This window comes from Hypanus sabinus, chromosome 18 (assembly GCF_030144855.1).
Source record: "Hypanus sabinus isolate sHypSab1 chromosome 18, sHypSab1.hap1, whole genome shotgun sequence".
Lineage (NCBI taxonomy): Eukaryota > Metazoa > Chordata > Chondrichthyes > Myliobatiformes > Dasyatidae > Hypanus > Hypanus sabinus.
The window spans coordinates 62,478,458-62,622,636 of NC_082723.1; the positions used below are offsets into that span (position 1 = coordinate 62,478,458).

Genomic DNA, 144,179 nt, shown 5'->3' on the forward strand with positions numbered 1-144,179 from the left:
ATCTTTTCTGTTTCACAGAGCTAGACGGCGACAGAGAATTGATTGCCTTGGCCTTCCTCTGCTAAGTTCCACCAACAATATCAGAAGCAATATACTTGTTATTGAGGAGAAGTCACAGGGTACTCTGCACTGGCTGTTTATCCCCTTTCTCTCTCTCCTGATGGTCATCCTGTTGCCTGGATCCTGAACTTTAGGTGTATTCCCTAACATGGCCTGTAAGCTGAAGCTGGATGCACTTTGTGCAAGTGTAGCCATCAGGGATACTGGAGATTGCTGTCTTCCCACATCCCACAAGAGGAGCATTCCACTGCCCTTCCTGGCTTTCCCTTTGCTCTAGTTGTGCAATAAGATAGATACCAGAAACTTATCTTAGCCTCTGCCTCTTGAACCAAAAGCTCAAGATCCCCCCACTCTAACTCTGGCTCACCTGCACTTCAAGCATTGCGTTCTGGTTGCCTCATTATAGGAAGAATGTGCAAGCTTCAGAAAAGATGGAGAGAATTATTAGGATGGAATAAATAACATGTCCTATGATGAAAGGGTAGGGGAAAGTGACTTGATAGAGGAGCATAATATTATAAAAGGCATTGATTGAGTGGACGACCAGCATCTTTTACCCCAGGTCAGCTGGGAATATAACTAATGTAAGATGACATCCTTTTAAAATGAGCAGAAGGCAATTTAGGGGAGATAATAGAGGTACCGTTTTTAAAAATAGAGTATGGTAACTGGAATGTACGGGTAGAAGCTGGTACATTAAAGGCATGCAGTGGGTGGGAACTAGAGTGCTAGAACAGTTAGTGGAGAGGCAGATGTTGGTAAGACCTCAGAGTTAGGAATCAAAAGGTTGAGCATGGTGCAATTATGTTCTCCACTACGTACATCTTAATGTAAGAAGTATCATAGGAAAGGCAGATAATAGTGCTGAAGGTGAGGTAGTTGCTTTACAAATAGAGGCAATGTGTAGTGAGGAAATGTTCTTGATAGAGCAATACTGCAGTGTGTGCCACATGGCCAAGGCGTCGGTCTAGTGATCTGAAGGTCACTGGTTCGAGCCTCAGTTAAGGCAGCATGTTGTGTCCTTGAGCAAGGCACTTAACCACACATTGCTCTGTGATGGCACCGGTGCCAAGCTGTACGAATCCTAATGCCCTTCCCTTGGACAACATCGGTGGCGTGGAGAGGGGAGACTTGCAGCACGGGCCACTGCCGGTCTTCCATACAACCTTGCCCAGGCCTCAGTCATCATTGAAAATCAATGGACAGCCGAAGAAAGATTACAGTCAACAGGATGAGTTGCAATGTGAAAGGAGAACAAATTTTGAAAAAGGTGAATACAGAACTGAAGGTACTGTATCTGAATACATGTACACAATCAGGTACATGAATTTGTAGCACAGTTGTAGATCAGCAGGCATGATGTTGTAGGCATCACAGAATCATGGCTGAAAGATTATATCTGGGAGCTTAATGTCCAAGGATACACATTGTATCGAAAGGACAGGCAGGAAGGCAGACGGGCAGTGTTGCTCTGCTGGTAAAAAAATTAAATTTTATTATTAGAAAGATGTGACATAAGGTCAGAAGATGTTGAATCATTGTGGATAGAGCTAAGAAACTGCAAGGGTAAGAAAGGCCCTGACAGGAGTTGCATACAGACCCCCAAACAGTAGTAGGGATGTGGCTTACAAATGACAATGCATGCCAAAAGGGCAATGTTACAATAGTCATGGGGCTTTCAATGTGCAGGTAGATTGGAAAAATCAGGTTGGTGCTGGATTACAGGGTGGGGGGAGGAGGAGATAGCTTCTAAAGGGCATACAAGATGGCTTTTTAGAGCCGCTCATGGGTATGCCCAGCAGGGGATCAACGATTCTGAACTGGGTGTTGCGCAATAAACTGGAATTGATTAGAGAGCTTAAGGAAAAAGAGGAAGAAGTATTCTGAAGGAAAGATTACTCATCTGTGGCTAACAAGAGAAGTCAAAGCCAACATAAAAGCCAAAGAGAGCATATAATAGAGCAAAAATTAGTGGAAAGAGGATTGGAAAGCTTTTAAAAACCAACAGAAGGCAAGGTTATGAAGCAGGGTTAGCAGAGCTGGGACTTTTCTCTTTGGGGTGTAGAAGAATGAGAGGGGACTTGATAGAGGTCTACAAGATTATGTGAGGCATGGATAGGGTGGATAGTCAGTACCTGTTTCCCAGGGCACCAATAGCAAACACCAGAGGGCATATGTACAAAATTAAGGGAGGGAAGTTTAGGGGAGACATCAGGGGTAAGTTTTTTATTACACAGAGGGTTGTGAGTACCTGGAATGACTTGCCAGGGATGGCGGTGGAGGCTAAAACATTAGGGGTATTTAAGAGCCTCTTGGACAGGCACATGGATGAAAGAAAAATGGAGGGTTATGGGGTAGTGTAGGTTTAGTACTTTTTTTTAAAGGATTTTATGGGTCAGCAAAACATGGAGAGCTGAAAGGCCTGTATTGTGCTGTGGTGTTCTATGGTTCTATGGTAAGGCAACTAAAAAGTCATTAAGGTAAAGATGGAATACAAAAGTAAGCTAGCTAATAATATTAAAGAGGACACCTCTTTATATACAGTATAAAAAGAGAAGTGAGAGTGGATATTGGACTGCTGGAAAACAATGCTGGAGAGCTAGTAATGGGGGACAAGGAAATGGTGGATGAACTGATTAAGTATTTTGCATCAAACTTCACTGTGGAAGACACTGACAGTATGGTGGAACTTCCAGGTGTCAGGGGGCATAAACTGCATGAAGTTACCATTACTAGAGAGAAGGTTCTTGGAAAACTGAAAGGTCTGAAAGGAGATAAGTCACTTGGACCAGATGGTGTACACCCCAGTTCTGAAAGAGGTGGTTGAAGAGGTTATGGAGGCATTAGGAATGATCTTTCAAGAATTACTAGATTTTGGACTGGTTCCAGAAGTCTGGAAAATTACAGAAGTCACTCCACTCTTCAAGAAGGAAGAGAGGCAGAAGAAACTATTGGCCAGTTAGTCTGACCTCTGTGGACTGGAAGATGCTGGTGTCAATTATTAAGGATGAGGTCTCAGGGTACTTGGAGGCCCATGATAAAATAGGCCACAGTCAGCATGGTTTCAAGGGAAGATCTCACCTGACAAATCTGTTGGAATTCTTTGAAGTAACAAGCAAGACAGACAAAGGACAATTGATTAATGTTGTGTACTTGGATTTTCAGAAGGCCTTTGACAAAGTGCCACTTATGAGGCCGCTTAACAAGCTATGAGCCCATGGGTATTACAGGAAAGATTCTAGCATGAGTAAAGCAGTGGCTGATTAACAGGAGACAAAGAGTGGGGAAAAAAGGGAGCCTTTTCTAACTGGCTGCCGGTGACTTGTGGTGTTACACAGGAGTCTGTGTTGGGACCAATTATATTATGTTATATGTCAATGATTTGGATGATGGAATTGATGGCTTTGCTGCAAAGTTTGCAGACAATATGAAGATAACTGGAGGGTCAGGTAGTTTTGAGGAAAAGGATACAGAAAGACTTAGATTAGGAGAATGGCCAAAGAAATTACAGATGGAATACAGTACTGTCGAGAAGTGTATGATCATGCACTTTGGTAGAAGAATTGAAAGGCTTAAATATTTTCTAAATGGAGAGAAAATACAAAAAAACTGTTGCATAAAAGGGACTTGGGAGTCCTCATGCTGGATTTCCTAAAAGTTAATTTGCAGGCTGATCTCATTGAAACCAATCGAATGGTGAAAGGCCTTGATAGAGTGGATATGGAGAAGATGTTTCATATGGTGAAAGAATCTAAGACCAGAGGACACTGGATTGATAGATTATTAATCAAAAAGGAAATTACAGTGTCACAGTAGCAGTACAAGTGCAGATGTACAAATACTGTATTAGAAGCAAGAAAGAATAAAAAAAAGTTACCTCAAACAGTCTAACAGGAGGGGGTCATCACTACCCCAGCCATAGGTTGACTCATTATAGAGTCTAATGGCTGAGGGTAAGAATAACCTCATATAGCACTCTTTGGAGCAGTGCAGTTGTCTAAGTGTATTACTAAAAGTGCTCCTCTGTTCAGCCAAGGTGTCATGCAGAGGGTGAGAAACATTGTCCAGAATTGCCAGGACTTTCCACGGGGTCCTTTGTTCTACCACAGCCTCCAGCGTGTCCAGTTTGATTCCTATAACAGAGCCAGCCTTCTTAGTTGGTTTATTGAGCCTGTTGGCATCACTCATGTTGATGCCATTGCCCCAGCACAGCACCACGTAGAAAATTCCACTGACGATGACAGACAGGCAGAACATGTGAGGGAGAGGCCTGCATACTCCAAAGGACCTCAGTCTCTTTAGGAAGTAGAGGCAACTTGGCCCTTCTTGTACACAGCCTGTGTTGGTGCTCCACTCAAGTCCGTCATCCAGATGCACCCCTAGGTGTCTGTAGGCTGTCACCACATCCACATCCTGAACATCAATAGTAACAGGGAGCAGTGCAGGCTCAGTCTTCTTAAATACTATCACCATCTCCTTTCTCATACTGACCTTGAGCTGCAGCTCCCATCCTTCCTTTATACACCCAACTACTGCTGTCATCAGAGAATTTCTGCAGATGACATGACTCAGTGTTGTATCTGAAGTCCGAGGTATGCAGGGTAAACAAAAAGGGAGCCAATACAGTCCCCCGTGGGTGTTCTTTTAGAACGGAGATGAGCAGGAATTTCTTTAGCCTGAGTGGTGTATCTGTGTAAAACCTTTCCACCGTCAGCTGTGAAATTGAATTGAATTGAATTGACTTTATTACTTACATCCTTCATACACGAGTAAAAATCTTTGTCTAAATGTGCAATCTGCAATTTCTAATAGATAGTATGTGTAGACCTCTGTTAGTATCGATAGACCATGGATTTGCACCTTGGAAAGTTTCCAGGGGATAGTATGTACAACAGGACAGTCAATATAACAGAAATACAGTTTTATCAGCGTGACTTAATCAGTCTGATGGCCTGGTGGAAGAAGCTGTCCAGGAGTCTGCTGGTCCTGGCTTTTATGCTGGGGTACTGTTTCCCAGATGGTAGCATTGCAGTTGGGATGACTCGGGTCCCCAGTGATCCTTCGGGCCCATTTTACACACTTGCCTTTGTAAATATCCTTAAGTTCATATCTATAGATGTTCTGGGCTGTCTGCACCACTCTCTGTAGAGACCTGTGATTGAGGGAGGTACAGTTCCCATACCAGGCAGTGATGCAGCCAGTCAGGATGCTCTCGATTGTGCCCCTATAGGAAGTTCTTAGGATTTGGGGGCCCAGACCAAACTTCTTCAACCATGAGGTGAAAGAGGCGCTGTTGTGCTTTTTTCACCACGCAGCCAGTATGTACAGACCACGTGAGGTCCTCGGTGATATGTATGCTGAGGAACTTAAAGCTGTTCACCCTCTCAACCTAAGATCCATTGATGTCAACAGGGGTTATCTTATTTCCATTCCTCCTGTAGTCCACAACCAGCTCCTTTGTTTTGGCGACATTGAGGGAGAGATTGTTTTCTTGACACCACTGCGTCAGGATGATGACTTCTTCTCTGTAGACTGCCTTGTTATTATTTGAGATTAGGCCAAATCTTTATGTATTTAAGGTAGAAGTAGACTCCTGATTGGCCAGGACATGAAGGGATATGGGAAGAAGGCAGGAGACTGGTGCTGAGAGGTAAATTGGATCAGCCATGATGAAATGGTGGAGACTCGATGGGCCACATGGCCTAATTCTGCTCCTGTATTTTATGGTCTATGGACATTTAAGGAACTCTTGGATAGATACATGGATATAAGAAAAGAGAGAGTTATGGGCTATGCAGGAGGAAGGGGTTATGGGACCCTTTCCTCCTAAGGAGAATGTTAAAATTACCCCTTCCTCCTAAGAGGCATGTTAAAATTTCAGCATAATACTGTGGCTGAAGAGCCTGTACTGACCTGTATTGTTCTACAGTATGCTCTACTTTGAAACTTACCAGGTTATGGTTACTATTGTACAGTGCTCACCCATTGACTCTTCTTGAATTCGCCCAGCTTCACTCCCTAGGATTAGGCTTAGCACTGCCTCTTCCCTAGTTCGACTACTTACAGGTGCAGAAGTTCTCTGAGGCGGTTTAAAAATTCCATCCTGACTAATCCTTTCACATTAAGGTGATCTCAGGTAATATCCGATAAGTTGAACTACCTTATTACTACAATTTGCCAACATAATTGCTCTCAATCACCATTGGAGGCCTGTACTATATCTCCAGCAAAGTTATCCTCTCTTTTTTTTTACTCTTAAGCTCTATCCGCATGGTCTCACTTGAAGAGCTTCCTCCCTCATACTGCAGTGATGAACTCATAATGCATTGCCCATGCCTCACCAGCCAGGTTCCTTGTAGTAAACTAAATGTACTTTAGACTTCCATGTGTCTTACCACATCCATGTACACTCAGCCTAAGGGTCTGACCCAGTTTTTTATTGTCTATATTTGATGGAGACTCCCCTTCAGCTGTAATCTGATCCAGCCCTCTGTCAAAACATCCTAAAATCATCCCAACTACAGAGGCCAACCTCCCAACAAGGCTATTGGAGACAGTCCGGTTCAGGTACAACCCAACCTACTAGCCCAGGACCCATCTAGCCAAAAGATGGTCCCAGTGATCCAAAAACTGGAAGCACCTCCCCTGAACAACATCCACATACCCCACCACACCATCCCTTTAGCCACACATTCATCTGGCCTTTCTTCCAGCTCCTACACTCAGGTGTATGAAACTGGAAGTAATCTGGGGGTTTCAAGCTTAAAACAGCCACCAAACTCCACAAATTTGCATTGTAGTACCTTGGTCCTTTGCCTACCTGGGGCTGCTGCTAGCAAAATGTTTCTTCAGAGCAGCACTTTAGGACTTTCTCCAGTGGATTCTCCTATTTTATTTTCTGTTTGCATGCAGGATGTAAGAGAGAGAGAGTGAGTGTGCATGAGAGTGTGTGTGAGGACTGCCTCAGTTGGTATCCCTGATGGTTGGGTAACAATGGTTGAGGGTGTTTGGGCTCCCACTGGGACAGGGGATGCGTTGGTCATATTTTACTAACTCACTCTTATATAGTTACCAGCAATGATGAAGAGGGCTTCAGGATTCAAAGATTCAAAGTAAATTTACTATCAAAGTACATATGCAGTATACAACCTGAGATTCGTCTTCCCCACAGACAGCCATGAAACAAAGAAAACCATGGAACCTGTTCAAAGAAAATCAAACTCCCCCAACACACAAGAAAAAAAATCATGCAAATGGCACCAAAAATACAAGCAAAAATCACAGCATATAAAACACAAAAGTGAAAGCATCGAGGCATATTCAATTCAGCTCAGTGTTCGTTATCTGCTGACTGCCCAATTCAAAATCACCCAAAAAAATTAGAGACACAACATAATGTGAACTAGTCTAATTTACAAACTGCGTCTATTAAACCTTGCATAAAACTCAGAACTTCTGCACCATCTTCCAACAGCATTGAAAGATATCCCGTTTCATGGCTACTGACCAGAGTATTGCTTATTGACTGATTGGCTTCATGTGCCTTTGAGGTGAAATGTAGTCTGCCATTGAGACAGCTGAAGTGACATTTTAACTTAAGGTATTCCATACTGGGCAAGCATGAGCTTGCCAGAACTATCACATCCAAGCACCACAAGTAGTTGATTAGGAAGTAGACCCCTCTACCTCTTGCTTTGCCCAAGGATGCTGTACAGTGTATCTGGTGGTGAGAAACCATCTGGTTTAATGGTATAGGCAGGTGAAGCAGGTGTTAGTCATGCTTCAGTGAGACAGAGAACACACAGCAATCCCTCAGTTCTCCATGGTACATCAACCTCACTCATAGTTCATCAGCATTGTTCTCAATGGCCTGGAGGTTAGGAAGTAGTATGCTAGGGAGGGAGGATCATCTGCAGATATTGGGCTGGCTGTTCAGTAGTTCCCAGGTTTTTTCTTTGCTGTCCTTCTTAAATAAGGGCACAACATTACTCATCCTTCAGTCATCTCGCCCATGATTAATGATGATGCATATACAGTATCTCAGCCAGGACTCCCAGTTTCTTCGCACGCCTTCCACAGAGTCCTTGATTACACTAGAGGCCCCAAAGATTTGTCTACCTTCATTCATCTGAAGGTGTATTGAAAAGATTCTCTATTGAAAAGAGTACTATTCCAAAGATATCCCCATTAACTTTGGTTCCAAAGTCATCATGTCTTTCTCGATAGTAAAACAAGAGAAATATTCATTGAAGACCTTGCCCAACACCTGCAGTTCCACACAAAGGTTTTCACTTGTCTTCATGAGCCCTATTCTTTTCCTTGATACTCTTCAATATTCTTACATCCCTTTTTATACTCATCAATCTTCTCTACCATGGATATCTCATGCTCCCTTTTTGCCCTCCTGAATGAAGGGGGGGGGGGGCGGGGAATCTCAATGAAACCTATTAAATATTGAATGGACTAGATGGAATCGATATGGAGATGAGGTTTCCTATATTGGGTCCAGAGGACACAGTCACAGAATAGGAGGACATCCCTTTAAAACAGATGAGGAGGAATTTCTTTAGCCATGATGAATCAGAGGAACTCATTGCCACAGATGGTTGTGGGGGCCAAGATATTGGGTATATTTAAAGTAGAGGTTGACAGGTTCTTGATTGTAAGGGCGTCAAAGGTAACGGAGAGAAGGTGGGAGAATGAGGTTGAAAGGGATATCAGCCATGATGGAATGGAAGAGACTCAATGGGCTGAATAACCTGTGTCTGCTTCTCAGTCTTATGGTTTCCCTGCTCTGAAGTCCTGTCAGCCTTGCCCTTCAGCAGGCATATGTGGCCCCTGAACTCCTCCTACATCACCTTTAATAGCCTCTCAGCTGTCTGTAGTCTCTTTGCCCATAAGTAACCTCCCCAATCAAATTTCGCACAATCTTGTCTCACACTTTTAAAATTCACCTTGTCCCTATTTAGAATTTGAACCACTGCACCAGCTCTGTCTCTTTCCACAATTGCTTTATAACTAATAGAACGATGGTCCCTGCTTGCATATTACTCCCCCACTGACACTCCAGAAACCTGCTCACCCTATTAACCAAGAATAAGCCAAACTTTGCCTACTATTTAATAGTAGGGCCCTCTATATATTGCATGAGGAAACCTTCCTGAAAACACAAAAATTCCATCCCATGTAAGCCCTAAATGAAAACTCTGATGATCTCCCTGTTGCTCCGGCTCCCACTAATGACCAGGGGACCTTTAATAGAATCCCCTTTTTACTGCTCTGTTCCACACATAGCCTCACACAACAATTCATCCAATTTCTTCTCAAGACTGCTGTTGCATTGCCCTTACTCAGAAATACAATTCTCCCTCCTCCTTTTCCTTCTGCTCTTTCTAGTCTTTAGTACCTGTACGGTGGAACATTTGGCTGTCAGTCTCGGGGTGTTGGCCTGGGAAAGAGCATTAATGTTGCTTTGCTGTTTTCCAGTCAATTTTGAGTATTCTGATACTTTTCAGTACTTTGAGATGCCTGCAGGAGGTAGCTCAGGTCGTAGAAGCATACAGGAAAGCAGGGATCATTGCCATCTGTAAGATGATGAATTTTATTCTATGTCTGAGGCCTTGGTCTTTAGATTCACTCTTCTTCCACCAACCAGGGCATTGAGGAAGATAAGAATCACTGTCTGCCTTTACTGACAGGTGGATCCTGAGATATGGGAGGGTTTGTTTATGAGAAAACAATGAAAACAAGTTGTGTGGCACCTGCAAATGTGCCATCTGCATGTGAGCATTAATCACCAGGGAGCAGATCCTGGGCCTCCACTCACCTTGGTTTCCCCAGCACTAGATCAAGTTCTCACTTGGTGAAGCCATTTGGTAGATGGTGTGCAAATATGTTGACAGGGACTGTGCCTGAGCAACTTCCACTCTTAGCGTGAAGATCAAGATTTGCAAGGTCAGAGCTCCAATTGACAATGACAGATCTGAACACCACTCACCAGTTATCACTCAGGACTGACATCACCTCCAGCAGCAAAAACTACAGGGGCACTGTTTTCATGAAGTGAACCTAGCATTACAGAATGAGTTCATCTCAGTAAGATCAGAGCACAGAGAAACCTGGTGTAAGCCACAGGAGACTGCCAACTTGCAAGCTACCAGATGCTTGCCTCAGCAGAAGGGACCCATATTAACTACTTGGAACCTATCCTCGATCCTGCGGCACTGTTTTTGTTTGAGATGGTGTTAAAAAACAGGTAACCTTCAACAAGTTGACTTATTCACCCCTAAACATCATTCTCCAAAAGGGCATTTTCAGGATTAGATCACTTTCTACATTCAGCCACATTTCATCAAAGAGACACAGCATAATTACTTTGAAAAATTTATTAGTATGGTGTTGAATTACTCAATTTACATTTTCAAACAATTACATGAAATTCTAAAACACTAAAGTGCATCAATATATCAGTTTATTACAAAATCATTGCAGAGGAAAAAATATGACATCAATGCATTCTACGAAGAGTTCAAACTGAGAATAATTAACACAGGAAAGGAAGAAAGGCAAGTTCATAAAGCTACAAGCCCAAAGTGTGCTTCAGCACTGTTTAAAGCCATTTCCCTTCTCGACATCATATAAAAACTCTGGTACTGGAACTGGTACCTATTCAAATTCAGACCAGTTTCCAAGAAAAATAATATAAATGAGCTGGGCTTTGTGGGAGACGTGGTTATTGAATACATTTAAACTTCACAGTTTTGAAACCTTATGCTACCCAAATTGACATCGCCAAGCACTGGACATCCTGGACTCTGTAGGGTGGGAAAGAAGATAAGAAAAAGTCCAGAGAGTTCATTGGGACAAACAGATGTACAGCAGCTTATGCTGTTATCAATTAGAAGAAATAGTTCTATTATTGGGAAACAACAAACCATGAGAAAATGGCTTGCGCCTTGGAAAATACAAATTAAAACCAGTTTTTTAAAAAATTATAAATTTTGATTCTGAAAACATAAAAAAATGCTGAGTTTAAAAAATATCGTAGTTACTGACAAAAAATTAATAACAGAAATAGTTTTAACATAAATAATCCTTGAGGATTTGTACCTGTTAGTAATTTTACAGTTGAGGAATTAGTCTGAACAATTTTTTGCTTTATATTTACCTCGTTCTATTTCCAACACAACCCAGAGTTCTGCAAATTGCATCCGAGTTAAAAATGTGGTTGGCTTGCTTCAGAATCATATCTACTTTAAGTGAAACAAAATTTTAAAAAACTTTCATGTGCTTATTAATTAATCGCCTGGATGGATCAAATTACAATATGTTGCTAAGGCAATAATTCACTCCAGTGCACAAGACAAAATTGATAAAGCATGATTAAGATTCAATAAAGTTAATATTATAGGAATGAAGATAGCAGGGAGAGAGTATCTTTCCCAAGCCGTAACAATGAAAAAAGTACTGTACTTAGATAAAATATACATTTCTAGAATTTTCACTGGATCCTAATGAGGCTATATAAACACAAGAGAAATGCTCCAATGCCATTCTAAATAGTACAAAAGGCACACAACACTGAAAAACATTTTAAACTATAATCCCTTTGATAGATGCTGGAGTGCAGTACACAGCTTGGGGGTTGAATTTCTCCTTTAAATGACGAGTGTACAGTAATTTTCAATCATATTTTACCAACCCAAGCTTTCTGACTGTGGAAAACATTGACTTAAATGTTAATTCATCTCCTTCTTCTGCCATCTAAATGCTTTAATTTTCAGACATGAATGTAAGGTTAAAGAGGCGCAACCTCAAGTTATACTGCTCATGGGCTTCACCCCAAGGGGAAAACATTTTCGGAGAGATTTTCCCCTGGTACAGCACACTATCTTGACAAGGTGAAACACAAATTATGCACACAGTTTCCTTGTTTTTAACATAATGACTGCATTTGAAGTAAGTAGCTATTAATCGTTTGGTGAACAGGATTCTGCTTGGATTAGAGAACATGCTTTATGAGAAAAGGCTGAGCGAGCTAGGACTTTTCTCTTTGGAGTGACTGAGAATAAGAGATGACTTGATAGAGCCATAAGATTATAAGAAAATACAGAGTGGACAGACAGCACCCTTGACCCAGGGCAGCAACGGCCAATGCCAGAAGACATGTGTTTAAGTTGAGTGGCGGAAGGTCTAGGAGAGATGTTAGAGGTAGTTTTTTTTAAAAAACACAGTTGTAGGTGCTTGGAATGCACTGCAGGGGGTGGTGGCACAGGCTGACATGATAGGGACATTTAAGTGCACGGATGCAGGAAAAGTAGAGGATAAAAGGCTCTGTTGGAGGGAAGGGTTAGATTGACTGTGGAGAGGGTTTAAACTGGCTGGCACAGCTTCACAAGCTGAAGAACCAGACTGTGCTGAACTGCTCTGAGCTCTATGTCTCTACCTTGCCAAGTTCTCCCATCTGGCACTGGATGAGGAAAATCTAAAAGTTGCTTCTATGCCTTGCTAAGTTAACCAAGTATTGAGTTACGCTTTAAACTGCAGCTAGACATTACTCTCTTAGATTGGAGATTTTTCAGAAAATGTTCTTTTCTATTCTGCACAGTGGATCCCAGAGTGGCACAGTCTCAGTGCGGGCTAAGGTGAGTGAGGAGGTTTCAGTGAGCTGAGCAATTCTACTTTTAACTATTTCATTCATTGAAGTAAAAGTGAAGATACTTGAGGCAGCTGATTAATGTTATTCCCCCCCCCCCCCGTAGGGATTTTCAATTGCAATAGCTCCCACTTCATGTGGCCCACTAGCAAAAATGACGACAGTAACTTGAAAGGACCCTGTACCAACACCTGCTGTTTGTTATACACACCAATTTATGTGAATGTAGGAGGCATAATTAGTAAGTTTGCAGATGACACAAACACTGGTGCTGCTGATTATGAGTGTAGTATTCGAGCACAGCAGAACATTGATAAACTGGGCACAGAGGTGATACAATTCTGGGGGGAGGGGGAGTCTGATAAGGGCAAGGCATATAACCAGGACTGTTAGGGCCCCAGACAGAATTGAGAAATAGACCAACCTTAGTGTGCAAGTTCAAGGCCCTCTGAAGCTCTAGGTACAATGTTATAAAAGATAGGTTAAGCCACAGCTGGAGTACTGTGCATGTTCTGCTCGCCACACCATAGGAAGGATGTGGTTGCTCTGGAGAGAATGAAGAGGGGATTCACTTGGATGCCGCCTGAGATGAGATTTTACAGCTATGGAGGGGTTGGGTTTGTTTTCCCTGGAGCACAGGATGAGGCCAGGGGGAGGAATCATCTCGGTATGTTTCCTATAATGTGGCAAGCAGAATCATGCACAGTACTCCAGCTATGGCTTAATCAATCTTTTATAACATTGTACCTAGACCTTCAAAGAACCTTGGTCCTGCACAGCAAGGTTTCTTAACTCTCTCCAGGGCCCTAACAGAGCTGGTATAAGCTTCATCCTTATCGTAATTATGTGGGGCACAGATAAGGTAGATGGTAAGAAATTTTTCCTAAAGGAAGTGGTCTCTAAGATAGGAGGGCACTTGAATTATCAAGTCCTGACACAGACATGATGGGCTGAAGAGGAGTTGTTTGAAATGACCTTATGACTAGAGTGTTGGGCGCATTACAGGATGCGTTTGCATCAGAATAAGTGTAGAGGAGATTCATCGGGATGTTGCCGGGACTGCAGGACTTTAGTGATGGGAAAAGATTGGATAGGCTAGGCCTACTTTCCCCACAAGAAAAGGAGGCTGAAGGGTGACTTGATCAAGGAATATAAAAATAAGACAGACATCAATAAGGTAGCTGGTTATTCTTTTCCCATGTTGAGGGTAATAAAAAACACAAGGGGCAGAGGTTGGGAGGAAGCAGTTTTAAAGATCTGACAGGAAAGTCTTTTTTTAAAAAAAGGTGTGGTTGATACCTGATACCTGAAATGGTTTTGTTGGACACAATCACTACATTTAAGAGACATTCAGACAGGCACTTTAATCGGCAAGGTATTGACAGAGACAGTACTAATGGGAATAGAGTAGATGCACTAAAGTGTGGGGTGGACAACTCAATGATGCAATGACTGCAGCTATAGATCAGTTCACATCTTCCTCTCACTCATTCCTGAAGGCTAGAAACCGTGAGAGACTTCAGTGGTTGACTGTTATAAGCACTTTGGACACCTTTGGTCTTCTTTAAGAAATGCATTGTTACAATTTAAAGTAAGAGAGTCTTCCCCAAAGTCAGTTACATTTACCATCTGTGACCCTTCCTGTCAACCCTCCAAGTCAAGTATTCAAGTCAGGAAAAGTTTACACACGGTTCACAGCAAGCACATGACAGGTGGACGAGCAAGGGCAAGCCACTGGAATTATCCAGTGTTTTATTTTCTACAGTTTATGACGAGATCTGGATGTCCTGAGTTGTTCCTAATATAATCAGCTTCAAAATGTAAACAGTTTCCAGTAATCCTGTATCAGATGAGCTAGAAGCAACTACCAAATGACTTTCAGTTTTGCAAAGCGGATTTAACAAAGCTGTCTGACAACTTGCTGCTGGAGAGAGTACAGCTTGCTGCACACTCACTCATTACTGCAGCCCTTTCCGTCAATCTGCTTTCCTTCCTCGCCGACTACACACCAGTGACTTGGTGCCACTTAACAACCTGTGCATCCAGTTACTCCATGGTACACTGCACAGGAATACCCTTCCCTTCTTCCCAAATTACATTTGTTAATCAGGCTGTAGTGCCCACATTAGTGCAATCTGCAAGATAAAAGGGTTAACTTAGCAGTAAATTGGATTTGTGAGCGTCCCTTTTCCACAACCTGGACAAATTCCTAAGATATTGCATAAATATGAAAGCTTTGTTTATTATTATTCTAATTAGATATGGTGCTTGTGATTCATTGTGGGACAGGAAAAAAATCAGAAGAAATGAGTTTCACTGGCTTCTACTGTCATCCTTGGAACTGAGCAATATACTTCACAAATTCCCAGATGATGCACGTACTGAAATGACTGCAAAGTTAGCTAAAATATTTATAATTTGTGCCTATAGATAGGAGAAGACTTGTATACAGAAGAAACAAGGTGATGACAGTTGGAAATTCCAGGCCAACGGTAACAAATAGTTGATAAAAAGTTATTGTTCCCTTCAATTTTTTTCTTACAAAGCGTAAGGTAAGTTAAAAACCCTTAATTATAATGGTGAGATTATAATTAGCTCCAGCCTCATTTTTCAGTCTTGCAAAGGAAAATACTCTTTAGTGAACAAAATTGAGTAAAATAAATTCAGATCCTATCTGTTACACATGGGTAGCAGCAAAATGAGAGTGACCTTGACCACTAGTACCACCAGTTTCAAGACAAAATACTTTACTTCACTCTATAAATCTAGCAATGAATGTATCTTGAATTATATTCAGTAACAGGACACTGTGGTACTAGCAAATGAAAGTAATTACTTTCAGATTCACCAATGATCCTACACTGCTCATTGTATACTCTTCAAGAGTGATTCCTCTTAATTTCTGCCCGTCAAGCTTCCTCCCAATCCATCCTTTTCATAAATCTACATCTTTCTGTAGATGTTCCCCAAAGAACTGATGGAAGCTCCACCCTACAGGAAAAGCTGGCAGCCAGTACTCCTGGTGGTATTGCACCAAACAGCTAATTGAGAGCTTGCATAGGGATTTATTCAAAACAGCAATGTTACGTTAATTCAAACTCTAAGCATCAAAGTGAAAAATTAAATCAACATGCTTCTAGGTTCCTTGCATCTAAATGCACACTCTCAATTTTTTTAAGCCATTAATAAAATGGGAACTCCAGATAATCCACTTATCTACAAATTACCTGCAACAGACTGCTGATTCCTTGGTTCGACCACTAAAATATATTTCAGTACTGTGCTTAAGAACTTAAATGTCATATAGCACTTCAAACTGTGCACGTAAAATTCCAAAAGGTTACAAATACAGCAGTTAAAAAGATGCACTAAGTAAACATTCCAGTAAGTGGTTTGGCTTTCAACTGACTTCAGTAAGGCTTAAGTTATAATAATGTGCCGAATTTTGAACTTGCCTTTTTTATGTGCTAGTTTAAAGATGACAATATGACTCAGCAAACATACACTTTATAAATACAGTATATATGGATCTCTCTTTCGGAAAATATTCTATCAAAAAGTGCAAAATAACACTTCAAGGTGAAAGGATTGTTAATGCATTTTGGCTGGTATTGGTCCTTTCAAAAGGCCAGTATAACATTAGCTCAGTTGTTATAGCACATGGTGTAAATAACCCACTACAGTGATAAGTAAAAAAGAAGGCTCAAACTTGATCAGAATTGGAAATTAATTCCTATTGCATACAGTCCACCTATAATCACAGATATTCCTTTGTCCAAACAAGCAAATACAAGGAGCAAGCATCATCACTTATTTATGGTTCTTAAGGCTCAGAGTTGTCTATAATTTTCAGCTTCCTCGACAGAACTAGACTGATTAGATAAACAGCCTATTTATTATAAGGTGGAGCTATTCAGCAAGAGTAAAATTATATTTATTTATATACATGAAATGAAAGGCTTTAAATATTTATATTATAACCTTTCAGTGCTTTGCATTCCAAAAATACTCATAAGGAAAGAACTCAGATTAATATACCAAAATAGTTTATGCTTCCAGCAGGGAAGCAGAAGGCAGACATTCCACAAAGCTGGAGAAAATACCTGTGAGTGTTGATAATGCATCTTGAGAATAAAATATCAACTTCTTCAAACTCAGAATGCATTTGCAGTGGTGAATCATAAAGTCAGGCTGTGCTTTTCAGTAAAATGTCACTAAGAGGCATTTCTGTACACAATCTGCAGTACACCTTTTGAAGTCTATTGTAGGTTAGTTTCCCGCACTCATGCTTGAATTAGCACTGCTGCAACTCTCTTCGTATGTTGGAGGAGGATCTGTTGAAAAACAACAATCAAATTATACATCCTTCAAACCTGCAAGCAGCTTCCCTAACTGATGTTTCTAAATATTCAAAGACTTTTAAAACACAAGAATAATCATATCTGAAGCAGGAAATCCATAACTTGGCCTGTATTTATTAAGGCACTATTTATTTAGCAAAATTACATAAAAATAGATAACTATTGATAGTTTATGCATTTCAGGTTTGTTGTAAGAGGGAGACAACTTACCAAATGGCTGGGCCCATGTACTATATTCAGGAGGTAAGATCAGGGGATTTTCTGTGAAATCTGCGACAACAGGTCCGTCTGCATAGTATGGGACTGTAGCACCCGTCGAAATACAAAGTCTAGGAACAGGAATCTGCGTGCCAGCATCACTTTCAAAGCCAGGTGTGTAGCTGAAAGCTTGAGGTGAAGTCTGCTGCTGAGAATGGCTTTTGGTTGGAAGAACGACACTATCCATGGGCTGGTAACCTATTGCCCCAACCTCCTCAGCTGGAGGAGCAGTAGGTATCACTGCCTCTGGAAGCTGGGACTGCCTAGAAGGTGTCAATGGTGGACTGTTGATTGCAATATTTCCAATATAAATTGGCAAGCTGACTAAAACCTCTGGTGATCGGACAGAAACCTGGAAAACACAATATCAGTCCCATTTTATTCCAGTTTTCCCCATAGTTCTTTAAGCAATAATCAATAGAAATCTACAGTAGTAATGATAAGAAATACTACCTTTATTGCTAGGTTAGTGGTGAACAGATCCTTTTAGCTCACACATCAGATGAGGCTCAGAGGTACAGGGGAAACATGATGACATAAAGGTCAGCCATTTCACTTTTGGTCATCAACTACAGTAAGAGGTCAATAATCTGTTTAGAAGTCAGGATGTCTCAATCATCTGGCTCTGTCTCTTTTACTTCCTTTAAACTCAATGGAAAATTTAACGTATGGCACTATTCTAAAAAGTGAATGAGAAGGGTATTTGGGGTCTGGAAAATTTGTGATTGGCAAAGTTCTGAGTGTGCTGCCATTCTTGGAGCTTTACTGGAGTGACTTGTGCCAGAAAGTCAAAGTTGAGTTTACTGTCATAGACACAAGAACACGTGCAATGAAAAACTTACTTGCAGCATCACACATGTGCATAGCATTAGAGATGCAAGTTTCACATGGAAAACAAATTATTCGGAGTTATGCCAGAACAATTAGAAAGGAAAAAAAAGTGTCAATTGTAGTGCTAAGAGGTCATAGTGTTGCTACACTGACTAGTGATCAGGGTTGTGTAGGTTCAAGAACTGAAACATTGAAAGGAAGTAGCTTTCCTTTTCTTTTAAATTAGTTTTTTTAATACATTTTCTACATAACTACAGATAAAAAAAAACCCAGATCAAAATGAAGAACATTGATACAGTGCAAAAATAAGCATACAATAACAATCTGATACAGAGAAAGATAATTGAAAAAGCACCCACATTGAAGACAGGTAAAATTAGTGTCCTCCCCAAGCCCCACAACACAAAACAAAAAAAGGAAACTCCAGACCACCTACAACACAATATAGAGAATATAAATCAGGACAATCAAACCCCCAAACTGTGAATACACATAGAACAGAAGACATCAATGCCTACTACCAAAAGAAAAAGGAGCTGAAAGCAAGGGACCGAAAAAATAACCTTAGTTAGGAGGAAGGTTATGAAAGTACTCAATAAAAGGTCCCCAGAGCTTATGGAACTTTAAGTCCGAATTAAGAATTGAATAATGAATTTTTTCAAGGTCCAAACAGGCTATAATATCATTAAGCCATTGAGCATGCGGAAAGTAGCTTTTCTTATAACTAGCCATGTGGGACACCGCCATATCAGGCAGCGCATTCCAGGCATTCACAACTCTCTGACTAAAAAAACATACCCCTCACATTACCTTTGAACTCACCTCTTTTACCTTCAATGCATGCCCTCTGGTATTAGACATTTCAACCCTGGGGAAACAGATACTTTCTGTCCACTCTATCTTACGCCTCTCAATCTTGTAAACCTCTATCAGATCTCCCCAGTGCTCAAGAATAACCCAAGTTTATCCAGCCTCTCTTGATAGCACATGCCCTCTAAACCAGGCAGCACCCTGGTAAACCTCCTCTGCACTCATTCCAAAACCTCACCATCCTTCCGATAGTGGGGCGACCAGATGTGGCCTAACCAGAGTTTTATAAAATTGCAATATCTCCTCCTGTCATTTGCCTGCACCTACAGCTTATAAAAGGCACATAAATAGCTAGTGTGCCTGAGACTTTTGCATAGCACTGTAGTAGTTTTATGTATTGCACTGTACTGCTGCAGTAAAAAGAAATCAAATTTCACGACATGTGAGGATGATACACCTGATTCCAATATGGGTCTCTATTGTGGACTGAGAGTGGGAAGGGGGAAGGGAGAGGGGAATCATGGTTGGGAAAGGGGGAAGGGAGTGGGAAGCACCAGAGTGATATTCTGTAATGATCAATAAACCAATTACTTGGAATCAAAAGTCCTTGCCTGGTGTGCCAGGGCTGGGTGTGTGCCTGCACCCACCCACCAGCACTCCTTTCTCTGCCACCTGTCCCATGTCCCTCCAGCAGCACTCCACCCTTGCCACTCCTAGTATCCTTTGCTCCCATCAGATCAATATCCACTCCACATTAACAAATACAGCATTGTGCAAGTCTTAGGCACCTTGGGGGGTGGTGGGGGTGTGAGTGTGGGTACATATTCATACATACACGTGTAACACATATGTTCAAGCATTTTGCGCAGCACTGTACATTTTTCAGTGCTTTGTTTCTGTGATCCAGCTCAGTGGAAAGCCCTCAACTGGTTCTTACCTATCTCATCATTACCAGAGCATTTCAAGCAACAATTCATCTAATTCTTAAAAAAACCCTGCGATACCTTGCAAAACCATGTCAGATTCCATATTTATGTTAATAGTACCCATCTTATCATCTCTCTCAACCGCTTCACTAACTGCATGCTTTAACACCACCTGGTGTACAACCTTGAATAAGATGACATTTCTTCTAGTTTAGCACCAAGAACAGCAAAACCACTACCTCACCTCCCCCTGCAAACTCGTTCCTTGCCAACCAACCACATACCCTTCCCAAGTTTGAATGACAGTTTACAACAATGACTTCCTCTCTAATCCAGAGTTGCACTGCTGGCACTATCCGTTCAATAATTGCCTGTAACTTGGCAAACGAGGTTGATTGAGTCAAGAGTCCATTTTATCGTACCACTCAATAGTCTTATAATAGTGAGGTAGAAGCTATCTTTGAGCCTGTGGTACATGCTTTCAAGATTTTGTATCTTCTGTCCAAAGGAAGAGGGAAGATGAGAGAATATCTGGGGTAGGTGGGCTCTTTGACTATTGCTGGCTGCTTTACTGAGGAAGCTAAAAGGATAGACGGAGTCCATGGACTCTGGTTTCTGTGATGTGCTGAGGTGCATCCGTAACTCTGCACAATTTCTTGTGGTCAATGCCAAGTCATGAAGCATCCAGTAGCTGCTATACCACACCACGATGCATTCAGATAGGATGCTTCCTATCATGCATCAAAAAACTGGTAAGGATTGATGGGAAAATGCCAAATTTCTTTAGCCTCATGAGGAAGCAATATAGCTGCCTGTGGCATCAATATAGTTGGGCCAGGAAAAACTATTGGTGGTGTTCACTCCCAGGAACTTGAAGCTCTCAACCACAGCATTGTTGCACCACTCCCCTTCCTGAGGTCAATGACCAGCTCTTTTGTTTTGCAGACACTGAGAGATCTCTTGGATTATGTTATTAAACTATCATCTGTTTCCTTCCTACTACAAATCATCATTATTTGAGACATGGCCCACTATGGTGGCATCATCAGCAAACTCATACAAGATTAACATTCACTTAACCCAATTTACTACAAAGCCACAATGTTAAGATCCCATCACCGTGTTCAGAGCCTGGCGTACTCATCCATTTTGGTCACTCCCTCCTGACACTCTATACTCTACCAAAACTTCATTTCGGATCTCCCCCTCCCCCTTTCAAATCTCTTACTATCACTTCTTTCAATTAGTCCTGACGAAGGGTCTCGGCCCGAAACGTCGACTGTACTTCTTCCTATAGATGCTGCCTGGCCTGCTGCGTTCCACCAGCATTTTGTGTGTGTTGCTTGAATTTTCAGCATCTGCAGATTTCCTCGTGTTTACATCTCTCCAACACATCTTCAGCCATTGAAGCCTTGAACATTGGAATTCCGTTCAGAGACCATTTGAGTTCACTGCCTTTGTACTTCTCCTTGGCACTTGAAAAGCTCACCTCTTTAATCAAGCACTTATCCTAATATCTTCTATCTGGCTCCTATTTACTGCTTTACTGACTTAAGTGTATTCAGTAACTCCCAATCACTCTTGCAAAATGCTAAATCATTGACTATGCTACAATGTTTTGTATTTGCATAAGGTCAGCAAATGTTTAATAATTAGTTTTAGCTTCAGTGATGAGGGCCAGAGGTAAAGTGGTTCCTATATGGATTAGGTTGTAAGCAATAACATTGTCCTCACCTGAATGAAATAATCCACTTGTATTAAGTTACAACCATGCAGAGATGACTGAGGTAATGGTGGCACAATGATTTGCTCCTTCCATTCTGCTTGCTTCCAAGACTTTACTCCAGACCCTTCAACCTCTGCAATCGTCCGCAGGTCATAGATTATTCGCTTTGATTTATAGGTAACTTTCTGAAATAAAATGATAAGATGTTTAATGAGGAAAGCTTCATTAAAATTAAACAGTATAATGCAATGCACTCATCAAAAACTGGTGTGCCATGAAAGAGTCCAATTTAAGCAAAACATTGGTTTTAATCATGTTCTGCAGTAAAGCTGCCTTAGGCAAAAAACATTTAGCAACTCTGAACTAAATGAAAAGTGATAACGGCTGGAGTGTTAAAATAGTCTACTTCTGATTACATGTCAAAATTCTGAGATTTCTATCTCTGAGGATACAGAAATCCAAGGAGGCAAAAACAAACCTTTCATATGAAGATTTACAGGGAAATAAGAGGCTGTGAGAGAGGAAGTAGCAAATATTAGAAATGCTTGGTCATATGGAAGAACTTCTAAATAAAATCATTCAATTGATTAATTGGTCACTAATTGTATAAAGTTTAAATGATAAAAAGCTTTCAGTTATTTATACACAGAACAGTATCAGAAAGGCCGTTTGGTCCTCGATGTCCTTTTCAAAATGATGCTGCATTAAACTAATCCCTCCATTCCCTGCATAGTCAGGTGCCTGTCTAAAAGTCTCTTCAATGCCATAATCGTATCTGCTTCCACAACTCCCCTAGCAGTATATTCTAGTTCCAACTTCTGTTTTCAAAAAAAGCCCTTTACATCTTTAGAATTTCTCCTTTTCACCCTAAATCTATGTCTTAAGGGTATTTGACATCTATACCCTGAGAAACAGATTCTGTCTAACCTATTCATGCCTCTCACGATTTTATAAACTTCTATCAAGTCACCCCTGTGTTATTATATATGTACATTATAAGAAACTTCAGTTCCCAGTGGGCAATGTTGGCTGTTTACCCCAGAAATGGAAGTCACATTAGTGAGCTGGTTGCACACACTCGTGTTAGGCTGAAGCCATTTACTGTAAATAAATACGTACTAGCATTTTTACCCTTGCTGTTTGCCTTTATTAAGAACATCTATGTTCAACTATTACATTTCTGAATTTAAAAAATAAGTTTAAACTCTAAGCATTAAGGCCAAGTCTGAGGTTACAGCCCCTCAGCCTGTTTCTGATTTTGTGGATAGATCTTGACCCAACTGCTCCATATTACAATACTTACAACAAACATATGCAAAGTTTACAGAAAGATCTGCCTGCATTTTGCCCCCAAGTTAACACTGGACAACAGTGAAGACATGTCCACACTTCTTAACTGAAAAAGCACATGTTGATGGCTCACCACTAATCACAAAAAGCCAGTAGATCAAAGATAAAAACTAAAAAAAAATTTAATCAAATATTAAATAATTACATTTAAACTTGGCAACTTCATTCATCACACATGGTTCATCAGAAGTATTGCAGTTTCATGGATTTAATGTAATTAAATAAAATTTACTTTTCAAAGTTCAAGGCTCAAAGCAAGTTTATCAAAGTACATATATGTCACCATTTACAACCCTGAAAATTCATTTTCTTGTAGGCATATTTAGTAAATCCAAGAAACATAATGAAAGACTGCATCCAATAGGATGGACAAACAACTAACGTGCAAAAAACAAATTGTGAAAATACAAAAAGAAAAAAATACATAAATAAATAACTGATAAATATTGAGAACATGTGAAAAGTTCTTTGAAAGTCCATAGGTTATGGGAACAGTTCAGCAATGGGCAACTGAAGTTAAACCCACTGATTCAAGAGTTTGATGGCTGTGGTGTAATAACTGCTCCTGAACCTTGTGGTGTGGGTCCTAAGGCTCCTGTACCTCCTTCCTGATGGCAAAAGTGAGAAGAAAGTATGGCCTGGGATGTGGGGGGTCCTTGATGATGGATGCAGCTTTCCTGCAAGAGCACTCCTTGAATATGTGTTCAATCATGAGAGGGGCTTTACCCATGATGGACTGGCCATCTCCACTACTTTTTGTAGATTTTCCATTCAAGGACATTAGAGTTTCTACACCAGGCAGTGATGCATCCAATCAATATACTCTCTACTACACACTTATAGAAGTTGACAGTTTTTATGTCATACTGAATCTTTGCAAACTTCTAAGGCAGGTGCTGCCGTGTATTCTTTGTAATTGCATTTACATGCTGGGCCTAGGACAGATCCTCTGAAATGATAACACTGAGGAACTTGAACTTGTTGACTCTCTCCACCTCTGATCATCCAATGAGGACTGGCTCATGTACCACTAGTTTTCTCCTCCTGAATTCAATAATCAGCTCCTTGGTCTTGCTGACATTGAGTTTGATGTGGTACCACTCGGCTAGATTTTCAACCTCCCTCCTACATGCTGATTTGTCACCGCCTTTGATTTGGCCAACAACAGTGGTGCTGTCAGCAAACTTAAATATGCCATTGGTGCTGTGCCTAGCCTCACATTCATAAGTGTAAAGCGAGTAGAGCAGTGGGCTAAGCACATAGCCTTGTGGTGCACCTGCGCTGACAGAAATTGTGGAGGAGATGTTTTCAACAGAACTCATGCTGCATATCTGAAAACTCTCTTCAAATTGCCTACTCACTCGCTAGACAGAACTCTTTTCATGAATTAGCACCAAGAGCTAAATTTGCATGTGTGTTTGCTGGATGATTTATTTCCATTGCTGACAGCTTTGTCATTTTTCAGTTAGCTCCTGCCACTACATATTTATACCTCAGAGGAAAAGCATTGTTCCTGTACAAAATAAAATGATCAGTCTAAAATTTAACATTGAAATGTAGGTCTCATTTCTACTCTACATTCAAGCTTCTTAGCAATATCTAAAAAACATAGCAACGTTGATTATGCCCATATTCCACCTCACAGTACACCTCAACCCACCTCTTTTTTTAATATTGTGAGACTGTTTGGCTGAAACTCAACATAAATGAATGGAAATTTTCCCCCGGTAAATATCGTGAAAAATGAGATAATTACTGTCAGTATCCACTACAAACTCCATTCTGTTTATAACTCCAATCCTGCTCCAGTTAATGAATGAAAGTCACCCAATCCTTTCAACATTTTAGCATCAATATGATTCCTACTTCTTTGCTGCTCACACTGTGCTAGTTTCAAAGACACCACTATAAGCAGCAGCAGACTCTGGCTCTGTCTCACTCATCTGCTGCTGGCAGACACATTATCTCCGGACTTGACTATTCCCTGCTGGCCTAACACATTCTATTCCTTGTAAACATAAGTTCATCCGAAGCTCTGCTGAAAGAGTTGTTCACCTTTGCACCACAGGTGTTTGGCCAGCACTTCCTCCATACAATTCTCATCCCTGCATGGTTCTGCCTTCTCTGCGGTGTATTTTAACTTTGCTTAGCAACTACCAAAGGTTCTGGTTGAGCTGTGCAGTTGGGAAGGACTAAAAGCTATATATTGGCCAAAAGCAGAGAATCAAAGTGATCGGGTTTTCATCATAAATGAAGTACAAAGTTATCATGAAAGTATGGTAAGTAACTGGGGCAGAACATCATCTGATGGCCTCATTCCATGGGAGGGGGGGTGAAAATTGGATAGACTTTGCTATAACTGTGCTGGTATGAAAGTCACAGAACAGAAACAGGCTCTTTGGCCCATCTAGTCTGCACCAGCCTTAGTGGAGTTCTGCTTCCAGCTTTGGTCCACTTATGTATTACACTTGCCATGGGTGCTGTTTAGAGAAGACTCTTTCAGTTGATTCCTAGGATAAAGGTGCTGTCTCACACAGTTGAGCAAGCTGGGACTTTACTCATTGATGCTTAAGAATAAGAGGTGATCTTAAGTCGGCTGAACCTCCCTATGGATGCACTTGCAAAGCTCACTGGTCACACTGCCATGGGGAGTCGGCAGTTTCCTCCAGAGTGCTGCTGACTGCAACCTCACAACAGCAGGAAGCAGCCCCTTCCATGATGCACAAGGCCCTTTGCTGGATTGATCTCTACAACTACAAATAGCTGAATCAACTAGTTAGTGACTTTCAATAGCCCACGCCCACAATAGCTACTGATCCTGTCCCATCAGAAAGTCAACAGCATAATTTTATACTGCAAATGTGCTTTAATGTGCAAATGTGCTCTGTCAATTTTACTGTCAACATTTCAGATTAAGTTCTTAGACAGGGTAGATACTCGTGGGGAAGTTTGAGCTGTGAGCTACAGTTTTAGAATAAATGGTAATCTATTTCAGAAGAAAGAGGTTTATTTGTGTCATGATTTAGGTGGAGCTCAAGGCAAGGTCATTTCATGATTCCATTGAATGAAGAAAAAGCACAAAGGGCTGTATGGTCCACACACTTGTACAGTGGGACTGTACGGTATACACATGTTCCTGGCAGACTATAGTTTGTGCAGCTTCAGATCTGTGCATCAGACATGGCTACAAGTAGCACTGGGGTCCCAGAAGGCACTGTACTGGCTCTCTTCTTGTTTACCCTGTATACCTTGGACTTTAGATACAACACTGAGTCATGGTATCTGCAGAAATTCCCTGATGACCCAGGAGGATGAATATAGGTCCCTGGTGGAAGACTTTGTCAAGCTCAATCACCTGCAGCTCAACATCAGTAAGACAAAGGAGATGGTGATGGACTAGAGGAAGACTAAGCCTGCACTGCTCCTTGTTACTATTGATGGTGAGGATGTGGATGTTGTGATGACCTAGAAGTACCTGGGGGTGGACCTGGATGACAGGATCAAAAGAGAGGCTACGTATAAGAAGGGCCAGATTCACCTCTACTTCCCAAGGAGACTGAGATCCTTTGGACTATGCAGGCCTCTCCTTCCACATGTTCTACCAGTCTGTTATCACCAGTACAATCTTCTACGTGGTGCTGTGCTGGGGCAATGGCATCAACATGAGTGATGCCAACAGGCTCAATGAACCAACTAAGAAGGCTGGCTCTGTTATAGGAATCAAACTGGACACGCTGGAGACTGTGGTAGAACAAAGGACCCTGTGGAAAGTCCTGGCAATTCTGGACAATGTTTCTCACTCTCTGCATGCCACCTTGGCTGAACTGAGGAGCACTTTTAGTAATAGACTAAGACAACTGAGCTGCTCCATATGAGGTCATTCTCATACTCAGCCATAAGGCTCTATAATGAGTAAACTAACAGCCGGGGAAGTGAAGACCTCCTATTGACTGTTTGGAGATAACTTACTTTTTCTTTCTTACTTCTCTTCTAATATTTGTATACCTCTGTACTTGTAATGTTACTGTACCACTGTAATTTTCTGTGGGATCAATAAGCTATCTATCTTTCGATGTTATTCCAATACTTTCTCTTTGGAGGTCCTTTATCCTGAGCCAGCATTCCCATCTCACTGATTATTCACTTTATTTCCTTATACTCTGTTCTTTCTCACAGATCCATCAATGACCCTCTGATGTGCAAAAGGACCTTGGTCTGTAGCAGGCAGGCCTCAGCTTCAAAGGCCTAAAGCTTGAATCCTCTCCTAAAATTTCTCCATCTGACGAAGTATCTCCTGAGACAGCTAAACATTCTTTTGTCTGAAAATACTCCTGTAAATGGAAGTTGCTTTAGTTAACATTTTTTAGTAATTATGGAGGCACAGCAATCATGTCAGTAAAGATCGACTTAAAATTCAAGAGTGTTAAAGGTTAGAATTCAATGCAGATTACCTGGATGAGACCAGCGACAATATTACCTATATCCTTCCCAGATTTGTTTTGGATGTCCATTGTAAGATGAATGATTTGACCTGAAGTGTATCCTTTAAGATCAGTGCTCACTGTTAAAGTGATAATTCCACTTTTCACGATCAGGTAGCTAAACTTCTTGGTTACAGTTGCAATATTTGGTTGCTGTGAAGAAATAAATGCTTCAAAAGTTAATTTCAAAATTTGACAATGTAATGACAAATTATTCCATAGCAAAGGGTCTCTTGATTTCCTTTAATGACATAGCATCTGTTCATATACAAATATTTGATTAAGTCCTTTAGGTCCCTTGGAAAGAGAACTACCTGCTACACTGGGCCATTTCACAACCCCAAATGAGGTGAAAACTAAACCTTCCCACCTAAAAGCTTCCAGTTTCAAGGATTTTAAGTGAAGTTTCTGCAGTTAGCTTCCAGCTCAAACCAGCTTTCCCACTCCATTGCAGGCAGTAGAGTTAACACATGATTAATTCTTAACATGGCATGGAGAGAAATGAGTTGAAGGTTGGAGGAATAATTGAAGGGAGGATAAAGAACAAAGATATTTGAAATGTATCAGATGGTGAAAGATCCTGATAGAGTGGATGTGGAGAGGATGTTTCCTATGGTGGGGGGAGTCTAAGACCAGTGGACACAGCCTCAGAATGGAGAAGCTTCCTTTTAGAATGGAGATGAGGATCTCTTCAACCAGAGAGTGGTGAATCTGGGGAATTCATTGCCACAGGCAGCAGTGGATATCAAGTCTTTACGAATATTTAAGGCAGAGATTGATAGATTCTGGATTGGTCAAGGCATGGAGGGTTACGGGGAGAAGGCAGGAGATAGAGGCTGTAAGGAATAATGGATCAGCCATGATGAAATAGCAGAACAGACTCGATGGGCCAAATGGCTTAATTCTGCTCCTATATCTTATGGTCTTATCCCTTCTCAGAAATAGAGGTATCAAGAAGGCCCCATTGAACATCCCCAACATATAGATCATAAATAAGCAGTATGACAGAATTTCAGTTTATGGGGGGATTCATTACTCGGCCATGTTTATCAAATTGCAATGATCTAATGGTGTTACCATTTAATGAATCACAACAGGCTGCACTTGTGGATTACTACGTGCATTTCAGTTGTCACTTTATGAGGTTGCACTGAAGAGGAGAGTGCAGAGAAGGAGGTTGTCTGATTAGAAGGCCTTGGTTATGGGGAGTGCGAGTTACAGATGAGCAACTGCTTGTTTTGGCAGAGTTGATTAATAAGAGGGAAGCACGTTCATTTGGAGTGATTATTTCAGAGCAGCATTTTGAGAAGCGCTAGTTTGAGGTTGAAACGTGGGCTTTGCTGAGGAAGGCAAATAAGGGAAGGCATGATAGTTTTATTTCCCTTCTCTGTAGTTCACTGTTTATTAAAGGGGCAGTAACAACAGTAAGTAGTGTGCCCCTGTGAGATTTATTTGTTCATTGACATAGTGCAGAATAGGCCCTTCTGACCCCTCAAACTGCGCAGCCCAGCAACCTGAAAATTAACCCTAGCCTAATCAGAGAACAATTTACAATAACCAATTAACCTACTGACCAGTACATCCTTGGATTGTGGGAGGAAACCAGAAAACCAAGGGGAAACACACGTGGTCACGGGGAGAATGTACAAACTCCTCACAGACAGCGGCAGGAAATGAAGCTGGATCACCAGTACGGTAAAGCGCTGTGCTGCCCGAGAGAGATCAGGGAGAAGCCAAGTGCCCCTGATGACTATATCTGCAGAAAGTGTGTCTGGCTACAGCTCTTTTCAGATCTCGTGGATTGGTTGGTGCACTTACTGAGCTGCATAAATGATGCAGCGTATTAGAGATGGGAATTCAGAGAGGTGGCCATAGCACAGGTTCAGCTAAACAGATGCGTAACCACCAGGAAGGGCAGGTAGATAGAGCAGGAGTATCCTGTGGCTGCCCTTTCTAAAACACTTTGGACAGGCAAACTAAAATGAGTGGGGTCTCTTTAGTCAAGGCACTGGACCCAGAAGAGCTGGCCAGTACAAGGGCTGAGTTTCCCAACATGGGAGTGCTTGGCACTGTATGTAGGTCGAATAGCCCTTGGGCTTCAGCTCTCTAGACTGTCCTTCAGACCGATGGTGGTTGCTGTCCATCTGATGATTACCACCGCCCGATCACGACCCGGTCCCTTATTTTCAAGACTTTCCAGCATGTTTACTCAGAAAGAATTTTTTTCTTAAGTGTACTTAGTCAGAGGCTACCATCAGGTGCTTGTGTGCACTGAGGACGTTCCCAAAGCAGCTGTTATAACTTCATTTGGCCTATTTGAGTTCCTGTGCACACTGCTTGGGCTGAAAATGCTGCAGACTTTCTAGTGACTAATAAGACTCTGTGATAAAAGAGTTAGATTTTTCTTGTTTATCTGGATGACATACTTGTTGCCAGCATAACTAAAGCTGAAAACGCCACATCTCTGCACACTTTTCAAGTGCTTAAGCCAACCTGGGCTGTTTATTAACCCCGCTGAATGCCAGTTCAGGTTTGATGCACTATCAATAACTTCAAAAGACTGGAAGTAGAGTAAATACTGAAAGGCTTTTATTAGCAGTAAAATGGACCACGTCCAATGCTGGATGTCTGCCCTTGACTGTGGGATGAGCAGTGACACAATCGCCTTTATCCAGGGGTCTATGGGAGGAGCCACAGGAGCAGTCAGCAGAGGGGTGTGTCCAGACCGGTATACATGGTTTACCACAAGGTTGTCTACTATTGACTTTCTGCTGACCTGCACTACCTAAGCCCTTGAAAAATTTCAAGGTCTGGTGAATTTTTATCACTGTTTCATTCCACTAGCTGCTAATTGTATGCTCCCCTTGTATAGTACCTTCAAAGGCAGTGCCCCTAACCGCATGCTTGAGTGGTCAGCAGACATGACTAGAGCATCTGAATGTCCTACTGGCATACCCATTTCCCAATGCACCTATGGTCATCACTAATGACGTCTCAGACTATCCTGTGGGTGCTGTGCATGAACAGTTGGTTGGAGGCATGTGGCAACTGCCTGCCTTCTTCAGCCGGCAGCTCTGTCACAACCCCTCCCCCTCACCAAAAAAAGGAAGTATGGCACGTTTGACTGCAGTCTTCTTGGTCTTGGTCTACCTGGCCGTCTGCCATTTCCATTTTCCACAGGAGGGTTGGTATTTCACAGCATTTGTTGAACCACAAAATTCTCACGAACGCGATAGCAAAAGGGTCAGACCTCTCGTCTGCATGGCAATAATACCACCTGGTCTGCATTTCGGAAGTCATGATGATATACAGCACATTGAAAGGAAAAATAACGCTATGGCTGATTGCCTCTCACAGCCCACGTTGATGCATACACAGGGACACAGGAGCTTCTCTCCTGTGTGATGTCACAACCGGATGCCCTCACCCCATAGTGCCTGTGAACTGGAGGTGTACTGTTTTTAACTCCATTCATGGCCCCTCCCATCGGAGTATGAAGGCTTCAAAGAACCTAGTTGCAAGCCTGGAGTGCAGCTTGTGTTGTGTGTGTCAGCAGGTGAGAATTAACTGTCCCGTTCAGGCCCCATCAGCATCTTTCAAGTTCCCCGAGTGACAGTTTGACCATGTCAATGTGGACCTGGTTGATCTTCTCCCCCACCCCACAGTTTCACACTCCTCCTTACCATTGTGAACCGTACCACCAGGTGGCCAGAGTTTGTCCCTCCAGCACTGACGACAGCTGCAGACATGGCTTGGGTGTTCATCAACACCTGGGTTGCTCACTTCGGTACCCCATCTGATATTTCTTCCAGCCGTAGTCCCCAATTCACGTCAGACTTCTGGGTCGCAATGGCTTCAAAGCCTCAATGTTAAATCGTATCACACCACTGAGTATAACCCGTAGTCCAATGGCCTGTACGAACAGTTTCACCGTTCCTTAAAGGCTGCTCTGAGAGCTTCCCTAGCAGGCGAGTGCTGGTACGATTGTCTCCCGTGGGTCCTGCTGGGGCTCAGAACGGCTTGAGACCTGCAGTCCTCTGCAGCTGAGTTTGTGATTGTGAAGCTGCTACTGGTGCCAGGCAATTTTATTTCTGACGTGACAACCACATGGTCAACATGTTAGCAGCGTTCTGCTCTCCTCAGTAAACTCAACTCTTTCACACATATTCCTATACATCATGGCGTATAGCACTCGCATTCTGGTTGACCCATGTTTTACCTTGTCCATTTTTTGTCATCCATGATGCACGTCAACGCCCTGCTCAAGCCCCTTTATGATGACTCATTTCACGTTTTGGAACAGGGTGATAAGATTTTTATTGTAGATAGGAAGGATAAACCTGAATGTATTTCTGTAGATCACCTTAAATCGGCCTACAAAGATCTGGATTGTTCCACTACCATATCCATGAGTGTGACAGCACACCCCTGGTCGAGCCAAAAGAGCCTGCTGTTACTCCAAACAAGCACATAGGACCCAAGCCAGATGGCTCGATCAAGTTCCAGACAGACCCTCAGTGCCAGTTTTGGTGAACTCTGGGGGGGGGGGGGCGCAGCACTGTGTAGGACAATATAACAGATGACACTAAGAGTGTTCATAATAGAAATTGTTCCATATAATTTATGAAAACTGTCATTGAGTTGTTGTGTTCATTTTAAGAGATGGTGTCTGACATAATAATCTCAGCATAAGGTGATTCCTTTGAACTTGTTCGTAATGGAAGTAAAGGCCTGTGTTTTTGTTAAGCACATAAAACAACTCTAACATGTTTTATTCACAAAATCCAGTAGGATACTGACTAGTGATGAGGGTTATGCAAGCTGGTTCAAGATCCAAATAGTTGAAGCAGCTACTCTTGAAACTGATGGTTTAGGACCTCACCCTTCTGCACTTCCTGCTGTGATAGATGGCACGGCCTGTACGGTGGAGATGTTTGATGAAGGTGCCTTCTTGATACCTCCATTTCTGGGCAGGGATATGCCCATGACAAGACCATAAGATATAGGAGCAGAATTAAGCCATTTGGCCCATCGAGTTTGTTCTGCCATTTCATCATGGCTGATTCATTATTCCTCTCAGCCTCTATCTCCTGCCTTTTCCCCGTAACCCTTCACGCCCTGACCAATCAAGAATCTATCAATCTCTGCCTTAAATATTCATAAAGACTTGGCCTCCACAGCTCCACAGATTCACCACTCCCTGGTTGAACAGATCCTCATCTCCATTCTAAAAGGAAGACTCTCTATTCTGAGGCTGTGTCCACTGGTCTTAGACTCCCCCACCATAGGAAACATCCTCTCCACATCCACCCTTATCACGATTTTTCACCATCTGATATAATTCAATTAGGTCACCCCGTCCCCACCCATTCTTCTGAACTCCAGTGATTACAGGCCCAGAGCCATCAAATGTTCTTCATATGACATGGTTTTCAATCTGGAATCATTTTTTGTGACCAGCTTTTGATGTATTGCACCAAGTCCTCCACACTCTGAAGCTCCTTATGTTCTCATGCATTTGAAGAGCCATACCAGACCATTATACAACCAGTCAGAATAGTTTCAAAGTATATTTGTGGAGGTTTGAGCATTCAGTAACATGCCAATCCTCCTAGCTTAGAAAAGACACTAGTGCACCTTCAACGCGACTGTATCTATGAGCTCAGCCAGGAATTTAATATTGCTAATTCCACCGCTGAGCCACCAATATAGACTGGAAGATATTCACTCCCCTTGCCCTCCCTGAAGTCAGTGATCAGCTCTTTAGCTTTTCTGATATGGAACGTTGTGCTGCCAATGCAGCACCACTCACCAGGTGACCTCTCTCACTCTAGTTACCTGACACATCACCTTCTGTAATTCCGCCAACAACAGTGCCATTGTCAGCAAGCTTGTAGATGGCATTGGAGCTGGACTTAGCCATACAGTCATGCGTGTATAGAATGGAGAGCAGGGGATTAAGCATGCAGCTGTACTGATGCTCTGAGATGTTATCATTCATCCATTCTGATTGAGATCTGCCAATGAGGAAGTTGAGGATCCAGTTACAGAGTGAGGTACAGAGGCCTAGATATTGAAGCATGATCAGTTTGGATGGGATGGCTATATTGAATACTCAGCTGCAATCGACGAGTTGTTGTTGCCCTGATGGTCCAGAGCAAAGTGAAGAGCCAGAGAAATTATAACTGCTGTTAACCCGTTGTGGCAGGAGGCAAATTGGAACAGATCCAGGTAATCTGAGGCAGGAACTGACTCACACCACAACCAACCTCTTGAAGCACTTGATTATTGTTGACGTGATAGTTGCCGGATGGTAGTCGACATTTGCCATGTTCTTCTTGGGCACTGGTACAAGATACCTTTTTGAAGCAGATGAGAACCTTAGACCGTAGAAGCTAGATGTCAACTTTATGTATAAATACAGCAGCCAGCTGGTCTGCACAGATCTTTAACTAGTCAGCCAGGTAAACCATCTTGTCCAGACACCTTTCGTGGATTCCCCTTCCTGAAGGATGCTACACATCAACCTCAAATACTGAGATATAGGGGTATCTGGAGACAGGGGGACTCACATATGGGTGTGTCACAGCTCTTAGCAAAGGAGGCACTGAGCTCATCTGGGAGAGATGAGTTATCTCTACTTATACTAACCAATAAGTAATCGGCAGTAATGTTGGACAAGCCCAATCAGAGCCATTGAATGCCCATCTGAGATTCCAACTTTGTTCGAAATTGCCTCTTTGCACTTGCAATGACCATCCAGAGGTGGTACCTGGAGTTCTTATATGACCAGCCCTAAATGCCACATATCTAGCCCTCAGCTAATTATGAATCTCCTCATTCATCCAGAGCTTTTGTTTCATGGACTCCAGCAAGGGTGTACCAACACAAGCATTTAATGCGTCACCTTATGAAGTCGATGACAAATAGGGATAGTTCATTTAGGTCAGGTGTCAAATCCTTCCTTGAACATGGTCCAGTCCACTGGTTTGAAGTCCCAAGTTCACTCTTCCACCTCTGTATCCAATCTCTGCAGTCCTCCTCATCGGCACTGTGCTCTTCGATCTCTGTGGGTAGGCAGGAGGGGCATAGCAAGGTGGTCAGATTTACAAAAATGTGGGCAAGATAGGCACCCTTGATGCAGCAGTCAAGTGTGTTGGATACTTCCAATGTTGCAGATGTTGTATTGATAACAACTAGGCAGAAGCTTCAAGCTAGCCTGATTAAAGTCTCCCACAACAATATGATAAGCATCAGGGTATGCAGTTTGTTCTTGTTGATAACAGCACTCCATTTTTCATGTGCTGGCTTGAGGTGAGCTGTAGACTGCAGTCAGGATGACGGTGGGGAATTCTTGCAGTAGGTAGAATGGACAGCATTTCACTAGTTTGGGATGAGCAAAATGAGACAGGACCACCATGTCCATTCACCATGATGAGTTTATTATAAAGCAGAAGCTGTAGGTTTATCCCTTACATTATGTCACCATCATGTGAAGGTTTTCTAATGACTACACATTAGTCAGGAGGATGCTGGGGGGGAAGAGGGTCAGAAGACCCTGGGCTTCAGTCTGACCTGAAGCTCTACCTTGCAACCACATTTTCTGGCACAGTGGAGGTCTTCCCAAATGTTTCCAACTTCTGTGCTCACCTTCCAAATGTCTGTTCTGCTCAGTCTGCTGGCTCTGTCCAAAGGTTCACACAATTGCTGAAAAATGCATTATTTACTGAAAGTTTTCACAGCAGTTTTCAGGTTTAAAAGGTCAGATCTCAATTATTCAATTACATTGTTGTCAGCTGCCAGCAAAATGCTTCCTCTCTCCTGCCACACCTTGTAATGTTAAGGACAAAGGAGGGGAGATACGCCTGCAGTCAGAGGAAATGCTTGAGCATGTACTTCACAACAATATTTACCAAAGAGAAGGACATGGAAAATAGTAAGGTAGTACACGGTACACTAGTATCAAGGAGAGAATTGTAATTTAGTGATACAGCATGTTAACAGGCCCTTTCGGCCCAACAAGTCCACGCCACCCAACTGCACCCACGTGACCAACTAACCTATACATCTTTGGAATGTTGGGGGAAACCTAAGCACCAGGTGCAAACTCAAGTGGTCACGGGCAGAACATACAGACAGCAACAGGTACAGAACGTAGGTCGCAGGCACTGTAATACATTATGCTACTGTTTATTTGGTCTCTAGGAACATTAAGGTGGTCAAGTTCTCAGAGCCTGATGGCATCCATCCCAGGTTCAGGCAGGCTCCCTGGGGCTTTCTAGCCACAGACAAGGTCCCAGAGAGTTGAAGAGAATAACCAACAACACTGCTTCATCTAACAAAGGTTACAGGGACAACACAGGAAATTAGAGATACAAGAGATTCTGCAGGTGCAGGAATTAGTGAGCAACACAAAGTGCTTGGAGGAACTTAGCAGGTTAGGTAACATCTATGAAGAGGAATAAACAGTTAACTGTTCCTCTCCATATTTCGCTTGACCTGCTGAGTTCCTCCAGCACTTTGTGCATTGCCCAGGTTATTTATAGGCCAGGATATCTTACATCAGCAGTAGGGAAATTATTGAAGAGTTTTAGGGATTGGATTGACAAACTTGTTAGGGTTTGTCATCATGCCTTTATGTAGGGTAAGTCATGTCTCAAAAAGATGACTGAGCCTTTTTTTGACTTGATAGATTGGATTCAAAATTGTCTTGCCATTGTAGAGCAGGTAGTGGTGGGGAGGTGCTATTCTGACTGGAAGTCTGTGACCAGTGGTGCTCTGCAAGGTTCAGTGCTGGGATCTCTGTTGAAATACAGGTAGGCTAATTAGTAAGTAAGCAGATGAAAAATTGGCAGTGCTGTGGAAAGATAGAACAGGATATTGATCAGATGGAGTTAAGTGTACAGAAGTGGCAGATGGAGTTTAATCCAGACTAGTTTGAGGAGTATTTGGTTAGAATGTAACAATCTTCTTACATTTGACTTAGGGAAGCAAAGTATACAGTAAATGGAAAGTCCCTGAAGAGCACTGATATAAGCAGCAGGATCTTGGTGAGTAACTCCCTGAAAGTGTCAACATAAATGGATTGGGTGGAAAAGAACGCATTTGTATACTTGCCTTCATTGGTCCAAACATTTAATCTAAAGGTTGGCAAGTTTTGTTGTAGCTCTATAAACCTGGTGAGGGCACATATGGAGCATTGTGTACAGTTCTGGTCATCGCATTATACAAAAGAAACGTGAAGGCTTTGTAGAGGATACAGAGGTTCATCAAGATGTTGCCTGGATTGGACAGGATTAGATATGAGGAGAGGATGAAGACAATTGGCTTATTTTCTTCAGAGTGTCAGAGGCTAAGGGGTGACCTGATAGTTTATTAAATTATGAAAGGCATCAATAGAGTAGATAGACTTTTTCCAAGGGTGGAAACGCAAAATAGTACAGAGCAAGGCTTTAAAGAAAATATCTGAGGCAAGTATTTTTCATACACACACACAAAATGCTAAGTGTCTGAAACATGCTGCCAGGAAAAGTGGGGATACAAGAGTAATATTTAAAAGGCTGAACAGACAGGGATAAAGGTATATAGACAATATGAGGGCAAATGGAAAATTTATCATTGGCATCTTGGTCGCTCAGACGTTGTGGGCTGAAAGCCCTGTTCTATACTGTACTTGAATGTTGTGTGAGAGATTAGTTCGGCTGCATTTCTTTGTTTTGGAACAGCAGTGGCTGAGGGGTTACCTGACAGGAATACATAAGATTATAAGAGGCATCAATAGGGTAGATAGTTAGTCTTTTTTCAATGGTATCAAGAACAAAAGCGTGTAAGTTTAAAGAGAGAGGAAGGAGTTTTAAAATAAATTTGGAGGCAAAACTTCCCACACATGGTGTGGTTGCTATCTGGAACTGGCTGGCAGAGTTGGTACAGCAGTACAATTCAATCACTTCATAGAATTATAGAAACATACAGTGCAGAAATAAGTCCTTATAGCCCCTCCTACAGTGACCTTGTCCACATCAACATATGCCTAGATATGCTAATCCAATTTGCTTAATTATGCCTGTATCCCCGTACAGCTTTCCAATTCAAGTACCCTTTAAATATTTTTATAGCATTTGCCTCTGCTACCTCTTCAATCCTTTGGCCCAGATAACCATCACCCTCTGTGATGAAGAACTTTTCCCTCAGATCTCATTTAAAAATTTTCCTCTCTTAAACTTGTGCCTTGTATTTCTATCCTCTATTCAATCTCACCTTGTAACCACAGACCTCCATTCTAGGGAGACCCTGGTTAACCTCAAATGCCACCACCTCCTGTCACGTGTGACTGGAACCGCTACTACTCCAAGTTCAGTGCAACCAGAATTTTGTACAACTGCAACATGACATCTCAACTCTTACACTCAATGTCTTAGCCTATAGAGGCACATATATAAAAGGTCTTTTACGCCACTCTAATATCCCCACAATTTACCCTATGTGTCTGACCAGAAGTTGACCATCCAAAATGCATTAACCTTACATTCAACCGAATTGAATTGTCACTATTCCATCCAGTTTTCCAGCAGATCTATGTACATCTCACTATATCCTTAGAAAACCCCATTATTTATGACTCCACCAATTATTATTGCATTTGCATACTTACTAACCATACCCCAGACATTCTCAATTAAGTCCATTGTACGTATTATGAGCAGCAACCACTGTAGTAAATATCACTTGCTATCGATTACAGTGCAGAACAGCACTCATCCACCAGTTCTCTCTATAACCTATCATTTAGACAGGCACAGTACTGGATAGGCAAGGGATAGAAGGATATAGATGTACTCCAGGCAAATGGAATTACTCTAGATGAGCAAAGAAGGTTAACATGGACGTAATGGGTCGGAGGATTGTACAAGTCGCACGTCTGCTATCCGTGAAGCTCTACTACTCTATGGCTCTCCAACTCTAATAACTGGAGCAATGATTAGCACTTCAAACAGCAATTCTCAGAAGACTACACCAAAAGCTTTACTTGATTTTATGAAACACAATTCCCCAGGCCAAATTGAAAAAGCCAGTGTTTATAGCTTTCAAAGTTTCTAGAGAGACTAAAGCCAAACCCTTTAGCTTTAAATCAGGTTGCTACTCACAGTTAACCTGCTCTAGATTCCTTCTTTTACAGTAGGAATATTATCTTGCATAATGAAAAACTGGAATCAAATTAACTCCTTACAGGTACATTATAATTGTCATAACACTAAGGTTAAAAAAACAGGCTGGTATTCCATGAGATGTTAAGATACACACTGGGCCCGACCCTTACACATTCCAATAACTGCCTGGTATAATCTTCACCTTCCAGTCACAAAATGATATGGTCAATAGGATCTAGATGATGCTGCTGTGATATGTGGCCCAATCAGCTCCATCAAAACATGCAAAAGTTCCAGGGGTGGGGCAAAAAGTAGAAAATCATAGGTGACATTGGGAAAACTTTAAATATGTAATTTTGATCTAACACCTGCTAAGTCTTAAGGACATGGTGCAGAATCAATGTCTTTTGTAACTAGAACAATTCTTTCTTATAGTTAGAATGGTTATCAAAGACTTTGTTTCACTTTAGTTTACATTAAGAAATTATCATGCCTTGCCCAGATCTGTATGGTTTATAGACCTTTGACACAGAAAACTTGCACTCCATGGAACAATAATGATTGCAGGAATACATTTTCACTTAGCAGTATATAAATTAAATGCAATATACGCAATCACGTGCATATCATCAATTTACCTCAATATCATTGATCTCATTCAGATTGAGCAGATTAAGAATGTAAAACACCTTCTCAGTTTTATAATCTTTAGAGAATCGTGCAGTTTCTATTGTAGCCCTGATACGATAGCTTATCTTCCCAAAGGGACCTTCAAACGAAGTTGGTATCGTAGCTTTGGAAGAAAACATACACAAATTAAGTGGCTGTAATTCAGTCTTTAAACGACCATAGTTACTACATTCCTTTTCAAATGTACTTTAAGATCATTTAAAAAAAATAGATAATGTTATTAGCGTTGCTGTACAAACTGCCATGGAAATGCAGTATAGCAAGAACTTGTATCATCTGTTGGAATCCTCCACTGGATTACTTTCTACCCAGTTGGGTATTTCTGAAAATATGCTTCAACTAAATTAGAGAAGAGCTTACTTCATCCCGTAAAGATGTGCCTGAAGCTGTATAACATTTGGGTCTTGGTCATCAAGTCTATACCAGCTCTTGGGAGTAATAAATCCAATTCCAGTCCACACTTATACAGTAGTAACCTGCTCCCCTTCAAATGCCCATTAAGTCCACACCACACCTGCAATGGAGGTAACTTTCAGTAGTCGATTCACCATCCAATCATCCTGTCTTCAGGATGTGGGAGCCGGGGGGGGGGGGAGAACCAGGAAAAACCCACGTAACCACAGGGAAAATCACAAATTCCACCCAATAGTTCCAGATATCCAGACTGCAGGTGAAGCAGTTGGAGATTTGAGGGAGCAGCATTCTCTGCTGTCTAACTTCATTATCCATCCTGGGGTGCAGGATTCACACAGGTCAAAAGGAGGCAATTTTTGCCTTTTCTTTCTCTATTCTATGGAACATCAATTACAAACCCAGTTTCATCCTTGGTGCAACCACACACACAAAATGCTGGTAGAACACAGCAGGCTAGGCAGCATCTATAAGGAGAAGCACTGTCAACGTTTCGGGCTGAGACCCTTCATCAGGACTAACTGAAAGGAAAGATAGTAAGAGATTTGAAATCACTTTGAAATCTCTTATTATCTTTCCTTTCGGTTAGTCCTGACAAAGGGTCTCGGCCCGAAACGTCGACAGTGCTTCTCCCTATAGATGCTGCCTAGCCTGCTGTATTCTACCAGCATTTTGTGTGTGTTGTTGTTTGAATTTCCAGCATCTGCAGATGTCCTCGTGTTTGTTCATTCTTGGTGCACTGCTTTTGAAGAGATTGGGTTTTTAACTGTGGTGTCAGACTTTCATAGAGGGTAGGGTGGCTCACTGTTTGGGAATGCCAGTCACATTTACAAAAACCCTAATATATCCTCTGTGCACCATGTGATTGTAGACTATTAGACTGCTTGGATACTTTTACATGACTGCTCAAAATCATTAGGTTGATGATTAGATTTTCATTCTGGGTAATAATTACACACTTTCCTCCAAAATGCTGCAGTGTTGCACCCTGCAATGCCCAGAATGAATTCTCATGTCAAGTTGCTTTTATTGTCATTTCGACCATAAACTGCTGGTACAGTACACAGTAAAAACGAAACAACGTTCCTCCAGGACCATGAAACAACACAAAACGACACTAGACTATGAGAGACAACTGAAGGTTACACTAGACTACGTAAAATAACACAAAGACGACACTAGAGTACAGACCTACACAGGACTACATAAAGTGCACAAAACAGTGCAGGGCAGTAAAATAATTAATTCTGGGAGAACAAGGCTGGGAGATTCAGAACATCTCTGTGGATAATGAGTGCTGAGTGACTACATACATGGACAGCCTCTATGTAGTTCAGTCACATCTGGAACATTAATTGGCCAGAATTTTCAGAACACTTATCTTTGGTAGTAAGGAAAAAAAAATCACACGATCCAATCCCAACCTAACTTGGTCTAACTGTCAATCATTCCTTGACATTTTGTGATCATCTTCAAAAACAGACAAAATCATAATACAAAAAATGCACAATTAGACTGCTCTGCTAACACAATTTCCAAAGCATGGATTTTGAACAACACTTCCCAAAGCGTGCTGTCATTAGAACCCTAAATTTTATAATTTAATATAATAACCCGAGATCTTACATGATCTCTGCTTTAATTCTATCTGCCCAATTTGTCCTGTAAACAACGCTGATGTACCTGGACACTTGGATAACTCTGCACTTTATCTTAGCAGTCTTTCAGAATCACCAAGGTTACCACACAGGAGACCATTCAGTGAACTGAATCTATGCTGGCTCTCTGCAAGAATTATTTTTGGTTCATTTTCCAATCACCTACGTTCTAGGATGTCTAGTTTTTGGCTCTTCTATCAATGGGGAAAAATATTTCTTTATCTACTGTCTAGACATTCTATCACTTCAAATACACTTAATCAGATGTCTTTTCATTTGTTCTGAAGAGGATATCAAAACTTATTGGGTTTATTCAACATAACTTAAACCTTTATCACTGGAATCATTCTCTTTGTTCATAACCTTGCAAATATTGTTGAGCTTTCAGGCAAATGTTGGATATTGTAACTTAAATACTAAAGTTTCAACAGTGTACAATAATATTCGTTAAATGTTCAAACAGTGAATACCCAAATCAACATTTTCAAGGAGGTACCACATACTTAAAAATGTGATAACTATTGTTCTAGATTAGTAATTATCTGCAGAACGTAACACTAGATTGAAAAGGTGAAGGAACAAAAAAAGGAATGAAATAAATTCCCTATTTTTAAACATTTGTAGAGGTCAGAAAACAGCTTTGGTTAATTCACATTTTGTTAATTGACTAAACGTGGAAGAGCAATGATGGGGTGCTTCTATTAGTATTATCAAAACGTTGTACGCATCAACTACCCATAAATGGTGAAACAGCTGATACCAACCTTTCCCAAAATCAGCTGGGAAGAAAATAAATGAATTTGCATGCAACTTCAAAATTCGTAAATAGCTAAGAGTTGATCATTCTTAACAACTATTTACAAACTTCATTGCCATTGTCTATTTGCCTTGGTATGAATTATTGGATAATACAAACTATTGTACTACAACAACATTGTCAACTTAAAATTGTTTCATCAGATTAGTAAGTTTTGCCTGGCTAACAAGTTTGCAAGTTGATGGATTTGTAGAATAGTAACCACGAAAGATGGTTATCAAAAGATACACAGTGAGGTAAAGTCCAGTTGGAAATCTGGGTGGAGAAATGGCAGATGAAGTATAATCTGGATACTAAATGTAGCAAAGGTGCTACATTTGGAGAGATAAATTGTAAGAGGAGAGTATACAGTAAATGACAAGATCCTTAAAAGCACTGATGTACAGAAGGATTTTGGAGTGCAATTCCACAACTCCCTAAAAGTGGCAACAGAAGTAGGTAGAATGATAAAGGAGGAACACAGCATGCTTGCCTTCATCAGTTGTGGTATTGAGTACAAAAGTACTGCATGAAACTTTTGTCAGGGTACATTTGTCGTATTATGCACAATTCTAGTCATCACAATACAGGGAGGATGCACAGGCTTTGGAGAGTCTCCAAGACAGGATCACCAGGATAGTGCCAAGATTGGACAGTAACTAGCTACATGGAGAAGTTCAGCAAGCCTGGATAGTCAGAGGCAGTCTGACAGATATATATAAAATTATAACAAGCATGGATGGGGTAGATGGTCAATCTTTTTCCCCAGGGTAGAAAAGTCAAATACAAGGAAGCATAGATAAAGATGAGAGGCGCAAGTTTTAAGGAGATATATGAGGTAAGCTTTGCTTTAAATATGTGCTTATTTGAGTGCATGGAACACACTGCTAGGGGAGGAACAGACATTTAGACAGACGCGTGAACAGGCAGGGAATAGAGAGGAAAATGGGATCACGTGCAGGAAAATGACATTGGTTAGACTGGCATCATGGTTGGTGCATGTTCCAGTTCTACATTGTCCTGTTCTATGCAGCTCTCTTTTCAATCCTTGAATTCATCTTGAAAGGCATTATAAAATAAATAAAGTCTGAATTGCCATGTCTTGTTCATAAATGGGATGAGTGCTGATTGAGGTAATCAAGATAGCTGTGTGAAGTTAAGACAATCAGCTTTATTTAAGTCCCAAGCTATTTTAGAATAAGTTCCCACAAGCAATATCCAAAAGTGGATTCCCAATATATGAAGTGCATACATAGAAAGACATAGAAAGAATAAATCCAGAGAAAATGCAACCAGGGTTTCATACAATCAAAACAGTAACTCCCTGCATCAAACACAAGACAAACTATAGAAGCAACAGGGTTATGAACAAATGCTTATCCCAGGAATGGGACAATAAGATTTAAGCAGTCTCCTCCGAAAACAAATTATGATGATAAAAGACAAAGGCTCTGACACTGGCATATTCTATGACAAAAATATCACTCCAATCAATAATGTTAGACAGTGCAATTTTAACACCTCTTAGAATACAAAAATATACGCTTACCTGATAGAAGAAATTGGAATGGGTAAGTATATTCTCCAGCTGACAGAGATCCTGTAGAGATAGGAATTTTATTAATTGTCTTCCTCACTGAGAAACCGCAGTCTGTGCAGATCAGAAATAACATCTCCTCGCTGACAATCAACACTGATGCACCCCAAGGATGCCTGCTTGGCCCAATGCTCTACTCTCTCTACACCATCAATTGTGTGGCTAGGCACAGCTCAAACGCCATCTATAAATTTGCTGACAACACAACTTTTGTTGGCAGAGTTTCAGATGGTGATGAGGTGATGGACAGGAGCAAGATAGATCAGCTGGTTGAGTGGTGTTACAGCAAAAACCTTGCACTCAACGTTTGTAAGACCAAATAATTGATTGTGGACTTTATGAGTGGAAGTCAATAGAACCCATACCAGTCCACATTGAGAGATCAGAAGTAGAAAGGGTGAGCATTTTCAGGATCCTGGATGTCAACATTTCTGAGGATCTATCCTGGGCCTAATATACTGATGCAATTACAAGTAAGGCACAAAATCAGCTATATTTGATTAGGAGTTTGAGAAGAACTGGTATGTCACCAAAAACACTTGCAAAATTCTACAGATGTACCATGGAGAGCATTCTAAATTGTGGCTCACTGTCTGGTATGGAGGGGCCACTACATAGGATTGGAAAGAGCTGAAGAAAATTGCAAACTCAGCAAGGTCCTTTGTGGGCACTAGCCTCCACAGCATTCAGAACACTTTCAAAAGGCAGTACCTCAAAAAGGCAGTATCCATCATTAACAACCCCCATCACCCAGGACATGCCTTCTTCTCATTGCTACCATCAAGGTGGTGGTAGCGGAGCCTGAAGACATTTGTTCAATATTTCAGGACGACGACTTCTCCTTCACCATCAGATGTCTGAATGGACAACAAACCCATGAACACTACCTCAGTATTTCCCCCTCTTTTTGCAGTACTTATTTTTCTTTATTATATATACTTACAGTTTATAGTTTTCATTATGTATTACAATGTACTGCTGCTGCAAAACAACAACTTTTCACAGCATATGCAAGTGATATTAAACCTGATTCTGATTCTTTTTTCAAGATAGTTTTTTGTATGTTAAAAACATTTGTTTTGTAGTCCACAGTCAAATTTTGTGTGTTATGCTACAAATCATCTTGGGGCATTTTGTCATGTTAAAGACATAAATGCAGGGTTCTGTTGTAATATCTACCCCATCCAGCCTACCTTTACACTGAAACCTCACTCATGTTCTTTTTAGCTAGAGTCTCCACTATTCTAATAGTACTCCTTGGCAACTTTTCTTGAGATCCCACATACCAAACGGTATCAATCAAATCTCAGATATGATCCTATCTGGGTGACCAACACCAACATCTGGCTTAACAGCTCCACATCTGAAATTCATTCCTACTTGTAAATTGCCCCTTATAAGATCTCAACTCTCTCACTGGTGTAACTGCTTCCTGTACTAAGATGATGCTTTCCCATAACATTTTGCAGCCATGTACAGTTAATAAAAAAGTTTTAGTAACATTTTCTATAAAATTTAACCATAGAAGTACAGAAACTTGGAAACACAAGTATACCTGGATACGGAGTATTAATCATGTTTCTACCACTAGAACTTTAAAAAGGCAGTGTGAGATATAACCTTGCACCTAACTCTTCCAAGATTTAAGTAACTGAAAATGAATCTAAAAACTTTAACACATTGTTAATGAGCAATCAGTTCTTCAAATATACACAGTTGCAATTTTACAGGCAAATACAAGTAGAGCCAATGAAATCAACCTTTGAGTAAAACCAACTCTACAGCTTAGGCTTTCCGCAGACTCCAAGCTTGCAGAGCACACATCAGAATTTATCTCAGTGATTTTCTTTAAACAATTCCGTTATGACAAAGTGCCAAAATTGACAGAGCTAAATGCATTGACTTGCCATACTTGATAGAGGGAAATTTGTGCCCTTTGGATTGTGTGCGTATTTGTCAAACTCACATCCTTCAGATAGGAAGCTCATTCTACCATTGGGAGATAGTGCACAATTTCAGTATGCAACGGGCTCCTTCTGTAACCTAGACAGAATCAATTTCCTGAAATGCATCACTAGTTCAGATTATGCAATCAAGACCTGTCGCTGTTTGTCAGATCTTGCTGACCACAAATTAGTAGGTTTTTTTTCCAAGTTTGTCAGCTAATTTCAACCAGGTTGTGAACAGCATTTTAAAAAATGCAAATTCTTCTAATCTCATGTTGCATCAGTTTGTAATACTTGGTTGGCGTTGACTTAACTTTAAAACAATATTTTAAACGAAAGAAAAAGATGGAATAATCAGCACCATAATATCAGAACACATTGCAGGAGAACAATGCTGGCCTTCTGCTAGGAAGTTGCAATGAACTTGTTTCAGATGTATAAGGCAATAGTGAAAATATTTCTTGGCTATTGTGTAGTTTCAGTCTTGTGTTAGAAGGATATACTTGTATCAGTAAGAGGTTGGGGAAGGGTCATGGATTAATTCCTTGCATGAGATGGTTGGGCTGTGCATATAGTGGAGTTTAGAAGGAGGAGGGGATTTTATTGAAAAAAATAACCAAGTACAGGTGACAATGTCAGAATGGTGCTATGAATTTTTGGAATTATCTCTTTTGCAGAGAGCTATGGTGACTGGACAGGTGAATTTATTCAAGGCATTATCATTTTGACTTTAGGAGAGTCATGGATTATAGGAAACAAACTAGATGTGGCCAAGATCAGACATGCCATGATATTACAGAACAGCAAAACATGCTGAGGGTCCATGTAGCTCACTCCTACTCCAATACTCTGACCAAGCTTACACATAGATTAGCTTACACATTTACATAAGCTCCAATATTGCTTGATTAATGAGAATCCTTGCACTGGATAGCATTTTCTTTGTGATACCATCAAGAATTAATCCAGTGTAGTCCAATATCATTTTCATTTTCAAAACACATTAATATTGAAATGAGGTGTTTCAGTCTTTCTGATTCTTTGTGTAGTGAGGAGAGTAGTGACAGCACGTACTTCCTACATCAATAATACTTTGGTGGGGATGGCTCTTCTCCTACTGGAGAGGGAGGGAGTCTCTCAATTATTGTAGTCACTAGTACACTAACCCAGAATGCCACAAGTAGCCCCAGTGTTATTAATGTGTAGTAGAACAGTATCAAAAACCTTGGCCATGTAGGTAAAAATTTCCCTCTACAGATGCTACCTGACCCACTGAGTTCCTCTACCAATTTGTTTTAGTTCCAACAACTGCTTTCTCTTATGTCTCCAGAATATTTACCCTGACAATCTGTGAAAGTTCCTTGAACTCAGGGAAGTTGAATCAGAACCAGTACACAGTTTAATCTATACACACTGAAGAAGTCTTGAAACTTATCAGTTCAGTGCCTTCAATAAGGTCTTGTGCCCTTCTCCAGATTTATGCTTCCCTATTATCATTTTCCTGACTTGTATTGATTGCTCTTTTGTCTAAATTTTAGTTTTGTCTTTTGAAAATCTACCACACTATTGGACCTTATAGAGAGCAGTGGTATTTATTATTCTGAATTAATTGAGACCAGAGGATGCTCCAATTTTCTACATCAACAAATTGGGTGAGTTGGTAAGGTTATGCTGTTTATTGCACCTGAGGAAAGTTAGTGTAGTTGATTACAAAAGTGAAGACTTTTTCAGCCTCAATTTTGTTTCTTAATTTTTAGTAATTTGTTGACAGGTTTTGAAATTTTTCTTTTGATTTGGCATAATGCATAATGTTTTATAGATCAGCTTCAAAATATCCCACTTCAATACAATTTAAAATTAGAAAATGAGATAGCTAAATGTGAAAATAGTTATTGCAGCTGAATACTCTTTCAACCACTGTAAATAAACTACATTTGCTCAACAGCCTCAGTTGTAATGACAAATTGCTAAGACTAAAGCAAATGAACAGCACTAAGACAACACTCAGCATCTTACAGGACTCTGAACCTGAATACCCCAATAAAGCAATTTTAGCAAAAACTGCTCATTAAAGTTTTCATGGAAACCCAAGAAGAAAAATATGTATTGCTTATTCCACTTTAAACATATGCCAAAAATATCACATATTAAAAGATTCAAGACTGCACAATGTCATTTCCAGTACACAAGTGTAAAGGAGAACAAAATAATTTTTACTCTGGATCCAATTCACCACAATTTGGGTATAATTTAGAACAAGTTCTCCAAACCTCAGATCAATGACTTCAAGGCTATTGCACTTTAACTTTAAAGTGTTTGAGGGGGCTTAAGAGGCTTACAGACTGACAACTTTCTGGCTGAATGCAAGGCACTGACAGCAGACTCAATATGCAGTGACACTCCAATAATCTACTTAGTCTTCATAAGTCTCATTAGTTCAGTATCTGACTCACACGTAATATTTCCTGCATTCCCTGGAAGCCCGGTTCCCTTACATTCTTTAAACTTCCTGGTTCACTGGAAAAAATAGTTACAATGCTGAGTTATATCCAAAAAATAGTGAACTTAAAGCACATTAGGGTTTTAATAATATCCAATATATGGAAAATATGCAAGTCTGTAAGACCATAAGACATAGGAGCAGAAGTAGGCCACTTGACCCATCGAGTGTGACCTCCAATTCTTCATGGCTGATTATCCATCTCAACCCCATTCTCCTGTCTTCTCATAACCTCTGACGCCCTGACTAACCAAGAACCTATCAACCTCTGCTTTAAATCTACTCAATGACTTGGCCTCCACACCTGTCCATGGCAATGAATTCCACAGATTCACCACCCTTTGGCTAAAGAAATTCCTTCTCATCTGTTCTAAGTGGACTTCCCTCTTTTCAGAGGCTGTCTCCTCTGGTCCTAGATTCTTCCACTATAGAAAACATCCTCTCCACACCCACTCTGCCTAAGCCTTTCAATATTCAATAGGTTTCAATGAGAATAAGTCTAGCTCCAAAGTACTCTGTATGCAAGATTATTGGAGTTTTATTTGTGGCTGTTCCAGATACAAATGGAAAATACAATTGTATAGACAGTGGCAATTTACATAGGTGAGCTATAAACTAAGCATTTACTGACAGGTATTTAACTTGAGCAAAACTATCAGAATTAAGTTTATTATCACCAGCATGTGTTGTGAAATTTATTAACTAAGCAGCAGCTAAGACTTCAAAATAGAATTAATTGCTTCAAAAGTCTCGAGGGCTATTTTGATGAACTCCCTCAGCAAGGGTTATCAGAACCTTTTAGAAGTGTTGTTGAACACAGCTGGTCATTCTATAAAAATGCAATATGTTTAACAAATAATTTACAAACCTATTTCTGTGGATCATAGTCACCGAACAATAGAGCACAAGTCCATAAACCCACTACCTGCATGCAGAACACTGTGCTCACCTATATCAACTCCATTGTTGGCCTGTAGCCAACTGAGCCTCCGTGATCAGAACATGAGAAGTAGGAGAAGGCAGCCATTTGACCCATCAAGCCTGCTTCACATTTACCAACATTGCACTCTGTCTGCTGGACTCTTCTTGCCCATTCACATAACCTATCTGTATCTCTACAGACTCTCTGCACCAATTGCTTTCCCATTCAACTTACTGTGATCAGCAAACTTAGATATGCTACACTCAGTTTCTTCCCCCAAATCAAGTAAATCATGTATGCAGACACAGCACCAACCCTTATGGGCATTCCGCTCTCCACTGATAGACACCCACAGAAATATCCATTGATCCCAATTTGCTGTCTTCTATTAATTAACCAATCCTTTCCCCTTGCTAATACATTTTCACCAACTCCATGCATCCTTATCTTATGGATGCCTTTTATGTGGCATCTTATTGAATGCCTTCCAGAAATGTAAGTATACAATATGCTCTATCCACCCTCTGTTCACTGCACTCTCATCTTCAAACAGGACCTACCCTTCCTGAATCTATGTTTTGTATGCCTGATTGGAACCATTTTTACCCAGATGTCTTGCAATTTCTTCCTTAGTGATAGCTTCTGACTATAGATCTAGTCATGTGCCTTTTGTCTACCTCCTTTTTTAAAGAGTGGAGTGGCATGACATTTGCTATCTTCAAATCTACAGAAGCCAGAGAATTTTGGTAAATTATCACTAATTGCCTCTACTATAACCTCTGCCATTTTTTTTTTTAGCTTCCTGGCCTCAAGACCAGGGGACTTAATCACTTTTAGGCACAGGGGTTTGCTCAGCAATACCACTAGTTATAACTATTGCCAAGGCCGATCATCTCCCATCACATCCATAAGATCTCCTTTTGGAATATTAGACATATCCTTCACTCCAACGCAAAGACTGACACAAAATAGCCGTTCAAAGCTTTGACTATTTCTACATTACCCAACATGAATTCTCTCTTATCTTCCAAAGGATCTATGTTCACTTTAGCCACTTTTTTCCCTATTATATAATTATAAAAACTTTGACCATGCTTTTATATTTTGTGCCAGCGTATTTTCATAATCTATCTTTTCTTATAGTTTGCCTAGTGTTTATTTTGCTTTTTAAAGTTTTCCCAATCTTCCAGTTTCCCACTGATTAAATTGCTCATCACTATGCTTAAGTACTGCTGAGTACGTGCAAGCAACACTTCCTCTGACAGCACACTATAGATTCCTGTGGGAAAATAATCCCCTCAGATCTGCTCTAAACCAGCCACCTTTCAGTCCCTCAGGTATCCCTTAGCTGCCTCGATTCCAAGGAAACAAACACACCCTGTTAAATCTCTCATGACTGAAGTACTCCAATTCAGGCAACATCCTGGTGAAATTTGTCTACATCCCTTCTGGCGCACTCACTTCCTTCCTATAGTGTGGTGACCAGGAATGTTTACAAGATAAGGCCTAATCAATGCCTTATTAAACTGTAATATGATTCCCCTGCTTTCACATTGTAGGCCATGGCTGACAAAGGCAAGCATCACCACGTGCTGCCACTTTCAGAGATCTATGGATGTACCTGGGCTTCCTCTGTTCATCATCCCATGACAAAGCTCTTCACTCCTACCCCCACTCAACATTTCAAAATATATTACTTCACAATTGTCAGGATTAAATTCAATCTGCTACTGTGCTGCGCAAGTTTTGACCTGAATCCACGACGAATGCCTGCACTGTGGCCATTCCCTTTTCTCTATTCAATTTTCCGGAAAATATAACAGGACGTGAAAGATTGTCTATCCATATTTAAGAACAGCTTCTTCCCCAGTTATCAGACTTCTAATCAAACACCTCTTTCTGGTGGTGCTACCACATTCTTACACTTGTAATTCTAACTCATTTATTCCATTACTGTCACCCTAGCATTTCTTTTCTCAATACTTCAGATTGTACTATATTTCTGGTACTCAGTGTATTCACTGTTGTACTTGTTATTACCATGCATACCCTGAGCTTCATGTGAGCAAGAAGTTTTACTGCACACTGATATATGTGGCAATAATCTCATTTAAATCTGAATCTGACAACCTTGTCACGATCTTCTATGCCATAATTTTCACATCATCTACGAACCTACTAATCATATCTCCTACATTCAAATCCAAGTCATCAACACATATCACAGAACTCAATGGTCTTGGCATCAAACCTGGCTATGGACTTACAATCAGAAACAAACATATTACTCAGCCGAATTTGAACCCAATTTGTCAGTTTGCCTCATATCCCATGAGCTCTAACCTTTCAGACCAGCCTACCACACAGAACCTCAAAGGCTTTACAAAGGTCCAAGAAGAGAATACTGAATGCATTGCTTTCTTCAAAAATTCAATCAGAGCAATGAGATGGGATTTCTCATTTGAAGCCATGCTGACCATCCTTAATTCCTGCTTTCCAAGTATAAATAAATCTTGCCTCTTAAAATGTTTTCCAATAACTTTCCTGCCACTGCTGTAATACTCACTGGTTTTGCCAGCTACCCTTCTTGAATAAAGGAACCACATTTGCTACCCTCCAGTCATCTAGCATGTTACAAAGATTTAAAAGTTCTCCATCAAGGCCCGAGCAATCTCTTCCTCACATACTTCCATGGCAGCTTGGGACACCTTGCGTCAAGCCTTGAAAATTCATCTTCCTTTATTTAGATAAAGGCAGGTAGAACACAAGAACAGGCCCCTCGACCCTTCAAGCCCACACTGAACACTACTGAAGTAAACTAAATCTTTTTGTTCCAAGACATCAAACATATTGTGAATTCCAACATGCTCTAGATTGACACCATTTATCTTCCTGAACACTGTCTATTACATCTTCCTGTTTAATGAATATAGATTTAATTAAGACTACTTAAATCAGGGATTCCCAACTTTTTTTATGCCATAGATCATTACCCAGGTTGGGAACCCCAGACTTAAAGACCACTCCCCACCCAGTTCCAAGCATATTTTAGCCCTTTTGCCACCAGGGGACTTCCCCATTCCTTAGTTACAGTCTTACTCAGAATGGACCTATATAAATCTAATTCATCACATTTGACAGTGATATTTTGGGGTCCAGCTTTACCCTCCTAATTATCTTACTTCTCTTTAAAAAGTATTTTCTATAATCAAGGGTGTTTCTTGTTTTTATTCACCTATACCTGTCACTTTCCTTTTCTTCTAAAGGACCTTTCACCAAACCCAACCCTCAATAACTTTGGCCAGGCAGAGTTTCCTACATTTTTTCCATTTTGCCTTTCACCCTAATGGGCATGTCAGCTCTGAATTCTAAATGGTTGGATGTTTTTCTTACTGTAAGCTGTTACTCTCAATCTACTTTTGCTAGGTCAGGTTGTCACATTATCGGAATCAGCTTTCATCCAGTTTAGGATCTTAACTCGAGGACCCTCCTTACTTTGACTTCTGCTTACTGATGGAAACTATTTTCAGGAATCTCTGGGTCAACCAATCGAGACTCTTTCACCAGACTCCCTCAGGTATGGTAAAAGCATCAAACAGAATGAAAAGAACAAAGTAGATAATTTTCACAACTCATGCTGATAAAGTGAGTAAGCAGTGTAACAAAGTAGATGATTTTCACAACTCACGCTGATAAAGTGAGTAGGCAGTGGAACAAAGTAGATGATTTTCACAACTCACGCTGATAAAGTGACCTAATACAGACAGATGTGCCAGTGTGGGCTGTCATGCCCATTAACATCTCATAGTGACTGTGTTGCTCTATACATAGTTTTTTTCCTTTTGCTTGTTTTTCCTTTCCGCTCTTTTCTGTAAGTGTATACCTCAGATAAATACTTTGTGGAGATTTGTGATATAAATGATTATACGATATATGAGTACAATGTCTGAAATACATCTTATGGAAATGTTTGTTTGATGATGAATTTCAATAAAAAATAAAAGACAAAAAAAAAACTCCAAGGTTATTGGTTTCCATAATGTAAATTTGGGGAATTAAAAGGGAAACAGTAATTCAAGATTAATTTGCAAAATACATAAGGAACTGATTATTTTCAAATACAAACTATATTACAATTTTTAAAATATCCAACACACTGAAGGTGAATCAGTTCTCACTGGAGGATCAGACTGTACAGACCGTACAGATTTCAAAAACATCACACAGAAAGTTCACCGGAAAAAAAAATCTGGATAAATTCCAATTTCAGGATAAAGATTAATTAGCTTCCTCATTAAAACATTTATTTACAAAACATAAGAGATAATTATCCCCTTGAGATCTGATACTGAAGGTAAACAATTACAATTAAAACAGATTTGCAGACAAGAGCCCCAGTACTTTCAAATTTGTTTGTCAATCCTAATTGCAGAACATGACACATGCTTGTTATTGTGCTTCAGTACTTTACAATTAAAATCAGATATTACAGATGCTAAGTTTGATATAGTTTCATTCTCCTGCATTCTAAACAGAGTCAGAGTTATACAGTACAGAAACTTGTCAACCAAGGTGCCGAGTTGGTCCCTTTCCCCTGCAGTTGACCCCGCTCTCATACACCTATCCAAACGCTTGTTTCACATTTTAATTGTATCTGCCGCTACCACTTCATTCCATTAACCACTATCTCAATGTGGAAAAACTTACCCCTCAGATCCTATTTGGAGCTTTCCCCTCTCACAAACTCCCCTAACCTGGGAAAAATATGTGCAACACACACAAAATGCTGGTGGAACGCAGCAGGCCAGGCAGCATCTATAGGAAGTACAGTCGATGCTTCGGGCTGAGACCCTTCATCAGGTCTTGGCCTGAAACGTCGACTGTACTTCTTCCTATAGATGCTACCTGGCCTGCTGCATTCCCCCAGCATTTTGTATGTGTTGCTTGAATTTCCAGCATCTGCAGATTTCCTCATGTTTGGGAAAAATGTAACCATTTTCCTTCTCTATGATTTCATAAACCTCCATCCCTCAGCTTCCTTCATTCCAGCAAAATAGTCCCAGCCTTTATTGTCTCTCATGTGAAACCTTCCAATCCTAGAAACTTCTCTGTGAGTCTTCTTTGCAGCCGTTCTAACTTAATTAATTCCTAAAGCATCGCAACCAGAACTGCACACAATATTCCAAGTGAGATCTCACCAATACCCTGTACAACTGTAACACAACGTCTTAACCCTTGTACTCAATATCCCAATGGCTAGTCAAAACTGCCCAACACATCACTGGCACCAGTCTATCCACCATCAAGGACATATATACAGAATGTGTCAGTAACATCATGTAAGATCCACCCACATACCTTGCTCATGGACTGCTTGTCTCACTTCCATTAGGGAGGAGGCTTTATACTATTCACACCGAGACTACCAGACTCAAAAATACTTACTTTCCCCAAGCAGTAAGATTGATCAACATCTCCATCCATTAACTCCACTGCTACTTTTTTATTTCACATCAGTGACTTTATATACAGCCCAGCATCACTTTATGGACATACAATAAAAGTATAAAAGCTATCTCGAGGAAATCTGCAGATGCTGGAAATTCAAACAACATGCACAAAATGCTGGTAGAACACAGCAGGCTAGGCAGCATCTATAGGGAGAAGCAATGTCGACATTTCGAGCCGAGACCTGATGAAGAAACCAAGAAGGTAATGGATTGGAGCTACAGGGAGGTGGTCACTTCTAAGTTGCAGGAGGCAGGTACCAGTTGACTGTCAGGAGAGGGAAAGGAAACAGGCAGATAGTTCAGAGTATCTCTGTGGATGTTCCCCTCAATAACTTTGGATACTGTTAGAAGTGGGGTGGGGGGAACAACCTACAGGGGGAAGCCACAGTGTCTTGGTCACTGGCACCAGCTTGGCACTGTAGCTCAAAAGGGGAGGGGGAGAAGAAAACTGCAGCAGAGATAAGGATGAGACAAGGGAATCCATAGCTAGAGGAATAGATACGAAATTCTGTTGACAGTATAGAGACATGGCATGTTGCCTTCCAGGTGCCAGGATCATGGATCTCAGATTGATTCCACTGCATTCTGAAGTGGGAAGGTGAACAGCCAGGAGTCTTGGTACATATTGGCATCAATGACATACGCAGAAAAAAAGGAGGTCCTGAAAAAAGAATTTGGGGAGTATAAAGCTGAAAAGCAGAATCTCCAGTGTAGTAATCTCTGGAATGCTGCCTGTGCCACTGAGGGCAAGAATAGGATGATTTGGCAGATGAATGCATGGTGAGGAACTGGTTCAGGGGAGAGAGCTTTAGATATATGGATCACTGGGATCTCTTCTGCCAAAGGTAGGACCTGTACAAAAGAGACTGGTTACACCTGAAACTGAGGGGGACCAATATCCTTGTAGACATGTTTGCTGAGAATTGTTAGGAAGAGTTTAAACTAATTTGGCAGCGGGATGGAAACCAGAGCGATAGGGCTGAGTATGGGGCAGTTGGTATACAAAGAGGCACTGTGCAATAAGACTATCAGGAAGGACTGGCAGATGTTAGGGCAAAACTGCAGTCAGTGGAATGAGTTGCAGGAAAACGGGGACAACATTGAAAAGGATGACGAATACAGGACCAAAGGTATTATATTTGAATGCATGCAATGTACTGAATAAGGTAGATGAACTTGTAGTGCAGTTAGAGATTGGCAGGTATGACATTGTGAGCATCACTGAGTCACGGCTGAAATACAATTATAGTTGGGAGCTTAACATCCAAGGATACACATCGTATCAAAAGTACAGACAGATAGGCAGAGGGAGTGGTGTGGCTCTGTTAGTTAAAAAATGAAATCAAATCCATAGAAAGAGGTGACATAAGATTGTTACAGGATTGGATAGTTACAGAACTGCAAGAGTAAAAAGACCCTACTGGGAGCTTTTTACAGGACTCTGATCAGTATCCAGGATGTGGGCTACAAATTACAAAGAAAGAGAATGTCAAAATGGCAATGTTTCAATAGTCATGTGGGGGGGGGGGGGTGATCCAATATGCAAACAGATTAGGAATATCAGGTTGGTTCTGATTTTGGATCCCAAGAGAGATGGTTTTATGGACAAATCCTTCAAATCTGTTGGAATTCTTTGAGGAAATAAGAACCAGGATAGACAAAGGAGAACTGGTGCATGGTGTATACTTGCACTTTCAGAAGGCCTTTGACTAGGTGCCACACGGGGTTACTTAGCAAGGCAAGAGCCCATGGTATTACAGGACAGATAGTAGTATGAAAAGATCATTGGCTGATTGGCAGGACACAAAGAGTGAGAATGAAAGGGGCTTTTTTCTAGTTGGCTGCCAGTGACTGCTGATGCTCTGCAAGGGTCTGTGTTGGGACCACTTCTTTTTAGATTATATGTCAATGATTTGGTTGATGGAATTGATGGCTTTGTGGCCAAGTTTGCAGACAATATGAAATAGGTGGAGGGGCAGGTAGTGTTGCGAAAGCAGAAAGACTTAGATTAGGAGATTGGACAAAGTAGTGGTAGATGGAATATAGTGCTGGGATTGGTTAGAAACAACCTATCATGTAGAAGGTCATACTAACTATTCCTAATCAGTCCAGGTCTATCCAAATACTCATAGAATAGCTTCCAATAGCTCCCCACTGACCAATAGTTTCCTTGTTTATTCATAGAGCCTTTCTTAAACAGAGAAACAACATTAGCTATCCTCCAACTAGTGGCATTATGATCACTTGAAGCAAAGTGCTCCCTTACACTAACTTCTGTCATCTGCCTTGTCTCATTCCCAAGTAGGAGGTCAAGTATCGCACATTCTCTTGTTGGGACTTCCATGTACTGATTAAGGAAACTTTCATGAACACTTTTGACAAACTCTATTCCATCTACTCCTTTTACAGTGTGGAAGCCCTAGTAAATATATGGAAAGTTAAAATCACCTACTATAACAATCCTGTTTCTTGCAACAGCCTGCGATCTCTCTACTGATTTGTCCATCTAGATCGAGTGGACCATTGGGTGGCCTATAATATAGCCCTGTACTGTGGTCATGCCTTTCTTGTTCTTCAGTTCCACCCATAATGCCTCAGTAGACAAAATCTCCAGTCTGTCCTTACTGAACACTGCTGTGCCACTTTGTCTGACCAGTAATTACATCCCTTCCAGCCTGTTGCATCTAAAAGAGTGGAACCCCAGAATACTGAGCTGCCAGACCTGACCCTCCTGCAACCAAATCTCACCAATGGCTACACTATCATAATTCCATGTTAATCCATACCCTCTCATCTGTCTTACTTACGATGCTCAGGACATTAGTCGCACAATGTTCAACCATTTGATTCCTGACTCTATCAGCTGTCTCCAAACTCAGGTTCACATCCCCTGGAACACTAGTTTAACCCCGCCTCCCCCCACCCAATACAGCACTATCAAAACTTTCTGCTGGGATATCAGTCCCCTTCCAGTTCAGGTTCAAACTGTCTCTTCTGTACAGGTCCCACCTTCGCTGTAAGAGCGCAATGATCCAAATATCCAATACTCTCCCTCTTATACCAACTCCTTAGTCATGTGTTAAACTGTATAATCTTCTTATTTCTAGCCTCACTAGCACGGGTAGCAATCTTGACATCACAACCCTGGAGATCCTGTCCTTTAACTTAGCACCTAACTCCATGAACTCACTTTGCAGAACCTCGTCACACTTCCCACCCATGTCATTGGTACCTACTTGGACCATGGCCTCTGGCTGTTCACCCTCCTACTTAAGAATGCTGCAGACTCAATCTGAGATGTCCCGGACCCTGGCACCCAGGAGGCCACAGACCATCTAGGAATCTGGATCGTGCCCACAGAACCGCCTGTCCGCTCTCCTAACTAACAAATCCCCATCACACATTTCACCTCTTCTCCTCCCACCTTCCCTTCTGAGTCAGAGCCAGACTCAGATGCCCAGCATCTCTACTGTTCTAACTGAGCAAATAAAGGAGGACGAACAATGAATTGCGGGGAAGAAAAAATAACTACTTACAGTTTTTATTCCTTTTCCCACTCAAGCCTCCCCACACTGAAGCCTTGAAGAGCTAAAGCCTCCAAAACCCCTCTAACTCTCTCCACTCCAAGAATGGCCACCTTGCTTGCACCCGCCTTACTTTAATTTGTTCTTGCCAATCAATCCCAAGTTGCTGCCTTTTCTACTCAATCCATGAACCATGAACCATGAATCCATGTCCCATCTCCAATTTGCCATTACTCGTTGTGTTTATTTTTGCCATGTTTACTGCATGAGCTCCACGACAAAAAGGAATTTAATTCCACCCTGGTGTAAGTGACAAACAACTCATTTAATCTGAAAGGGAAGCTCCAATCCCATTGCTGCTTGTAAGGAGTCTGTATGTTCTCCCCATGATTTTGTGTGTTGCTTCCGAGTGCTCTGGTTTCCTCCCACATTCCAAAGACATTCCGATTTGTAGGTCACACAGGTGCAATTGGGCACCATCCAGTACCTTAATTCGCTTTCAGTTGACTCTATTGCAGGGGATACGGCATGCAAATAGTGGATGGATCTACAATCAAGTTGTAGTTGTCTCAGCCAATCATGCCCCACAATGTTGGCTCTCCTGATTTTATCACAGACAAGCCCAATATGGCTTAAAGGTTGTTGTATTTTTCACTGTTATGAATGTTATTCCCATGGGGTTATCTTTTTCTGCAGGCTTCAGTTCAGTATCTTTGAAATGCTGTTTCATGGAATGACTGAAACAGATGAAATTTAATTGATTTGCAATTCACTTCTGGTGTAAGCACAGTCCTTGTCTATTGAGCAATTGAACACATCTATCTTTCCAACGTAGCCAGCCATTACTGCTATTTTTTTAATGTTTACTATCACTTGGTATTCACTGTTTATAAAGCTGCAAATTCTTCTTTTTTTCTACCTTTTTAAAAAAACTTGAATGTCTTCTCCCCTTCCAAAGAACACATGAGATATTTTTTTTCAACTTAAGTGTAGCCACCTTGGGCACATCTTAAAAACAGCTCATCACCATTGTTAAGGTTTGTAACTCAAAGGTATTGAACCAATTCAAAGGAAAACAAAGCCAAAAAGGCTAGTCTAACTTGTTTTTTTTACTTCAAGCGAGGCATGCACATATCACATGGTAGCATCATGATGTATGCAATGAAAACATATAACCATAATGAATTACATAGATAATGCTCAATCAATATATTTACAATCTTACTCAAATGCGGCTTAAATATTAAATACACAACATCCTTCAGAGGTGGAAGAGTACCATCCTTATGGTCTTGCTTATGTGACTCCAGTCCTTCTAATATGGTTCGTTCTTCAATACCTGAGTTGTTGAGTTCCCCTCCTCACCTTGTGGTGCATCAGTGGCAACCTTGCCACTTCTTTAACATTTGTCTGTTTTTTTTACAAGGCCAAGTTGCTAGCTCGACGCTCAACCCGGCACGGATGGAAAGCGTGCAAGATCTGGCTGGATTTGAACCTGTGACAACTCACCTCAAAGTCTGCTGTGAATGCCACTATACCATCCTTATCAGTAACCTTGAAGTGGCCCAGTAATTGGCATTTCAAGAATAAATGCTGGTCTTGCCAGCAAAGCCCAGATGAAAAAAATGTGAACAAATTAAAAAAAATACAAAATCCATTTTCATACTCTATTTTTGCAAAAACACCAATTCTAAAACTCAATCCTGAGCAGACATGAGATATGAAAGCAAAAGAATGACATCAATTCAAACATTCCTGTATTGAAAATAAATCCAACACGAGGAATTTCTAGATTTGGAAGAGATTATAGTTAATTATTAATAGCTAGCATTCATTGTTTATTCTAGTTAAATAATCATTATTCACAGAAATGGGGGAAATAACCTTATTCACATTTCCTTCATATATTTAAAAATAATCTGCTCAAAGTCCAAAATTCCCATGGAAACGGTATTTTAATTGTAGACATTTAATTCAACTTGATTAAACTTTGAAAAGGCTATCAACCTCAACCTATACAAAACACTGTCCATTTGAAAACAAATCAAAATTAAATTCATGATTTATTCCTTATTCTTTCACCTTTAACAAGTTTTAACAAAAGTTTGCTTTTAATTTTTACTTCTGCTTTCAAAGATACTGCCTGACCTAGAGTTTTCCAATACCTGCAACTTTAAAAAAATTCATTTATTTGTAATTGCTCAGGGACAGTATATCTGCTTGGGAATAGTTCACCCAAAGAGTGACCCATCTTCACAACACAATATTCTGAATACCTTGGTAATTGGTTAGAAATTAATGTAGTCTGAAGAAAAGCAACTGTAAACATACTTTAATGAGAGATGTTTCCTGTTAAGCTAAATTAATCATACCTGTTACTGTCAATTAATTCTACAACTTATGTGGGGTACCTCATTATCAGAGTGCTAACATTTTAAGCAATATTCACGATAAAAATTATTTAAGGAATTCAACCCAAACCTAGGATTATGGATCTAAATTGCACAGTACCTGAAATGCTAGATCTCAATTATATCTAACTAAAAAAAATAAACCTGCATACATTCTTTCATTTACATTAATATTGCTATTCTTAAACTACCTAATGATATTTACAAGTTCCTAGATTCTCATTTCAAACATTGTGTCCTTTACATAATCCTCATTTGAAGGTCGGGACTCTGTTTACCCCCCTCCCCATAAAGCATTATTCACTGGAATGCTGTTGAAAACACTGCAAAAATATGGTCTAGGAGGTTATAAGTAATAGTAGGCTACTAAATCCTTGCTTTATTATAACTAGCTACAATAGTGTCTTCAAATACTATTCATATATACAATTCCAAACAACCTCAGTAATCATAATGGAAAACAAGTTTCTCAGTTAAAAAATTGGGATCTTGTTTGGGTATTCCAATCACAGATTAAAAAGTGTACCAGAGAGTTCATTGTTTTTATGCTTCAATATTATTTGAGCTCGCACTTGCTCGCTAAACCATGTGATCAAATGGTATTACTAATATGCAAAACAAAAAAATAGTTACTACTATAAGGTTTCTAGAAAAAACAAGTTTTCAAGGTGTATGCAATTTTGTCATTCGGTTTTGTAATCTTATCATTTCAGAATGTACAACTTACAGTAACTAACTGTGGAAAAAAGTTTAACAGCATTTCCTGGATTCCAGTAAAAGGCAGCATATTTTCACAACCCAATTATACACCAAGAGCTGATGAATCACTGTTGCATCCTCTCAAAGGCAGGGAGTTCACCAGAAGCTAGCAACTATCATTAATGCCATGGACTGGTTAAGCACCAATAATGGTGCTCAGTACATCCTGGAAATTTAAACTGAAATAATCACAGTCAAGCAGGACAACAGAAAATGCCAGAACTATTCAAGTCAAGCAAATTGTTAATGTTTCAGGCTGACAACCATGTGACAAGTTATTGTAGATCTGAAATTTTAACTCCACAGTAACTTTAGTGTACATTACTTATGCATAAATGGGAGAAATGCTTCCTTCCTCCAAAGCACATATGGTATTGCATCAGAATATGACTGCTTACTTTCAGAACAAATGACAATAGCCATCAAGGTTCAGCTCACATTTTTCAAATGATCTTGCCTTCATTTTCAAGCATTATTATTCGGTTTTGCATCCAATCAGATTGTTTATCTCTTTAAGACAGACGTTAAATTACTTGTCTAAGAAAAATGTGGCACTCAGAATTGAAAAGTATTTTAATTTTCCTGTTCTGTTTTAGTTATCTTGTTTAAAGTGATATCAAAATACATCTGAAAAATACTAAGAATCTATGAATAGATGGCCCTGGTGAATCTCAGCAACTTCTGGCTGGTGGCTAATGAAACAAACAATAAATACTTTGTGAATCACTCTTTTTCTGGTAAACGATCATTGCAAGCAAGTCCCCTTTTTGATGAACTTGATGAAGCGAGGCAGCAGGTCAGTCACCAAGAGCGAGGAAGGCCCAAGGTTCGATCAATTTAAGTGCCGAGTGAATTGAAAAGGTCGGGTACAGTCTGAATCGAGGCAGTGGGGTCTGGCGCCCAGAGTGTATTGAAGCAACAGAACTCGATGTTTGAATGATGATTTAAGTGCCAGGCCAGATTGAAGGGTGCTGGGTACCAAAGTGAGGGACGGGCCAATTCAGCTTGCTGCTCCACATTATTTACTCAGCTCTGTGCTGAACTATGGGTCTCAAACTCTTTGTGGAGTTCAGCTCAGAACACCATTTGCTTGCATTTATTATTTGCATGATTTGTTTCTCTTCCTCTCTGCACGCTGGGTGTTCGATGGTGTCTCTTTTAAAATGGGTTCCTTTGATGTCTTCATGTTGTGGCTGTCTTTTAGGAGATGAATCTCAAGGTTGCATAACATAGATATACTTTGATAATAATTGTACTTTGAAGCTCTGAAACAAAACCACTCACGGGCAACATCACGACTGTAAAGTACCAAAGTCAAATAAGCTACTGACTCAAGCATTTCAAATCAACTCACCTTTTTCTGCAACACTGAGTGTGCTGCTGAAGTACTGCTCCTCTACCAGCCATGCCGTATCATTTGCCTTGTTGGCAACCCCACATGATCCAATGCAGTTTACTTTCAGAGCTACCAGAAAGGAAAAAGGAAACAAGAAAAGAAAAAGTTAGAAGCTTAGTTTATTATTAAATCTAGGAATTAGCATGAGCAGAGATCAAATATTTCAAATAAACATTGTGCACAAAATGAAATCATTGGTTAAGCTTAGTTTTCTGTAAAGATTGCAAGACCGGGCCAAAAACACAAGTATATTTACACTGTATAGCAGCTGGCAAAGTAGGATTTAATAAATACCAGAAAACTGCAGTGGCTCCCTCCACTTTGTGTTACACCTGTGCCAAATGTTCTTCGACATTTGATACAATTTTCTCACAGTTCCTTCACTTCTTTATTTTAAATTGAACTCAAACATGGGCATTAGCAAAGAAATGAAGCTCATGCTTTAAGTTGCATAATTACATTGGCATTAAAAGAATAGCTCCCACTTGTCTTAAGTAATCGGAGTAAAAACATATCAGCAACGGAGATTGTGCTTTATTTCTAGCTTTCAACGATATTTTGCAATATAAAACAAACTAGTGAGCACTGGAAGAACTTAGCGAGCTGAACAGCATCCATGGTGGCAAAAAAAGTGCAAGTCAACATTGAGTTGAGACCCTACATTAAGTCTGAGAGGGAAGAGGAAAGACTACAGGTGTACAGCGATAGAGTAGATCCAAAACATATATCAAGCACGAACAAGAGAAAATCTGCAGCTGCTGGAAATCCGAGTGACACACTCAAAATGCTGGGGGATCTCAGCAGACCAGGCAGCATCTATGGAAAAAAGTACAGTCGATGTTTCGGGCTGAAAATTTGACTGTACTTCTTTCCCCCACAGATGCTGTCTGGCCTGCTGAGTTCCTCCAGCATTTTGTGTGTGTTGCACATATATCAAGCAACTCAGTAAGACAAGTTTCTGAAATAAGCTCTTAATTTACCATTTTACATACTGTATATTCTTCCCTCGTACCCATACCACTATTCAGTGGTGCACTTGAACAGTTAGCCAACATTTAAGGGATTGCTCAGTTTTTCTTAAGCTACAGGTGCACTGTCAATAGTACATTGGTACAATCCTCATTAATAAAGAACCATTCTCATTAATGAAGAACCAACATGCACACAGCATTAAATTTCTACAGTAACACACGACATTTTGGTAAAATCTTTGAATAAATTATATTGGCTTATAATTAAAGCTGCTAAGGAAGGTAGTGGGTCAAGTCAGAGAAGTGTGTTCCTTGTAATGTTGGCAAGCTGCCTCCACATACAATTAGCATTACAATAACTTATCAGCTTCTCTGAAACAATATCTCCATTTTACTTCCTCAAGCAGTCTTAAAAGATAGGACTGTACGTGCACATTCATAGGTATTACTCATGGAATATGTCATTATTGCGAAGTTTTGTCATGAACTCCCTTGTTTTCAAATTGCTATTGTTATTTTTTACAAGGTACACAAGATCTGAATCAAAATTCCAGTTTCTAATCCAGCCCCAAATTGAACAGCTATGGCATTGTGCAACTATTTTAGCTGTCAAGGCCATAAACCCTTCACCCAACACAGAGCGCGCAGCTACGCAGCCGTATTATCAATTTTCACCACTATTACAAGACAATAGGAGAGAAACACAAACAAAATCCCAGGCCATCACTCCACAGTTTGTAACAATACTGTAGAAGTCTGGAACAAGTTACTTATCTGAAACCAAGGTATACACAGCTTAGGAAGAAAAATAGAAACTAAATTTAACATTTCAGATCTTATCAAGTTACACACCCTAAGAAGATATTTGTCTGCACAGGGTTTTTAAATATTAAGTGCATGCAACCAAATATTTTGGAATGTCACCATGTTTTCAAATAAAATTTGCAGATAGTTGCTCAAAAGTTATTTAAAAGATATCACAGAGACATGATGTTATAAAACACCTTACAAACAACTTAAGTACTTCACGAAGAATAGTGTTGCAATGCATGATGTAATATAGTCATAAAACCAGCAATATTACAATGTACATTATTCATCATTTACTGTCTCCAGCACATATTTCCTCACAATATTTAACTTGCAGCACCATTCCATCAATAAGTTTTGTTTTACACAAAGCCTAGCCCCTCAGTGTCCTTTGATGAAAGTCATGGCCTTTCCCTATACAGCTTTTGCATCATTTAAACCAAGTTTCAGTGCAACTCTCAACGCTGCAAGTCTGTGCCTTGGAAAATCTCAGTCTACAATATTTTGATAAGGAAATCTCCTTGTAATGCAAGAAGCTGTTTCAGGGAGGCCAAACTGTCTTTCATAACTCTCCTGCCAGTCAGGTGTTCACCTCAGTACTCTCCATGTGATCAGCTTTCTCGTTCAAAGTCTACAGATGGCAATTACAATGGGATGAACCTCAGTGAAGACCACTGCACCCTTTTCCAGGCCTTCTTGCAAACAAACACTCCACAAGCAAGCCTGGAGGGATTTCTAAAAGACAGGGTCTACTAGCACTTGAAAGGCAGAGTCTGATTAGAAAACAGTGTGGTTTTGTGTGCAGGAAGTCATACTTTCAAAACTGTTTTGAAGAGGCAACCAAAAAGTAGATGGGGTAGGAAGGGTGTTGTTTACTTGGACTTTGACAGGGTCCCACATGACAGGCTAGTGTGGAAGGATTGGTCCCATGAATGGTAGACTCCTATGGAGTGTGTGAGCTCCTAATTTGTTTAAAGTGGCATCACAGGTACACGGGGGGGTCATTTGCAGACCCCCAGTCAGTTCGTATTGGCAACATCTCTTCTATGATCTTTATCAACACAGGTGCACCACAAAATTACAGGGAAGTAGAGGCACTGCAGTGTTATCCTCATAACTGCATTTACATGCTGGGCTCAGGACAGGTTCTCCGAAATGATACCACCAAAGAATCTACTTGCTTTACACTTATGACTGTGTCGCTAAACACAACTCCAACACCATATTTAAGTTTGCTGTCGACACCATTGTTGTAGGCCAAATGTAAGGTGATGAATCTGCATGTAGAAGGGAGATTGAAAACCTCATCATAACCACCTCTTACTCAATGTCAGCAAGACCAAGGAGCTGATTATCGACTACAAGAGAAGGAAATCAGACATGCATCAGCCAGTCTTCATCAGAGGATAAGAGGTGGAGAATGTCAGCAATTTTAAATTCCTCGGTGGTATCATTTTGGAGGACCTGTCCTGCGCCCAGCATTTAAGTGCAATTACGAGAAAAAGCACGGCAGCACCTCTACTTCCCTGTAATTTTGCAAAGATTTGGCATGACACCTCAAACTTTGACAAACTTCTATAGATGTGTAGTGGAGAGTATATTGTCTGGCTGCATCACAGCCTGGTATTGAAACACCAAAGCCCTTCAACAAAAATCTTTAAAAACTTAGTGGATACAGCCCAGTCAATCACTGGTAAAGCGCTCCTCACCACTGAGCACATCTACAGAAGATGCTGCTGCAGGAAAGCATCATAAAATCTTCAGAGACCCAACACCCAGGACATGCTCTCTTCCCACTGTTGCCATCAGTAAGGTGGTAGAGGAGCCTCAGGACCCACACCACCGGGTTCAGGAACAGTTATTACCCCTCAACCATCAGGCTCTTGAACCAAAGGAGATAACTTCATTCACCCCATCTTTGAAATATTCCTACAACTTATGGATTCACTTTAAAGAGCTCTTCATCTCACGTTCTAGGTATTTGTTGCTTATTTATTTTTTACTATTATTTCTTTCACTTTGTATTTGTATAGTTTGCCATCTTTTGCACATTGGTTGAATGTCCAAGTTAGTGCAGTCTTTCATTGATCTGTTATAGTTATTGTTCTGTGGATTTATTCAGTATGCCTGCGAGAAAATTAATTGCAGGGTTGTATATGGGTGACATATGTACTTACATTTACTTTGAACTTTGGTGAAAAAGGCACTTAGCATGTCATGACGGTGAGTATAGGAGTTGGAAATTATGGTGCAATGAGATGTCATTGGTAAGGCCTTACATGGAGTTCTGTGTACAGCCTTGGTCAGCCTCTTATAGGAAAGATGTGACTAAAACAGTAAGAGTGCAGAAAAGATTTTGAGAATGTTGTCAGGACTAAAAGCTCTGAGCTATAGGGAGAGGTTGGTCATACTAGATTTTTTCCCTTGGAACATAAGAAAATGAGAGGTGATTTATTAGAGGCATCAAAAGGATAGATAGTAAGAAACTTTATCCTATGGCAGGTGATACCTGTTAATAGTTAATCGAATTACCTCAGATCTGTACTCAAGTCCACACGGACTAAAAGGCATGTCTTGAGTCTAAAACAGCACAAACACAACAGAAGGGAGGCGGCAGGCGCCTGACACAAATCCAAAGTTGTTCAGGGAACTGGAATATAGAACAGGACAGGACTTTCAGCCCACTATGTCTACATTGAACACTACACCAAATTAAACAAAATTTCTTCTGCCTGTTCCTCCATTCCCTGCATACTGGTGTATCTATTAAATGGCCTCTTAAACACCACTATCATATTTGCTTACATCACTAGCTCTGACAGCTTGTTCCGACTATCTATCAATTTCTAGGTAAAACAAAACTCAGCCCCCATATCTCCTTTAAATTTTCTCCATCACTTTAAATGCAGATCCTCTTGTATTTGACATTTGCATGATGGGAAACAGATTCTGACTATATATCCTATCTATGCAGAGGGTTACAGGCACAGCTCAGCACATCACAGCAATCTCCATGGATTCAATGTCTATACTTCTTGATGTGATGAATTGAGGATATAAAAAAAATCATTTTTAACCTATGTAACCTCTGGCTAAAAGAATACCTGGGACTGAATAGGAATTTTTGAACTCTGTCTTCAGCAGTTAGCTAAAATAAACCGGTTTATACTAGTTCTCCATTGGTATGCAGAGAGAGACATTGAGAGTTGATAACATTATACCCTCGTTTGTGTAAGGAGAGCAGGACTCACCGATAAGGACAGGAATGAACATCCGTCTGTAATTAAGTCAGGGGCTTGTAAAGGGAATAACTGTTAAGGACTGGACAATACACCCATCTGTAATTAAAACCTTGATTTCATGAACTCTCTTATCTGTAACCAAGTTTTGCACCAACAGACTTGGTGGGAGTACCAGTTCTAATAACATCTGCAACAGTGATGTATGGGACTTACTATACATATAAATATACGGCTGTAACCTGACTAAGGGGTCCACTTGTTGGATGGTGGCAGTACTTACGTGCCTTCCCTTTGACAATTGGGCCTCAAACTCCTGCAGGAGGGTGTGCAATAAACTGTTGTAACTATAAGAAGCTGGTCTCCCGAGTTTTATTCCGATTCGACTTTAACAGATGCCTCAGAAAAGCAGCCAGCACAATCATATATCCCAGCCACCCCAGACATTCTCTCTTCTGCCCTCTCCCCATTGGGTAGAAGATACAAAAGACTAAAAGCATGTACCACCAGGCTCAAAGACAACTTCTATCATACTGTTATCAAACTCAAGCTTTTAAAAACCAACAGAAGACAACTAAAAACCCACAAGGAGAGAAAAGATGAAATAAGAAGGGTAAGCTAGCCAATAATATAAAAGGGGATACTTAAAGTTCTTTATCCCCCCCCCCTCCCCAGATATAAAGAAAGTAAATGAACTGAGAGTGCACATCAGACTACTGGAAGATGACCCTGGAGAGATAATAATAGGGGACAAACTCAATAAGTATTTTGCATCAGTCGTCACTGTGGAAGACACCAACAATAAGCCAGAAACCAGAGTGTCAGAGGGCAGAGGAGACTGGAGCTGGTATTACTAAAGGAGAAGATGTTTAGGAAGCTGAAAGGTGTGAAAGAAGATAAGTCACTGGACCAGATGCACCATTCCCCAGGGCTCTAAAAGAGGTAGCTGAAGAAGTTGTGGAGGTATTCAAAATGATATTTCATGAAATAACTAGATACTGCATGGGTTCTGGAAGAGTAGAAAATTGCAAATGTCACTCAAAACATTAAGAAAAGATGGAAGCAAGGACAGTAGATTTCAGGCCAGTCAGCATGACTCCAGTGGTTGGGAAGATGTTGAAGTCCATATTAAGGATGAGGCTTTGGGGTACTTGGGGCACACAATAAAATAGGCCTAACTCAGCATAGTTTCCTCAAGGGGACATCCTGCCTGACAAATCTGTTGGAATTCTTTGAGAAAGTTACAGGCAGGATAGGCAAAGGAGAATCAGTGGATATTGTTTACTTTTAATTTTCAAATGACAAAGGGTCTCAGACCGAAACGCCGACAGTGCTTCTCCTTATAGATGCTGCCTGGCCTTCTGTGTTCCACCAGCATTTTGAGTGTGTTGACTGACAAGTGTCACATGTGAAGCTCCTAAACATGCTATGATTCCATGGAAAGATTACAGGAAAGATGGACAGAAGATTGGCTAACTTGCAGAGAAAAAAAAGTATGAATAAAGGGACCTTTTCAGGTTGACTGCTGGTGACTAGTAATGCTTTGTAAGGGCCAGTATTCTGACCACGTCTTTTCACATTACATGTCAATGATTTCAATGACAGAATCAATGGCTTTGTGATCAAGTTTGTGGACAACACAGACAAGTGGAGGAGCAGGTAGCATTGAGAAAGCAGGAAGTCTGCAGAAGTACTTAGATTAGGAGAATGGGCAAAGTGACAGATGGAATACAATGTAGGGAAGTAACTGCACGGTCATGCACTTTGCTTGAAGGAAATAAGGCATAAACTATTTTTCTAAACAGGGAACAAATTCAGAAATCTGAGGTATAAAAGGGGAGTCCGTGTGCACAATTCTCTGCAATGAAGATTTCAAGCTTGCAGGTGGAGTCAGTGGCAAGGAAGGCAAATAAAATATTAGCATTCATTTTGAGAGGACTACAATATAAAAGCAAGGATGTAATGCTGAGGCTTTATAAGGCATTTGGTCAGACCACACATGGAGTATTGAGTAGTTTTGGGCCCCATATCCAAAAGATGTGCCAGCATTGGAGAGGATCCAGAGGAGGTTTGTGAAAATGGTCCTGAGAATGAAAGGGTTAATGTACGATGAGCATATGATAGCTCTGGGTCTGTACTCCCTGGAGTTTAGAAGAATGAGGGAGAATCACATTGAAATTTATTGACTATTGAAAGACCTAGATAGTGGATGTGGAAAGGTTGTTTCCTATAGAGGAGTCTAGGATCAGAATAGAAAGATGCCCATTTAGAACAGAGATGAGAGAAATTTCTTTAGCCAGAGTGTGGCAAATCTGTGGAATTCAGTGCCACAGATGGTTGCAGAGACCAAGACAATGGGTATATTAAAAGAGGAAGTTGATAGGTTCTTGATTAGTAAGGGCATCAGGGGTTACAAGAAGGCAGGAGAATAGGGCTAAGAGAGATAATAAATCAGCCATGATCAAATGGCAGAGTAGACTCGATGGGACGAATAGCCTAATTCTCCTTCTATGTCTTACGGTCTTATACCCATAATAATTTTGTCTACCTCTATCAAAATGCCCCTTATTCTCCAATGCTCCAGGATATCAGGTCCTAACTTATTCAACCTTTGCTTCTAATTCAGGTCTTCAAGTCCCAGCAACAGCCTTGTAAATTTTCTCTGTACTCTTTCAATCTTCTTGATTGATATTTTTCCTGTAGATGGATGAACTGAATTGCATACAATACTCCAAATTTGGCATTACAAACATTGTATACAACTTCAATATCTCAACTCTTATACTCAATACTTTGATCTATGAAGGCCAATGTGCCAACAGATCTCTGTATGACTCTGTTTACCTGTGAAGCCAGTTTCAAATTATGGATCTGTATATCCAAATCCCTCTGTTCTACCACACTCCTCAGTGCCCTACCAGTTGTTGTGTAAATCCTACCTTTGTTTGTTTTCCTAAAGTACAACACTTGTCTGCTTAAATTCCATCTGCCATTTTGCAGCCCATTTTTCCAACCTGTCCAAATTCCACTGCAAGATCGAATAGCCTTTCTCACTGTCAATTATGATTCCCCAATCTTGGCATCTCTAGCAAATTTGCTTATCCAGTTTACCACATTATCATCCAGAATGTTGATATACATTAGATGCCAAACAACAACTTTCCCAACATGGACCCCTGTGGCACACTACTACTCAAAGGCCTCTAGTCAGAGAGGCACCCTTTACTACCACTCTCAGGCTTCTCACAAGACCAACGTTGTATGAAATTTACTACCTTATCCTGAATGCCAAGCAATTGAATCATTCTGAGCAACCTCACACGCAGGACCTGATCAAAAGCCTTACTAAAGTCCATGTACACATCAACTGCCTTTCCTTCATTAATTTTCCAGGCAATCTCTTTGAAAAACTCTATAAGGGTAGACATTACTTACCACACAGTCATGTTGACTATCGTTAATCATTCCTGCTTATCCAAACACATATAATACACACAACTATGTGTATTTAGATAGACAGGGATGATTAGGGATAGCTAACATGGCTTTGAACATGATAAGTCATTGCTAACCAAAGTTAAGAGTATATATGTTTTGTCTTTTTTGAAAGATATAGTTTATGATCACAAGATCCTGCTGGACGTTAAGAATTCAACGCACTAGAAATCTACCCCAACAGTGAGTCACTCTGGTGCTCCTCCCCCTTTTCTTTCTGCCACGGCTTTCTGTTCTCTCCCATCAGATTCCCCCTTCCCCAGCCCTGTGTCTCTTTCAGCAATTAACTTTCCAGCTCTTTACTTCACCCCCCTCCCGGTTCTTCTATCATCTTGTATTTCTTCCTCCCGTCTGCCCACTTTCTAACTCTGACTCATCTTTTTTTCCTCCAGTCCTGATGAAGGGTCTTGGCCTGAAATGTCAGCAATAGTCTTTTCCACAGATGCTGCCTGGTCTGCTGAGTTCCTCCAGCTTTTTGTGTGTTGCTTGAATTTCCAGCATCTGCAGCTTTTCTCTTGTTTGTAAATATACAAGATATGGAAAGTTTGCTGATAAAGCAAGATAAGTGGTGTTACTGACGTATCTCCACAGAAATTAGTCATAGATTGCTCCTCTTCCTGGAAGACTTGCAATAGCTTGAAACATGCTGCAACACTTTCAAAGAGCACATCAAAATACACATGCCCTTCAAAGTTGTGCTGGTAGTAGATGTAACACAGAAACTATTCCATTTCTACATGAAACATTCCCAAAGGGAAAATATTGTTCTAAATTAACAGGACAGCATTTTAAAGTCAAAGCAACGCACACAGTCAGCATGGTCACCATTCAAATCTTACACATTTTACAGAAGTGCCATACATTTTCCTATCACTCCTGAAAGCAGGTTCAGATCACTTATAGAATGATGAAGCATTTTTCTTTCTTCTCTCACTGATTTGAATGAGTTTAGACAAAATGGTCCAAAAGTTAGGTTAAATGCTTAATGAGTAAACTGCCAGCAATATTCAAGGTGAATTCGTTAATTGATATAGAAAATACAACATCACAAACACAACTGAGCTCTCTATTAAGAATTTTAAAAAATTTCAAATGTGTTTATGAAGTCAACTCTCTCCGGGTGCTCCTGGGCAGCATAGTAAGAGTGGTTAGAACAAAGTTGTACAACACACCAGTGATCTCTGATGAGAATTCAATTCCTGCCAATGTCTGTAAGGAGTTTGTATGTTATCCCATTGACCACGTGGGTTTCCTCTGGGTGCTCTGGTTTCCTCCCAGATTCCAAAGTGATATGGTTAGGGTTGGAGTGATGGGCATGTTATATTATGTTATGTATGGTGACACTTGTGGGCAGCCTACAGCATAATCCTTGGACTGTGTTGGTCATTTGACATAAAACAATGCACTCGCTATATGTTTTGATGTATGTGGCAAAACCATTCTTTAGATCTTTCACTTTTAAAATTTACTAAAATAATTTTGCAAAAGTACAGTACAACTAATTTTTGAACATTCCTCAGGACAGTAACATTAGACATTACACCAAAATGTCTACGCCACTGATAAATTCTGCAAGCATCTGCATTTGAATTTTTCTATCAAAATTTTGGCCCAATTTAGAAGCCTTAACAATGCAGTTTTGTGGATCCAAAACAAAGGATTTCTAGGGATCTACAGAGAGGAAAGTGAGCATCATGGGCAGCAGGAGAATCAGTTTAAACCTGGGAAAGTCTACAGATATAAGTAAATGTAGCACCAATCCTGAAATACCAGAAAATTTCTAGAGGAAGAAATAAATTGAGTCATAAACCAGGAATCAGGAGAAAATTTCACTGTAGAGCTACAAGTGACAGAAGTTGTTAATTGTACCCACCAGTCAGAAAGAACATCACACAATGATTTGAGATGTATGAAAAATCAATTTTCTTAACTGCTTGCATTTTTAATGCAAACACTAGCTCCCAATGCCCACAGTGACAGATATCTTCCTGTTAAAAGATAGTTCAGGTAATGATTAGATCACACTGATCCAAAACTTCAAAGCAAAAACAAGTTAGCAGCTCATGGGCGACACAATGACATAATTACTGGGCATGTTCTCAGTGGAGAAAAGGTTGCAACGTGCTAAATTATGTATAGTATTTTGAAAGAAATAGTATAATATAGACCAACCATCACAGGAAGCATAGGATACAACTGTCCCTACAGTGACAGCAATTCAAAACTAATCTGCAGTAACATAGGTGATGTACTATCTCAGCTAAATGAAGTGTTGCCTCATAGAGGCAAAGATCCAGGTTCAATCCTGCTGGTAGCACGAGACTTTCAGATTCTCCTGTGACTGTGCAGGTTTCCCTTGGCCGCTCCAGTTTTCCCACAGACGTGTTGTTAGGTTAGCTAGTCACTATCGATACTCTCTAGCCTTGAAGAATCTGTAGAGAGTTGATGAGAATATAGGGAGAATAAAAAATAGGATTAAAATCAGAAATGGGAGGGGTGGAGTTTCAAGATGGCGACGTAGACATCTGCCTTTTAGGCGCTCTTCATTTTTTAAGCTATAATCACCCTTTAATCAAATCTTTTCATACTTAATTACATGGGTTGATATTTACGATTTATTTCTTTTTTAAAATAATACTTGATTTAATTTTTTCAAACTTAAAATGTCTGTACCTAAGAAATCGTCTAAAGACCCTATATCTCTCAATGCAATCTCCAGTCTTCTGGATACTGAACTGGATACTAAACTTGCAAGTCTGGAAAATAAACTTACTGCGAAAATGTCTGAGCTTGAAGAAGTCGTTAGATCATTTGATACCAAGCTTCAATCGCTGGCAGCAGATATTGAACGGCATGAAGAAAAGTTTGCGGCTCTTGACAAGATAATTTGTGAAAAAATACGTACAATCGAAACTTTGGAGGAGAAGGTACGGTCGACCGCTAAAATAGTGGAGCAGAATAAGTTTAAAATCACCGATCTTGAAAACCGATCTCGCAGACAGAACTTGCATATTATTGGATTTCCCGCAAATGTTGAGTCTGGTGACTTAACTGAATACTTCTCTAACTTATTGTGGGAAATTTTTGGCGAGGACGCTTTGCGGGCTAAACCTACTATTGATCGTGCCCACAGAGTTTCGAGATTTTCGGCTGCGAGAGACAAGCCACGAGCTGTGATTGTCCGTCTCCATTATCCTCGGGAGAAAGAGCTTTTAATTCGATTAGCTCGTCAGAAAGGTATGATTTCTCACAGAAACAACAAGTTTCGTATTGTTGAGGATTATTCATTCGAGGTGATGAGGGCGAGAATCGCTTTTAAACCGGTGATGGCAGAGATTCATTCGATTGGACTTAAACAAGCTTTAAGATACCCAGCGAATCTCAGAATTACGTTGAGTGATGACAGTCAGCGCTTCTTTAATACTCCGGAAGAAGCGAAGAAATTCGTTGAAGAATATCGGTCTTCTAGTACAATTTGAACTATGTGTTATGTTGAAGAATTTTTGGAGAGAAGACGCCATTCCGTTTTTAGGCTTTAACTTATGAAGCTGCGGTATAGCTTTTTACTTTGGTCTGTAGACCTGTTTTTTTTTATTATCATGATTTACAGATGCTCTTTTAATTTAACTATAATGTCTTTTTTCTTAATTAAGTTTTTTTTCCTCTGGATTAGATATACATGTTAAGACTGTAATAATGATTTATTTTTTAAGATGCCGTTTCTTTTTCCCATAAGACTTTGCTTTCCGTAAGCGTTTATTTGCCTGTATTTGAGAATGGGACGAATGTTTTGAATTTTTGGACTTTTTTTTAAATATATTGTAGTGGTTATTGAATCCTTTTTTAATCTTAGTTTGATGACCTTTTTTTTAAAAAAAAGATTGGCGAATTTACATTTATATTCTGCAATATGGTCCTTTCAAAATGTCGCTTCTTCTTCCCATAAGTCTCTGTTTTTGAAACATCATTTTCTTATATTTGAATATGGAATCTTTTTTTTAAAGGCATATTACACTATTTTAAACTTCAATGGTTATCCTTTTTTTATTAATGATTTTTTGCTTTTTTATATTATTTTTTCATTTTGATTGATATATATTCTTTCTTTTTATAACCCTTTATTTATATCTGGGTGTTATATAGTTTCTCTTTTCTTTCTTTTCATGAAGTTGCCATCTTGAAAATGGGGGTAATATTAGTATTAGTTTGTGCGCCTGCCGCTTGGCTTTTTTTTGAGGGGTTGGGGGAGGGGGTAGGGATCTTTTTTCACGCTTTTGCTTTTTATTTTTTTGCTTTTAGTTTATGGGCCGACTTTAAATTATTAATATTGTTGAGGTGTCATGTTCTCCGGTTGCTCCTGAATCATTTTTCCTTCTTCCTGAATTATGGGTTATGTGTCTTTTTAACCTTTTATGATATATACAACTAATATTGGCATGATGGATAAGTCTATTAACTTTATTTCTTGGAATACTAATGGTTTAAATCATCCAATTAAACGTAAAAAAATATTTAAAGTATTCCATAGACTAAATGCTAATATTATTTTTGCACAGGAGACCCATATCAGGAGGGAGGATAATCAATGTTTTTTTAGGTTCTGGAAGGGTCAACAATTTCACTCGAATTGTACCGCCAAAATTAGGGGTGTGTCTATTTTTATAGACCCCTCAATTTCGTTTACACATCATGAAATTATTTCTGATCCACAGGGCAGACTTTTGTTGATAACTGGTTCACTTTTTAATCGAAAAGTGGTTCTAGTTAATATTTATGCTCCAAACTTTGACTGCCCTGAATTTTTTAAACGTTTATTTACTTCCCTTCCTAATCTAAATGAATATATGTTGATAATGGGTGGAGATTTCAATTGTTGTCTGAATCCTTTGATGGATAGATCTAAACCTATCTGAATTCTTCCGAATAGATCAGCCTTACTTATTAATTCTTTTATGGTTGATTCGGGAATTACTGAAATATGGTGGTTTTTGAACCCTAAAGATAAAGAATTTTCGTTTTGTTCACATGTATATCACAGTTATTCTAGAATTGATTATTTCCTTATTGATCATCATTTATTAACGGATGTTACTGATTGTAAATATGATTCTATTACTATTTCGGATCATGCACCTTTGAAGTTATCTATCAAGATTTCGGACTTTTCCAATAATACTAGATCTTGGAGACTTAACGCTACTTTGCTTCAAGATCCAGAATTTATCACCTACATAAAACAGCAAATTGACTTGTTTTTCTCAACAAACTATACTGAAGAGATTGACAGAGGAATACTTTGGGACTCTTTTAAGGCTTTTATCTGTGGACAAATTATCTCATATTCCGTTGGTAAAAGAAAACAAAGATATTTAGATATTGCTTTATTAGTGGATAAAATTAAAGAAATTGATAAGATTTATTCCGTGACTCCTACCAAAGAACTTTATAAGAAGAGAGTTGAGCTTCAAATGGAGCATAGCTTATTATTATCTTCTTCAATTGAGAATCAATTAATTAGGACCAGAGCTCAATTTTATATCCATAGTGATCGAATTGGTAAATTGTTAACTAACCAATTAAAAGTTATTTCAACTAAGCGACAAATTATTAAAATTCATAAACAAGACGGTAATCTAACTACTGATCATAAAGAAATCAATAACACTTTTCAAGATTTTTATAAATCTTTATATCAATCAGAATTTGATGGCGATCTGTCCATGATGGATAATTTTTTTTAACAATTTGAATATTCCCAAACTGACAGATGAAGATTGTAGCTTGTTCGATGCTCCTATCTCTATGGCCGAAATAGGAGAGGCTATCTCATCAATGAATTCAGGGAAAGCTCCTGGTCCTGATGGTTATATCATAGAATTTTTTAAAACTTTTTCTTCTTTGCTTTCCCTTTGGTTATGTGAAATCTTTAATGATGCATTTGCTAAGAAGAGACTACCTCAATCTTTTTATGAAGCTACTATCTCTCTAATTCTTAAAAAAGATAAGGATCCTACTTTATGTGCATCTTATCGCCCTATATCACTATTAAATGTAGACTCTAAGATTCTTACAAAAATTTTAGCTGTTAGGTTAGAAAAGGTACTATCACAGATTATTTCAGAAGATCAAACTGGTTTTATTAGGAATCGGTATTCCTTTTTTAATGTTAGAAAATTGATTAATATAATTTATACTTCATCACCCACAATCCCAGAATGTGTTATTTCATTAGATGCTGATAGAGTTGAATGGACATACTTATTTAATGCTTTGAGATATTTTAATTTTAGTCCTAATTTTATATCATGGATCAAACTAATATATTATAAACCTGTTGCTTCTGTTCTTACAAATAATTACAGATCCTCTTTTTTTCAATTATCTCGTGGTACGAGACAAGGTTGTCCCTTAAGTCCTTTATTATTTAATATCGCATTAGAACCTTTAGCCATTGCTATTCGTGAATCTCCTAATATTTTTGGTATTACCCGTAATGAGAAGTTATACAAGTTATCACTTTATGCTGATGACTTGTTGTTATATATTTCTGATTCTGACAGGTCTATTCCCGCTATTTTATCCTTGTTGGCTCAATTTGGTAGTTTTTCTGGTTATAAACTAAACTTGGATAAGAGTGATTTATTCCCTTTAAATGCGCAAACTTTATTGAATGACAGGATACCATTTAAAGTTGTTACTGATAACTTTATCTATTTAGGTATAAAAATTACCAAAAAATATAAAGATTTATTTAGACTGAGTTTTTTACCTATGCTCCATCAAATTCAACAACTTACTACAAGATGGTCTCCCTTATCCTTATCATTAGTTGGTCGGATTAATGCTATTAAAATGATGATTTTACCGAAATTTTTATATTTATTTCAAGCTTTACCAATTTTTATTCCTAAATCTTTTTTTGATAACATTGATTCAAAAATTTCCTCATTTGTGTGGCAAAATAAAAACCCCAGGTTAAGTAAAAGGCAATTACAAAAATCTAAAAAAGATGGTGGTTTAGCTCTACCTAACTTTAGATTTTACTATTGGGCGAATAATATTCGTAACTTAATATACTGGAAATTAGATTTGGATTCACCATCGTGCCCACAGTGGGTAAATTTAGAATGCAATGAGGCACAGGGATATTCTCTATTCTCCGTTCTTGGTTCTTCTCTTCCTGCTGATTTAGTTAAATTCAATAAACAGATATCCAACCCTGTTGTCAAACATACATTACGAATTTGGTTTCAATTTCGTAAGTTTTTTACTCTGAAAAACTTTGCTCTTGATAGCCCTATTTTACTTAATTTTTTTTCAAACCTTCTTTGACAGATCAAGCTTTTAGCATATGGAAAAGGAAAGGTATAAAATGTTTTCGTGATCTTTTTTTTGAAGGTAGTTTGATGTCTTTCGACCAACTTTCCAACAAATTTAAGTTACCTAAATCTAATTTTTTTTAGATATTTACAAATCAGAAATTTTTTACATAAAGTTCTACCATCCTTCCCCAATTCAACTTCAATGGATTTTTCAGATTTGATTTTTACCTTAAATCCTTGTCAGAAGGGATTAGTGGCTTTTATTTATAATATGATTATGAAGATACAACCAGAAATATCAGGTAGAATTAAACAAGAATGGGAAAAGAACTTCAATATAATATATCAACAGAAAAATGGGAAAAAATTTTACAAATGGTTAATTCTTCTTCTATATGTGCTAAACATGCTTTAATGCAATTTAAAATTGTACATAGAGCTCATATGTCTAAAGATAAGCTTGCTCGATTCTATTCTCATATTAACCCTCAATGTGACAGATGTCATTCAGATGTGGCTTCATTGACCCACATGTTTTGGTCATGTCCCACTTTATATAACTATTGGAAGAACATATTTGCTACCATTTCCTCAATTTGGAATATCGATTTACAACCTCATTTTATTACTGCAATTTTTGGTATACTAAATGAGGATGGTAATCAGTTTTCCCCTTCAATTAGACGAATGATTGCTTTTGTAACATTAATGGCCAGAAGGTCTATATTACAAAATTGGAAAGAAGTAAATCCTCCTACCACGTTTCAGTGGTTCTCTCAAACTATTTCTTATCTGAGCTTGGAAAAAATTAGAAGCACTATTTTTGACTTATCAATTAAATTTGAAGAAACTTGGGGACCGTTCATTCGACACTTTCATATGAATTAATTTGGCCTCTTCCAGACCTTCTGTTTATTCCTATTCTGGTATGGAGTTCTGGAGTTTTTGACACTATCATATACATATAAACTGTTATTATTGCCCATGTTAGTTTAGTTTAGTGTTTTTTTTCTCAATATATATTTTTTCTTGTATTTTTTAATTTTTTTTTCTTTTGATGATTATTCTTATTTTTTTCATATATAATTATTATAGGCTTGATTGATTAATGTACTATTTTTTTCTGTTGATAATTCAATAGGATATTGTTATCTTATTATTAATTTAATTTCAAGTCTATTGCACTTTTAACCTATTCATTATTATGTTATTTTTTTTTATATATGAAACTCAATAAAAAGATTGAAAAAGAAAAGAAAATCAGAAATGGTGGTGATGATTCAGCATATGGGAGGCAGACTGAAATGATGCAACAACAGCCCCTCACCTGACATCAACAGAACTAAATTGCTGATTTTGACTAAAGGAGTTAAAAGCCAGAGGTTCAAAAGCCAATTTTCAATCGAGGATTGGAGATGGAGAGGGTCAGTAACTTTAAATTCTTTGGTGATATCATATCAGAGGCTCTGTGCTAGGACTAGCACACAAGTGCCACCGCAAAGGCAGCATGACAGCACCTCCAATTTCTTATAAATTTGACCATAAGAGATAGCAGAATTGGGCCACTCAGCCCACCGAGTCTCCACCACCAAGGCCGATTTGTTTTCCCTCTCAACCCCAGATTGGGTATATTGGACATTCAACTACTAAGGAGGCACAGTGCAGAGTATCCTAACTGGTTGCATCACAGCCTGGTACGGTAACACCAATGCCCAGGAATGGAAAAATCTAAAGGAAGTGACAGATACTTCCTAGTCCATCACAGGCAAAGCCCTCTCCACCATTGAGCACATTTACAAGATATGCTGCCATGAGAAAGCAGCACCCATCATCAAGGAACCACATCATCCAAGGCCATGCTCTCTTCTTGTTAACATTACTGGGAAGGAGGTACAGGAGATATAGGTCCCACCCCACCAGGTTCAGGAACAGTTATTACCCCACGACCATCGGGTCATGAACCAGTGAGAATAACTTCACTCTTATCTCAACTTCAACCTGATTCCACAACTTACAGATTCACTTGCAAGGATTCTAACTCATGTCCACAATATTTTCTTAATTGCACAATGTCTTATTTTGCACATTTGGTCATTTGTCAGTCTTTGCTTGTATATAGTTTTTCACAAATTCTATTTCCTGTATATGCCTACAAAAATACAGCATATGGAAGTATTTAGTAACATATACTATATTTGATAATAAATTTACTTTGACTAATGTAGGATTATTGTAGCTGACGGTTGGCATGGACTCAGAGGACAGATTCTGTGCTGTCCCTCTATGATACTTCTACAGAATAGGTTTTGTGGGAGACAATGAAATCCGTGTTAATGCATTTAAATGTGAATTAAATACAGTTCCTCAAAAAAGTGTTTTGCAGTTCAACACAGTAGAACTCCAATAAGTTGCTATCTAACTACTGGGAATTGTTCTTTGTTGTAGAGTCCACAAATTGGACAGCAAACGAACTGGAAGATAACCTTGAGCAACACACAACCTTTGTGCCCATCTGCACTCATCCCATTTGCCCACATTAGGTGTGCATCCTTCTGTGACTTGCCTTTTTGTGTCTTTCTGAATTGCTCTTAAAGTTAATTGTATCTGACTCCACCAACTTTTCTGCTAGCACATTTCAGATAACATTGCTTAAATCCTTTTTTAAAAAAATTCTTGCCCTCACCTTTAACCTTCACCATGGGAAGAGTTTTAATTCTCCATCTATGACTCTCACAATCTTGCATCAAGATCAATTCCCTCTCCTTTACTTCAGGGACAACAATCTTTGCCTCACCTGTTAAGTCGTCCAATTCAGGCAACATCCTGGTGAATCTCTGTGTACATCCTCTAGCACACAAGGTGCAGTATACCATATCCTCATTTCCCAACCTCCCTTTAAACATTCTGGGTTCACTTTAAGGTATCACATTATGAATATTTTTTTAAGTGAACCAATAATGCTAATGCTGTGGCATTAATAAATCAAGAAAAAATGCTGGCCTGGGAAGTCTGAGTATGCCAAATAGAAACTTACAGTATGAGTAATGTAAGGTGTGTTAATTTCAGCAAATCTGCGATGAAAAGGTGACTCAAACCCAAGCTTCTAATAGGTTCTCCTGTCTAACTAAATGAGATTTTGACTGTGTTTAATCAATATTTTCACTAGCATCCAACTAGCAGACAGGCACAGCAAATATAATGAATCTGGATCTTTATCATCACCAAGAAATCCTTCTGAAGTACCTCATCAGCAATTCTATTCCCATGCATTTGTTGGTCTTGATTAAGTTTAAACACAAGTTAAGACTTGTGATTGCAGTCTTAACTCCTGGATATCTTTCAATTTAACTTCTGCTGATTCTTTAGGCCACTGGGGCCAATCACTGAGTGTAAGGCATTTTCATTCTGTTCCATTGTGACCATGCCAAGGAAGACAATAAATTGAACTATAAAAGGCCCTTATTGAAAACTTCATGCTGAGTTCAAGGAAGACATTAAATAAGTCGCTATCTTCTATACCAACAAATAACCCTGTCACTTAAAATGGTTCAGGACATGTCCTTTCTACCATTTAATATTTTGATGCATACTCAGGGAGCCAAATCTCAAAACTTTAACAGGTATATTTAGGATCAAAGGTTCTGCAGATGTTGGAAATCTGGAGCAACACACTCAAAATACTGGAGCAACTCAGCAGGTCTAAGAAGGTATCTATGGAGTGAAATAAACAGTTGATGTTTCAGGCTGACACTTCATCAGGACTGAAAAGGAGGGGGAACGAAAATTGAATAAGTAGATGGGAGAGAGTAAGGAGTACAAGCTAGCAAGTGAGACCAGGTGAGGGGAAAGGTGGGTGGGGTGGATTTCAGTCTGTTTATTGAACCTTGTTTGCTGGCCATGTAGAGAGCAAAGGATGGACAAATAGTTGAAATCCATTCCCTGTTAACGTTATAAATTCTGCACCTTATCGTCAAGACTGGACCTTCCAGCCTGGTTCCTTGAGCACCCAGTCACCAAAGAAACAGATTGAAATTAACCTTTTCATGTTTATTCAAGAGTCAGGTAAGGGTTTAGAAAAAGAGTGGAAAATAACAAAGGTAAAGACAACAATCCATACTAACAAAATCTGTAATTTCCTCTTAACAAAAATGTATCTCACAAATTATACAGTATGACACATAAGTGTTACATTCTTAGAAAACCCTCTGCATTGCAATTTTCTGTAATGGGAACCTTTGATTAAGCAAAATTGGATACATCTTCACATTGAGTTTATTTAGCTTTTTTTTTCTTTAAATTATCCAGGAAATGAGAGAATTGCTAAAAAGTGCCACAGATATTATAATCCTATAGAGTGGTATATGCAAAAACCTGCTTTCATGTCCCATCAGCTATGAAATTTGTACAATCACAAACAAGACTCAATCTGCAGATGCTGAAAATCCAAGCAACACACAAAATGCCTGAGGAACTCAGCAGGCCAGGCAGCATCTATGGAAAAGGGTACAGTTGATACTTAGGGCCGAAACTTCGACTGCACTCTTTTCCATAGATGCTGCCTGGCCTGCTGATTTCCTCTGGCATTTTGTGTGTTATTCAATTTGTACTGCAGGTTCAATACTGATTACATATTCAGTTTCTGGGCACAGCTTTCTGACTCATTAAGTAAAACTACTGTCATGCAAGTCAGGCTATTGGAATAAATAGTGCAAAGGGAAACTTTCCGAGCACCCCCCCCCCACCCCCCGCGGATACCAAAAAACGCAGATGCTCAAGTCCCTTATTTAACCTGGCTCAATGATGGTGGTCTTTGGGACCCAGCGGAACCCTGTACTTTATTTAACATGCTCAGTGCGGTGGACATTAGGACCTGGCGGTGCATTTCTGAATCCGCAGTGTTTCTGTTCACGAAAATAATCATGATGACGATTGAAAATAAGGTGAAAGTAATAAAGCAATCGGAAAGAGGTGAAACGCCATCAGTCACTGGAAAAGCGTTAGGCTACAGTCGGTCAACTGTAATAGAGCTACAGTTAGGCTACAGTCAACTTTAATACAGCCTGTGAAAGGCCCTGCCCCGATGAAAGCTCCAATTATTACTAAACAACGCAGAGGTTTAATTATTGAAATATGTATGTTTCTTAAGTGTTTTATATGCATAGAAAGGTAAAATATGTACTATATACAAAGAAAAACGTTTGACTAACTGACGCTAAATAATACCGGATGTACCTGTTCCGACTTAAATGGGGACTTAGGAATGGAACTCATTCATAACCCGGGGACTGACTGTACTTTTAAGTCATTTCTAGATTACTTATAATACCTAATACAATGTAAACACTATGTAAATAGTTGTTATACTGTATTGTTTAGGGAATAATGACAAGAAAAAATAGTCTGTACATGCTCAAACAACAAGTGCTGGAGAGAGAACTGGGTTTTCCCAATCCGCGGTTTGTTGAATCCACGCATGCAGAATCCGTGTGGATAAGGATAAGGATAAGGAGGGCTGACTGTACTGAGATAGTGTTCATTGAATACTGGACTGTACTGAAATCTGAGGAGCAGAGGGCATGTAGCTGTTCCGAAAATGTTCTTTGTGGGTCTTTGGGCTCTTCTACCTCCTCCCTGACAATAGTAAAAAGAAGAGGTCACGCCCTCTTCTTGATCCTGTGAACTGGTCCTCTATACAAGCCTGTAATGTAATCAGTCAGAATGCTCTCTACTATACATCTACAGAAATTTATGTCTTTGCTGACATGCCCAACCTCCTCAAACTCTTAAGTATAACAAAGTAAGGTAAACCTAACAAAGGCTTACCTTCATGACAATATGTTGGACTCAGGATAGATGTTGACACCCTGAAGCATAAACCTGTTCACCACTTCCACTGCTAACCCCTCAAAGGCTGCTGATGTTTCCAACTTCCCCTTAAATCAACAATCATTTCCTTGGGCTTGTGAATTTGTTGTTGTGGCACCATTTAACCAGCTGAACTCAGTCCTGTACACCTCCTTGACTACATGAGATTTTGTCAACAATAGTGGTGTCATCTTGTTATTTTAAGACAGCATCAGTCATGAATGTAGAGTAGAGCAGACCAGTGGGCTAAGCATGCATCTTACAGATGCGCCTATGTTGATTGTCAACAAGGAGGTGATATCACTTATGCATACTAACTGTGGTCTCCTGGTTAAGATGATGAGAAAAGGGCATTCTCCCACATTCCCATCAACTCTCTCTAAGATTCATCCACACAATCACAAGGAGAATGTGTAAACTCCATAAAGACAGCAATGGAAGGGAACGTCACTGGAATTGGTAAGCAGCACCCTGTGCTGCCACAGTAAATTCACTTCCCCTAAACACCAGCAAGTACTTGTTACCCTACTCAAAACTTAAGTGATTTAATGGTAACTAATTAAGGTTGGGAGAGGAAATAGCTTGGAACTCTGCTAACAGCAGAACAAGCCTCCTTAAGAACATTCAAAATAGGAATAAGTGGCCACTTTATTGCTTTTGAACCTTCATGCCCAGTGATCAGATTAGAGTTGAACTTTTATCTTAATACTATTTTCCAAAAGACCATAAGTCATAAGAGCAGAATTAGGCCATCTGACCCATTAAGTCTCCTCTGCTATTCCATCATGGCTGATTTATCCCTCTCAACCACAATTTTCCTATTTTGTGTCCATATCCTGTGACTCCTATAATACCCAGAAATCTCTGATTACTGCACAGAATGAATATCAGTCCAATTCCCACACCCCACCAGGAGAGAGAAATGGAAACCTTTGCCACCCTCTGGTGAGTGAAGGGATTTTGCTTCACCTCAGCTCTAAGTCACAAGAGACTACAGTTGCTGATATCGAGAGCAAAACCAAACTCCAGGAGGAACTGTGTGAGAGACAACATCTGTAGAGGGAAATGGACAGTTGCATTCGGGTCGAGACCCTGTGACAACTGTTCTAGAAACATCCTTCCTGCATCCAACTAGCCAAACTCTAAGAATTTCCAAGAGGAAATCAAAATTGCACACAGTACTCCAGTTACAGCCCAAAGGCCCTTTTTAGTCCACATTTTCATTAAGCATGTCAAGAGTCCCTTTCAAGAGCACTCCTAAATAAATAAATAATAAAAATTGTTCATTTCCATTCCTTGCTTTCTGTCCACGTCACTATACTAACTCCCAATTCCATGTGATCTAACAGTGGGTGCACATTTTGGAGTGACCACAACTCCCTCGCCTTTACCATAGCCTTGGAGACAGGTAGAGGACAGTATGAGAAAGTACTTAATTGGTAGAGGAGGAATTATGTCATTCTGAGGCAGATATTTGGAAGCATAAAACTGAGAACAGATATACTTGGAAATGTACGACAGTAACGGGGAGGGTGTTTAGGGAGAACTTGCATGGGGTTTTGGATAAGTTTGTTCCATTGAGGTAGGAAAAGGATAACAGGATGAAGGAACCACAGTTGATAAGTGATATGGAACATCTTGTCAAGAGGAAGAAAGAAGCATACTTAGTTTAGAAAGCAAAAATCAAACACGGCTCTAGAAAGTTACAAGATTGCCAGGAAGGAATTAAAGAATTTCTTAGCAAGTAGGATTAAGGAAAACCCCAGGATGGTCCAGTGCAATACTACACCTTCTCTAAGGGAATGAGACACAGCTGGTGACAGAAGGCTATGGAGGAACAATATTGTTACATACCCCATGGGTATCTTGTGACAGTCTTATCACCATGATGTAATTGAGTATCTGGTAAGTATGATGTAATGGTCTTGTGATGTAATTTTCCTGCCAGTGTGAGGTCACGCGATAACATGTTCCAACAGGTATAAAACAGGAAAGCCTGCTGTTATGCAGGAGTTTTTGTGTTGAATTGTCATTTAATTCGTCAGTTACTCCGTTATGCTGCGTATTTGTCTCATGACGTAGTTTCGTTTTAAAGTGGTGTTTTTCTTTCTACTGTAAGGTACAGAATCATTGTGCCAGCAGTTTCGCCAATCGCTGCTAGTTTTGTTTGATGTATCTTTGATTTAATTTTAAAGTCTAAGTATTAGAGGGTGAAGTCTTTACCAAAGTACGGGAACCCAAAGGATCGAGTAAAGTTGGTGTCGTTCGGCGATTTAATACAGGATCGACCTTATTGAATCTTGGTTCAGGAAATAGTGACTTGCATCTGAGATAACCCCTGCTTGTAAGAGTAGAAAGGGTTGTGCAGTGTTCATTCACCAAGGAAAAGGTCAGTTCCTTTAAGCCGTTTTTATTTCCTTTGTCGTGAATCCTTCGGACAAGGCATATTTCAGCTGGGATCAGCAGTAATGTCACGTCATCGAGGAATTCGTTGCTTCAGGAAAGTCTCTCCTAATTGACTGTATAAATCACTTGGACTCTTGTATTTACCACTTAAAGACTGTGTTCAAATTTACCAGTTTAAGAACTGTTCCAGAGTTGCCATATAGCAGTTAACTTCCGATTAGTTAGTAAGTTTACTTTTCATTTTTGTTGAGCGGAGTTTAATAAATGCTTATGTTTGTTTACAAAACTTGACTCAATTCTATATTCATTGTTGCTGGACACATGACAATATTCCATTAGTTTCAAAATAATTATGGAGAAGGATAGGTCTGGTCCTCGGGTTGAGATTCTGAATTGGTGAAAAGCCAATTTTGATTTATCAGAAAGGATCTGGCAAGTGTGGAGAGGGACAGGCTAGTCAATAAGTTTCAGTCATTTGGCACTGAGGATGCTGTAGTAAAATGAACTAGACATCAGCTTCATGGGAGAAGCCAGAGAGTGATAGTAGACGGTTGCCTGCGACTGATGATGTGCCGCAGAAACAGGTGCAGGGTCCGTCAGTTTGTCATCTGTATCAAAAATCTGAATGATAATGCAGTAAGCCAGAAAAGCAAATTTGCACATGACACCAGAATTGGGGATGTAATGGATAGGGAAGAAAGCTATCAAAACTTGCAATAGAATTTGGACCAGCTAAAAAAATGGGCTGATAAATGACATAAGGTGTGATAAGGTTCCCAATGGTGGACTCATTCAGAAAGTCAGTAGGCATGGGGTTCAGGGAAACTTGGCTGCGTTCAGAATTGGCTTGCCCAGAGAAGGCAAAGGCTGATTATAGATGGCACATTTTCTGCACAGAATTCGGTGACTAATGGTTTCTCCAAAGTATTTTCAGAATAGATTCTAGAGCCCCTGCTCTTTGTGATTTTTATAAATAACTTGGATGAAGAAATGGTAGGGTAGGTTAGTAAGTTTGCAGATGACGCAGAAGTTGGTGGAGTCGTAGACAATATAGAACATTGTCACAGGTTATAAAAAGATGCAAAGCTGGGTAGAGAAGTGGCAGATGGACTTCTCTGTCTCTTTTAGACTTCTGGAATGTAGATCAACAGGTCTTCGGGATTTACCAGCATTTAGTCATTAACCTCATACTTTTTTTGTCACCAATACTTAGTACTTTCAGTTCTTCATTTCTGCTAGAACTTTAGTTCTCTGGTTATTTAATTCCTCTGCCGTTTCCTCATTCTCCTATATGGATTCCCTTATCTGGAGCACTGGTCTTATTGAAAAGGGGCTGGGGTTTAAGAATAGGGAGATTTTGTTACTATGTGCAGTTTTGGCCCCCTTAAAAAATGCCATACTTTAGCATTGGAGATGGTGCTTGGCTAAGGGTGCTGCCCCATCAGGAGAGGCCAGACAGCTTATGATGGTATTCCTTTAGTTAACAGAAATGAGGGGTGACTTTAGCTGATCAAACATACAAGATACTATGGAACTTGACAGGGAAGCAGATGTTTATACTGGTGAGAAAGTCACAAACAAGGTAATTGAGCTACAAAATAAGGAGCCAATCCTCTAAAACTAAGGTACATAGAACTCTCCTCTCTCACAGGGTACTAAGTCACGGGAATTTCCTGCCCAAGAGGACAGAGGTAAAATCACCTTGCCACACCTTGCCTGCAGGCCAGTGGAGGGAAGGAGTGCTTTACTCCTCCTTTGGTAGAGATTTATCTCAACCCCACCCAACCACTATAATCAATAATTCTCTGATTTTTGATGTGTCTATTACAAACTTGTAAACTACTATCTGGTGACCTACAAATAACTCATGTTTTCTTTGCTGTTTCTGTAGCTCAATCATGACTGATTCTAAATCAAAACAAGTACTATGGCTCACATCTACTATAACCACATTTACCAGCGATATATTACACACTAGTGATTTAAGTGATCATCCAGATTATTTTAAATGTTTTGAGTGTGCCTGGATCCACCAGCACCTCAAAGATAAATTCCAGATTACACTCTGGAATTCCTCAGATCTCGTCTAAACTGCTTACTCCTCACCAAAAATAAAAATTACTCAGCATGGGTCCTTTAAGACTCATGAATTTGAGTACCTGTACATTTGAGTGTGTCCCGGGAAACCGGAGGGATAGTTTTGCCACTTGCTTTGGGCTGCAGGCATCTTCTTGTTAAAGTCGAATATGAATAAAACTCTGGAGACCGGCTTCTTATAGTTACAACGGTTTGTTGCACACCCTCCTGCAAGAGTTTGAGACCCAGTTGCCAAAGGGAAGGCAAGTAAGTACTGCCACCATCCAACAAGTGGACCCCTTAGTCAGGTTACAGCCGTATATTTATACATAGTAAGTCCCATACATCACTGTTGCAGATGTTATTAGAATTAGTACTCCCACCAAGTCTGTTGGTGCAAAACTTAGTTACAGGTAAGAGAGTTCGTTAAATCAAGGTTTTAATTACATTTGCATGTACTGTCCAGTCCTCATCGGTTATTCCCTTTACAAGGCCCTGACTTATTTACAGACAGAGGTTCATTCCTGTCCTTATCAGTGAGTCCTCCTCCCCTTACTCAAACGAGGATACAATGTATAATGTTATCAGCTCTCGATGTTTATCTCTGCACACCAAGGGAAAACCAGTATAAGCTGGGTTTTTTTTTAGCTAACTGCTGAAGACAGAGTTTACTTCAGTTCAAGAATTCCTATTCAGTCCCAATTATTCTTTTAACCAGAGGTTACCTAGGTTCAAAATGATTTTTTTTATATCCTCAATTCTTCATTCTGCCAAGTGGGAACTGCTTTGCAGTGACGTAACCGAGTTGCAAACTGTTCTTGTGCCTGTCTAAATGTCTCTTAAATATCACCTTCTGTACCCACCCTTCCAAATTGTATCTCACAAAACAATGCAGCCAAGCTGTTCTTTCTTCATTACTGAAACACTCCAACCAGGCAACATCCTGTGAACTTCCCATATAACCCTCTCTAGAACAATGAAGTCCTTACAGTTTTGCAACCAGAAATACACATAATATTCCCAGCTGTGTCCGAACCAACATTATACCAAACTCCATTTAACTTTGTTCTATGCCCCATGTGGTTAAAGCAAGTATCCCGTGTACCTTCTTAATCAGCCCCTTTTCCTCGGTTCTTCCTGGCTTGCCTTCATTGCCATCAAAATGCATCACACTTAGAGAGATTAAATTCTATCTGCCCAATTGATCATTACCACTCTATAGTCTAAAACCACCACTAATTTACTAACCACACATTGTCATCTAAATTGTTAATGTAGATAACTAACAGCAGTGGTCCTAGCACTTACTTCCATTATAGAATACTGGTGGTAGGTTACCAATCATTTAAAACAACCCACTACCACCACTGTCACATATTAACAAGCCAGTGTTAGATCCAAAGGCTTTAAACTTTAGACCAATTCTAATTCTACATCATATGCCTAGCTAAGATTTTTCTCACACACACGGCAATTTCATCCATTATTAATATCTTTATGCAACCTCCTTTTCATTCTCCGCCTATGCTTTCTGACTGAATATCTTTATTCAGTTCCATGCAGTCATGTTTCCATAATGTAATCAGATCTCCCTGTTTAATTCTATTCATGTCATTAATTCATTTAAATTGTTGTAAATGCTGCAAGCATTTAGACAAAGCGCTTTAAATTTTATAATGTTCCTGCACAGTGACAGCATTTACTGTTGGTTTTTATTTCTATTTTTTTTTACTCTTTCTAACTTCCACTTCCTGTTTTCTGAAATAAAAACAAAAATGCTATGAACAATTAAAAGATCATCTGACATCGCCCGTGAAAAGAGTGACAGAATGTCTCAGATTTGGAAGCCTTCATTATAATTGAGAGAAAGAAATAAGTTAACTTTAAGTTGGAGAGAGGATGGGTGTTCAAAAAGATTCATGAGGCAATTTCTAGTACATTAAGCTTCTTTGACATTGCAGTGCACTGTAAATGGCAAGAGTATTGTAAAGGGCAGAACACATGATGATTAAAAAAAACTAAACCAAAATAATAACCATTTTGTTTCTCTCCTTCCCAAATTCCCCATTTGATCTCCCTGCCTAACAAGGCTGTCAGGTTATCTACTATTGTTGATTGATTACTGCTCTGCATTCATAGCATTCCCTCAGAACCAGTAATCAAGGTTTACAACTTAGTCCTCCCTCTGAATTGGATACTGAACTTCCTTATTGGAAGACCACAGTCATGGCAGATTGGTAATAACATCTGCTCCTTGCTCAGGCACACTACAAAAGATGTGTCTTAGCCTACTACTCTACTCACTTTACACTCATGGTTGTGAGGCTAAACACTGCGTAAAAAGACATTCATAAATTGGCCGATTACAATTGTTGGTAGAATCACTGATATGATGGAAGATGATTACAGGAATGTTTGATTGAGTGATGTCACAACAAATCCTTGCACTCAACATCAAGGAAACTAGGTAATGCCCTCTGGTATTTTACATTTATATCCTAGGAGAGAAAATTCTTTCTGTCTATGCTTCTCACAATTCAAGAAACCTCCATCAAATCTCAAAGTTCAAAGTAAAATTATTATCAAAGTACATATGTTTCCTTATACAGCTCTGGGATTAATTTTCTTGCAGGCATACTCAATAAATCCATAATAGAATATTAACCCTTGCTTAAAGGTACTGGCCCATGGCATAAAACAGATTGGGAACTCCTACTCAACGGTGAATGAATCAAGTTTGGCCAACCTTTTCTTATAATTCATACTATCCAATCCAGGCAGCATCCTGGTAAACCTCTTCTGCACCCCTCCCACATTCTCCATATACTTCCTAAAATGGGGTGACCAGTCCTACAGACAATACTCTGAGAGAAATCTGACTGAAATGTTATATAGCTACAGCCCGATTCCCTTACTCTTCCACTCAACACCAAACTTTTGAAGGCCTTCTTAACCACCTTATCCACTTTAAGGAAACAATGGACGTGGCCCCCAAAATTTTGCTGTATATCAATGCTATTATAGACAATAGGCGCAGGAGTAGGCCATTCTGCCCTTTGAGCCAGCACCGCCATTCACTGTGATCATGGCTGATCATCCACAATCAGTACCCCATTCCTGCCTTCACCCCATATCCCTTGACTCCACTATCTTTAAGAGCTCTATCTAACTCTTTCTTGAAAGCATCCAGAGAATTGGCCTCCACTGCCTTCTAAGGCAGAGCATTCCATAGATCCACAATTAACTCAACTCTGTTCTAAATGACCTACCCCTTATTCTTAAATTGTGGCCTACTGTTAAATATATGGAAGTAGGTACAGAGGAGATGTCAGGGATAAGATTTTTTTTGCAGAGTGGTGAGTATGTGGAATGAGCTGCTCGCAATGGTGGTGGAGGCGGATATGATAAGGTCTTTTAAGAGTCTCCTGGATAGGTACATGGAGCTTAGAAAAATAGAGGGCTATGGGTAACCCTAGGTAATTTCTAAAGTACGTAGATACTCAGCACAGCATTGTAGGCCAAAGGGCCTGTATTGTGCTGTATGTTTTCTATGTTTCTATATACTTTCACTTCTCATTTGACTCCCAAAGTGCAACATCTCACTCTTGCCAGGATTAAATCCATTTACCACTTTTCTCACATACTTACAGCTGATCAATATCATGCTGTATTATTTGATAGTCCTTTATACTGTCCACAGCTCCATCAGTATTGTTACATTCAGACTTGCTAATCCACCATCTACATTGCCATCCACATCATTAATATACATCACATATGAGAGGTCCCAGCACTAATTCTTGCCATGGACGTCCAGCCAGGATAACAGCTTTCCACTCTTGTCTTTTGGGCAGACCAGTTCCAAATCCAAATTTACCCTGGATCCAAGCATCTTCATCTTCTGAATCATCCTGCCATGAAGAGACCTTATCAAATGCCTTACTAAAGTCTGTGAAGATAATGACCTTACCAAGCACCTTTGTAACCTCAAAAAACATATTCAAGTTTGTATGGCATGACCTGTTTATACAAGCCTTGATGACTTTCCCCAAGCAGGCCGCACCTTTCTAATGCACATAAATTCTATCCAGTATCCTCTCCAATAGATTGCTACCACTGATGTACGGCTCACTGGCCTACAACTGATTACTTTGAACAAAAGCAGAATATTTTCTATTCTCCAGTTCTCCAGGACCTCACCTGTTGCTAGTGAAGACAAAGATCTTTGGCAACATCCAAATAATTCCATCACTTATCTCAATATTCTAGAATATAAACCATCAGACCCTGGGGACCTATCCAGCTTAATGCTCTTCAGAAGACCCAAAACCACCTCCTCCTTAATCTCAACATGTCTAAGCAAATTAGCATGCCCCACTCTTTCACTGTCCTCCAAATCATGATACTAAAAACCACTTGCTCTGACTCCAAACACAAATGTACTCCTCTGTACACATACTCTCTCCATGGTTATCTTTCTTAGTGGAAGTATGAAATGCTCTGGTATTCTCCTTGCCAAGGATATTTCAAGGCTTGTTTTGGCCTCCTAACATGCTTGCGCATTTTCCTATAATCTTATATTCCACAAGGGCCCAGTCTGACTTTAGTTTCATAAACCTTACAATTTCTTCCTTTTCCTTCCAAACTATATTTAGGACCTCACAGATCATCCAAGGCTCCCTTAACATTCTTGTCCTTATCGGAACATGACAATCCTGAACTCTAATCAGCTGGTTTTTAAACAACTCCCACACACATTACAGTTAGGGTTTAGGATCAGACATGGGCATGCCCAACACGCTGCTCCTAATCAATGCCTTTATACATAAGATAACATAGACTGCATAGCCGTAAAGTGATGCTCGGTAAGGTGGTTGACAGGAAATGATAAGCAGTGGTTGTTGGGTGTATGGAAGGGTGGGTTAGTGGGTGGAGCTGTTGATCAGCCTTACAGCTTGGGGGAAGTAATTTTGTCAAGCTGGTAGTCCTGGCACGGATGCTATGTAACCTCCTCCTTGACGAGCGTGGGACAAACAATCCATGAGCAGAGTGGGGGGCTCCTTTATGATGTTACTGGGCTTTTTCTGGCACCTTTCGGTTTCTATGTCCTTGGCAGTGGGTAGGCGGACACCTATGATGTATTCATCTTCCTTTCCCACAATACTCCTAGCATTGAAATAACATGCTTCAGCCCTTCAGTCCACCATGTTCTTTAGCCTGAACTGGTTGTCAGATCATTTTTCTTGCTCTCAACCCCACCACCTGTTGCTCAGCTGCTGTGCTTCCCATTCCCAACCATTCCAGTTTTCCAAGTAGGAAAACCTTCCATTTTCTACCATATAGAAGTTTAAATTATCATTTAGAAAAATCTGTATTACTGTGTGTTGATTCAATAAGACCTGTCATTATGACAATGAAGAAACCTAATGATAACTTTTATTCTCATGTCAGGTACTTAAGTTTTCCCTAATACATTTCTCTCCTTCTAAAGTCTTTTGCTTTATGAGTCAGAATATGGTTATCCTTTATTCTTAAATATTCTCAGACATCAGTCAATGAAAATTTCACTGAATGAGTTGAGTTATAGGTAAAGGACAGAAGGTTCTTCAGGTAAGATGCCCATTTGCTGGATACAGTTCACAGTTTAGAAAATATTGATTACTCAAATACCCATTTATGAATACTGGTTCAGTACTGTATGTAAAAAGCAACAATAATTTAAGTATCAGTTAATGAAAATTAATGTCAGTTTTCCAACTACCTGTTTCTTCAGCTCTAACTCCACACATTAATGTTTGATTCCATTTCTCGCCAGTTTCCCTAAATAGCGTGATACTTAGTAAAATTTGTGATTATCCTTCCCAAACCATAAACCACAGCTTTGTTCACTCAAGGCATGTTATCTCAGATCATTTAGTGGCTGAAAGTCAATATTCTGACTCGCCCTACACGAGCTTCTCACTGCGGCGTCTGTGCAGCAGCCCCTTCTCTCGGTTCACCCAGAAACGGCCTCGGTTACGTTCTCCCTAACAATCAGCGCCCCACCAACACCCCCAAAACACCGCCCCGGACCCCAGGTTCATTACTGACACTGATACCACACAACGGTCCCTACCTTCGGGTTCCATCAGCACCCCTCCCAGCCCCACCCCCGACCCAGGCAGCTTCACCAAACAACGGTCCCCGACCCAGACACTCTCACCGAACCACGACCCCGCTCCACCCTCGCCCGCCAACTCCCCGGACCCCGTCCGCTTCCACAACCCCCGCCACCGCCCGAACTTGCGGCTGGAGCCGAGAGTGGCAAAGGGAGAAGGGAATGGGCCGCGCACTGACCTTTGAAGTTGAAGTGCGCGGACACTCGGAGCCTCACTTCCCCCGCCACCAGCTCCCCGGGGCCATACACCACTTTGTTGTTCCTCAGCGCCACGGACAACTCCTGAACTTTCCCCATGGCCGCGGCCCCGCTCCCCGCAAAGCAGCGCGCAGGCGCACCGGTGGCCGCCCGGGCCGACGTCAGAGCCGCTCCGCCCCTCCCGCTGGCGCATGCGCCGAGGCGGGTCGAGTGGGGTTGCGGGGATTTGAAGGGGTACTGGGGCAGAGATTGCGGGTGGGGGAGTGAGGGACGGAGTCTTTCAGTGTGCCCGCTGGAGATGCGGCTCTGCTTTTTTTTCTCGATGTAGATGCTGCCTTGCCCACTGAATATTTCTGGCACTTTTATGTTTAATTTCAGATTTCCAACATCTTCAAAGTTCAAAATATATAAAAGGCCATATACAACCCTGACATTCATTTTCTTGTAGGCATATCATTAAATACATAATAAAATCGATGAAAGACTGTGCCAATTTGGGTGTTCAACCAGTGTGCAAAAGACAACAAACTGGGCAAGTACAAAAATAAAGAATAACAATAAATAAATTAGCAATAAATATCATGAACATGAGGTGAGTCCTTGAATGAGTCCATTGGTGGTGAGAACATGTTGGGGTGTGAACTTGAGTGAAGTTAACCCCTTCGGTTCAAAGAGCCTGTTGGTTGAGGGGTGGTAACTATTCCTGAATCTGGAGGTGTGAGTCTTCTGTTCAATAATTATCCCTCAACCAATGTTACCGAAACAGATAACATTGTGTGGCATTGCCAATTATCAATTAGTTGTTGGCTTTCTGATTTAATAACAGCTGGTAATTCTGAAGTACCTCATCTGGGACATCCTGAAAGAGAAATGAAAGTAGAAGATTCAAGCCTTTATTTTTTCTCCTCTTTGCAAAATGTTGTGTTGTTTCCCTGATCAAATCCAGCCCGGACTGCAATTGATTTGCAGCTGTGGTCAAATGTAATTGTGTTTCAGGACTTTTTTTGCACACAATACTACCATTCTCTGTCACCACTTTTCTTTCTCCCACTTTGCATCTGGCTGTCCATCAAATTCAAGGAAATGATGTGTCATTGTAATTTGGCTCGTCATCAAATACTTTTGAGTGTGTGCAATGTTTGATTAAGTGTCAATTGTAAAACATTCATACAGTGAATGAATAAGATATTGACCTTGAGCAACTAAGCAATCTGAAAGAATCCTAAGTGTAAAAAAGATGTGATTTATAATTTTGGAAGTGTAATTACAAATTCTTCTTTATACCATACCATATAGGGAAAAGATTAATGAAAATCAGATACTTTTACGACAGACTTGTTCACAAATAGCATCTAATTTATCAGCGTCAGATGTAGCTCGAAGAACATTGGTGGTTTGACATGATGACAGGAAATCTGTGCAGGAGAGTTTTTAAAGTGTTGCATTGGGATAGCTCCACTCTCTCAACCTCAAAAGTCCGGATCCATTGGTATGAACAAGTGTCGTCACAGCTGGGGTTCTCCCTGGTTACAGTGGATGACCATGATGCCTTCTGTACCTTGTCATGCCTTTTGCTCTCCACAGAGCATTGCAGTATCGTCTTCTCACTGTAGATCTCATCCGCCAGAGCTGACTTCACATGTTCCTATCTCACTGGCATGAGGTTACCCTCACCTGCTGAGACGGTGTACTGTCGAATGTAAACAGCTACTTGGAGCCACAGGTGAGAGCTGAATCTCCAGTGGGAACAAAAGATGAGTGACCCGCTGTGAATAAGAATGACAAGCCCCTTCACCAGAGGTGCTATCCCTCCCTGGACATCCCGTACACCCCACAAAGAACAATACATAAATGGTTAAGCAGCCAAAACTAATTGGTTGAGTCCTTTTGAGTATCCTTGCTGAAGTTTCAGTAATATCACTTCTGGATGTCAAAACAATAATCTGCATCCTTCCTGGTTCATGTTAACAAACTATCCACAAACCCATGTCATCAGCCATTGTGGAATAACACACAAAATGATGGAGGAAATCCGCAGGTCGGGTAACATCAATGGAGAGAAATGAGCAGGCAACATTTCAGGCCAAGAATCCTCAACAGAAGTTGATAAACAGGTTTAACATTTCAGAAATATTGATGTTATTTAGAATCGTTTAGTTGATGGTAGAACTTAAGCTTAAGGGTTTAGAGCTAAAGGTATAACAAGTGTAGGCAGGATGGTTGTTAAAGCAGTGGACTGCTCCTCCAGTCAGATGTGGGATTTCAGGGATAACAATCTCCCTGACGACTACTTCTGCAGGAAATGCACCCGACTTCAGCTCCCGGCTGACGCGGTCAGGAACTGTTGGACCTGAATGTACTGAGCACCATTCAGGAGGCTGAAAAACCTCACAGGTGAGATCTTTACTGGGGTGCTCACACCCAGCGTGCAGGACTCAGAAAGTAGTGAGGGACTGCCAGGAGGACTAAGCAGTTAGTGCAGGGTTCGCCTGTGGCCATTCCCCTCAGCAACAAGTACAACGCTTTGGATACTGTGGCGGGGGGGAGGGGTTGGTGGTGGATCTATCAGGGCACAGCAGCAGCAGCCAGGCCAGTGTCACTGTGGCTGGCTCTGAGACTCAGCAGAGAAGGTAAAACCAGACGATAAGATACTCGATGGATGGGATGGACTGGCAATTCTGCAGCCACGAAAGAGAATCCAGTTCTCGCCTCTCAGGGACTAGGGTTAAAAATGTGCGCAGCAGCTGCAGAATAGTCCTAAGAGGGAGGTTAAGCAGCCAAATGTTGTGGTGCACGTTAGCACAATTGACATTGTGTATATGGAGTTAAGGAAGAGGCTGAAGAGAAGGACCTCCAAGGTAGTAATCTCTAGTTTATCCCAGTGCCACATTCTAAGCAGGGCAGGAATAGGATAGTATCGAGGGGGCAGTGTTACAAGTTCTTGGATAATTAGAACCTTTCTGGGACAGGCGTGACTTGTACAAGGGGGACGGGTTGCACCCAAACTAGAAGGGGACCAATGTCCAGGCTAGTACGTTCGTTAGTGCTACTGAGGAGGATTTAAACTAGTATGGCGGGGAAGGGAACCAGAGCACCAGGTCAGAAAGATGAAGGATGGAAGAAAGGGTACATGTCAGGGCCACTAAAAACAGACAGGAGCAAAGGAGGCGATGGGATGGAGAGTTCGAAGTGTGTGTATTTTAATGCTAGAAAGTATTATGGGTAAAGGTGATAAATTTAGAGCATGGATCAGTGCCTGGAACTATGATGTTGTGGCCATTACAGAGACTTTGTTGAGACAAGGACGGGAATGGGTGCTTAATGTCCCAGGGTTTTGCTGTTTTAAAAAAGGTGGAGAGGGAGGTAGAAGATGTGGGGAGTTGCTCTACTAATCAGAGACAATATCACAGCTGCACTCGGGACATAATGGAGGGCTCATCCACTGAGTCTCTATGGGTAGAACTCAAAAATAGGAAAGGTGCAATCACTCTGATGGGATTGTACTACTGACCTCCCAAAGGCCACCGGGACATTGAGGAACAGATATACAGCCAGGTTAAGAAAAGGTGAAAAAACAATAGGGCTGTTGTCATGGGGGAACTTCAACTTCCCTAATATAAACTGGAACCTTCTTGGTGCAAGTGGTTTAGTTGCAGCAGATTGGTGCTTCCAGGAAGGTTTCTTAAATTAATATGTAGATGGTCCAAGAAGAAGAGGGGCAATACTGGACCTGATGTTGGGTAATGAGCCTGGCCAGGTACCCGATATTTCAGTGGGCGACTGGACAGGGAACAATGACCTCAACTCCTTAAGCTTTAAGATAGCTATAGATATGGAGCTTGCAGAAGAGTATTAAACTGGATTGGGCCAAATTATGAGAGCATTAGAAACCAGAGAGAGTTAATTGGGAATGGCTGTTTTTAGGCAAGTCCACATCTAACATGTGGAGGGTGTTTAAAGATCAATTGCAAGGAGTACAGGATGGGTGTGTTCCAGTCAGAAGGAAGAACAAGGATGGCAAGGTAAGAGAGCCTTGGATGTCAAGGGAGGTGATGATTTCAGTCAAGAAGGAAAAGAAAAAGTCTGTAAAGCTTAGGAAGCTAGAATCACGCAGAGCCCTTGAGGATTATAAAGAAGCCAGAAAAGAACTCAGGGAGGGAATTAGGAAAGCCAGGAGGGTCATTAAAAGCCCTGGCAAGTAGGATTGAAGAGAATCCCAAAGCAGTCTATACGTACATCAAGAGCAAGAGGATAACTAGGGAGAGGGTAGGACCACTCAAGGATAAATGAGAAACATTTCATTAGATGCAGAGGATATGGGTGAAGTCCTTAATGAGTAACTTACATCAGTATTTACCAAGGAAAAGGATATGGAGGACTGTATGTGGGACTCCATTAGTCTCGATAGATTTGGATTTGCACCTTGGAAAGTTTCCAGGGTGCAAGCCTGGGCAAGGTTTTTTTTTAATGGAAGACTGGCAGTTGCCCAAGCTGCAAGTCTCCCCTCTCCACACCACCAATGTTGTCCAAGGGAAGGGCATTAGGACCCAAGCAGCTTGGCACCGGTGTCGTCGCAGAGCAATGTGTGATTAAGTGCCTTGCTCAAGGACACACATGCAAGCCTCAGCCAAGGCTTGAACTAGCGACCTTCAAATCTCTAGACGAATGCCTGAAGTGCTTGGCCATGCGCCAACACATGGAGGACTAGGAGATCGGTGTGAGTGTATAAATACTGTTAGAGGTCAAGGAAGAGGAAGTGTTGGGTCTCCTAATGAATATTAAGGTGGGTAAGTCCCCAGGGCCTAATGGAATTTCTCCAGGTTATTGAAGGAGGCAAGAGATGGAATTGCTGGGGCCTTGACCAATATCCTTCTATTCTCTGTAACCCCACGAGAGATCCTGGAGGAATGGCGAGTAGCTATTGTTCTTCAATTATTTGAGAAGGGAACAGGAGATATTCCTGAACACTAGACCGGTGAGTCTCCTGTAAGTGGTAGGGAATTTACTGGAGAAGATTCTTAGGGATATGATTTATGAGCATTTGGAAAACCATGCACTAATTAGGGAAAGCCAGCATGGCTTTGTGTGTGAAAGGTTGTGCCTTACCAACATGATTGAGATTTTTGATGACGTGACGAGAGAGATTGATGAGGGTTGGGCAATAGATGCTGGATTTTAGTAAGGCATTTTAATTAAGGATTTTTAATCTATTCAATATACATATACTGAAATCTATTTATTTATTTATTCTTCTATGTTATGTATTGCATTGAACTGCTGCTGCCAGATTAACAAACTGCATGACACATGATGGTGATAATAAACTTAATTCTGATTCTGATTTTACAAGGTCCATCACAGAAGCTAATCCAGAAGATTAAAATGCATGGGCATTGTGGCGAATTGGCTGTTTGTATTCAGAAATAGCTTGCACATAGAAGACAGAGGGTAGTAGTTAAAGGGACTTATTCAAGCTGTAGGTCTGTCATAAGTGGAAATCCATAGGGATCTAAGCTGGGACCTCTACTATTCGTGATGTATATAAATGTCCTTTATGAAAATGTAGATGGGTGTGTTAGTAAGTTTGCAGATAATATCAAGATTGGTGGAGTTGTGAATGGTGTAGAAGTTGACAAAAGATACAGCGCTATATAGATCAGTTGCAAGTATGGGCTGAGAAATGGCAGATGGAGTTTAATGCAGATAAATGTGAGATGTTGCACCTCGGTAGGGCAAATGCAAGGAGACAATAAACTATTAAGGGTAAATTCTTAATAGTGTTGCTGAGCAGAGAGATCTTGGGACCCAATTTCATAGCTCCTTGAAACTGGCTACACAGGTCAATAAAGTGGTTAAGAAGGCTTATAGAATGATTGCTTTTATTAATTGAGGCACTATGTTCAAAAGTCAAGAGGTTATGTTGCAACTTTATGTTGCAACTCTGGTTAGGCCACATCTGGAATATGGTGTACAGTTCTGGTTGCCCCACCCTAGGAAGGATGTTGAGGCTTTTGAGAGATTGCAGACGAGGTTCACCAGGACGCTGCCTGGTTTAGAATGCGTGTGTTATCATGACAGGCTGGATAAACTTGGGTTGTTTTCTCTGAAGCACTGGAGGCTGAGGGGACATCTGATAGAGGTTTACAAGATTGAGAGGCATAGATAGTGTGGACAGACAGTGTCTATTTCCCAGGGTTGAAATGTCCAATACCAAGGGCATGCATTGAATGTGAAAAGGGGGTAGGTCCAATGGGAATGTAAGGGACAAGTTTTGTACTCAGTGGATAGCTGTAATGCGCTGCCTGGTATTGTGCCTGCCTACCTGGCCAATTCATCAGAGGCTTTTAAGAAATGTTTGGATAGACCCATGGATGTAAGGAAAATAGAGAGATATGGACATGGTGTGGGTGGGAGGGATTAGTGTCTGGGTGTTTTTGATTTGTGTTTTAGCTGGTTCGGTACAACGTTGTGGGCCGAATGGCCTGTTCTGCGCCGTACTCTTCTGTGTTCTATGATACAAAGATTGGTGATGTTGTGGACAGCATAGGTGGCAAAAAAACAATGGGAGATAGACCAGTTGCAGATTGGGGCAGAGAAATAGCAGATGGAGTTTAACCCGGCCAAATGTGAAGTGTTACACCTTGGTCGGCCAAATGCAAAGAGACGGTACACTGTTCAGGGTTAATAAGGGCAGAGGGATCTTGGGGTCCAAGTTCAAAGCTCCTTGAAAGTAGCTACACAGGTGGATATATGGGAGTATGCAGAATAAGGGAAGATATTGCTTTGCAGTTAGATATTGGCAGGTATGACATTGTGGGCCTCTCTTGAGTCAGGAAGATCACAGTTGAAAGCTGAACATCCAAGGGTACACCTTTATTTTGAAAGGACAGGCAGGTAGACAAAGGGGTGGGGTGGCTCTGTTAGTATAAAATGAAATCAAATCTTTTGAAAGAGATGACGTAAAATTGGAAGATATAGAATTCTTGTGTGTCTAACATAAGAAACTGCAAGGATAAAAATACCCTGATGGGAGTTATATACAGGCCCCTGAACAGTAGCCAGAATGTGGGATATAAATTTCAATGGGAAGTAGAAAAGGCATGTAATAAGGGCTGTGTTACGATAGTCATAAGGGGTTTCAGGATGCTGGTAGTTCGGGAAAATCAGATTGAGTGCTGGATCCCAAGAGTGGAAATTTGTAGAATGCCAAGGAGATGGCTTTTTAGAGCAGCTTGTGGTTGAGCCCACTAGGGAAAATGCAATTCTGGATTGCTTGTTGTGTAATGAGCCAGATTTGATTTGGGAGAGGTAGTAATGGTGGGCAAACTTAACAAGGATTTTGCGTCAATCTTCACTGTAGAAGATACTAGTAGTACATCAGAAGTCTAAGTGTCAGGGGTTGGAAATGAGTGTTGTTGCTCTAACTAAGGAGAAGGTGCTTGGGAAGTTGAAAGGTCTGAAGGTAGATAAGTTATTTGGACTAGAATTGCCCCCGAATGCTCATATCTAAATAAAGTTGCCCAAATTTCTAACCCATCAACTCAAATTTCACATGGCCAGTATGAAATCAGTCATCCTTAAAACCAATTGCATGGGGAAACAAGTAACAAAGCAACTGACTAAACCAACTCAAAATGCTGGAGGAATTGAGCAGGCTAGGCACCACCTATGGAAAAGAGTAAACAGTCAACGTTTTAGGCTGAGACCCTTCATCAAGACTGGAGAAAAAAAGATGAGAAGTTAGAATAAGAAGCTACGGGGAGGGGCGGAAGAAATACAATGTAGTAGGTGATAGGTGAAGTAACACACATAAAATGCTGGAGGAACACGAAAGGCTAGTTAGCATCTATAGAAAAGAGTATGGTCGATGTTTCGGGCCGAGACCCTTCATCAGAACCGGAGAATAAAAGATGAGGAGTTAGAGTTAGAAGATGGGGGGGGGGGGGGAGAACAGGAAGAAACACAAGGTGGTAAGTGAAACTAAGGGGGTGGGAGGGGTGAAATAAAGAGTGGGAAGTTGATTGGTGACGAGTAATGAGATAAGGTGAGAGAGGGCAATGGGAATGAGGAATGGTGGAGAGAAGCATTTCCTGAAGTTCGAGTAGTCAATGTTCATGCTACCAGACTGAAGGCTACCCAGATGGGGGGGGGAGGAAGGGAGGGAGGGGGGGGGAAGAGAGAGAGAGAGAGAGAGAGAGAGAGAGAGAGAGAGAGAGAGAGAGAGAGAGAGAGAGAGAGAGAGAGAGAGAGGTGAGTAGTTTCAGCAGGCAAACCTTCCATTGTCTTCTTGTCCTGTTGTGGTCGCTGACTATGATCCCTCCAACTCAGGCCAGACCATTCTTCAGTGGTGAGCCTGTCACCCAGGCGAGGGTGGACACACACACAAGCCCCCACCGGTCTGCCTTCACACACCGTGAGCCTCTGATCGATTCCCCCAAATCGATCCTCCAAGCCCCCCACCTGTGAGTGTACAACACTCTTTCAGTGTCCAGTGGCGGGTCTGCCGGTGTCTCAGCAGACTCGTCTTTTATCTCGCCTGTCAGGGTACCAGCTATCCATCATGTCCATCAGCTGGCTGTGTCAGCAGGGATCCACACAAACAGGCCAAATGTCCTCGGCGCTAAAATCAACAATTAGCGATGGAGCCATAATACTAAATCATCCATGGAGCCATAACTTTAAATCTTTGTCTCTCTCTCTCTCTCTCTCTCTCTCTCTCTCATTAGCAGCATAGTTCACAGGGGGGTCAACACTGGACCCCCATCTCTGCATGGTTTGCTCGTCACACATGACACCCCCACCCTTAAAAGAATTCTTACGGGGGGGTAAAGATTCATTATTAATGCATGTTACAGAGTCTAATATAATACACAAGTATTCATTAACCAACAGAGTAACACAGATATAATTTCAAATCTAACACCTAGATAAACAATCAGAAATTACATTGTCAGTCCCCTTTACATGTTTTATCTTTACATCAAATTCTTGTAACATCAGACTCCAACTTAGTAACCGTCTATTCCTATCCTTCATGTTAGTCAAAAATACCAATGGGTTGTGATCAGTATAAACTATCAATGGCTTCTGTGCAGGGCAAACGTAAACTTCAAAATGCTGTAACGTCAGAATAAGTGACAGTAATTCTTTTTCTACAGTGGAATAATTTCTCTGGTGCACATTGAACTTCCTAGAGAAATAAGCCACTGGGTGTTCAATTTTGTCCTCAGCTTTCTGCAGTAACACTGCCCCTGCAGCCTCATCACTTGCATCGGTTGCCAGGGAGAAGGGTTTCAAAAAGTCAGGTGCTCTTAACACAGGGTGGTAACATAGTATAGTTTTCAGCCTCTCAAAGGCTTCTTGGCAAGGATTGCTCCACACAAACTTCTCATTCTTTTGCAAGAGGAAGTTCAATATCCACAAAGTTCTTACAAAACTTCTGATAGTAGCCCACCATTCCCAGAAACCTTCTCAGAGCCCCTTTATCAGTTGGGATTGGAACTTCAGAAATAGCCTGTACTTTCACCTGCACAGGGGCCAGCTGCCCCTGTCCTACCACATACCCCAGGTACATCACTGTGGCATGGCCGAATTCACTTTTGGCGAGGTTCACTGTGAGATTGGCTTTAGACAGTCGTTTAAACAGTTCCTCCACAGCCACAATGTGCTCGTCCCACATATCACTCCAAACTACTAAGTCGACAATAGAAGACCCTGTGTTCTTTAATCCTTTGATCACTGAATCAATCATCCTTTGAAATGTCCCTGGAGCGTCTTTCATTCCAAAAGACAAGTCATTGTACTCATAGAACCCTGATGGGGTGGCAAATGCTGAAATTTCTCGAGCCCTGTCAGTTAAAGGAACACACCAGTACCCTCTTAGTAAGTCAATCTTCGTGGTGTACCTAGTCTTTCCGACTCTATCAATGTAATCATCCACCCTTGGGATAGGGTAAGCATTAGTCTTTGTGATGGCATTCACCTTCTTGTAACCTGTACAAAACCTTACACTACCATCAGGCTTCGGGACAACCACGCATGCAGATGCCCGTGCTGAGGAAGATTCCCGGATAATACCAGCAGCTAGCATATGTTCAATTTCTTTTTCCACTAGCTTGCTCTTTTCCAAATTCATCTGATGGGGAGCTGTTTAATAGGCTTGGCTGAAGTAACAGTAACATCATGTACTGTTCCCTTGCATCACCTTGGGACATCTGGACATAAATCTGCATGCCGGTTAATTAGTTTTGTCAGCTGCTGGCTCTGTTTAGGGGTTAAATGAGAGACCTCATCAGCAAAGTTGGTCAAAACAACAGAGTTTTCTAGTCTGGTGGGCACTATGTTTATCTTTTCAAGATGCTCTAGCCCCTCGTTATCAACCCTTACATCCTCATTTGTTTTCGTGACAGCACCGACTGGGGCGGCTTTAGGGTCATGATATGCTTTCAGCATATTAACGTGTACCAACTGTCTCGCTTTCCTCCTATCAGGGGTTTCGATAACATAGTTCAGGGAGTCTATTTTCTTAATTACCTTGTACGGACCTTGAAAACTCGCCTGTAGGGGGTTGGTCACTAATGGGAACAGAACTAAGACCTTATCCCCCACTTGAAGTTCCTGTTCTCATGCTCTTTTGTCATACCACTGTTTCATTTTGACTTGGGAGTCTTGGAGATTTTTCTTTGCAAGGTCGCAAATCTTGTTGAGCCTCTTACAGAATTTCAAAACATAGTTAATCACATTGACGTGCACTGTCAGATTTGACCATTGCTCTTTAAGTGAGGTCAGAGGTCCTCTGGGCCTATGACCGAAAACGAGCTCGAATGGGCTGAACCCCAGTGATTCCTGAACCGTGTCCCTCACTGTGAATAGCAGAAGTGGCAATGCATCATCCCAGTCTCAAGTATTTTCTTGACAATAAGTTTTAATCATAGTCTCTAAGGTCGCGTGGAATCTTTCCAATGCCCCTTGGGATTCCAGGTGGTGTGCGGAGGTCAAAATTTGTTTAGCTCCCATCTCAGACATCATCTGTTGGAATGTGCGGGAGGTGAAGGAACTCCCCCGATCTGACTGAATCTCCCTTGGCAGCCCTACCGCGGTGAAAAAAAATTACGAGTTTCTTTACCACCGTGGGAGCTTTGATGTTCCCCAGGGGCACAGCCTCCAGAAATCTAGTGGCAGCACACATCATGGTCATCACGTACTGCCACCCACTCGCAGTTCTAGGCAGGGGACCCACAAAATCCACAATGACTCAGGAAAAGGGTTCCCTGAAAGCAGATATCGGTGGAAGGGGTGCCTTAGGCATAGCCTGGTTCGGCTTTCCTACCACCTGACACGTGTGACACCTTCTACAATAGTTGATAATATCCTTCCTCATATTTGGCCAGTAAAAGTCTCTCATAACTCTATCTACTGTTTTCTTCTCTCTAAAATGTCCACTTAGAGGTATATTATGGGCCAGGTTCAAAAGTTCATCCCGATAAACCTTCCGAACCATCACCTGGCGTACCACCGCCCAGTCCTCATCTGCCGGCATGGAGGTCAGCCTCCACTTTCTCATTAATACTCCCTCCTTCATGTAGTAACCCACTGGTTCCTTCTTAATTCCCACTTCAGAGAGAGCTGTCTCTTTCAACGCCACAAGTTCCTCATCACGTCTCTGCTCCTTTATAAGTTCCTTCCTCGCTAATGGTAAATCCACCTTGTCTCCCTTACTTTCCTTAGCTCCACTATCCTCTTTTTCCTCATCCTCTAACCCCTCCTAGTGCAAGGCTGCGAAAAACGTCTCTGCTAAATCAACACCGGACTCAGTTAAATTTGTGCCTGTCTCAGCCGCCTTTCTCGACATGCTGTGAGTTACTGCGCAGGCAGGATAAACCTCAGAATCTATGGGTGGGTCCTCAGCATTTACAGGCTTGCTCGTCAGCTTCACTGCTTAGTACACATCCCCACCGGCAAGAACATTACCGAGTAAGACATCCACGTCGTCCATGGGTAGTTCAGACCGCACCCCCTGGTCCGGATACCAAGTCATATTTCAGAAATATTCTGTGCAAAGCTACGGCCTCAGTCCCTTTTCTGATACCTTTTATCACATTTACCTCCCCAGTCTCGGTCTCAGCACCGAATTCTAACACCTTCCTTAAGATCAATGACTGACAAGCCCCAGTATTCTCCAGATCTGCACTGGAACTGGGGTTGACTCCTCCTTCACGGATACCAACCCGTCCAAAATAAACTTCTCGCGCCCCTCTTGAACTCTATCTGACCTCCCCTTCCTTAGCGGTCTGTTGACCGGTTCAATACAGCCCGTCGGGGTTGTCGCCTTTCCTTTCCCTGTCTCTTTCTTCAGAGCGAAACATCTAGACGCAGTGTGACCCACTTTCCCACAATTATAGCATGTAAAACTGGGAAACATGTCAGCCTGCTTTTCCTCCTCCTTACCCTTTCCACTAGTCCCCAGCTTATTCTCGGACTTCGCTGGTGGGCTTTCTCTACCATCCCTGCTACTCTTCTGGTAGCTCTTACTCGGGGCAAACTATACTTTGTGCGTTAAAGCATACTCTTCCGCTAACTTGGCAGTCGCAGCCAATGTTTCTGCCTCTTTCTCATCTAAGTAGGTCCTCATACCCTCGGGAACTCAGCTCTTAAACTGCTCAATCAGCACCAGCTGTTTCAACTTCTCGAAATCTCCATTGACCCCTTTCGAGGCGCACCAGCGATCAGTACATATTTCTCTGTAACTTCCGCCATCTCCAATGGGATCCCAGCACCAAACACATCTTTCATTTCCCCCATGCCACTTTCTACAGGGATCGCTTCCTCTGCGACTTCCTTGTCCACTCATCCCTCCCCACTGACCTCCCTCCTGGCACCTATACCTTACAAGCAGAACAAGTGCTACAGTTGCCCCTGCACCTCCTCCCTCACTACCATTCAGGGCCCCAAACAGTCCTTCCAGGTGAGGCGATACTTCACCTGAGAGTCTGTTAGGGTCACATGCTGCACCCAGTGCTCCCGGTGTGGCCTCCTATATATTGGTGAGACCCAACGTAGATTGGGAGACCACTTCACTGAGCACCTACTGAAGTCGACTGCCAGAAAAAGCAGGATCTCCAGCATCTGCAGATTTTCTTGTTTGTGAAACACAGTGACAGATTAGAACACAAAACCCAGGCTATACTCTTCTTTAAAGCCTTGTATGAAAATGGTAAGGACCCAAAATAGACAGTTAATTTCTCACAGAGAAACAGTACACATCAGCGAACAGCTGAGAAGGAAAATGCAACTAGGCAGGGCCCAACACATTCACATAATCTCTTAAAGGTAAAGCACACACACACACACACACACACACACACACACACACACACACACACACACACACACACACACACACTTCTCTGCATTCAGATCTTTCACACTATTTCCAGGGAAGAGTGATGCAGGTCGAATGACCCTCTCCGTACAACAATGAGGAGCTAACCACCTCCCTAATTCCCACTACTGGAGAACATTAGCCACAGCCCTTTGGAGGGAATACTCAATGAATGCAAGGAATCTGGAAGAGGCCAAAAGGAGCCCTTATCTACAGAGGGCTTGAAGAATAACCCTTCCCCCTCAACAGCCTCTCTCACTTTGCACTCACATTGCATAGAGGGTGGGGGTGGGAACCCCTTTTACCTGCACCCCGGAATCCTAGCTTTAACCAACGCTAAAAACATTTATTTACAAGATATGCGGGACTCCCACTCCCTGTCTGCTTCTCCAACTTCCATACCCGGCTACGTGCCCCCTCTTCTACACACTCTAATCCTTGTAATAATTGAATCCCTGTACTTATAGGATGACCAACTGCTGTCTATTAAAGACAGCACCACCCCTTTTATTGGAAAAACTGCGTCAGAAGCCACATGTCCTCTCATCTCACTCCAGGAGTTAATTCAATATTCTTTGGTGGGTTGCCACTATTGCGGTAGAATTCTGTAATAAGAGCCTACTAATGTAGAACTTCAGTGCCCCCTCTAGTGTGCTCCATTCTGCTTGGAGTTTTAAATTCCATTCAGTAAGAGTGGGATACCCAAGTTTAAAATACCGGCATTCCATGGCCCATTAGTAGTTTCCAAAGCCTGTGGCATTATCTGTCCACCCTGGGGACTCTGCATCTCTCATGAGTGGTGGTGGGGAGGGGGGGTGGATCAACTCTTTTAAATAACCTTTTACAATGCATTTCTGTTCAAAAAGCCATATCCTGCTCACGGCACCAAAATGTAATATTGAGTCAGGCTCCTGGGTCTTGCAAGTGAGACAGAAAACACAGATTGAAAATAAGTATATTAACCATTTACTTGGAAACATTAAAAATTTAACCAAACATTCACGTCCCCCAGGTTACAGAAACTACAAAGCTGAATATTCAACAAGCATGCTTAATTAAAAGCACACAGAGCATATCTTCCCAATGGTCATGCACACCACTTGCCTTAACCAAAGAGAGAGAGGTAAAAATCCTCCATGTGTGCTCTTTGTATGCCTGGGTGATGCACCATCAATAACTCACACTGAGACGTAAGGCGAGATATCGGCTTTTATTGACTGGAAGAAGGAACCAGGAGTGAGTGTCCATCATACTATGACCTGGAGACTGAGGCCGAGCGTCAGGCCTCAGATCGCCTTTATACAGGGGCCTGTGGGAGGAGCCACAGGAGCAGTCAGCAGGGGGCGTGTCCAGACAGGCACATAGTTCACCACACTGGGATATTTGAAACTGGACAGTAGGCAGCTAACCAATGGGAAAAGCAGCTGCAGTTTCTAAACCAACCAATCATGATGGAAGGAACAGCATGAATCCATGCAGGTTGGTTGCACAAGGCTCTCCACCGACGAGAGGTCCCGGTGCTGGAGTCAATGTGGCTGTTTTTACTACAGGGAAGCGGGCCACCTGCAGGCCAAATACCCAAAGCTGCAGCCAGCAGGGGAACTGCTAAGACTACCCAGTGTCGGGAGGACTGTGACGGTAGCAGCCAATATGCCGAATCCCACAGATTCTGGATTTGTGCTGAAGATGGAGTTCACCTGGGGTAAGAACCTGAGGCAGGTGAAGACTGTGTTATGTGGGTTTTGTGGACTCAGGGGAGCGAGTTATTTTTCTGGATTTGGAAACATCCGTCAGTTTGACATACCGCTGCAGGAGTTGAGCCAGTCCTTGCCCACGACTGTCTTGGATGGCTGACTTCTAGGTTCCGGGCTGGTCCAGCATCAGAACGTGGAATTGCAAATAAGGATAGGAGATCAAGTGGAAAACATTTGTTTCGATTTTATTGACGCTCCACTCGTACCCCTGATCCTTGGGGACCCTTGGCTGTCCCAGCATAACTCATCTGTGGAGTGGAGAGAGGGGAGAATCATTGGCTGGTCCAGTCATTGTAAGAGACTTTGTTTACAGCATGGCGTTCCAACACCTAGACTCTCCAGTGATCAATAACCTGAAAGGGGACAGGCTTTAGTTCCAGGGAACCGGAGACCTTCTGGAAACTTAGTCCAGTCCTCAAGAGCAGATAAGCTGGTTCTGGCCAACGGGACAGTGCAAGTCCAGGCACAGTCTAGTTAGAGTCCCACAGGAACTAGAGAGAGGTCATTTCTAGGTTAGGAGAGGAGCAAGCAGGTGCCCAAGCAGTCTGGGAGACTTGCTGCTAAGATGAAGGGAGCCAGCCACCAGGTCTCAAGGATGGGAAAGGATCCTTTTTCTGCGGATACAGAGGGGTAGTCAGACTCTGATTTGGCCACTGCTTCCACAGATGAACTTGGTGAACTCAGAGAGAGGACTCTGAAGCCTGTTGAATTAATCCTGTCACCAAAGAAGTCTCAGGAGTCATCCTCAAAGGAAGGTACGGAGAAAATAGCAACACCCAAACCAGTCAAAGTCCCCTCTGTTTATAAAGACTGAGAGGAGATTTAAATGCTCTAACTGTGCGAGGTAATGGATAGCTGGTGCAGCCTCTTTAAGGGTTTAGGACATTCCTGTTAATTGACAATCATGTTTTGGGTGCAAATAATTGAGTATCGAAGGAGCACGTGAACATGGGTTCAGTGCTCAATTGTAAGCCTAGCAATGATTTCATCTAGCGTTCATTTTGTGCTCAGTTTCTTGATCCTGTTTGTATCCATGTCTCAATCCCAGCCTCGGAGTCTCCAGCATTTGGAGCCAAACCATCCTCGTCAAGGACTCTCATCACATATCCTTTTGATACAATGTGTATCCTTGGACATTAAATTCCCAGCGATAATCTTCTTCCAGCCATGATACAGCGATGCTGACAACATCATACCTGCCAATCTGTAACTGTGCTACAAGTTCATCTACTTTATTCTGTGTGCTGCGTGCATTCAAGTATAACACCTTTGGTCCTGTATTCATCCTTTTCAATTTTGTCTGCCTCTTGCATTGCGACTCATCCCGTTGACTGCAATTTTGCCCTATCAACAGCCACTCCTCACTACACTTTGCCTCAGTTTATAAACCTGCTCCCTCATCTGCAGCTCTATCACTCTGGTTCCCATTCCCCTGCCAAATTAGCTAAACCCTTGACATTTTGACAGTGTCTTTCCTATAACGGGTGACCATGATGCCTCTACTCCTAAACTCGATGCCCTGATTAATGAAGCATGGTGGAGACCTTCTTAACATCCTGTCTGCTTGTTTGGATGTGCTAATGGGTAGCAGCACCAACTGCAGCACTATGCCACTCTCAGGCATGGAAGCAGAACCCAAAGGACACACGTGAATGTCCCAGCTTTCATGTGCTGAAGCCCGTTTGAAGATGATGCTCTTTCTAAATGATGTTTCAAGTAATGTAACATAATGCAAGTGAAAGGCAGTAAACTATGGACAAAGCTACTCCACAATTGTCATTCCTGCCAAGAGAAGTTTGCAATTTATTTAAATGTAACATTTGAATGTAACTAAATACTAGTTAAAATCAGCAATCTGGATCGTCACCTTGAGCCAGTTGTAAGAGCAGGGCAAAATAAAAGGATACTTTTGGAAGTGGTGGAGACAAAAGTTACTGCTGCACAATGATATTGCTTGGGAAAGAAAAGTGTAGTCAAAGATATGACTTCATTTTGCACGTTGCGTTGTTTTCTGGGATTCAGTGGCTATCGGTTTATGTGGTGATGCACACACCCATGAGATCAATTTCAGGAAATAAATAGGACCAGTTAAATTTGGAATCCGAGCCCACGTTTAAGTTGATATGCTTGCACAAATGGGACGAAGAAAATAAAATGTAAAGAGCATTGGTAGGTATGGTTGGTACCTACCTAGAGCCACAAAGTCTTGCCAGGAGCCAAAATTACCTAACAATGGAGGAGAGGAGATACCTGCTGATTAAGCTGTCCTGCAATTATTGGAGTTTTATTTCCATTTGATTATAGACCAAGGATTGAAATTATTCTGTAGTGAAAACAATGCCAGTCTGAACACTCATCCTCAGTATTATCCCCACTTAAAATACGTTGATCAATTTCTCTATTAAAAAAGTCAATGATTTACTACTACAGTTGTTTTTCTGACAAACAACATGGATAGCATGAGGGCAAACCTGTGGATTTTGTGGTCAGAATCAAGCTACTCCAAAATAAGTGATTTTAAAGAGCAGGTATAATAGAAATTGCAACAACATCTTCCAGTTGATTCCCCTCAAGACTGGAGGATAGTCTGCACAAATCAGGTCTACAAAATCAGTTGCAGCTGTTTATTGACAATGTAGACAACAGTGTGACAGGTAGGTGATTAAATCTTTTTCCATGTCGCATTGTCATTGTATCCTGTCTATTAAGGCAAGGCAAGTTTATTTGTATAACGCTTTTCAAACACAAGGCAGTTTTAAGCGCTTTACATAGAACGAGATATAAAAATCAGACATCAAGTTTCAGACAATATGTAAGAGAATAAAAATAGATATGATAAATAGATGTTACAGTGCCGGAGATTCTAATTAAAAGCTAGAATGAAAAGAGAAGTTTTAAGCCTCGATTTAAAAGAGCTTAAAGTTGGGGCAGACTTCAGCTCCTCTGGAAGGTTATTCCGGATATGTGGAGCAGAGCAACTCAAAGCTGCTGCACCACGTTTAGTTTTGACCCTGGGAACAGGAAGCAGACCCACCCCAGATGACCTGGGAGTTCGGGAAGGTTCATAATGCAGCAAGAGATTGGAGATGTACTTTGGCCCTAAACCATTCAGTGCTTTTTAAACCAGTAGTAATATTTTAAAGCCAATCCTTTGATGGACAGGAAGCAGTGCAGTGATCTGAGAACTGGAGCGATGTGCTCTACTTTCTTGGTCTTAGCGAGGACTCTAGCAGCAGCGTTCTGAGTGAGCTGCAGCTGTCTGAGGGATTTTTTTTACAGAGACCTGTGAAAACACCATTACAGTTGTCAAGCCTACCAAAAATAAATGCATAGAGGAGTTTTTCTAGATCTTGCTGGGACACAAGCCATCGAACTCTCGCTAAATTTTTAAGATGGTTGCAGGCTGACTTTGTAATTGTCTTAATGTGGCAGTTAAAATTTAAGTTGAAGCCCATCACAACACCAGGTTTGGTTTGTGCACGGTAACAGTAGGAATTCTAAGTAAGCACTGACTTGTAATCATTCTTTAACGAAGTAGTAAATTTAATACAACATCAAAACGGACCATTTAGCCCTCTGTGTCTTCATCAAATGTCGGTACTTATCCCACTACCTGAATTAATTTCATATCTTTCAACGCCTTACGCATTCTAGTACCTGGACGGATGCCTCTTAAATCCTGTGGCTGTTCTGATCTTCACCACCTCCTCTGGCAGCACCTTCCAGATTTCAATGATCTGTCCTGGGGTTATAGAGTGATATAGCATCAAAAAAGGCCCTTCACCCGTGCCAACCAAAATGTCTGTCTGAGCTAGTCCCATTGCCTGTACAGTATTTGGCCCATATCCCTGTAAATCTTCTCTATCCATGTTCAAAGTTCAAAGTAAATTGATTAAAAGAGTATATATATCACCATATACAACCCCTGTGGGCACTCACAGTAAAACAAATAACACAACAGAATCAATGAAAGGCCACACCCAACAAGACAAACACCGATGTGCAAAAGATAACAAATTGTACAAATAGAAAATGAGAGGAAAGAACAAAATAATAATAATAAATAAATAGTGAGAACAGCACTGTAAATGGGTCTACGCGTTGTGGGAACAGTTCAGAGATGGTGCGAGTGAAGTTGTCTTTTCTGGTTCAAGGGCCTTATGGTTGAGGGGTAATAATTGTTCCTGGTGGTGTGGTTCCTGTACCACATGGCAGCATTGAGAGGAGAGCGTATTCTGGGTGGTGGAGGTCACTGATGATGGATGCTTCTTTACTGAACAATGCTCAATGGTAGGGAGGGTTTTACCCATGATGGACTATGTTGTATCCACCAGTTTTTGTGGTATTCTCCATTCAAAGGCATTGGTGTCTCCATACCAGGCAGTGATGCAACCAATTAATATATTTTCCACCACACATCCATAGAAGTTTATCAAAGTTTTAGATGACATGCCGAATCTTCGCAAGCTTCTGAGAAAGTAGAGGTGCTGTTGTGTTTCTTTATGTGTGGAATCCAGGATAAACCCTCTGAAATGACAACACCAAGGAATTTAAAGTTTTTCACTCTCTCTACCTCTGATCCCCTGGCTCATGGACCTCCAGCTTTCCCCTCCTGAAGTCAATAATCAGCTCCTTGGTCTTGCTGACATTGAGTGGGAGGTTAATGTTGTGGCACCACTCAGCCAGATTTTCATTCTCCCTCCTATCTGCTGATTCATCACCATCTTTGATTCGGCCCACGACAGTGATGTTGTCAGCAAACTTGAATAAGGCATTGGAGCTGCGTATAGCCACACAGTCGTAAACGTGAAGTGAGTAGAACAGGGGGCTAAGCACGCAGCCTCATGGTGCACCTGTGGAGGAGATGTTTTTGCCAATCCAAACTGACTGAACAAGTGAGGAAATCGAGGATCCAGTCGCACAAGGAGATATTGAAGCCAAGGTCTTGAAGCTTATTGACTAGTTTTGAGGGGACGATATACACCACCTTTGTTTTGGCCCTGTAGAAATAATTTTTAATCATTGTAATGGTAGCTGCTTCCTCTGGCATTCATTCCTCTGTGTGTTGTGTGTGACTGAGTTTTGCACCTTGGCCCCAGAAGAACACTGGTTCATTTGACTGAATTCCTATGTATGGTTGAATGACAATTAAATTTGAACTTGGAAAAAAAAACTTTTCCTCTCAGCTTAAGTCTTTTTCCTCTTGTTGTAGAATCCCATCTCGGGGATAAAGACTGTGACCATTCATTTTGTTTACTCCCCTCATGACCATATACGGCTATGAGGTCACTCCCCCAAACCCCAAAAAAATCACAACCTATATCTTATGAATCTTTTACACATCCTTTTTCCCCTTTATGATGTCTTTCCTATAGCTGGGCAAGAACTGCATACAGCAGTTGCAGTTTCACCAAGCATTTGTAAGGTGGCCACATGATCCGAGTGCAGCCTCACCAGATACTTGTACAGCCGTGGTGTGGCGTGGTAGTGCAGCAGTTAACGCAACACTATCACAGCACCAGTGAGCCGAGTTTGATTCCTTTACTGTCTGAAAGGAGGCTTTTCTTTCCCATGACTGTTTATCTTTCCTTTGGGTGCTGTCATTTCCTACCAGATTCCAATGATGTACGTATGACTAGTACAGGTCCACAATCCTTTATCCAAAAACCTTGGGGCCAGTTGCATTTCGGAATTCAGAATTTTTAGGATTTCAGATCCCCTGACCCACCCCGGATACCAAAAAACAAGTATGCTCAAGTCCCTTATTTAACCTGTCTCAGTGTGGTGGACTTCAGGACCCGACGGAGCTCCAGACCTACGCACATCCTCCTGTATACTTTAAATCATCTCTAAATTATGTATAATGCTTAATACAATGTAAATGCTATGTAAATAGTTGTTATACTGTATTGTTTAGGGAATAATGAAAAGAATTTTTTTTTATTTCCAACAAAAACATTCAATAAACCTAAAAATACGCAGCTTCAGACAAACTGAATCAAAAACCTGGTAAACACGAGGAAATCTGCAGATGCTGGAAATTCAAACAACACACACAAAACACTGGTGGAACACATTCAGTCCTGACAAAGGGTCTCGGCCCGAAACGTCGACAGTGCTTCTCCTTATAGATGCTGCCTGGCCTCCAGCGTTCCACCAGCATTTTGTGTGTGTTGTTCAAAAACATGGTAAATGACTTATTGGAATAAATGTCGAACTTCACTGTCACTATAAAACATCAGTAACTTGTCTTTCTGTTTCTTTAAATCATATACAGTGGTAGTTCCAACACCATATTCTTCAGTAAGACACCTCATAGACACAGCACAATCAAGCTTCTGTAATAACTCTACTTTCTGTGTTATTGATAATGATACATGCTTCCTTCTCTTTTTCTCATTGTTGCCCACAGGGGTATCTGCAGCTGGTTTTGACATTTTCACAGTGAAATTAAACACAAAGTCAGCAGTGACACAGAATATCAGTGAACAGGAAATGCACGTGTAACCAGTATGAGCGCTGAGCCACAACTGACGTCTGGCCTCTGCTTGTGCTGCCACATCTCTCCTGAGTGACGTCAGCTGCTGGCCAAAAAAACTTCAGTTTTCGGAGCTTTTTGGATTTCAGAATTTCAGATAAAGGGATGTGCACCCGTTCGAGGTTAATTGGTCACATGGGTGTAATTGGACAGCCTGGACTCAAAGTTCAAAGTAAAATTTATTATCGGAGTACATACGCATCACCAGATACAACCAGAGATTCTTTGTCTGTGGGCATACTTAGCAAATCTATAGAACATTGGGCCAGTCTATATAAACAAAATGCTGTCCAAATATCCTGTACTCGGTGCCCTGACTGATGATGATAAGCATGCAGAGGTTGATAGATTCAGGGCATGAAGGGATACGGGTTGCTTCAGGGTTGTTTTGAAGACCCTGACCTGGAGTTACATGCAGACTTCAGTTCTTTGTGGGAATGGGATCCATTCTCGGGGTTTCAGGACCGGCCATTGTTGTTCGGCACGCAAAGGGATAGGCCTGAGAGTCCAGCTTGAATTCGAAAGCCTACGATTTCGGGGCTCCAGAGATGGGTGGATTGAGGGTCAGTGTCATGGCAGGAGAGTCGTGTGTCATCAGGGAGGCCGGAAAATCTTTCACTGTGGGCCCGAAGACCCGAGATCTTTGCTATCTTCAGGCATAGAGCTCGTAAACAGTGACGAAACAGACTTTTTAACATCATAAACCACGGGTTGATGTTATGTTTCCCGCTTGGTGTGAAAATAGGGGACATCTCCCTCCTCCTTATTAGGGAGAGAGAGTGGTTTGACGAATGCCGGATGAAATGTGAAAGTCTTAAGGGGTAACTGCAAGGTCTGAGTCTTTCCTATCGCTTAGCTCACACTTGTACTTGGTAGCATGTGCGCTTTTTTTAGCTGGGAAGAGGGAGGAACGTTGCTTGCTACCACTAATGTGCAGGAGGGGAGAGCTGGAGAGAACCTTGGGGTTCTCACATTTAGCTGTCATTCATTCTTTGGGGCATCTCTCTGTTTTCGTGGACGCTTGCAAAGAAAAAGCATTTCAGGATGTATATTGTATACATTTCTCTGACAGTAAATTGGATCTTTGAACCTTTGAAGAGTACAGTCGACATTTCATCCCAAAACTTTGACTGTACTCTTCTCCTAGATGCTGCCTGGCCTGCTGAGTCCCTCCAGCATTTTGTGTGTGTTGCTCAGATTTCCAGCATCTGCAGATTCTCTCTTGTTTGAAAATGAAACACTTGTCTGAGTTAATTTCTTTCTGTCACTCCTTGGCCCACCACCTCAATTTATTGAGATCCTGCTGTATTTTTAGGTAACCTTCACCATCCATTAATCATGTTAATACCATTGTTATCCAAATTGCTAATATAAATGACAGCAGTGGACACAACACCAACCTCTGTGGCACACCGAATTGGGTGGAACAATGGATAGTGAGGAAGATTGGTAAAGGATACAGAGGACTTTACATACATCATTTGTAGATATGGGTATGGGCGGAGAAATGACAGATGAAGTTTAATCTGGCCAAGTATAAGGTGTTGTTTTAGGAGATCAAATATAAAGGGCAATACACAGTTAATGGCAGGACCCTTAATAGTGTTGATGTACAGAAGGATCTTGTGGTCCAGATCATAGCTCACTGAAGATGCCTTCACAGGTTATAAGGTAGTTAAGGCATATGGCATGCTTGCCTTTTATAATCAAGACATTGAGTGCAAGAGTTTGGAAGTTATGTAGCAAGTTTATGAAACACTGGTTAGGCCACATCTGGAATACTGCATTCATTTCTGGTTGCCTAATTATAGGAAAGACGCAGAGGCTTTGGAGATGACCCAGAAGAGGTTCAATGGGATGCTGCCTGGATTAGAGAATATGTCTTATGAGGATAGGTTGAGTGAGCTAGGGCTGTTCTCTTTGGAGTAAACACTGATGAGAAGTGACTTGATAGAATTGTACAAAATGATAAGAGGCATCAATTGAGTGGACAGCCAGGCTAAGAAGAGATATACCAGGGTGCCAGGATTAGAGGGCATGTGTTTGAAGAAGACTTCGGATAAGCTTGGATAGTTTGCTCAGAAGCAGTAAATGCTGAAGGGGAGACCTAATAAAAGTTTATGAACTTATAAGGCACAGCTAGAGTAGACAACCGATATCTTTTATCCAGAGGGCATACATTTAAGATGAAAGGAAGCAAATTCAAGGAAAATATGTGGAGCAAGTTTTTTTTTTGCGATGATGTAAAAAAAACTTGCCCCACAGAAGAGCTTCCTCAAAACTACCTATCTTTTTATCATCACAAAGACATCAATTCCATCATCCGTATTGTTGACACATAATGTGAAATGAAGTGACCCCCAATACTGTAGAAAACCACTAGTCACCAGCAGCCAACCAGAATAGGCCCTTTCTTCATCTCCTGCCAGTCAACCAATCATTTATCCAAGCTACACACAAAAATTGCTGGAGAATCTCAGCAGGTCAGACAATACCTATGGAAATGAATAAACCATCAACGTTTCAGGCTGAGACCCCTCTTCAGTTCTGGAATGGAAGGGGAAAGATGCCAGAATAAAATGTGAGGGGAGGGGGAGGAGGACAGCCAGAAGGTGAAGCCAGATGGACAGGAAGGGTAAAGGACTGAAGAGGAAGGTATCTGAGAGGAGAGGAGTGGACCACAGGAGAAAGGGAAGGAGGAGGTGGGGGAGGTGATAGGCGGGTGAAAAGAGGTAAGGGTCCAGAATGGGAGAGAATTTATTTTCACCCGAAGGAGAAATTGATATTCGTGCCATTAGGTTGAAGGCTACCCAGATGGAATAAGGCGTTGTTCCTCCACCCAGAGGAAGGCCTCATCTTAGCACAGGAGGAGGCCATGAACCAACATATTAGAACTGGAATGGGAGCTGGAATTAAAACGTTTGGCCACCAGGAAGTTCCACTTTAGGTGGATGGAGCAGACCCAGTTTATGACAGGTCTCACCAATGTAAAGGAGATTGCATCAGGAGCACTGGATACAATAGATGACCAAAGCAGTTTAGCAGGTGAAATGCGTCCTTACCTTTAAGGACTATTTGGAGCCCTGAATGGAGGCGAGGGAGGAGGTGAATGGGCAGGTGTAGCACTTTGGCTGCTTGGAGAGGAAGATTAGTGGGGAGGACTGAATGGACAAGGGAATTATGGAGGGAGCGATCCCTGCTGAAAGAAGAGAGAGTGGTGGAGGTAAAGACATATTTGGTGGTAGGAGATGTTACTATACCTTGTTTAGTGGCCTCATCTGCGGCAGCTATCAAAGGTCTTCTGAAAACCTAAATAAGCAACATCTACTGACTCTCCTTTGTCTATCCTGCCAGTAATTTCCTCAAAGAATTCCAACCGATTTGTCAGGTGAGATTTCCCCTTAAGGAAACCATGGTGACTTTGACCTACTTTATCACGTGCCTCCAAGTACCCCAAAACCTCTTCCTTAACAATGGATTCCAACATCTTCCCAACCACTGAGGTCCAGCTAATTGGCATAATTTCCTTTCTTCTGCCTTATTTCTGAGAGTGAGTGACATTTGCAATTTTCCAGTCTCTGGAACTATTCCAGAATTTAGTGACTCTTTAAAGATCATTACTAATGCCTCCACAACCTCTTCAGCTATCTCTTTCAGAACCCTGGGGTGTAGTCCATCTGGTCCAGGTGATTTATCTACTTTCAGACCTTTCAGCTTCCTGAGTACAGTCTCCTTAGTAATAGTAATTATATTCACTTTTTGCCTGCTGACACTCTCGAATTGTGGGCATACTGCTAGTGTCTTCCGCATTGAAGACTGATGTAAAAGACTAGTCAGCCTGTTCACGTTGTTTGCTGTGTACCTTAACCTTCTCTAATTTACCACCCAGGACCTTTTCAAATACCTTACTGAAGTCCACATAAACAAGCCTACCTCCGCACCTCCTGCAATCTCTTCTTTTAATGTCCCAAAAAAAAGCTCAGTCAAATTAGTGACACTAAAAGCAGCATTTAAAACTCTAGTAAGTAGCTGTGAAGAGCGTAGTTAAGATGGATGACACAAATCTTTTCCCCAGGATAGGGGAGTGCAAAGATAGGTTTCGGGTAAGAAGGGAAAGGACCTGAGGGCCACCTTTTTCCCTGCAGAGTGTGTGGTGAGTTATCAGAGAGTATGACTGAAGCTGGTTAAATAGTTTAATTTAGAAGCACTTAGATAGATGATTGGAGGAGTGGGGCTTAGAGGGCTATGGAGCAAATGCAGGAAATTGGGACTGGCTAGGTGGACACCGTGGTTGGCATTGCATAGCATCTGCTCTGCCCACGATTGAAGAAATTGTTTAGGCTGAAGGGCCGTAATGCTCTATGATTATAACGTTTCCCCTACACAAAACCACTGTTCCTGAACAGTCTCTGCCTTTCCAAATGATTATAAATCCTATCCCTTGGAGTTTTCTCCAATAATTTCCCTACCAGTGACCCAAGGCTCACTGGCATTTAATTATCTGGCTTACCCCTACTTCCTTTCTGCAATAAAGGGACAACGTTAGCTATTCTCCAGTCTTTTGCAAAAATCTCCTTCAGAGCCCAAGATATCTCCTCTCTTGTTTCCCAGGGTAACTTGGAATAGATTTTGTCTGGCCCACTTACGAGTCTCATGCTATTGGAATTGTTTTTTTATTGTCACATATACTGAGGAACAGTGAACACTTGCCTTGGATTTTATCCATACAGATCAATTCATCACAACGGTGTGTTGAGGTAGTACAGGATAAATTAACAACGCATACTAGAATAAAGAGTAGCAGCTACAGAGAAAGTGCAGTGCAGATAAACAAGATAATAACGAGCTCTATTGTGAGGTCAAGATGGTCACCTAATTACAGGAAGAGTATTAATAAGTTTGAAAGAGTGCAGAGAAGGTTTACAACGATGTTGCCAGGACTTGAGAAACTGAGTTAGAGGAAGATAAATAGGTTAGGACTTTATTCCCTGGAGCGTAGGAGAATGAGGGGTGATTTGATAGAGGTGTATAAAATTATGATGGGTATAGATAGAGTGAATGCAAGCAGGCTTTTTCCACTGAGGCCAGGGGAGAAAAAAAGCCAGAGGTCATGGGTTAAGGGTGAAGGGGGAAAAGTTTAAAGGGAACATTGGGGGAGGGGCTACTTCACACAGGGAGTGGTGGGAGTGTGGAATGAGCTGCCAGATGAAGTGGTGAGTGCAGGCTCACTTTTGACATTTAAGAAAAACTTGGACAGGTACATGGATGAGAGGTGTATGGAGGGATATGGCCCAGGTGCAGGTCAGTGGGACTAGGCAGAAAAATGGTTCGGCACAGCCAAGAAGGGCCAAAAGGCCTGTTTCTGTGCTGCAATGTTCTGTGGTTCTATGGTTCTTAGAGTCTATCTTATTGTCCTAGGGAACAATTCAATAGTCTTATAACGGTGAGGTAGAAATCATCCCTGCATCTGGTGGTCTGTGTTTTCAGGCTTTTGGATTTCTGTCTGCTGGAAGAGGTTCCAGAGTGGGTGGGGTGTTTGATTATGCTGACTACCTTGCTGAGACAGTGAGAAGTGTAGACTGTCCATTGAGAAGAGGCTGGTTTTGGTGATATGTTGAGGGTCCACAACCCTCTGCAGTTTGTTACGATCGTGGGCAGTGCAGATGCTATACTGAGCTGTTATGCATCCTCATAGGATGCTTTCTAACGAGCATCGATAAAAATTGGCCAGTTGTTCATGGGGACATGCCAAATTTCTTTATCCTCCTGAGGAAACAGAGATGTTGATGAGCTAGACCATGGCATCATTGTGATTGGATCAGCATAGTCTGCGATATTCATTCCAAGGAATTTAAAGTTCTTAAACCTCTTGACCTCTGCACCTTTGGTGTAAACAGGAGCGTGCACACTGCCTCCCTCACTGAAGTTCTTTTATCTTCCTGACATTCAGGTAAAGATTGTTGTAATGACAACATGTTACTACTAAGCACCTATCTCTTTCCTGTACTCCAACTCTTCATTATCTGAGTTACAGCCCACTATGGTGGTATCATCTGCAAACTTTAGATAGAGTTAGAGCAGAATCCGGCCACGGTCACGAGGTGGAGAATTCAGTTTTGTGGAGCACTGGTGTTCAGAATAATCATGATGGAGGTGTTGTTGCCTGTCCTTATTGATTGCAGGCTATTGGTCAGCATCTAACATCTCCTTCTTCTTAACATGACCTGCTCCAGATACATGTACCTGCATGTACCCTCCCTGAATTCTCACCTTCGATGTCCGTCTTGAGGAGTGCAAATGAAAAGTATTCACTTACGAGCTTAACCAGATTGGTTGGTTATCCCTTGACCCTTTTCTAACTTATTGCTCCAGAGTTAAACCATAAGATATAGGAGCAGAATTAGGTCACTTGGTCCATCATGGTTGATTTATTATCCTTCTGAACCCCAATCTCTTGTCTTCTCTCTGTAACCTTTGATGATCTTACTGATTAAGGAACTATCAAATTCCGTTTTACATGCAGTCAACGACTTGGCCTCCATGGTAAAGAATTTCACAGATTCACCAACCCCTGGCTAAAGAAATTCTTCCTCAACTCTGTTGTAAATGGACGTACCTCTATTCTGAGGCAGTCTTTACTCTGGCTCATTTTCCACCTCCTGAACTCAGTAATTGTTTCCTTGGTCTTGCTGACCTTGAGTGCGAGGTTCTTGTTGTGGCGTCAGGCAGCCAGATTTTCATCTGCAGAAATGCAGATTCATCACCAACTTTGATTCTGCCAACAATGATGTCGTCAGCAAAATTAAGCATGGTATTGGAGCTGTGCTTAGCCTCACAGTCATTAGTATAAAGCGACTAGAGCGGAGGGTTAAGCACACGGCCTTGCAGTGCACCTGTGCGGAGGGAGATTGTGGAGGAGATGTTGCCAGACTGAATTGACTAGGCAGTGATCAAAACTGATCTGCAAGTGGGGAAATAGAAGTTTAAAAGGTTAGGATTTTATTCCCTGGAGTATAGGAGAATGATAAAGGTGTACAAAATTACGATTGGTATAGTTAGGGTAAACACAAGCAAGCTTTTTCCAACTGAGGCTGCATGAGACTAGAACTAGAGCTAATGGGTTAAGGGTGAAAGATTTTTAAGGGAAACGTGAGGGGAACTTCTTCACTCAGAGGATGGTGAGAGTGAAGAATGAGCTGCCACTGGAAGTAGTGAGTGTTGGTTTGATTTCAGCATTTAAGAGAAATTTGGATAAGTATATGGATGGGAGATCTATGGAGGGTTATGGTCCAGGCGCAGGTCGATGGAACTAGGCAGAATAATAGTTTGTCACGGACATCTATATATGGACTGAAAAGCCTGTTTCTGTGCTGTAGTACTCAATGACTCTATGGCCTGTACCAAGCTTTCTGAACAGCTACAACACTGGCTTTGACCCAACAATGTGGAAACTTGCCTATGCACATCCTGTCTACAAGAAGCAGTACAAATCCAGCCCGGCCACTTACCACTCATTCGGTGAGCAAGCAAGAGATTCAGAGAGTTCTGACCCATCATCATGATAACTAGCCTGGACTCTTTCTACCTCTTCCATTGCCTCGAACATAATTGAAGATACTACCCACCCCAGCCATTCTCTCTTCTCCCCCCGCCCCATTGAGAAGAAGATACAAGAGCCTCAAAACACATACCACCAAGCTATAAAACAATACAATATAATGAACTCCTGGCCTCACAGTCTACCTCATCATAGCCTTGCACATTACAAGTTGCCTGAACTGTACTTTGTCTGTAACTGTAACTTTGGATCATCTCTGCTATAATAGGAAGGCAGGAAGTCTTTAGATTTACATCAGGGAGAATACGTCAAGAGGAGTGTCTTTTTCAGTAAATTTTTCTGGTGCTTCTTTTTCCAATGGTAAACAGGACAATCTATCAACGTTTCCATGGTTAGTCATCCTCGTGAGTTCAGTCTTGTAATTGTGCCCTCCAGGGGACAGAGCCCATCCCTGCATTCATGCAGCTGCTGTCACTAGAACACCCTCCTGTGGACTGAAAATAGACACTAGTGGTTGATGATCAGTAATGAGGGTAAACTCTCTCCTGTACAGGTACTGGTTGAAATGTTTTACACCCCAAACCAGACTCAAGGCCGCTCTGTCAATCTGTGACAATTATTCTCTGCAGCAGTAAGGGAACATGATCCAAAGACCGTGGGATGAGTTCCTTCAATCATAACTGGTGACGTGCCAGCAACTATGTTATAAGGCGAGGCCTCACAGGCAAACTTCACTGGGTGATGTGGATTGTAATATGTCAGTATTGACTATTGACTGACGTCACCATTTCCTTTACCTTTATGAAAGCCACATCACACTGCTTTGCCTATTGAAGTCTCTCCCCAATCTGCAGTAATGAAATCAAAGGGTGGAGCCCAGCAACCAGGTTTGGCAGGAACCTGTTATAGTGGTTGAAAAATCCTTAAGCGGACCGCAATTGTGACATGTCCTTTGCCTTGGGGTATCTGCCACTGCTTGAATTTTCTCAGTACACTTGTGTAATCCTTCTGCGTCAATTATGTGACCACGTAATTGAGTTGCCTTGTTTAAAGAACTCACGATTAAAGAAATAATTAATTATGGGATATCTATAAAAATACATTAATTGCCTACGTCATCACATGATACATATGCGCCTCACTTAAAGTAAACACGAAGTTAGACACACATCTTGGACTCTAGTGTCTTCCTTTGAATTAATTCAATGTTTTGAAGTTACAAAGCATAACATTGGTGACCAGGTATTTTTAAAATGAACCCAAGATGGCTATCGATCCAATCATGCTCAGCGAGGCCTTCAGACGAAAAAAACACAGTGAATCCACACTTTTTCAGAACCTTTCTGATGCCATCAAACTTATCCTCTCTCTAATTTAGGTTAATTGGAAGACCAGACTTATACATTTCCATAATTATCTTGGAACTAGTGGCATTATGATCACTGAATCCACAGGGCACCTTATATACACTTCTGTCACCTGCCTTGTCTCATTCAGTAATAGGAGATCCAGTATTGCATTCTCTCCATTTGGGATCTCTATATATTCCTCAGTTCCACCCATATAACTTCAGTAGATAAGCTATCCAGTTTGTTCTGTCTGAGCCATGACATTCTCCCTGACCAGGACCGGCAATGCCACCCTTTAACACTTCCCCCTCTATCCTGTCTCAAACGACAGAACCCTGGAACACCGAGTCACCAGGCCTGAAAGCAAGTCACTCGAATGGCTACAATATCATAATTCCACGTGCTGATCCATGCTCTAAGCTCATCTGCCTGTCCCACAATACTCTTTACATTGAAGAAGATTGGAACTCAGAACATCATTCCTACCATGCTCAGCCTTCAGATTCCTGTTTGTGTAACTGGTCTTAACAACATCTTTCCCCACAAGCATTTCACTATCTCCCTTAGCATGCTGGTTTCCATCCCCCTGCAACATTAGTTTAAACCACCTGGTGCAGCACTAACAAACCTTCCCACCAGGATATTAGTCCTGCTCCAGTTCAGGTACAAACTGTCCCAAGTATGGAGGTCCCTCCTTTCCAGGAAGAGAGGTCAATGATCGAAGAACCTGAAGCCTTCCCCACTGCACCATTTTCTTAGCCAAGTAACTGTATTATCTTTCTATTTTTGGCCACACTAGCCACCACTCAGCACTTCCAGCTGAAGGTTCTTACAAATGCTTCAGCTTTCTCTTTTCCACAGTGTGGTGAACTATGTGCCTGTCTGGACACGCCCCCTTCTGACTGCTCCTGTGGCTCCTCCCACAGGCCCCTGTATAAAGGTGATCGAGGTCTGATCCTCTGCCTCATTCTCCAGGATGTAATATGATGGTCACTCACTGCTGGTTCCTTCTTCAGTCAATAAAAGCAGATATCTCACCTTACGTCTCAGAGTGAGTTATTGATGGTGCATCAATTTTATTGACTGAAAGTTTTAAAACATGGAAACCGTTTTACGTCCGGAAAGGTTGGATTTGGACCCTCAAGACCCTGAAGCAGCTCTTGCTTTTGAACACTGGCTTGCATGCTTCCAATCATACTTGGCGGAGCTTCGTGCGACTGACCCCGCCGTTATGTACAGAATTCTCCTCTCGAGGGTCACCCCAAAAGTTTATTCCATTATCCGGGACCTGCCGACCTACGAAAGGGCACTGGACGCCCTCAAAAGACAGTACCTGCAGCCGGTGAACACCGTCTACGCAAGACATCGTTTAGCTACCCGGCGACAGCGGCCAGGCGAATCGAGCGCCAAGTTTCTCCGAGCACTACAGACACTCGTCCGAGCTTGTGACTGCAAGACGCTCACGCCAGAACAGCATGCGGAGCTGCTAGTGCGAGACGCCTTTGTGACGGGACTGAGGTCAGTGTACATGCGCCAGCGGCTGCTGGAACACTCCGATCTTACCTTACGCTCGGCGATCGAGACGGCCAACGCTCTGGAAGCTGTGCTTCACTACGCCGACGCTATCCAGTCGCGCGATTCCCCGCCGGTTCCGTGGACGCCTCAGACCCCGCCACCGCCGGCTCTCATGAGCAAAATCGCCGCTGCCAGTTGCGATTCCACGAGCTCCCCGAACCCGACCACGGCGGTGGCCCGTCAGAAGCCTGTGCTTTGTTATTTCTGTGGCCACAAAAAGCACTCTCAACAACACTGCCCAGCGCGAGAAACAACCTGCTCCAGCTGCGGAAAGCAGGGCCATTTCGCCAAGGTCTGTAAGTCTAAACTACGAGCGGAGTGCAGCGCTGCGGGTGAAACGTGGGGGCCGCCATCTTGCATGCCCGGATGTGGGCGGCCATCTTTGTTGACGTCAGTATGCCCCGCCCCCGACCCGCCAATGCTTACCGGGTACCCCAACGGCGATTCAATTCTGGCCACTGTGACTCTCGACCAAAACGCCCCACACCCGCTTGCAAGGTCCATGATGGACATCCGGGTGGAGGGGCACAGGACTAGATGCCTGTTTGACACGGGCAGCACTGAGAGTTTTATTCACCCGGACACAGTGCAACGCTGCAGACTCGCAACACGGCCAGTAAGTCAGAAGATCCATTTGGTTTCTGGGTCGCATTCCACAGACATCCAGGCGGGTTGTGTAGCGACATTGGTGGTGCAAGGCACAGAATATCGGAACTTTGTGCTACTGGTCATGCCTCAACTGTGCGCACCTGTGCTATTGGGGCTGGACTTCCAGAGCCATCTCGAAAGTGTGACTATGGTATATGACGGGCCCCTCCCACCACTCACTGTCCAGAATCCTCAGTTCTGTGGGACTTCATCACTACTGACCACACACACAGCGACACACACATCCCATCCAACACAACAGCTGCGCTACCGACACCACTTGCAGTCTCTCCACTCTCAAGGTCCCTCCCCCGCCGTTGTTCGCCAACCTGACCCCAACTGTAAACCGGTGGCGACTAAAAGCAGGAGGTACAGCGCGGGGGACAGGGCCTTCATTCAGTCAGAGGTGCAGTGGCTGCTCAGGGAGGGGATCATTGAGCCAAGCACAAGCCCTTGGAGGGCCCAGGTGGTCGGATGGTGGCCCCACCCCCCCTCCTATTCTCTTTTCCCAGGAAGTCTGTCACTCTACCAGTTTGGCTGATGTCCCCGGGGCTGGTGCTGCTCCGGAAACATGTGAGGAGCAATAAATACTCCCCACTGGTTGAGAGGGTTCACCTTCTACATGCGAAACCCCAGTAAGCCTACGTGGTCTTACCTGATGGGCGGGAGGACACGGTCTCCATCCGCGACCTGGCGCCCGCAGGTGCAGCAGACCACTACCCTGAACACTCTCCGGTAACTATGAACCCTGTACCCGAGGTGACACCGCGCTCACCAGGCCCTACATGGACCCCTCATGACACTCATATACCAGGTGCCTCGCACATGCATGAGCTGGAACCAGCACAACCTCTGTCTCCTGTGCAATCTCCAATGTTGCTGGCATCGGTGCAATCACAGTCGGTACTACGTAGATCGCAGCGACAGATTCGAACACCTGATAGACTTGACCTATAAGAAACTTCGCCACATGGGGACTCTTTCAAACAAAGGGGAGGTGAATGTGGTGAACTATGTGCCTGTCTGGACATGCCCCCTTCTGACTGCTCCTGTGGCTCCTCCCACAGGCCCCTGTATAAAGGCGATCGAGGTCTGATCCTCTGCCTCATTCTCCAGGATGTAATATGATGGTCACTTACTGCTGGTTCCTTCTTCAGTCAATAAAAGCCGATATCTTGCCTTACGTCTCAGAGAGAGTTATTGATGGTGCATCACACAGACTACCCCAGGACTGAGAATGGGGGTATTTGTAGAGGGTCTTCCTCCAGTGAGTTGTTTCATTGCCCACCACCATTCATGACTGGGTGTGGCAGAGTGCAGACCTGCGATCTGATTCGTTAGTTGTGGGATTGCTTGGCTCTGTCCAGTGTAGTCTATCCATTGCTCCGGATGTTCAGCCATCTTGATTTTAAAGGTATTTTTAAGGTGTATTTCAAAATTTACTCTTCAAAGATCAAGATGAGAACTTCAGGCCAGGAAGCTCCGATTTTTTTTTGCCTCCATTGTCGTGTTTGTGGAGAAGTATAAAGTACTGGGCTCTGTGTATACAGTATGTCAGCAGCAGTGGTTCATCCAAATGCTGCCTGGGATAGAGCAGTTTGGTTGGGAGGAGGGAGAGGAGAGGCTGTGTCTGTTTTCAATGGAATGGAGGAGGTTAGGAGGGGACATGATTGAGGTAGTTAAAATTATGAGGGATATCTACAGGAAACCTTTCCCCATTTTTGGAGGGAGACACATCAACAGGACATAGGGTAGCGAGGTAGCTAGGAAGCAAGTGGGGCCAAAGGGACAATCAGCGTAACCAAGGGATGTAGGTGAGGTTTTAGGTGAATACTTCTCATCTATAGTTACCAGGGATGTGGAGGATAGTGAGTTCAGGAAGGGATATCATGATTTGTAGCAGGTAGGTCTTAGAAGGTAGGTGTGTTAGAACACACAAGGGTGGGCAGATCCTCAAGGTCTGATGAGATCTGCCCAGGTGAACGAGGCACGGGATTGCTGGCCCAGAAGAGAATTTACATCTTGATAGCCACAGGTGAGGTACCAGTAGACTGGAAGATCAATAATGTTCTTGTATTTAAGAGGGACAGCAGGGAAGAGCCAGATAACAATAGGCTGGTGAACCTAATGCCAGTGATAGGAAAGTTATTGGAGAAAACAGAAGGGATGAAATTTATATACATTTGGGACGACCAGGCTTGATGAGGGATAATCAATATGATGCATGGGAATTCCTATTTCATTAATTTACTGCTGTTACAGAACAAGCTGCAATATATATAGGCCAGAGATAATAAATCTGATTCTGATTGAATACGACGAGCTGGCCGAAGAGATTGGTAAATATAGAGCTGTTGTATATAAGGACTTCAGTAAGGCATTCGATAAGCTACCATATGATATGCTGGTACAGAAGGTTAAGGCACTTGTGACCCGAGGCTAATTTGATATAAAATGACAATGACAAGTAGTGGTGGGAAGGTCCTTTACTGATTGCAAACCTGTGACCAGAGGTGTATCAGAGGGAGGGTGCCGAGACCCCTGGTGCTTGTGATATACATTAATAACTTAGATGTGGGGGGACTTCTGGTAAGATGGCGATTGTTTAGTTGCTCTGAACTTTTGCTCCGTTATTCTTCTTACCTTTGCACTATATGTCTCCCTTCTTAAACCTTAGTTAGGTATTTTATTAGTTCTCTTTTACCTGCCTGTGAACACATCTATCTTATAATGGCTACCAAAAGTACTAAAACCGGGAAAAAGGAAACTTCTACCGCTTTGCCGGCTGACATTCTCGCTGTTTTAGAACAACATCAACAAGATACTTTAATGGATTTTAGAACTGAATTTAGAACTTCTTTCAACCAGCTGAATGTCAAATTGGATCAGATTAATGCTAGAGTGGATGAACAAGCTGAACATTTATCTCGCATTGACTTAACTTCTGAAGATTTAAAACACGGTGTTCAATATCTTGAAACTCTCTGCTCCAACCTAGAGAAGAACAATAACTTAGATGTGAGTGTAGGAGGTAATATTAGTAAGTTTATAGATGTCATGAAAATTGGTAGTATGGTGAATAATGAGGAGGTCTAAGGCTATAGCAGAATATTGGAAAACTGGATGAAGCATCGTGTGAGATGACATATTTTCAGAAGGGTGTATGATGTTGAAAGACCCAAAACACCCGATGATTCCAGGAACATCACTGATGACGTGTCCAGAAGCATCAGTAGATGTACGTACACAGCAGAAGTCAAATAGTGGTAGGATATGTACAGCAGATGGTAGGACGTTAAGAAATAATGACGAGCAGTGAGACTAAGGGGGTCAAGCCCACAGATGCTAAAAGTGACAAAAGGGTAATGAAGCAGGCATATAGGATGCTTGCCTTTAAAGGTCAGGGCATAGAATATAAAAATTTGGTTTACCATTACAAGACTCTGATGAGATTGTACTTGGAGTATCGTGTGCAGATCTGGTCACCACAATATATGAAGGATGTGGACGAGGAGATTCAGAAAGATGATGGCTAGATTGGAGGACTTTAGTAAAGAGGAGAGATTGGACAAGCTGGGCTTGTTTCCCTGGAGTAAAGGATAAAAAGAGGTCACCTAAGTGGAGGTCAATGATGGCAGTCAGGGCTGGGGCATTGGCTTAAGGGGCTTCAGTATGAGGAGGCTGAGCAGGAGAAGTTTTCTCTAGAATGATTTTTCCTGTTAGAGTAGCTGGGATGTCAGTTTAGGACAGTAGCAATGCTCTTCCTACAGGATGCAGGAGATCAGAGAGGCTGCCAGTTTCCCAAGTGACTACACATTGAGCTGCCAAGAGTATCATAGACAGTTGTGTTAGTGAGGTGATCGAGTCTGAAGTGCAGTAACCACTAGGAGATGTAAAGGGGATTGGCAGACATTGCAGGATTAGCTTAGGGTCAAACCCTTCAGCAAATATATCAAACACGAGGAAATCTGCAGATGCTGGAAATTCAAACAACAACACATACAAAAAATGCTGGTAGAACACAGCAGGCCAGGCAGCATCTATAGGGAGAAGCGCTGTCGATGTTTCGGGCCGAGACCCTTCGTCAGGACGAACCGAAAGGAAAGATATCTTTCCTTACTTTCCTTTCGGTTAGTCCTGACAAAGGGTCTCTGCCCGAAACGTCGACAGCGCTTCTCCCTATAGATGATGCCTGGCCTGCTGTGTTCTACCAGCATTTTTTGTGTGTTAGCAAATATATCAGTTTGGATGCATGTAGCTACTGGAGAGGACTCTTAGAGATAGTGTTATGAGCGTTTGGAAAATCATGGCCTTATTAAGAACAATCATTGTGGCTTGTGTTGGATAGGTCAGTAGTGGTCAATGGGATTTATTCTGGCTGGAAGTCTGTGACTTGTTCTGTTCCGCAGGAATCCGTGCTGGGATGCTTGCTGTTTGAATTGCAGTGGATTTAATCTGGCTTTTTTGACACTGATCAACAGAAAAGGACTCTTTCATCTCAAAGTGAAAACAGATCTCTACAAAGTGATCTAAAGTAATTACAAATACAGAACACAAAATATTTGATTGCATAAGTATTCACTCCCTTAATATTACACACCAAACTATCACTGGTACAGCCTATTGGTTTTAGAAGTCACATAATTAGTTAAATGGAGATCACCTGTGTGCAGTCCAGGTATTTCCATTGATTGTAGTAAAAATACACCTGTATCTGGAAGGTCTGACTGCTGGTGAGTCAATATCCTGGCAAGAATTACACCATGAAGACAAAAGAACACCATAAGCAATTCTGTAAAGAGGTTATTGAAAAGCACAAGTCAGGAGATGGATACAAGAAAATATCCAAGTCACTGGTGTACAGTTAAGTCAACAGGGTCTATTAAGAGCCTCTTAGATAGGTACATGGAACTTAGAAAAATAGAGGGCTATGTGCTAGGATAATTCTAGGCAGTTTCTAGAGTAGGTTAAATGGTTGGCACAACATTGTGGGCTGAAGGGCCTGTAATGTTCTGTAGATTTTTATGTTCACTTTTTCTTTACAATCTTTTTATTAATATCAACATATTGAAAATAACATAATATGAATACACAATTATTGGGATTACATTGTTAATAATTAACATATATAAATATATACTCAGTTAATACAAGGGTATTAAACCTCCCAAAATCATACTAAGTACAAATAAGGTGTACACAAAAAAAAGAGAATTAGCGTAACAAAAAAGAAAAAAGAAGAAAAAAAACAAAAAATATATATACCCCCCAAAAAAACTAATCTAACCAATAATAACCAACGGCTAAGAAAGAAAAAGAACATGGGCTGTTTGTAATATCCAGAAGAAAAGAACCATTAGTGTCATTAACTCCGATCCTCTCTACATGTATTAAAACAAGAAAAAAAGAAATAGGTTTGGAAAAGATCAAATTACATCATATGGAAGTGTCATATGGAAATGGCCTCCGTCTTTTCAAATTTAATAGAAGGATCATATATGACGCTTCTAATTTTTTCTAAGTTTAAACATAACATAGTTTGAGAGAACCAATGAAATGTGGTAGGAGGATTGATCTCTTTCCAATTCAACAAAATAGATCTTTTAGCCATTAATGTAAGAAATGTAATAATCCAACATGCTGAAGAGGTTAAATGATTTGGCTCTATTATTGGTAGACCAAAAATTGTGGTAATAGGATGAGATTGTAAATCAATACTCAATGCAGTTGAAATAATATCAAAGATATCTTTCCAGTATTTTTTCAAAGAAGGACATGACTAAAACATATGAGTTAAAGAGGCTATCTCAGAGTGACATCTATCACATACAGGATTTATATGGGAGTAATAATGAGCTAATTTATCCTTGGACATATGGGCCCTGTACACTACTTTAAACTGGATCAATGAATGTTTGGAACATATAGAGGATAGGTTAAACACCTGAAGAATTTTTTTCTCATTTTTCAATAGGTAAAGTAAGCTTAAGTTTCCTTTCCCAATCATTCTTAGTTTTATTAGATACATCTGAATGTATTTTCATAATTATATTGTAAACAGTTGCTATTACACCTTTCTGAAAAGGATTTAAATCTAAAATTTTTTCCAAAATACCCATAGAATCCAGATTCGGGAAGGTAGGAAGAACAGTATTTAAAAAATTTCTAATCTGTAAATATCTAAAGAAATGGGATCTAGTCAAATTATATTTATTAGATAATTGTTCAAAAGACATGAAACAATTATCCAAAAATAAATCACAAAATCATAATATACCTTTAGTTTTCCAAGCCAAATAGGCTTGGTCCATAATAGAGGGATGAAAAAAAATTAGATATATATAATTGCTAGAATAAATTGATTCAACCCAAATAATTTCCGAAATTGAAACCATATTCGTAAATTGTATTTAACTAATGGATTATCCATTTGTTTATGCTGTTATGAAGGTACCACAGCTCTGAGGGGCCGAAGGAGCGGGAGCAGCCCCCTCCTTCCGGAGAATCGTAAGAGCACCCGTTGAGGGGGGGGGGGGGTCAGTAGACCCAGTCGGAGAGAGAGAGAGAAACGTGCCAAATTGCAGGTCCCACCAGGGATACAGAATAAAGACAACAGCAACTATTTTCTCATGGAGACTATGTGAAAAGCCCTCGGGCAAGGTGGGCTGGTTGAGAGAGAGATTGCATCATCCCAACCTGATTGACACCTGCGACCCCGTGAGGAAGTATAAAGGAGAGTCTCAGGGGTTAGCCCCTCAGACGCACCAAGAAGACACGAGAGTGATCCTGCAGCAGCGGGAAGCCATTCTGAAGGAAGCCACGTGCGTTAGATTCCGGGATTGGAATTTGTGGCTGGAATCACAGGAAACCGCTTTTAACTAACATCGGGGAGAGGAAACCAATGCTCCCCCGATTTTCACGGAAGATTCATCGAGACTCGGCAAGTTCTTTCTCTTCTCCCCCCCAATCTCTCTCTCTCTCGGGCGCCCCACGCCAAAACCCAGCGATTTTCAAAGAGCTGAGGCCAGCAGACTTTCAGAGTGACTTTATTATTTCCAACGGACAATCTATTAACCCCTAGACATCAGCAGAGCTCATTTAAGAATGATGATTATTAATATACCTGCGCTTTAGATTGAGTATTGACAATGTGACTTATCTGAATGTATGTATTAACCCTACCTTTGTGTCCCTTTACGAATAAAACGTTTGAAAATAGTGACAACAGACTTCAACAGACCTCTCTATCTTTGCTGGTAAGTTATCCAGTTACGGGATACGTAACAATGCAATTTGGAAAGAGCAAAGGGAAGCAAAGTCCCTAAAATAGAACCCAGTGAAAACCCTAGTACAGATCTGATTTCCAAATTTACCCAGTGAGGACTTGAAGTTATATCCAAGTCCCATAACCAAAATTTCAAATATCGGATATTAATTGCCCAATAATAAAATCTAAGATTCAGCAAAGCCAGACCACCCTAACCCTTTTTAGACTTCTGTAAGTATCTTTTACCTAACCTGGGATTTTAATTCTGCCATATATATGTGAAGAAATTGTAGAATCAATGTTATTGAAAAAGGATTTTGGAATAAAAGTTGGTACCGCCTGAAATAAATATAAAAATTTAGGTAAAATAATCATCTTGATAGCATTGATCTGACCTAATAGTGACAGAAACATTAGTGACCATTTGGTAAACAAATGTTTAATCGATTAAAGGTAAAAAATTAGCCTTAAATAAATCCTTGTGCTTTTTTGTAATTTTAACCCCTAAGTATATAAAGTGATCCGTAACCAATCTAAGAGGTAAACATCCATAAATTGGGACCAGCATACTTAGGGGAAACAGTTCGCTCTTATTAAGGTTCAGTTTGTAACCAGAAAAATTACTAAACTGAGCCAACAAGGATAAAACTGCGGGAATGAATTTCTCAGGATTAGAAATATATATTAACAAATCTTTTGCATATAATGATAACTTATGTATCTTATTCCCGTGGGTAATACCAAGAATATTAGGTGATTCTTGAATAGCAATTGCTAAAGTTTCCAGAGCAATATCAAATGGTAATGGACTAAGAGGACAACCTTGCCTAGTACCCCGAAATAAGTGAAAAAAGGGAGATCTTTGATTATTAGTAAGAACTGAAGCTGCTGGGGTGTGATATATCAATTTAATCCAAGATATAAATATCAGACTAAAATTAAATTTCTCAAGCACACTAAATAAATATGGCCATTCAACTCGGCCGAATGCTTTCTCAGTGTCTAATGAAATGACACATTCTGGAGTGCTATGTGAAAGAGTATAAACAATATTCATTAATCTCCTGTTATTAAAAGATGAATAATGGTTTTTGATAAATCCAGTCTGGGCCACAGAGATAATTTGAGGTAACACCTTCTCTAACCTAGTTGCCAATATCTTGGAAAAAACATTGGAATCTACATTCAACAGGGATATCGGTCTATAGGATGCACCATCAGTAGGATCTTTGATCTTTTTTAAAATTAAAGAAATAGAAGCTCTGTAAAATGATTGTGGTAATTTACCTAATCTAATTGCTTCTTTAAAAACTCCACATAACCAAGGAGAAAGAGTAGAAGAAAAAAACTTAAAGAATTCTACTATATAACCATCTGGACCTGGTGCTTCACCAGAATTCATTGAGGAAATAACACTTTTTATTTCTGCATCTGTAATGGGAGTTTCTAATGTTAAACGTTCTTCAGGTGATAGCTTCAGAAAATTCAAACTCGCATGCCAAAGTAAGAGGAGTTTCAATTTTTATAGATTCCTCAATTACATTTGTTCATCATGATATTGTTTTGGATCCAAATGGTAGATTTTTGTTAATTACTGGGTTACTTTTTAATAAAAAAGTTGTTATGGTCAATGTTTATGCTCCAAAGGTGGACTATCCCAGATTTTTTAAGCATTTGTTCACTTCATTCCCTAATCTAAATGAATATATGTTGATAATGGGAGGTGATTTTAATTGTTGTTTAAATCCCTTGATGGATAGATCCATATCTACTCAGGCTTTACCAAATAAGTCGGCTACTCTTATCAACTCTTTTATGACTGATTCTGGAATTTTGGATATTTGGAGATTTCTACACCCTAAGGATATAGAGTTTTCATTCTTCTCCCATATTTATCATTCTTACTCAAGAATTAATTACTTTTTATTGACTCTCATTTTATTCCATCTGTGATTGATTGATTGTAATTATGACATTATTGCCATTTCAGATCATGCTCCAATGAAACTTTCTATCAAATTAATGGATACAGCTCCTAGTATCAGACAATGGCGATTTAATTCCAATTTGCTTCAAGACTCGGATTTTGCTATGTTTATGAAGGGACAGATTGATTTCTTCTTTTCAACTAGTATTATGGAAGAAACCTCCAGCAAGACACTTTGGGACACTTTTAAAGCATATATATGTGGACAGATTATTTCCTATTCTGTTGGTTTGAGAAAATGTATTAAGAATGAAACACTCCTATTGGTTGATAAGATAAAAGAAATTGATAAGAAATATTCCATTGCTCCTAGCAAGGAGCTTTATAAACAAAGAGTTGAGCTCCAAATGGAACATAGCTTATTACTTACATCCTCGATTGAAAATCAATTAATGAAAACCAGAAGTGAGCTTTATATATATAGTGATAAATCGGGCAAATTATTGGCCAATCAATTGAAAACTGCTTTGGTTAAACATCAAATTATCAAGATTCGTAAACATGATGATGATTTGACAGTTAATCATGACAAGATAAACAAATCTCTTCAAGAATTTTATACCTGCCTGTACTACTCTGAATTTCCTCATGATCCCAATACCATGCATGATTTTTAAAGTAAATTTTTATGTTCTATCATCAAGAAATGAAAATAAAATGGCACAGCTGTAAATCTGCCTAGAGCAGACCATCCTCAAAAGCTGAGTGACTATGCAAGAAGGGGACTAGTGAGGGAGGTTACCAAGAGACCTATGACAACTCTGGAGGAGTTACAAGCTTCAGTGGCCAATCTGGGAGAGCCTGTGCATACAATTGCTGCCTGGGTGCTTCACCAGTCACAGTTTTATGGAAAGTGGCAAAGAGAAAGCCACTGATGAAAAAAAAACCCACATGAAATCTCAGCTAAACTTTGCCGGAAGTCAGCTGGGAAAAGGTTCCGTAGTCTGATGAAACCGAAATTGAGCTTTTTGGCCAACAGACTAATGCTATGTTTGGCGTAAGCTGAACACTACATATCATCAAAAACACACCATCCCTACCGTGAAGCAGGGTGGTGACTGCATCATGCTGTGGGAATGCTTCAGTGCCGCAGGCCCTGGAAGGCTTGTGAAGGTAGAGGGTAAAATGAATGCAGGGAAATCCTGGAGGGAAATTTGATGCAGTCTGAAAGAGAACTGCGACTTGGGAGAAGATTTGTTTTCCAGCAAGACAATGACCCCAAGCATAAAGCCAAAGCTACAGAGGAATGACTTAAAAACAACAAAGTTACTGTCCTGGAGTGGCCAAGTCAGAGTCCAGACCTCAATTCAATTATGCATTTGTGGCTGGACTTGAAAAGGGCTGTTTGCCCACAATCCCCATGCAATCTGACAGAGCTTGAGCAGTTTTGTAAAGAAGAATGGGGGAAAAGTTGCAACGTCCAGATGTGCAAAGACTCAAGGCTGTAATTGCTGCCAAAGGTGCATCTACTAAGTACTGACTTGAAGGGAGTGACAATTTATGCAATCAATTATTTTGTGTTTATTAATTGTAATATCTTTGGACTGATTTGTAGAAATTTGTTTTCCCTTTGACACGAAAGTGCTTTTCTCTGTTGATCAGTGTCAAAAAAGCCAAATTAAATCCATTGTGATTTAATGTGTAAAACAATAAAACATGAAAACTTCCAGGAGTGGGGTGGTTTGAATACTTTTTATAGGCACTGTATATAAATGATCTAGATGATAATGTACAGTAGATGGGTGGGTTGGTAAGTTTATAGATGGTTTTCTTTGTTTCATGACTATCTAGAGCAGACAAATCTCAGAGTTTTAAACTGCATACATACTTTGATAATAAAATGAACCTTTGAATACAAAGATGGGTAGTGTTATGGATAGCATCAAAGACTGACAAAGGATATAGTGGGATATAGGCTGCAGAACAGTTGCAGATATAAGCCAAAGGAGATACAGTTTGGGAGATCAAATGTGCAGAGACAGTACACTGTAAACGCAAAGAGCATTAACAGTGTTGATATACAGAGAGACCATCGGGTGGTAAGGAAGCCATGCTTGCCTTTATTGCCTTAATCTGGTCATGCTTTTCCTAAGGCTTATAAAACATCATGGCAGTACTTAGGGAAGTTAGGGAATCATGGATTATACCATAGATCCCAAGGTCTATGGGTAATTACCTTCAAGAGTTAAGAAGTTATGTTACAGCTCTATAAAGCTCTAATAGGCCGCATCAGTATTGCATTTAGTTCTGGACATCGCCAATGCAGGAAGGATGAACAGGCTTCAGAAAGGGTGCAGAAGATATTTACCAGAATGTCTCCTGGCTTAGATAACACGTGCTATAAGGAGAGCTTGGGCAAACGTAGATTGTTTTCTCTTGAATGGTGGAGGCTGAGAGGAGATCTGGTAGACGTTTATAAGAGAGGCATGGACTGTATCATTTTTCCCCAGAGTTCAAATGTCTAATACCAGAGGTCATGCGTTCAGGTGAGAGGGGTTAAGTTCAAAGGAGATCTGTGGGACAAGTTTTTAATGCAGAGAGGGGTGGGTACCTGGAATATGTTGTGACAGGTGGTAGCAGAGACAAGATATTCAAGAGACTCTTAGATCACCAAATGAAAGTGCAGGAAATGAAAGATATGGATACATGTAGAGGGAAGGGATTAGCTTAGTTGGACATTTGATTACTAATTTAGTTTGGCATGACTTTATGGGGTGACTTTATGTCTCATGGTCTTCCCTAAGTTCTTGTGATGTATTAGAGATAGAATTTAAAAGCATTTGGAAAATCATGACCAGATTAACGCCCAGCACGCAGGTGCAATCAAAAGAAAGTCTTGCCAGAGTCTTTATTTCAATTGGAGGTTAAGGAGGTTCAGCTATTCATCAAATATTCTAGTAAACTTTTACAGATGTACTCTTGAATGTATCCTGACTGGTTGCATCATGGTAACATACGGCAGTCCAAATGCACAGAAATGTGATAATCTAGAGAATAATGGATTTAGCCCAATTCACAGAATCAGAAACAGGTTTAATAGCACTGGCATATGATGTGAAATTTGTTGTTTTGTGGCAGCAGTATGATGCATTACTTAATAATTGAAAAAATATAAATTACAATTGAAAAAAAATATATATAATTAAGCAGTGCAAAAAAGTGAAGTAGAGTTTATAGATTCATTGTTCTTTAAGAAATCTGATAGCTGAGGCGAAAAAGCTGATCCTGAAGCACCAAGTGTGAGTCTTCAGGCTCCTGTGCCTCCTCCACCTCCTCCTTCATGGCATAAGAAGAGCAAGGTGATGGGCACCTCCATGATGGATGCTGCCCTTCTGAGGTATCACTTTTAAAGGTGTCCTTGATGCTGGGGAGACTAGGGCTCACGATAGAGCTGGCTGAGTTTACAACTTTCCCCGGCTTTTTCTGATCCTGTGCAGTGGACCCTCCGTACCAGATGGTGATATAACCAGTTGGAATGCTCTCCATGGTACAATGCAGAAATGTGTCCTTGGTGATATACTAAGTCTCCCCAACTCCTAATAAAATATAGCCTCTGTTGTGTCTTCTTTATAAGTGCATCAATATATTGGGCCCAGGATAGATCTTCAGAGATGTTGACACACAAACTTGAAACTGCTCATGTTTTCACTGCTGATCCCTCGATGAGCGCTGGTGTATGTTCCCTTGACTTCCGCTTCCTAAAGTCCATAATCAGTTCCTTGGTCTTACTGATGTTGAAAGCAAGGTTGTTGTCACAACACCACTCAACCAGCTGATCTATCTTTCTCCTGTATGCCTCCTTGCCAACATCTGAAATCTGACTGTCCGGGTCAGTGCTTTGTCATGGCCTGCTCCTGCCCCACTGAACTCATGTCCTCATACCTCGACTCCATTCTATCCCCTTTGGTTCAGTCCCTTCCCACCTACACCTACGGCACATCTCATGCTCTTAATTTCCTCACTAGCTTTCAATTCACTGTCCCTGACTGCCTCATTTTCACCATGGACGTTCAGTCCCTATACAACTCTATCCCTCATCAAGAAGACCTTAAAGCTCTGCTCCTTTCTCAATAAAATAACCAACCAGTTCCCCTCCATCACCACTCTCCTACGTCTGGCAGAACTGGTCCTCATCCTCAACAATTATTCCTTCAACTCGTCCCACTTTTTCTAGACTCGAGGGGTGACATAGGAACCTGCATGGGCCCCAGTTATGCCTGCCTTTTTGTTATCCTTGTTCATAAACCTTTCCCAGTAATGCTCCCCAAATCTTCCTCCCCTACATTGAACTTCATTGGTGCTGCTTCATGCACCCATGCTGAGCTTGTCAATTTAATCAATTTTTGCCTCCAACTTAAACCCTGCCCTTAAATTCACTTGATCTATTTCTGGCCTATTGATCTATTTTTCCCCTTTCTCAATCTGTCTCCATCGCTGGAGGAAAACAATCAACCAACGTCTTTTATAATCCTTCTGATTCCCACTATTATCCTGACTATACCTCTTCCCACCCTGTCTCCTGAAAAAATGCTCGTCGCTTTTCCTCCATCTCTGCTGCATCTATTCCTAGCACATGGCTTTCCTTTCCAGGACATCAGTGATGTCCTCCTTCTTCAAAGAGTGGGGGTTTCCTTCCTCTACCATTGACGCTGCCCCCACTCAGATCTCTTTTCAAATCTTTTTTTATCATTATTATCCAAAATAACAAGAGTACTTTGAAGAAGATAACACTTACAATGCCTCAAGGGGAAAAAAGCAATGTTTTAAAGATTGAAAAATATGGTGACTCAAAAAAAAGAAAAAAACCTTACTAAAGCCAAGTGAGAGAAAAAAGCCCATTAGGTGTTCAAGCCCGGAGCCATGCATCATACAAAAAGCTTCTAAAGATAAACATCAAACTGTCAGCTCTCACTCACATCTCCTCTGTTTCCCGATCATCTGTGCTCACCCTGTCTTCCCGCGGCCTTAACAGTGATAGAGTTCCTTTTCTCTATACCCACCACTCTATGAGCAAAGAGAGAAGGAATGGGCTAAGAATTCTATACTTGAATGCACGTAGTGTCAGAAATAAGGCAGATGAGCTTGAAGCTCAGATGAAAATGGGGAACTACGATATTGTTGGGATAACGGAGACATGGCTGCAAGGGGATCTGGCCTGGGAATTGAGTGTACCAGGGTATACGTGCTATCGTAGAGACAGAAATATGGGAAGAGGGGGTGGGGTGGCCCTGTTGGTGAGGAATAAGATTCAGTCCTTAGCAAGAGGTGACTTGGGAACAGGGGAAGTAGAGTCTGTGTGGATTGAGCTGAGGAACAGCAAGGGTAAAAAGACCCTAATGGGTGTTGTGTACAGGCCCCCAAACAGTAGCGTGGATATTGGGTACAAGTTGATTAGGGAGTTAACATTGGCATGTGCTAAAGGTAATGCAGTCGTTATGGGGGATTTCAACATGCAGGTGAACTGGGAGAATCAGGTAGGTGCTGGACCACAGGATAGGGAGTTTGTGGAGTGTCTAAGGGATGTATTTTTGGAACAGCTTGTGCTTGAGCCAACCAGGAACGAGGCTATTTTGGACTTGGTGATGTGTAATGAACAGGAATTGATAAGTGATCTTGAAGTAAAGGAGCCATTAGGAAGTAGTGATCATAACATGATAAGTTTTTATCTACAATTTGAGAGGGATAAGGGCAGATCAGAGGTGTCAGTGTTGCAATTAAATAAAGGAGACTACGGAGCCATGAGGGAAGAGCTGGCCAAAGTTAAATGGGCGGATGCCCTGGCAGGAAAGACAGTGGATCAGCAGTGGCAGATATTCTTGGGCATAATACAAAAGATGCAAAAGCAGTTCATTCCAATGAGAAGGAAGGATTCAAAGAGGGGGAAGGGGCCACAGTGGTTGACAAAGGAAGTCAGAGATTGTATAGCATTAAAGAAAAAGAAGTATGACAGGGCTAAGATGAGTGGGAATACAGATGATTGGGAAAGTTTTAAGGAACAGCAGATTTTAACTAAAAAAGCAATACGGAGAGAAAAAATCAGGTATGAGCTCAGTCTAGCCAGGAATATAAAAGGGGATAGCAAAAGCTTTTTTAGCTATGTGAAGAGAAAGAAGATAGTTAAGAACAATGTTGGCCCCTTGAAGAATGAATTGGGAGAAATTGTTATGGGAAACAGGGAAATGGCAACAGAATTTAATGCGTACTTTAGATCTGTCTTCACCAGGGAGGACACAAGCAATCTCCCAGATGTATGGATGGGCCAGGGTCATAAGATATCAGAGGAATTGAGACAGAAAGAAACTGTGATGAGTAGACTGAAACTGTGATGAGTAGACTGGTAGGACTGAAGGCTAATAAATCCCTGGGTCCAGATGGTCTGCATCCGAGGGTTCTAAAAGAGGTGGCTCAGGAAATTGCGGATGCATTGGTAATCATTTTCCAATGTTCCTTAGATTCAGGATCAGTTCCTGAAGGTTGGAGAGTGGCTAATGTAATCCCACTTTTCAAGAAGGGAGGGAAGGAGAAAACGGAGAACTATCGCCCTGTTAGCCTAACGTCAGTCATGGGGAAGATGCTTGAGTCCATTATTAAGGACGAAATAGTGGCACATCTAGATGGCAGAAATAGGATTAGGCCGAGCCAGCGTGGATTTACCAAGGGCAAATCATGCTTGACTAATCTGTTGGAGTTTTTTGAGGGTGTAACAAGGATGTTAGACGAGGGTAAGCCAGTGGATGTTGTATACCTAGATTTTCAGAAGGCATTCGATAAGGTGCCACATAGGAGATTGGTGAGTAAAATCAGAGCTCATGGCATTGGGGGCAGGGTTTCAACATGGATAAAAAACTGGTTGGCAGA

The 144,179-nt window shown here is 41.1% G+C and overlaps 1 protein-coding gene across 1 annotated transcript; it reads right to left on the bottom strand.

Annotated features, from left to right (window-relative positions):
• Positions 1–13,469: 13,469 nt before the first annotated feature.
• arrdc1b (arrestin domain containing 1b) lies at positions 13,470–95,390 on the bottom strand. Its single transcript, XM_059994491.1, has 8 exons — positions 95,246–95,390; positions 62,684–62,794; positions 43,710–43,760; positions 39,244–39,398; positions 27,429–27,611; positions 21,636–21,812; positions 17,287–17,686; positions 13,470–17,049 (listed from the first exon to the last, which is right to left on the bottom strand). The coding sequence occupies exons 1-8, from the start codon at positions 95,361–95,363 to the stop codon at positions 16,985–16,987; spliced, it is 1,260 nt and encodes a 419-aa protein (XP_059850474.1). The 5' UTR covers positions 95,364–95,390; the 3' UTR covers positions 13,470–16,984.
• Between the last annotated feature and the right edge of the window lie 48,789 nt (positions 95,391–144,179).

What these genes read in the sequence shown, in the direction of transcription:
- arrdc1b (XM_059994491.1), bottom strand. Translation starts at nt 95,363, where the DNA reads ATGGGGAAAGTTCAGGAGTTGTCCGTGGCGCTGAGGAACAACAAAGTG. An exon ending in CGCGCACTTCAACTTCAAAG is followed by an intron (nt 62,795 to 95,245) that starts GTCAGTGCGCGG and finishes CCTTTCTGGTAG; the next exon opens with CTCTGAAAGTAAACTGCATT. An exon ending in TACATGGGCCCAGCCATTTG is followed by an intron (nt 17,050 to 17,286) that starts GTAAGTTGTCTC and finishes GTTTTTCAACAG; the next exon opens with ATCCTCCTCCAACATACGAA.